At 36.7% G+C, this 144,179-nt stretch overlaps 2 pseudogenes; one reads left to right on the top strand and one right to left on the bottom strand.

Moving 5' to 3' along the window:
• The first annotated feature begins 19,385 nt into the window (after nt 1–19,385).
• LOC149263169 (uncharacterized) lies at nt 19,386–20,883 on the top strand (annotated as a pseudogene).
• Nucleotides 20,884–25,518: 4,635 nt separating this feature from the next.
• Nucleotides 25,519–92,355, bottom strand: LOC149263170 (protein STICHEL-like 3; annotated as a pseudogene).
• Nucleotides 92,356–144,179: the final 51,824 nt, after the last annotated feature.

Consider the following 144,179-nt stretch of genomic DNA (forward strand, 5'->3'; position numbering starts at 1 on the left):
GCTGATCAAGAAGAGGTAATAGTCTATATTCTTGAAAATCCTTTGGCAATTCTATTGAGAATTATTAGAGAAGATGAATTTTTCAGCTTTTCTGGAGTAGTTTGCAAAGCAATGGAACTCACAGTATGTTTAATGATTCCAGATCAAAGTAGGTTACAAGATTCAGTTTATGAATGGAAGCTTATAGTTTACAAGTTACAAAATACAGGTGGTAGTTTGCAGATTGCAATATGTGGTTTTAGATTTTGCACCAAGATTGTAGGTGATTGTGGATTTGACTCCATAGCCCAATAGAAAATCACTGGAGCAAATTTTATAGATAATTTTGAATATGCATTGGTTACAATTTTCATGTTATAGTATGTGATAGATTGTAGGTTACAAGTTGAGTTACAGTTATTGAAGGTTTGGCATGAATTCATTAATAAAAAGGCACAGGTCTACAATTCTCTGCATCCACAAGGGGAAGCAGTCCCCTGTTGGAGCTTTTGTTGTAACTTATTATTGTCAATAAATGCTACACAAATTTTCAAAATTTGCTAATTGGTTTCCTGGATAGACTCATGGGTGTATGCAAATTCTCCTAGACGTAATGGGCTTCTTAGGTTTTTGGGTTTTCCTACAACTATTTGGTACAATATTGATGCAGGAGCATCTGGTCGACAGGGCGCAGACCGAGAAGGGGCAGACAAAGTTTCTGAAGAAGATTAGGAGAAATGAATATTTCGACAAATGGACAGCAAGACTGTCAGAGTTTTTATTTTTATTTTTATTTTGTTCTTCAAAGGTCAACTACAGCATTTGGTTTATTAGCTTAAATTTCCTTTTTTAACTTGTTTTGTTTTAATTGTAATAACAGGTCCTAACTAGAGTTGTTAAGGGACTGTAGTTATAGGTCTTAAACTAGAGTTGTTAAGAAATTAGATAAATGACAATAATCAATGTAAGCATTAAACCCTTATGGGACAGAAGAAACAGGCAAGCAAACAAATAGCCAGGTCACGTAACTGAAAGCAACTGTCAAGCAACTGTAATGTAGAACTACCAAGCAATTATCTAACTGCTGAACTATTGTATAAAAAGACAGAGGAAATAACCCAGAAGGGTTCTGGAGCGTAACATTGAAAAGAGTAATAGCAAAATACATTTCATTTCCTTCATAAATTGTTCAGTGCACAATTAATTTCCAGATTGCAAGATTTATGTCCTCTAAGATAGAATACGCATGCATAATTAGTTCTGTTCATTCCATTCAATACAAACAAATACCGTGACAGAGTTTCACGAACCTACGCATTCACATCCATATACATTTCTGTTTAGTCCACACATTACAAGCAGATACAACAACCAAGTCTCGTTACTCCAAAAGCAAACATACATATATATACTTATGTTCATTTCAATACATTGCAGGTCGATATAGTAACAGAGCATCACAACTCCAAACATCTCATGACCAGCCGAGGCCAAGAGCAAGTGAAAGGCGAATAGAGTCAAGCAAAAACGCAAGAAACGACGGTCCACAGACAACTGGTAAGCAACAGCACCGAGTTCCATAGTTATTACATACACTGTGTAAATATATTGCAGGGTATAAAATTCCCAACGACCAAGTAAACGAATACCCAGAAACCCTCCTATCCACAGCTACAGAACGACCGAACAACGAATATACAAAGGACCGAGCCATTAAACGAAAGCAACCACAGAAACCCTCTAAGCTGCAGATACGGGTTGATACATTACAAAGGCCTGACTCTTTATCAAATACAGACCACCGAAGCAAATAAATACAGTGAAGACTAAGAGCCACAGAAGAGGGTAGGTTAAGAACAGAGCTACCCGGAGGATAGACAGTCGAAGTCCCTGCAAAGCCACGGGACCGGTCACCTGCAACCACTACAACAGAATAGCGTTAGGGTCATAACCACATCCAAAATCACGCAACAGAAGCAGTACAGTGAAATCGTAAAGGAGATAACAGAGAGTAAAGACCCGTGTATGGCTGACGGGGCGAAGCCATACCTATTGTAAACTGACCCATAAGTCGCAGAAACAAAGGGACAACCTGACCACAGAGGAGCTGCGAGGGGTTAGCAACATTTCGAGCAGAGAGTAATGACATATAACAAAGAACAAACCCTCACCTGAATATACAGTGCCGAATGTTGGACTAGAACCAGAGACGGAGTTGGACACCTGAGCAAACCACCGAGGCGGAGCCGAACACCTGAGCAAACCCCAGAGACAGTGCCGAATACCGGAGAGAGCCACAGAGAGCAAAACAACACAGTGAAAATGACCAAATGAGCGTGAACCGGCCGAGAAAAAGGGTAAAGAATGGAGTTAGGGTTTGACAAATCTCGAGACGGAGAGGTGTAGCGTGGAGAGGCAGAGTAGTACCGTGGGTGGATTAATAATCACCTACTTCATAAAATCGCAATCAAACCATATCCAAAAACCAAATAATAGTGCAAGTCCACATAGGACTGGGTAGTACGGGACACGTGGGCTGGGTCCCCATCAAATATATCTTGGAGAGACATTTTGTAGCTATGTTAGTGTTGGCAATCATTTTATCTATGAAGTCAAAAATGCTTATCAATTTGGGCAGTTCATGGGTTATATTTGATCATTCTAAGAGAAGGATTTAACTAAAAGGACATAAACAGTTTGTTGTAGATATGTGGAATTTTAGAAAGCACTCGATGAGGTTTATGTTTCCCCTTATTTCTTTCCAGGAAAGATGAGATCCTTGGAGCATTCATAAGGATGTCTACAACAAAATGTTAAGCAAGAGAATCATCACTAAATGGCTGCCAAAACACATCACTGAACCATTAGGGAATCCTTTCTTTTATTGGCATTGAAAATCAAAATTATTTATGGATTATCTCTTCATGGAGCGTTTTACAAAATGGAAGGTTGGCTTTGATGTAATGCAACATGTTGATAGAAGAATAATTTCAAGCGTTGATATTTGACACAACCAGAGGAAAAAAGCTTGGAGTTGTAAAAAATAACATAGTCATAGAGATAATTGACCTAAGAAAGAGAGCAGTTTTTAGTACTTGCAAAATTGGTTCTATAAAACTCTCACAACCGATGAATGGATATAGGCCTGATAATGATTCTATTATTGAATTGTATTTTTTTGGAAAAGTGCACTAACAAAATTTTACAGAAATTAAATCATAGTTTCATCATTGCATTTTCAAAGGGATAGATAGTGTTGAATATCAATGGTACCCAATTCAATTTTTGTTTATTTGTATTCCATAATTTCAATTTGTTTACCAAGGATTCTATTGACAAACCTAGTTGTGGATTCATTATTCCACAACAAATTTGAATGCATTTAGGATATGTGCTCCATTTTGAAGCGCATTTGAACTTAAACATTTTATGGATTTTTTTAAGGTTATAGGGCGAGGACGATAAGTTGCTAGTTGTTAAAACATGCCTTACTGAAAAATAATTCACTACTGCAGAAAAATTAAAGGGGGGCAGTGATCACATTTATTTGGTTTTGTGCTTAGAAAATTGCACCAACAGGATTTTCAATGGTTCTATTGCACTAAGAATAGAGCATTGTTTGGCCTCTGAAATCACTATTGGAGATCATAGGAGCATGAAGATCTTAAGAGTCTTGTTGTAGATGGAAAAATGTTAGAAGAATAATTTTATTATGAGGGTTATAGTTTTTCATGTCATGATTGGACTCTCCAATGGTACAATATATGGTTAATATATCCTTCCAGGTTAAAACCCTATTGCTATTAAGGGTAAGGCTTCGAGATATATTACAAATGGAAACACACATTTCCTATCTAAAAATCAACCCCACAATCAAATGATAGAGAATTACAAGGAGTGCAATCATTAGTCAAGATCATTTCCACGAGAATGTAATGAACACCTGATAGCTAATATGAGATGACAAAGATTGTGACAAAACATTCCTAGATTGAGAATTAGAAATGAAATGTTCAACTCAAGATTCGAGGGTTTGTTACAGTTTTTCTGGCAAAATATCAACACAAAATTGAACATTTTCTGCATAAATAAGGATCGAAGGCACAAACTCAACCAGTCAAAGGCATCCAAAGAATTCAATTGATAAGTGAAGTTTGTTTCCAGATTTAAAGGTAGCATTCTTGGAATCAAAGCCATTCAATTGACAATTGAAGATTGTTTCCATATTTAAAGGTAGCATTCTTGGAATCAAAGTCATATATGGTAGTTAAGTCCAGATATTAGGAAAGAGGTGGCTTAGGATAGGTTGACAACTTTCCATTTCAGATTCAAAGGACATTTGACTCAATCAACTCGAGAACAGATGGAAAAGCACTTCCAAGATAAGAGAGCGAGAATACATTTGGAAAAAAATTTCACGGAGTAACATCAATGGGTCAAAGCCTAATCTCAGATTTAAACGATAAACTCCAATAAAGTGTATTTTCTTTATAAATTGTTAATTCTAAATGGGCAATGCAGCTAGCATATTTCAGGACCAACTTCCACCACTTCAATTTTAAATTGCAGAATATCAGCGGACAAAAGATTATTTCCAGATTTGGAGGAAGGAGACTTGCTATCTGTTTTAAATTTCTTGCAAAAAAAATTAAAGATTGTTTTTATTTTTGGATATTTCTTGAAAAAAAACGGAGAAAACGGAGACTGTTTTTATTTTTGGATATTGTTAGAGTTTAATCCCTGAAAGTTTGTGACAACTTAGAGATTGCATTTTTCCGATATATTATTTCTTTTGTAATGTAAAAGGGTTGGCTTTTTAGTCATAAAGACCCTCATATTTTTGTAAAGTTTGTAACTTCAGAATTTAATCAAGGGCTTCTAGCTCCAGTTAGTGACTTCATTTGTTTCATATGCATGTCCTTTCCTATGATTACATATCTTTTTATGCATTTATTTGAGGTTGTATACAACATTGAGAAAGGCTAGGTTGAGTGTCAACCTCCCTGAATGCCCACTGTAAATTTATGTTCATTAATGAGTATATTAAGGTGATAGTGTGTCATGCTAATCGCTCTACATCAATAAATTTTTGCTTCTATATCAATTACTAGATGTATTGTTTTTTATCTATAAAGATTCTTCTATATGCTTCTGCTCTTGTTAAATAATTGGATATCTAAGGAGGATATTTAGTTCTCTAACTTATCCTTCATTCCCCTATCAAACTCTTTCAAACTATGTTATTATGTCATAGATGAATGCTGACACTTTGATCAGACCTCTGCAAGAGAGGGATTTAATTTTTAAGTAGTGATTTGTGATTCATCAACAACCAACTATATATGAATCCCTAGATCTAGCCATTGTGCTTCATAGGTTGATGTTCAGTGATAGTGAACAACATTAAATCCTTGTAACACTTGAGGGAGACCCCTCTAGTTCAATGGCCATCTTGGACCGTTGGTTTCTCAACGCAGTTTCCAACCAATAGACCACCTTCGAAAAACAGATACAACGCAACCTTAGGGTTGAGATTATGCTTGATTGCTCAATATTCCCTCTTTTGTGGGATGTGTTGAGTTGATGTGTTTGCGAGACAATAACAAGATAAGACTATATTGTGGTATCTTTGGGATGTCTTTTACAACTATAAAATCTCATTTAAAATACATAATTGTTTAAAATATAGAGAGAAGAAGAGATAAAGACAACCAATCCATTGCCAGTGTTAGGCATCCATGTATGATAATCCATTGAGGTATTTGTTTGCATCAATGCACTAAGGGTGAAAGTGTAAGCAATAAGGTTGCACAACGATGTCTTAGCTTAATCAAACTTGTTAATTGACATTTCGCTGCTTTACCACATTGATTCATTGAACCTACCTATTGCAATATGCAACACGTGCTAATAATTTTGCATTATTTTACACATTTGATATGACCAAATTTGTGGGCTTGTAAATTGTAAATGTTTTATGAGCTTATCATTATTGAAACTCCTCTGAAGAAGGCCTTAGTCAATCTCTTGGGACCAAATATCCATACTTTGAGGATGACCCCAGTAATTCTATTAGATGGGAAAAATTCATTGTAATCTACATTTAGATGTATAATTTTTAGACTTATGGTGATTTCCTTTTTAACATGATGTAATATATTTTCATGGTTCTATTGATTCCTTTCTCTTTACATTATGAAATTAAATATGTTTCAAATTTTATGCCAATTTCAATGATCGATTCTTTAAGGATTGATACAACATATCGTCTCATCACTTTCCAACAATGATGGCTTGTACTTTAGAAAATCCATATTAAATTTTTTATGAATGGCCATGCATGTTGGTAAATGTTAGGTCCCTATAATACTAGTGATTCCCCCATTCCTATTATTATTGTAGCCCTTATTGTTATTGTTGTGCCCCTGTTGTCCCCATATTATTATTATTGTGCCCCATAGAAACCCATTATTTTTATTGTTGTGCCCTTATATTATTATTGTTATGCCGACTTTGATTATATTATGACCCCTTAGGCTCCTATATATAGAAATGAGGTTTTTTCATTTGAATCATCCAAGAATTATTCATTTATGTAATGTAAAGGAGGTTCCCCCTTGAAGAGGCTTATTTTGAAGTTGTTGATCTATCTTTTATCCTATTTTGTGAGATGGTTGCATAACATTTGGTATCAGAAGTTGGATTGTAGGGTTTCCTTGCTTCAAACAGGTCATCGTGGTATTTTCATTATAACTTTGTTTCTACGAGGTTTCAGAAGCGGAAATTAAAACCCATTTGATCTGAAATCTTAATGAACCTCGTGTCCGAATTTCAGATCTTGTACCACTATATTTTCAAAGATATGATCTCAGGAAGTTAGGGTTTTTGCAAGCTCCCAAATTCCATGTCAAACAGGTGACCTTGGGAAAATTGTCATAACTTTTGCTTTGAGCATTAGATTCAAATTTTGTAAAAATTGACAAAAATAGGATAGACATTAGTTTTTTGGGTATCATTTTTAGAGCCGAAGGTCAAAAAAGTGACACGTGGCACTTCGTACAATTTCGCTCTATTAAAAAAGTATATAATCAGGTCATCTTGGGAGATTGGGCATAACTCTTTTTTAGAGAATCCAATTTTGATCTGACTAGTGGCGTTGGAAAGAGGGCTACCACTGGTCGAAATTTCAGAGATATATCAGATTCAATATCGAGCTCCTACAAAAAAGAAGAATGTATGTAGTCTTTTTAAATTATTTGCATAAGTTTTGTTTGGAAATTTAGTTTGAAGTGATTAAAATGGAATAGTGAAGAAAATTATCATTAGTTGATGCCCTGAAGAAAGAAAATGGTAACACCTAGTAAGCAACCCGAAATATCTACTATGACACATGAAGAAGAGGAATACATGCAACATGATATATCAAATTACGAGACCAAGTCCAAAAAATTTCGCTCTCACAACAAGTAACAGAAGCTAAGATGGATGGTTTGAAGAATGACATCAATAGTATGAAAGACAACGTTGAAGATTGGAAGAAAGACATGGAAGGTTGTAAGGAAGGTTTGACAAAGTTGCTACAAGAAAGGCTTCCTAATGGCGAAAAGGTGGTAGAGGAAACTCATGATGAGAACAAAAGAAATGTTAATCATGATTTCATAGGCTCTAACGTTGGAATAAAGACCCATCACGTTCCAAAGATTGATATGAGGAAATTTGATGGTAAGGATCCTGTAACATGGATACTACATATGGAACAATATTTCGATCTCCATAATGTGGAAAACACACAAAAGGTACGCATTGCAACTTTATATTTAGAACCCAATCAGTTTGTCTGGTATCAATGGCTTTGCTTTCGTAAACAAATTGTCACTTCGTCAATTTTTACAGACGAAATGATAGCACATTATGACGATACATAGAGCTACACCTTCTTTAGCCAACTGATAAATCTCAAACAAAAGGGTTCAATGGTAGAGCACATTGAGGACTTCCAAAAATTGAATATAAAGGTAAATGATATTCTAGAGGAGCATAGGATTGATGTGTTCATAGGGACTTTAAAGGATAACATCCAACATGGGGTTCTCCTTTGGGAACTTGATTCATTGGAGAAGACATTCAGGTTGGCAAGAAAATTTGAAAGAAATATTATGGCAATAAGGAAGCCTGCCACTCACAACTATAAAGATGGAAGTGTTGTTGCCCTAAGCCTTCCACAACCTACAAGGTTGACATCACAACAATTGGAAGAAAAAAGAGTGAAAGGGATTTGTTACAATTGTGATATCAAATAAACTAAAGGTCAAAGTGTTTTGAGAAGAAATTATTTTACATAGATTGTGGAGAGGAGGAAGAAAAGGAACAAGAAACGTCAAAAGAAGAGGATATACATCAGGAATAAACCATAGAGAAAGAAGAAATGAATCAAACCATATATTGTAATGCATTGGCAGGAATTACCACTCCTCAAACTCTCAAGATAGAAGGAAATATCAAGAAGAAAAAGGTAACAGTGTTGATTGATTCTAGCAGTACCCATAATTTTATTCATTATAAGATAACCAAGGAATTGAATTGCTTCCTATATCCAGCACCAGAGTGTCAAGTGATGTTTGCAAATGGAGGAACCATAAATTTCTCTAAAAAGTGCCATAATATCAAACTATCCATGGGATGATATGTATTGAATAGTCCTATGCTTTTTATTCCAATGGGTGGTGCTGATGTTGTACTAGGAATCCAATGGCTACAATCTTTGGGTACGGTAGCTTTTAATTTTCAACATTTTTTCTTGACTTCTTTTTGGGAAGGAAAGGGAGTTGAATTAAATGGTATCACAGGGAAACTGGGAAATCTAATCAGCTCTAATGGCATGACAAATCTTCTAAAGAAAGAACAACGGGGTGTAATTTCACAATTATGTTTGCTAGAAGTTTCGACTTTGGAATCATCTATTTCTCCAGATCTCCAAAAAGTCTTGGACAATCATTTCAAGGTGTTTGAGACTCCCAAAGGCATCCCACCTATTTGTGATCATGATCATGCTATTCATTTGATTGCAAGAAGTGTTCCCCCAAACATCAGACCTTACAGATATCCCTATGCCGAAAAGACTGAAATTGAACATATGGTTGCATAAATGTTAGAGGCTGGTATAATTCAACCTAGTCAAAGCTCTTTCTCTATTCCAGTAGTATTGGTGCACAAGAATGATGGATCATGGTGCATGTGTCCGGATTATAGGGAGCTCAACAAGCTCACTATTAAAAATAAATTTCCCATTCCATCATTGTTGAATTATTGGATCAATTACGTGGAGAAATTTACTTCACCAAGTTGGATCTGCTTTCAGGATATCATCAAATCAGAATGAAGACTGAAGACATTATGAAAATAACATTTAGAACTCATGAGGGTCATTATGAATTTTTGGTCATGCATTTTGTCGTTATCAATGCACCTTCTACATTTCAAGGTTTGATGAATTCCATTTTCAAAACCTTCCTTAGAAAATTCACGTTAGTATTTTTTGATGATATACTAATCTAAACAAGTCTTGGAAGGATCATGTTCAACATGTTTACATGGTGCTCAAACTGTTGGATGAGAAACAATTATATGCAAAAACCTCCAAATGCTTCTTTGGAGTATAGGAGGTGGAATATCTGGGTCATATTATATCTCATAAAGGTGTTACGGTAGACCCTAGAAAAATTAAATCCATTAAGGAATGGAAAATCCCCACATCCATAAAGCATCTGCAAGGATTTCTCGGGTTAACAGGGTATTATCGCAAGTTTGTTAAGAATTATGGGAAAATAGCAGCACCTCTAATAAAATTACTAAATAAATATGCATTTTCTAGGACTCCAGAAGCAACGAAGGCCTTTGAATATCTTAAAGAGGCAATGTATGAATGAATATGAACTGTATGAAGGTGGGAAGGGGAAATTAGTAAATATAGAGATGAATGGGGATGAGGGAAGTTAATTAATTGATCTTGTAGACCTTCATTTGCTTTGTGTAATTGCCTCATGGACATAGAAACATATGGTAAAACATGATAAATGTACATTTTGTCCAATCAATCATCATACTTCTGCAACCTTTCTTCTACTTACCCTTTGCTTATCCTATCATTTTTTTTTCACTTAATGGGTGCATTTAAGCTAGCAAACCCTTTTCCTTTCTTAAAAAAAAAAAAAAACAAACTATCTAATTCTAACCTTATAACATCCAAGGGCTCATATTAAACTGATAAGCACCTTATTATTCTCTACCTAACTACTGATCTACCAAGATTAAACAGTTTGGATAGATCTTTATTCTCTAATTATAACATCAAATTTAAAGCATGAAGCAGTCAAGATTAAACTTTTTGACTGTCATGGGTTGTGGCATTTATGACAAGCTGCACACAACCATTATTTTGCGGAAAAAATAGTAGTGGCATTTAGACTTGCTCACTTTTAGAGTTTATTTGTTTTCTTTTCTTTCTAACCTAACATTTCCTTTTTGTCTTGATTTTTTTAGGACATCTAACCTAACATTTTCTTTGATATGGACATCATCATCAAGACATTTTCAAAAACATTTTATTCAATATTGTTATGTCCATATCGTAACTTAACATTTTTTCAATATATATATATATATATATATATATATATAAAATTTATTCTATCTTATCAAAACCAAAAAATGCTACAACATTGTCTCCATCTGGGGACTACTTTCTCCTGTAGAATGTAGAGAACCTGCAGATCCATGTGCCTTCTCCTCGGGCTATGGAGTCCTTAATGTAAAAAAGATCACACTGACATCTTGAAAAGTAAAAGAAAACTAGAGTATTTACAATGAAAACTATTTCAACTTCTTAGTATTGAATGTAATGTTTGAGAAACCTTCCATTTATAGCATAAGTGGAATATAGCCCCTCAAGATTCTGCAGCCCAAAAGTGTTGTTACCCTTCACTTCAGCAATTACTAAAGGTCCAAACCATAGCTTGTCAAATTTTCCATGTTTTCCTTTCTCTTCTCTCCTGGCATCCCATCTAAGAACTAGATCACCTTCCTTAAAGTCCCTTTCCCTTGTTCTTCTGTAAAACAGGGCCTTCATCTTATTCTGATATTTCTTCAATTTGTTTTGAACTTCATCTCTGTTTTCATTAAGTTCAATAATCTGATTTATTCTTCTTGAAAAATCATCAGGTTCATCTATTGAATCCTGCAGGAATTTTAAAATAGGGAAGGCCAAATTGGTATGGAAGATTGCATCTTTCCCATAGACTAATTGAAATGGATATTTTCCAGTTGATCTCTTTGGAGTACTTCTGTTTGCCCATAGTGCATAAATCAAATGTGAATCCCAGCTCTTCTTATGATTAGCTAGAGTCTTTTTGATTACCTTTACCAGAATTTTGTTTGATGACTCTGCAACGGCATTACCTTGAGGGTAGTATGGAGTTGAATGATGTAACATAATCTGATATTTCTAGCAAAATTCAATCATTTTAACACTAGAAAAAGCTGCTGCATTATCAGTGACAATTTGAGCTGGGCAACCAAATCTAGATAATAAATTCTCCTTAATAAACTTAATTACTACTGAATCAGTAGCATTTCTAACTGGAATTACTTCCACCCGTTTAGTGAAGTAGTATGTTGCAGTGAGGATCCATCTATGTTGATTACTTGAAGTGGGGTGAATCTCTCCAACAAAATCTAATGCCCATTGAGAAAAAGGTATTGAAACTATTGATGGAACGAGTGGAAGAGTCGTTGATTTTTGTTTACCAACAAACATTTGACAAGGAACACAACCTATGACCTTCTCCCCTACTTGTAAGAACAATGTGGGCCAATAAAATCCTCCCCCCAGAATCTTGTATGCTCTTGCTCTCCAAGCATAATGTCCCCCACAAAATCCTATATGAAACTGATCGATGATTCCTTCAGTTTTTGATTCTGTTAAACATAATAACAAAATATTCAGTGGATCTTTCCAGTATAAATTTGCATTTATAATGCAGTATTTGACTGATTTTAACTTAATGGTTTTACACTCGGTTTTGGAGAACGATGTTGGACACTCAAAATGGATCAAGAAATTTACAATATCTTGATACCAGTTTGACAACAAGAATTTTTCATCAATGTGTATAGGACTAATCTGCTCTGAAGGTAGAGGTTCTTATGGGTTATTTTCTTTAGGATGAAGGGAAGGTTCTTGTGGATTCTCCCCTTCTGCAAGGACAAAAGGTTCTTGTGTATTCTTCCCTTGTATTTCTAAAACAGAATTGATTCCAAGTACTTTGTAGTTGGATTCAGCTAGAAGCTTGGCTAATCCTTGACCTTTTACTAGCTTGGTAGTCTTGATAGTTAGATCAAACTCCAGAATTTGAGTGATCCATCTACCTCTTTTCCCATCAGTGTCTGGTTGGGTTAGGACAATTTTCACAGCACTATTAGGGACATAAGTAGTAATAGGTGAATGTAAGACATACATCCTGAATGATTTCAGGGCTTGAATGAGGGCATATGCTTGCTTCTCAATGATGTCATACTTAAGCTCAACATCTCTCATAACCTTGTTGAAAAAGACTATCGGTTGGTCATGGGAATCTTTATCTTTCTGTAATAGAACAGCAGCAAGAGTTGTTTCAGAGGCAAAAGAGACAATACTAAATGGCTTAGTATAATCAAGGCTGGCTAAGGTGGGAGCTTCAGAGATAGCCTTTTTTATTTGTTCAAATGCATGCCTAGAAGAGGCAGTCCATTTGACTTCATGGTCCTTTCTGTGAGGACCAGATTCAGACTAATAAAATGTAAGGACCAGATTCAGACATTTTTTTTTTGTTACAGCAAATACAACCAGAAAAGAAACGCATTGAGATTTCAAATTTATTTAGCACACACATTCCCGACACTCATTTCAGGAAGACATATCATAACATTTACATACATTTACTAAGATCAATAGTAATGAAATACATGTGTACCGTTCACCAGAAGGCGAGACTCCGCTTGCTCTGCTGTTACTGGTATTCCCTTGTAGCTGGTCACCTTCACGAGTGAATGATGACGCACTTTATCCGAATGCGAAGACCCACCGGTTACCCCCCCAGCCTACTCCTTGGGTACTCTTCTTCCCCGCGGACCCCCGAGCTGCAATGGGGTTGTACAATGGAGGAAAACACTAGCTGGTAGAGGAGAGCACACCTTGGCTCAAGAGTCCCCTCTCTAAAATCCTCTACCTCACCAAACTCACTATAGCTTCGTAATCACTGCTCTGACATCATCTCATCCATCCAACAATAGGGATCCCCCCCCAAAAAGTCCCTTCTCCCATGGCTTGCCCCTTCTTTTATAGGAGTCCTCATAGGTGACACTTGTCATGTCATGCATAATTAATTATTTTTTTATAATTCAATAGCTTGATTATTCACCCACCCATGTGTCATTCTCACATCAAGGGTCTCCCAAAATTATTTACTTAAATTTTTATTTAAAACTAATATTTTCCTCACCTCAACAAGATTCCTATTTCTCCTCCTAGTTGTCCCTTTATTCCCCCTTTTTATTCCTTAATTTGTGTTCATTACTTGAAGTCAATTAATGAGTCAAGATTTTATCCCCAATCTACTCCCTAATTTAACTCAGGTTATCTCCTAGATGGATATTCTTATGTTGGTTGTTGACACATGGAGCTTCTCTACAATTCTCTAAATTTAATTTATTATTCTCATTTTAATTCACCTTCCTCTTTTCTTAATTAGGTTTAAATTAGTTTAGGATTAATCTTTATCCTTACAATTATGTTTGTCTTTCCCTTTTTTCCTAATTAAACCACATAATCTTCCTAGTATTTTCCAACATGGGAAGGGTAGAGTTTTTAAGGTACTCTATTTTAATTCTTCCTATGATCCTCCTTATTCCAAGTTTTATTTTTGATTTAATTACATTGGTTTCTAATCATTATTTACCCTTGATGTAAATTTACCTAGTTTTCATTCCTTGCTTATATTTATTTATTATTATTTATTTTTAATGATTCCAAGGGTGCCAAGTTTGGTTGTGCCCTTCAAGAACTTCCCTAGAAGTTCCAAGGGTGCCACACCTAATAGCTTATTTGTGATGTCAAGGGTGCCACACCTAATAGCTTATTTGTGATGTCAAGGGTGCCAGTTTGGTTGTGCCCTTCAAGAACTTCCCTAGAAGTTCCAAGGGTGCCACACCTAATAGTTTATTTGTGATGCCAAGGGTGCCAAGTTGGTCATGCCCTTCAAGAAATTCCCCTGAAGTTCCAAGGGTGCCACACCACTTTCCCTTCAAGCATCCAGTGATTACGAGGGGAAAGTATAGTGCAACGTCATAGACCACTATCATCTCTTATGTTGCCTGCTATAGTGAGACTAATGGTGTCGGGGATCAAGGAATCTGCCTTGATGCGCGGCCCCCGGTAAAGTCTTCATGAGCGACCCAACTTTGGGACCTGCCCTCATGGCATCGTGATCTTCAAGGCGAAGGTGTTTCAACCCTTCCAGCCCAAGTCACGGCGGGAGTGCTAGTGGGTGAGATCAGGGACTCTGTCCCACCCCTCCCATGTAGTTCCATCCACTTGTACAACCCCATCACCCATATGTGAGTCATTCGGTCAAGCAACTAGTTTGTGCCTGCAACCATTAATATATCATCAGGATATAGTTAAACATATATGGCAGATTCCAAGATCGACTTAGACTTTCAAAGATAAAGTAATATAAATTTTCATCAAACCAGGTGTCATCGACATGTCATATGCGAGTGCCTCTGATGGTTTCCTGCCATACTCAATAATCATCAGTAACAAGGTTTCTCAATGTTAGTCAATTATCATAATAGCATCATTAACAATTCTTGGTCATTCACATCATTGTCCATTGTAAGTCTGAACTAAAGGAAGTAGGTAACATAGGGGAAACATCCTTCATGGCTATCATCAATAATCATCAATGGAAACATACATATTCATTAAGCTATCAACATCGTAACATAGTAGAAATATACCTATCCATAAAATTTATCCTCATTATGCTTTTAGTAGAGCGCATACATATTCTTTACTACCCTCATCATAATTTCAAATAGAGACCAACTTAACTATTTAATATTGCAATCATCAGAATACTGATAGATAAGATACATAACCATTCATGCTACCATAATATCAATGGAAAGCATTCATAAACATCACAACCATGAATATCTCAATCGCTAATAATAGTGTCATGGGTCCAAATCCTCAATCTGAGGTCCTCGAAGAATAAAGTGTCTAAGATAATGTCGTATTAGGGTCAGGAAACTAGAGTGGGCACTACATACACCCCCTCTTAACAATGGAATTCGTCCCGAAGTCCTTAGAACATAAAGGAGAAACGGCGACACATAATCTTAGGAACCCTTCCTGAAACTCTTGCCAACCTTCTGGTAACAGGTATCTCTGATTTTAAATTAAGCACATTTTTTTTTTGTTGCATAATTTAACTTTAAGTAAAATGTCAATATGTGGATTTACTAGCACAAAAATGCAAATAACAAAGCACCAATGAAGAGAATAACATGCCTTAGTTTTCACTAGATCAAAACCTATTAGACTGTCATATATCCAGGAAACATGATATCAAGGTCGACACAAACTAATTGCTTTGAATTTACAACTAACTGAATTATCATCGCATTACACCTCTTACTTACTATACAAGTCCATGCTGACACTGATCATTTCAAAAGAAGCACGTGTATGTTCTTCCTATATTCTCAATTTGCAAAATGTAACATAAAATACAGATTCCTTCACAAGCACATTAATAGTCTCATCTCAAAAATTCCATTATTCATACCTTCAACACCATTCTTGAATTACTTCAGCATTTTCAAACGTATAGCTACTTCCTTTTCTGCCAATACCTCACATGGGCAAAATTGCATTAGATACATTCAGGTCCAGCGTAAGCATATTTTCAAGAGCTATTCTCAACTATCTCAACCCTAAATCTGGGTCTGATCCATAAAAGATTATCGTTTCCAATAGTTTTTAGGCATCCTAGAGAGACTCTAAGACAATGGAGTCCTTCCCAACATTAGAGAAGGAAATTGGTTGCAAATGGTTGCCCACAGAGGAGCGAAATAATGTAATACTTACACAAACAATCTCCTACTTCAATCCCTCTAATAAATTTAGTCGTCAACATAAAACCTTTTAAGACACACGATCTTCGACATCTCGTAACATAACTCAAATACCACAGTGAAGTGAGTATACAAGAAGATAAAGCTATGATGGTAAAACAAAATGTATAAAGGGATTCTCATTTCCTAACATAAAAGTAATAATGCACGTAGTCTAACAAAAACAAATACATACAACTTCTCTAATACAGATAAAGTTTGAAGACTATCCTTGCTACCTATCACATACAAAAAGTGGCACAGTGAACATAAAAGGGCTCTTAGCTAGTTACAAATCTACCTAAAGATATTTAGTGAGCACAATCAGAAATGACATCCACAAAGATATATTCAATGGAAGGTTTATTACATGCAAACTTAAAAAGAGGCAAGAGAAGCTAGTTGCAATTGGGAAACAATTAGTTACAATGACCAAGTCTAGCTGTAGTCACGAGAACGAATTCAGTTGCAACTGCAGGGAAGTTCAAATACATCCTACAACTTTACAATAACCACTTGTAAGCATGAACAGTTCTGACATCCAAATGTTACAAGCCAATAATGTAATATGATATATCATAAACTTCTGTCATTGGGAATAAGGAAACTGGCACGGTACTTTCAAACTTTCAGGATATGGGGAAACAATATATACAAACATGCATGCATATAAGATATTTTAGTATATAAAGCCCAAGAAGTTAACTCAACTGGTTGTCGTCAATGTCACTGGGCATTTGGCTAATTCTGTGCCAGCAGGTGTCCGGTTTGAATCCTCTGGGTGACACACTGACTATGCAAATGGGTTCACTATGAATGACATCCACAAATGTGGGGAGACATCCCTTGGATTTCCCCACAAGGTTTTCAAGAGAAAAAGAAATATCATTTTTTTGTATTTATTATTAATAAAAACTAGCATTGTTGTATGATAACACTATTTTTTTGCAGTAGAGACTATCTTTTTCTTAATTGTTTTCTTGACTTTTTTAAGTAGAGAAACAACAGTTCTGAACCAAAAATCGAAGGAAATGTTCTCGATAGGCTTGCTAGGCATTCCAAACCAGAATGGTTTTCCATACCAAAACAAGGAGCAAGCGGCCAAATGTTTCAGTTGCATAGTCATGAGGTATTATCATGTTTAATAGTGTGGCTTATATGTTATATTGAGCCATTATATGATATAAGTAGTTATGACAAAAGAAAGTTGGATAAGTATTTAAATGATTTAGGAAATAATCACAGGATTATTTGTGGTTAAAATGAAGTCAATACATTGTATAAATTATTTGGATTTATAGCAACCTAGAGGCAGTAGAGGAATTACAATTCATTCTAGGATAATCTCTTTAAGGAGGGTAACCCTAGGCCTGTAAAAGGGCTTTCCACTGAATCGCTAATATTCTTTATGTTTATCAGTGAATGCACTTGCAGTTTCAACTCTCTCAATCTCTCATTTCTTAGACACTGTGTCTTGCTCTATCTCCCATTGTGTATAGATCTTCTTGACAGGGTCCTGCGTGCAATGTGCATTATTTGCAGGGTTATATTTACCTCTCATCATTTGGGACTATTAGGATGTCCAAACCTATAAGAATCTCCTATGAAGCCATCACTTGTTCTTAGTTAGTTATTATATCAAAATAACATGGAGGATATACAACATTGAAAGCAGGATTCCTATCAGCCGTGTGCATCACCAATGTATTAAATGATAGCCGAAAATCACAAAAAATGATGAGAAACATTGACGAGAAAAATAAAAAGATTGACTTACATTTAATATTATGTTCTGCCTATTGGACCACATGCCCTCGTACCTTTACCTGTGAATGCCTATGACGTACTGTGACTACCTTAAGCTATGTTTATCACTTGTGGCGTATCTTAATGTTATCATAAATTATAATGTATCTTATGTATTCATAGATAAAGGCACAAAGCCATGTAGGCTGTAGCCCAGTAGATATATTGGATATAGTAGTTACATATAAATATATTAAATGTAACAGTTACAAAGGTATAGTGATATGCAATAATGAAGGTTCTCTAATATACAAGGCATAAGAGACGTGTCTGCCTTATGTAGATAACTCTAGCTAACAAAAATTAATATTTGGTCAATTACAAGATGTAGCAAGATACAGATGCAGGATGGGACCATATGATCTTAAACTGGCCTCCAGAAGAGACAGGATGACGACTGAAGCATAATGACGATAAACTGTCACTGTTTTACTTTATTTTCCTTATAAAGTAAAAACCAATCAAAATAAAATAGATAAAATTTATTAATGAGATACGGAAAATTTGAGAAATGTTAAATTAAAATTCTCAAACTTCCCGAATCTTGATAAATACTCCATGAAGAAAACTTCTTTATCACTCCTAACATATTTATCTTTCTAATCTTCATTATCACAACTTGCCTTTATAAATAAAACCTACTTTCCAATCATTTTAACTATTACAGAAAGCTCAAGTCAACTTTATTATATATATATATATATATATATATATATATATATATATATATATATATATATATATATATATATATATATATATTATATTATTATATTTACTCACTAAATATAAATAACATAAAAAGTTTATATGAAAAATAAAAATATTAAAAAATAATAAATAATTATTTAAGTATATTTAATAATTTTTTATAAATTGAAAGAGTTAATTTTATGTTCGCTGGTCTTGCTCTACGTTACCTTATTAAAAGATATAATTTTTTTTTCACTAGACAATTTATTTAAAATTTTAATGAGTTGATTAACTCCTTTGTGTGACTTCAATTTTTTTTAAGTATTAGTAACCCTCCATTATTCTCACAACTTTCAATATTCCATTCACAAGATATTGATGGTCGATGAATATGTTTCTATTTATTCATTGCTTTCATTTTTGTTAAAGATTATTATGCACTGGGGAAATGGTGGCCAAGAAAAGGACAATTTATCAAATGTTCTTGTCAAATTTTTTTATTTTTATTTTTATTTTTTTTTATTTTTAACAGATTTGTAAGGATAAACTCTACGTCCAATAAACAAAAAAGTCTTAGATTTTTGGGAAGAGGTTCAACGAAATGCATTCAGAATTAAACGTGAAGTAGAGTATACAGAGGGCATACTGCAAAAAGAAAAATAACCTGTAGCTCCAAGGTATAATTAGCGAGGATGATGACCGGGAAGCAACTGGTTTCGAATGCATGGTGGAAATGTATTCCCCGCTTCTTCACTCACTGCAATTTTCTAAGTTCCCATTCTCAAATCAATTTCCAATCTCTAGAGATCGACAGAATTTGCAAATTAATAAATGACCATCCATTCCCACACTCAGTGATCGAATCCACTCTGCATCACAGCAATCTCACACTGTCGGACTCTTTAGTAGAAAATGCGCTGGGGAGGCTTTTCTCCGGCCACGTCAACGGTTCGAAGGCCCTGCATTTCTTCCATTGGATCGCCTGGCAAAATCCCGATTATCAACACACTTCCCAGGCCTAAAAAAAATGCTTCACATCTTAGCCCGAATGCGGGATTTCGACGAGGTATGGGAACTGCTCGACGAAATGCACCAACAAAATAAAATAATCCTCAAGGCCCTTAGCGTCGTTTTATCAAAGTATGCACGGAGAAGGTCGTTCAATGAAACCCTAGAGGCATTCGAAAAAAATGGAGAAGTTTGTGGGGAAATTGAACACGGACACAATTAATGTCCTCCTTCAGGCATTTTTGCACTCAGAGACACGTGAAGGAAGCTCGAGCTGTATTCAATAAGATGCACCAGAGGTTTGCTCCCAATGCCCAGACGTTTAATATTTTGCTTTTGGGGTTTAAAGAATCTGGCAATGCAGTAGCAATAGAGATATTTTTCAGAGAAATGATCAGAAGAGGCTTGAGTCCCAATATTGTTACCTATAACATTCTCATAGATGCGTTGTGCAAGGGTAGTAGAGTTCATGATGCATTGGAACTTTTGGAAGTGATGGAAAAGAATCACTGTTGTCCTGACATTCGGACTTATACTACTTTGATACATGGGCTGGGTATTGTCCGCTATATTGATCGTGCCAGGAAACTGTTTGATGAAATGATCATAAACGGTCACGGGCCTGATACTACGGCTTACAATGCCTTGATCAATTGTTTTTGCAAATCAGGCTGTGTGAAGGATGGGTTGATATTGATGAAAGAGATGGAGGAGAAAGATGTTGGTTGCGATAATATGACTTATCATACAATTTTATATGCATTTCAGGAGCTTCAGAATGAGGAATAAGTTTGTGAGCTTTTTGTCAGAATGATTTCGCAAGATTTGGTGCCACGATTCCCTGGATTTCCTTGCCATTATGCTATCAAAGCTGGCAGAGGTGCAATTTATGGGCCTCCAGATCAGAGAATAAGAATGATGGCAACGATTTCACTGCTGGCTTCTGTAGAGAATAAAAATTTCACTTTTGAAATTCCAACGTGTCATGTATATCATGATCTAGACTTTTGGAAAACGACAGATAACTCATACTTTAAACACCTTGATCACTACGTTTTCCTAACGGTTCACCGATTTTTAGTAGTTAAGAAGTCGAGTTATCTAATTATGGAGAATGAGTTAGCTCTCAATGCCAGCCGAACAAAGCCACCTCCAAAAATCTGTGCGTACCAACCTTCATAAAGGTTCGAACTGGAGTTTTGAGGGGTTAAAATCCAGCTTTGAACAATGCAATCATCAAACAAAGCCCTACTCGTTCAGTGATTGTGGCTTCCCTCGAAGACAGACTTGAAAGCTGAAAGTTCGGACGTGGAAGGAAAAAGTTTCACATGAAAAGACTCCAAGATAATACCTCTCATTCAGTTTGTGAGTAAAGCTTTAAAAAGAACAGCGGTATTGAAATTTCTGGTTTTCCTCATTTTTGCGACAGTCGTCCTTGTAAATTTACAGTCGTTTTTCATCAAATGAATCAATTGTTCTACGATTTCATACTTTCCAGGAAATGTTCTACAATTTACTCAACGCTGGTTCTTGTGCTGCAAACTGCTTGCCAAATCTTACAAATAGTTCGGCAAATTTCACCCAAATTAAAAAGGGGAGATTTAACCTCACATAATACCAAAAATTGATACTAAAGTGAAATAAATCGATAATTAAAACCAGGAAACCCTCGCTGAAATTAAAATGCTATGTTGACATTTGATAATCAAAACTAAAATCCTCGCGCAATTATTATACGTGGTTCTTAAGTGTTGAAATCCCTCTGCAATATTTTATATGCAATTCTTATAATTATTACAGCCTTACGTTCATAAATATAATCTCGTTATATATAATCTCGTTAATTACGCTTTTTGTGTGCAGTTGTGGCGTTGATTTAATATATCTATTTATTAAATAAGTTCGTTTTTATTTGAATATATCGGACACATTTTTTTAATGTGCAACAATATATATTTTCAAATTTATTATAGAATTATATAATTTTATTAATGGTTTATATATATATATATATATATAAAGAAAATTTAGGATGCTACAAGACTTTTTAAGGAGATATATATATATATTTTTAGGAGATATATATATTTTAAGGAGATTGTAATAGAACTCTACGGTACTGCAATTAGAAATTTACAACAAGTCATAAAGGTCACAAAGGTTTTGTCACATATGTTTGGTCAGTTTCAAACAGTTACGTCAATACTCTGTTCATCTGTCTGGTTTGCAGGGGTGATTGCGGCTACAAGACTTATTAGAAGCAAAACATGGCTCTGTAAATGTGAGCTAGAGTAACAAGACTTCATTTTTTTTTTTGAAAGAGTTAATTTGATTTTAGAGAAATACCCACATAGCAAACAAAACTAGTTATGCATGCATGGGCCCATAGGCCTCAAGGGTTAAACTTGGCTCTGATACCAAGTGTGAGGACCAGATTCAGAGTAATAAAATGTAAGGACCAGATTCAGACATCTTTTTCTTTTTGTTACAGCAAATACAACCAGAAAAGAAACACATTGAGATTTCAAATTTATTTAGCACACACATTCCTGGCACTCATTCCAGGAAGACATATCATAACATTTACATACGTTTACTAAGATCAATAGTAATGAAATACATGTGTACCATTCACCAGAAGGCGAGACTCCGCTTGCTCTGTTGTTACTGGTATTCCCGTTCACCAGAAGGCGAGACTCCGCTTGCTCTGCTGTTACTGGTATTCCCTTGTAGCTGGTCACCTCCACGAGTGAATGATGATGCACTTGATCTGAATGCGAAGACCCACCGGTTAACCTCCCAGCCTACTCCTTGGGTACTCTTCTTCCCCGCGGACCCCCGAGCTGCAAGGGGGTTGTACAATGGAGGAAAACACTAGCTGGTAGAGGAGAGCACACCTTGGCTCAAGAGTCCCCTCTCTAAAATCCTCTACCTCACCAAACTCACTATAGCTTCGTAATCACTGCTCTGACATCATCTCATCCATCCAACAATAGGGATCCCCCCCCAAAAAGTCCCTTCTCCCATGGCTTGCCCCTTCTTTTATAAGAGTCCTCATAGGTGACACTTGTCATGTCATGCATAATTAATTATTTTTTTATAATTCAATAGCTTGATTATTCACCCACCCATGTGTCATTCTCACATCAAGGGTCTCCCAAAATTATTTACTTAAATTTTTATTTAAAACTAATATTTTCCTCACCTCAACAAGATTCCTATTTCTCCTCCTAGTTGTCCCTTTATTCCCCCTTTTTATTCCTTAATTTGTGTTCATTACTTGAAGTCAATTAATGAGTCAAGATTTTATCCCCAATCTACTCCCTAATTTAACTCAGGTTATCTCCTAGATGGATATTCTTATGTTGGTTGTTGACACATGGAGCTTCTCTACAATTCTCTAAATTTAATTTATTATTCTCATTTTAATTCACCTTCCTCTTTTCTTAATTAGGTTTAAATTAGTTTAGGATTAATCTTTATCCTTACAATTATGTTTGTCTTTCCCTTTTTTCCTAATTAAACCACATAATCTTCCTAGTATTTTCCAACATGGGAAGGGTAGAGTTTTTAAGGTACTCTATTTTAATTCTTCCTATGATCCTCCTTATTCCAAGTTTTATTTTTGATTTAATTACATTGGTTTCTAATCATTATTTACCCTTGATGTAAATTTACCTAGTTTTCATTCCTTGCTTATATTTATTTATTATTATTTATTTTAATTATTCCAAGGGTGCCAAGTTTGGTTGTGCCCTTCAAGAACTTCCCTAGAAGTTCCAAGGGTGCCACACCTAATAGCTTATTTGTGATGTCAAGGGTGCCAGTTTGGTTGTGACCTTCAAGAACTTCCCTAGAAGTTCCAAGGGTGCCACACCTAATAGTTTATTTGTGATGCCAAGGGTGCCAAGTTGGTCGTGCCCTTCAAGAAATTCCCCTGAAGTTCCAAGGGTGCCACACCACTTGCCCTTCAAGCATCCAGTGATTACGAGGGGAAAGTATAGTGCAACGTCATAGACCATTATCATCTCTTATGTTGCCTGTTATAGTGAGACTAATGGTGTCGGGGATCAAGGAATCCGCCTTGATGCGCGCCCCCCGGTAAAGTCCTCATGAGCGACCCAACTTTGGGACCTGCCCTCATGGCATCGTGATCTTCAAGGTGAAGGTTGGACACCTAATCCTAAATGGGTTAGTGTGGAAGCTGAATAGACCAAAGCAGTCCAAGAGACCTTGGGATCTGAAACCCAAGAGTCATGTATTGTACTATAAATGTATATCTCATGTTAATAAAAAAATGTACTGCATGATTTATCTTTCATATTGTCTTTGTTTTCCATGTGTGTTTAACATGGTATCAGAGCGGGCGATTGCTGGTCCTGCTCCAATTTCAGGCATTTGTTTTATGGATTTTCTGTGCAAGCCAGAAAATTCCCCAAATAGAAAATTCTGACATTATTCTCTTGCTCTGACACTTCCACTGGCCTGAACGCTGCTCTTGTAGCTGCTCCACCTGCATACAATACGCTGCTCTCTGCATACAAAACGCTCCTTCACTCAGCGTTATTTGTGCCATTCTTTACCTGCCACTCTCTGTCATATATTCTCTCTTTGGTGTGTTATACCTGCTCCGGATTGGCGCCTCCATTCCTGAGGTCACTAATTTCGTAGGCCATGGCCTCGGACTTTATGCCACGGAACGTGTAATTCCAGGGCAGATTTTGCTTGTAAGCAACGCCATTGCAGTTGTTTATGATTAGCCCAGGCAGAGAAAGGACTCGGCAGATTTCATTGCGGATAGATGAGTCGGGTCTGAAACTCATCATCACTGTTGCGATGTGATCGCAGACATTGCTCAGGTTACTGTATAACTTAGATGCACTAGACCTCCATGAAAGATGCGGCCAATGAATTATTTGATCAAATAGATAGTAAAACTATTCGAACCCATCTCGAAAAATGATAACTTGGAATTAGACCGAAATTACATTCGAGAGATTATAAGGCATCTTTCATTCGAGAGATTATAAGGCATCGTTCATTTGAGTCCAGCATCGTCGTCTCATTGTAACACTACGAGAAAGATATATGTCTATATAGGACACAGTAAAAAATAGAGTCTTTGGAACAAGTTTGTATTCCTCTGCAACCTCAGCAAGTCAGTCTATCAATATTCCCCGCATGCTAGTACTTATGTCTTGCTGAACTACATCCATGTAGTCCATTGATGGCCTTCTCTTCTCAATTTTGTGAAAATAGTCATAGATATCAGAGGTATAGAATACGCACATCTAAGGATCTCTGTTATCTGCGTCAATTTCAACAATCTTAGGTCCTTGCACCCCTGCTGCGACTGGAATCCTTTCTTCACTGAGGTGGACTTCCAATGGCTTTGAATGTATAGGTTCTGCAAAGTTTTCTTCTCCAAAGAAGCAATATCTGAAGCGCTACTGTGTGTTTAACGTCTGTGCAAAGCTTCCTTTCCAAGGCACGATTTGTAGCATTTGCTGAATGATTTGCTATTATATCGGCTTATTTAGAATTTCGATCAGAGAAATTGCTTTTGTGAAACATAATCAGAGGGTTCTTTAACATATATGCCCTCTGGAGTTTGAAAATTTAGTTTTTTGCGTTTTTGACTTGTTATGCAGAGGCATTTGTTTGGAAAGGACTAATTGCTGCCGAGAGTAGGGCAAATTTGATCCTGAGTTTGACTTAACTCGGTTTTTGGATTAGAAACGCAGAGAATAAAGAAGTATTGAATAAATCCATCTGGCTTGCAAAGCCCGGTGGATAGTTTCCCCTGTCCGTTGCAATTCAAGGGAATGGACAGCTGCTGATGGGTGCCTTTCTCTTGGCTGTATTAGTAGCAGGTTTCATTCCATTTTTCTGCAGATTTTTCAAAGGCTGCAGACATGGTAACAGGAAAAAAGAGCGATTAAGTTGGCGCAGAGACTGGCAGAGGCGACTTGTCTGAGCATTTGCCTCGGCGACTTTCTGTGAGGAGGCATCTTTGGCTCTTCACTGATTCCATAGGTGCCTGGCAAGAAGGTTTGTGAGTTTTCCATCACAGTGAGTTGTGCTCTTCCTGTAAGTTGCTGGTGTGAACAAAATGCAAACAGAAAATCATTCTGGAAGATTGTGCGAGTTGTAGTTGGGGAGAGGGTAAGGGCATAAAGAATGATCTAGCCCCAAGGCTACAAACTTGTATTTTCTGTGGTTGTTTCAGTTGAGCAGCATATCACTGTACCTGTGCTTAAAATCTTAATGAGTATAGACTATTGGAAGTGATGTTTGGTGATGTACCTCTACTATAGAGGGTCTCAAACTTCCTCATCTCATTGGATGTGTGGCTGTGAATATATTGAAGACACTCCATATTTATTTCTCTGTCTTGGAGCTGAATACGTTGCATATATTATCACTGTGGTGTTTTCTTTGTAATGATGGAGCTTCTTTGATGTTATAACACTTATCTATAGCCACTGTTCTTCCTAACATTTTCTGGTATATTCTACTTCAGATCTCTGTTATTATTAGAGTTGATATATCAGAGGTATATGTAATCCATTCCTGTAGTTGAAGTTCGAATTTCAAAGAAGGAAGAAGTCATTTAGTTGTGCATCCATACCTTCAGCCAAGCGTATCTTGGTATACCTGAGCATTTTAAGGGTGAAACATATCTATTGTATCTGTGTTGGAAGGACTTTGAGCCTCTCATTCTTGCTGGACACAAATCTGTTAGTGATTGGCTAAATTCCTAGCTGGAATCTCTGTATTTTGAGGGCAGAATACATAATAAAGCCCTGCTGAAGTTTTTAACACATTGCTGGTGGTATTTTGATTTGTTTATAAGAAAGTTGAAGTGCGAATTGATTGAAATCAACCTTTGCAACAACATCAAGAATGTGTCGTCCAGGAGTGTTTTCAAATCGATGGCGAGATTCGACCAAGAAATTTTGATATAAGTTTGGCCAGATGTTGTATAGTGGACCTAGATATTGTTTTGTTGGTGATATTAGGGGCGAAAACGTTGCAGCAGACAAAGGATGTTGTCTTAAGGTTTCAGAAACAGTCCTGTGAATTTTGATGGAAATCGACTTTGGAACTTTAAAAGCAATCGTTTAGTACAAAACTTCGCGGATTTTTTATTCTTTTTGCATTCCTGAGCTTCCAGAAGGGATATAGAGGCAAGTTCTATAAAGTTTGAAGGAATCAGCTACGTAACTTAATTTAAAAAGTCTAGTCAGATGTGAAATTTCTACAGAATTTAAAGAACAGAATCTCTGAAAGTCTGGTATTGGACAATGTATTTTTCAAACTGATATTCTTAATTTTTGAAATCTTCAATAGCTGGGGTTTGTCTAGACTTGCTATAGTCTCCACTAGGATTGTTGAGTGTTCATTTCTTTGTTGAGACAATGGCTAGATTTGATGATGTATTAGAGTTACTGAATACACTAATACACTCCACTATTGGTGGGAAGGTAAATGTTAGCAAAGACACTCTTTGTGACATTCAGACCTGCCTGCATGATGCACAAGAAAAGATCGAATTTTTGTAGCTTGAATCTCAGCTACAGCAAGAAGAATTAAAACAGAGAAGTCATTCTGAACATGTTTCTGTTCAGAACATTAAGACTGCAACCCATCAGAAGCAAGTTAATATTGTTGAAGTTGATTCAGATTTAGTACCCAATAAAGCAGCAGTTGTACATGCAGATGTAGAAACTCAGTCTGCACTTCCCAAGCCCATCATCAGACCTTGGGAACAGCTTGTCCACAACAAGCACAGAACTGGTCTTGGATATGACAAGGACTTGTCCTTTCATATTCCAGACTATGCCAAGCCCATTCAGTTTCAGAGTGTTGGATTCATTCATGACAGTTCAGCTGCTCCTCATGACAGTTCAGCTTCAGCTGTTCCAGACTCTGCTCCTCTTCCACAGCAACAACAACAACAAAAACAACAGATCGTGAAATGCCAACACTGTGACCGAGTTGGCCATTTGAAAGATCACTGTTTTGATCTTCATCCATGTAAGCACTGTCATAAAACTAGCCATCCTTCACACAGATGCTTCAGAAACAAACGTCCTGCAAGAACAAAGATTCATCTTGGATGGATCGCTTCTTGGCAATGGGCATCAACAGCCAAGAAGATATTCCAAACACATGTCAGAACTTGTTCTAGAATATTGAACAGTCTTGCAGTTGAGTTTTCTCCATCATCTCACCTTGTATCTGATAGGGGGAGAAATGATGGTCATCTACAAGCTTCAAAGTCACATCAAGCGAGCCTGAGCCACAACCTGCCACACCAGTTTCAGAGTGGTAGCCAGAGACAAAGATACCTGAACATGCCTTCAGTTGGCAATCTGGGACACTTCCTCTAGCAGAAGACTTCAGCTTCTTGCCAGCCTTGGAAGAGTTCCGGGAACAAAATTGAGAACACTTCCTCTAGCAGAAGACACCAGCTTCTAGCCAACTTTGGAAGAGTTCCAGGAATTGCATTAAGCATTCCAGAGTTGTTGGTCATCCTTAAACCATCACAGGTTGAGACTTCCCTTTTCAGGTTGAAGTTTTACCTTTTATGCGGGGTGAGACCTCCCTTTTATGGTTGAAGGTTTCCCTCTTTAAAACAATAGGATCACTTCCTCTAGCAGAAAACTTCAGTTTCTTGCCAGTTTTGGAAGAGTTCCGGGAACTACACTAAGCGTTCCAGTGTTGGTGGTCATCCTTAAACCACTGCCCTTTTTACCAACATTTCATAGAGCACATTCAGCCTAGTGCTGCCATGCATTTTTTTTCACATTTTGTATTACAACTCTCTTCTTGGACTCATACATAACCTTTCGGATTAAGGGGGGGGAATGTTGGACACCTAATCCTAAATGGGTTAGTGTGGAAGCCGAATAGACCAAAGCAGTCCAAGAGACCTTGGGATCTGAAACCCAAGAGTCACGTATTGTACTATAAATGTATATCTCATGTTAATAAAAAAATGTACTGCATGATTTATCTTTCATATTCTCTTTGTTTTCCATGTGTGTTCAACCCTTCCAGCCCAAGTCACGGCGGGAGTGCTAGTGGGTGAGATCAGGGACTCTGTCCCACCCCTCCCATGTAGTTCCATCCACTTGTACAACCCCATCACCCATATGTGAGTCATTCGGTCAAGCAACTAATCTATGCCTGCAACCATTAATATATCATCAAGATATAGTTAAACATATATGGCAGATTCCAAGATCGACTTACACTTTCAAAGATAAAGTAATATAAATTTTCATCAAACCAGGTGTCATCGACATGTCATATGCGAGTGCTTCTGATGGTTTCCTACCATACTCAATAATCATCAGTAACAAGGTTTCTCAATGTTAGTCAATTATCATAATAGCATCATTAACAATTCCTGGTCATTCACATCATTGTCCATTGTAAGTCTGAACTAAAGGAAGTAGGTAACATAGGGGACACATCCCTCATGGCTATCATCAATAATCATCAATGGAAACATACATATTCATTAAGCTATCAACATCGTAACATCGTAGAAATATACCTATCCATAAAATTTATCCTCATTATGCTTTTAGTAGACGCATACATATTCTTTACTACCCTCATCATAATTTCAAATAGAGACCAACTTAACTATTTAATATTGCAATCATCAGAATACTGATAGATAAGATACATAACCATTCATGCTACCATAATATCAATGGAAAGCATTCATAAACATCACAACCATGAATATCTCAATCGCTAATAATAGTGTCATGGGTCCAGATCCTCAATCTGAGGTCCTCGAAGAATAAAGTGTCTAAGATAATGTCGTATTAGGGTCAGGAAATTAGAGTGGGCACTACACTTTCGAAGCATGTCAGTTATATCTTTTACAATCTCTGCATAATTTGGAATAAATCTCCTTAGAAAATTAATCTTGCCTAGAAAAGCTTGAATCTCCTTCTTGTTTCTAGGTAAGGTCAATGTTTCAATTGCAAATACTCGTTTGGGGTCAATTACTACTCCCTCCTTTGAAATTATATGGCCCAATATTTTTCCTTCTTTGACAGGAAACAGGGACTTCTTAGGGTTCAATGATATTCCAAATTTTCTACACCTGTCAAAAACCTTCATCAAGTGCTTTATATGTTTCGGATCAGATTTAGAAAAAACAGTTATTTCATCAAGACAAATAACCACAAATTTATTTACCTGACCCATAAAAGCTATGTCCATAGCTCTCTAAAATGTTGCTCCAGCATTGATTAAGCCAAATGGCATCCTATCGTACATGAATTTACCCCATGGTGTAGTAAAGGTTGTCTTCTCTCTATCTGCTGTATCAACATTCACCTGATTGTAACCTGAAAAGCCATCAAGCATAGAAAGTCTTTGTGCTTCTGAAACCATTTGAAGTAACTGATCCATTTTGGACAAAGGATAATTATCTTTTAATGATGCCTTGTTCAAATTTCTAAAATCCACATAGAGTCTTATTTCTCCATTTTTCTTTCTAACAGGAACTAGATTTGCAACCCAATTAGAATATCTAAGAGGGAAGATGATATGAGCATCTAGCATTTTTTTAATCTCCCTTTCTACAGTTGGTAGAAGGGCTAGATTTATCCTTCTAAGTTTCTGTTAATAAAGTTTTTCTTCTGACTTCAAAGGAATCTTATGTTGTATTAATGAAGTATCATAGGTCTTTAGATCAACATAAGTCCAAGCAAAAACATCCTTATAATTTTGCAATAACTTAAGATATTGAAATTTGATCTCAGGGTCTAGAGTGCACATATTTTAATGTTTTTGATATCTTCATCAGTTCCAATGTTAATCTCTTCTATGTCAACTTCTGAAGAAATGGACTGAGGGTTTCAGAAGAAATCATTTTGATCAAACAATTTGTCTAAAGGAATGAGTCCTTTTGGAATAAAATTATTATATAATTGAATAATGTCATGATTAGAAGTTTGGGTTTTAAAATCTAAAGTATCATTTCCGTCTGCAATTTCATTTATTTCAGTTTTATCTTCATCAATTTGTACAATTGAAAAATCATCTATTACTTGCAGAAATGATTTCAAATGTTCATCATCTTTGAATATTTGCCAATGTTTCAGATTATCTGGGATAGATGGCCTATATTTGACTTGTATATGATAGAGTACATCAGTATGATCAGGAATTTTAGAAGAGCTAGTGAAGACAGCTAAGGCATCTGCATGAATATTCTGATCTCTGGGAATATGAGTCAAATTAAAAGCATCAAAGAAGTTTTCAATTGAATCCTATACTTCATTTCGGTAGGACCTAAGTATAGGGTGCTTGATCTAGCAAACATTTCTTACTTGCTTAACGATAAGTTCTGAATCAGTAAAAACACTTAAGTTTTGAACTTTTAAGCTTTTGGCTAATTGCAATCCTAAAAGGAAAGCTTCATATTCAGCCACATTATTTGTAACTTCGAAGTCTAATTTACATGATGGGGTTATATTTTCTTTTTCAGGTGAAAATAGAACTACTTCAGCTCCTGCCCTATATTTCATGCAAGAGCCATCAAAGAACAGTTTCCAAATATCAATTTGGTTTGGTTCAAGACTTTCAACTACCTCTTCAATTTTGACTTGAGTTTTATGTTGGTTTAAAGTGAGTTGAAAACAACCAAAGTCTTGATCTATTGCATAAATTATATGGTTCCTTGGCTGGTCAGTCTTACAAATAGTATGTACAAATCTTACCTCTCTATATAATCTTAATTGCTCTCCTCCATAAACAAGAATAATAGCATATGACATATCCATCTGTAGAGTTTCCCCTAATTTGGCACAACAAGACTTAGAAAGGAGCATTCCAAACTTGGGAGGGATATCTGTGACAACAATATCAAGTACTACACTTTTCACTAGAATTTGGGTAAGGGTAACCACTAGATCCTTGATCAATCCCAAACAGGGCACCCTTTTAGAATCAAAGGTGTACAAGTCATGGTAGGATCTAGTTATGTCAAGTTTCAAATGGTCCATGATAGATTTTGGCATAAGGTTGTGTGATGCTCCTGAATCAAGCATACAATTATACAACATGGAATCATTTATTTTAAGAGTTACATAGAAAGGAGGCACTATCTCATCTATCATGTCTAAACTAGGGCAAAAAACTACTGCTGGTTTTTCATCTTGCAGACTTATGACATCACCTTCAACATCAACCGAGGTATTTTGTATCCATTTTGTGACTTGGCTTTTGTAACCAAGGTTTTTAGAAAGTTCTGACAGTGGAATTGGGATCTTAACCCTCTCTAATTCTCTTTCAACATTAAATGTAGTCAAAATGTTTTTACCAGTTTGGGTAGTATCAATTGACTGATCTAAGGGCTGAACAATAGTTGTTTGAGCTTCAGCAATTTTGGTATTTGGTTCAATTATTGGTGTTTCCTTTGGATGTCTCCCAGGACCAGGTCTAGGCCCAAGATCATACCTATTGTTTAACTCTCCAATTAAAAATTCAGAGAAAGCGTGATATTTAGAGACCTGTGAAGCTTCCCGATCTTCTTGAACCTGATTTTGTTGTGAGAGAGGAATGATGACTGTTTGATTGGAAGAATAATCCATACTATTAATATCTTCAGTAATTGTCATAGTATTATCATCACGTTGTTGGTCATCTATCAATAGAGGAGTAGGAACCTGTTGATCATTGCTAGGTCTCTTAAGAATTTGTAGTGGTGGATTTCTTTTATATTGACCTTGATTTTGGTTTTGGGGTCTAGTAACTATTTGTTGTATTGTCCTAGGTTGGGTCTCAATCTTTCAAATCCTATTTGATAGGTTTCTAAGAAGAGATGTTATTTCATCTATTTTTTAGTCTTCGGATTTAGTCTTAGAGGAACTAGAGGCTTCTTGAACAGATTTGAGTTTTCTTTGGGCCTTTTCTTCCTTAAGTTTTAAAGAAGTTGAGGCTGCCCTATTTGCTTCTACTTCTATAGTGTTTGTTTGCATATCTTCAAGAATTCTTGAAGTTCTCTCTCGTAGCATAACAGCAAAGTCATCATCAAAAGCTTTAGAAAATCTAGACTTAGTTGCTGCTACAGGGGGCTTACAATCAACATGCATTTTGTGATAGAGTTTATTGAATCTTTTGATAAAATCTGATACTGGTTCACCGAAGTTCCTTTTAAGCTCTTCAAATTCTGTGAGGAAGTAAAGAGGATCCTTTTTCACACCCCATTGATTTTTAAATATGGTTGTAAGCTCTTCCCAATTTCTAATGGAAGCTACTGGTAACTGCCTAAACCAAATCCTCACATTTCCTTCAAGTGACTGTACAAACAATCTCATATAAACGTTTTCTTGTTCAATATTCATGTTGTCTGCAAAGTCTAGGAAAGCTTGAAGATGGTCCTCAGCTGAGGGACCAGTTTCTCCATTGTACTTGGGAAGGTATTTTAAGTATCTAGCTGGGAATGCATCTAGGTAATACTAAGGCAGCATATCTAGCCTGTAAAATAAGTCAGAAAGCCATGACAGCAGGTGGTGTATGAGGTGCTTGAGGTGTATGAGGTGTTTGTGTAGATGTAGAGGATGAATAAGAAGTAGAGGAAGAACTGGTGATTCAGGGGTTGATGAACTAGTTGGAGGTGAAGGAGGAGGAGATCTCCTGAAATACTTCAAGGGAGTCTTAAGAACTAACTTTGGGTCCTGTAAAGGAATACCTTCTTTTGTTTCAAAGAGAGGATTGGAATATATAGAGAAGGTCTCCTCAGGTTGTTCAAAAGAAGAAGTTTCAGGTCGGTGAAAAATGGAAGGAAATGGATAGGTGGTAGGGGATATGAAATCTATGGGTTTATATTCTGGTAGATTAACACCCAAATCAGATTCAGTTTTAGGTGATCCTGGTGGTATTTTTGGTATTGGATGAGATTCTAATGAATGAATAAGGTAGGCTGACTTAAAATCAACTCCTCTATCTAGAAGTTCAACAACCCTAGGTGATAAATGGGAGTAATCAGGATCAGATGGGATATTACTATAGGGGTCAAATGATTCTAATTCTTCAGACTGTAGGACTAAAGAGAAAGAAGAAGATGGTTGGTGTCCCCTTTTAGAACTGGCTTTTCTCATAATATTTTCAGGATCTGACAGAGGACTAACTATGTCAGCTTCTAAATGAGATCTGGTATGTTTAAAAGGTGCCAGCTTGGGAGTGTGGAGTCGCCTAGGTGAATGATTTTAACCTTTCTAAACCCTTTAATCACCTTAAAGGAAAAGAATGAATGAATATCGTTGTCCCAAGGGAAACTTAAAAGAAATTCGAATCCCTGACAATGGTGTCAGTCTAATGTTGTACCTTTTAGATAGTAGTAGGTCATCTACCAATGCTAGAGCATCTAAAATAATTGTTTTGGGGTTTTTGGTTTTAGTTTTGGAAGACCAATGAATGAAGACAGATGTAGAATTGAAATACTTAATCCTTTGGATAATATTAATATCTCAGCAAAGGGTTTCTATAAAGCTTTACACAATGATATAGATCAAATAGTGGTGAGAAGAAGACAGAAAATAATATGATTATCACAATTTCTAGACTGTAAAATAGAACAATCATAAGTATGAAAACCTTCTAAACTACGTTCCAAAGATTCAAGGAAATATACTTAAGCTTACAAAAGATACTGATGATTTATTGATTAGATGGGATTAGCTAAACAAACAGTTCATTAATCCATTCTCTTAATAGATGATCATTTCAGGAGTTTATAGGAATAAATTGAGACACAATTATTCCTACCTGGATATCTCTATAAGTCATAAGCATATGAATAAAAACATAATGATTGATAACTAGAAAAACTTACAGGATAACACAAACTATGTAAAACCAAATTCAGAATCATTTGCTTTGTATTAAGGTTCCAGAAAGACTGAGTACATCAAGTGTCTAGAAAAGCTTCCTTCAAAGGTGCAACCAGGTTCAAAATAGAATGAATAGTCATGACTTAACAAGCAATGAACAATGAACCTTGAACCCTTAACAACTCGAGAAGAGAGTTATTTGTACAATAATGAAACTAAGAAAATATCCTAAAACTGATTAAGATTTATTCTAGGAAAGGAAATATCTTCATGCAAGAAGATAGGGGCAGCTATTGAACTGCTTCTTGTTGTTCCTTTTATTCAGGTTGTGTTGGCTTTGTTGTTTGATATTTTTCCCTTTAAGCTGATTGTTTGTTTGTATCCTTTACGCTGGTTGATTCCTTCATTTGATCTTTCATCTGATACTCTTTAAACTCTGTGAATATCCTTTGACCCTGTTGAGTAGCCTTTACTATTTCTTTTTACCTTTACTGTGCATTTCAGGTTTTTACTGTGTTTTTCAACAGTGAATCATTTTAGATTTTATGTTATAGGGTAAATTTATTTGATATAATCTTCGTATTTGTCTTCTAACTGTATGCAGGTTTTTTCTTTGTAAGACTGGAACAAGAGTTTTTACCTGCAAAACACAGAAATTGTTAAGAAAACGTAGGTGACAGAGAAGGTCGTCAATGGCTTTATTGAGTTCGAAAGGATATTGGAAGGAGTCCAGAGTGCATTGGAAGGTAAAATAATGGTTTTATTGGTCGCATATGTTTATGGAGGTTTCAATATGTAAACAGGAAAAACAAAGCAAAATGGTGATTTTTACGTTTAAATGGAAAAACAGTTTACTTTTTGAATTATGGTGCAAAGTGAACATTGGCCATTTTGTCATTATGCGGGAGGTGGTTTTGGTTTTCATTGCGCCGCTTATGAGGTGCGGGTGATTTTTGGGAGGGGTCACCCGATATAGCCTAGAGCCTGACACATAGTAAGGGGAGGTCAGTGGAATACTGCTTTTTCGGGCGGGTAATGCTCGAATAGAGAACCAACCCGAAATCGCTGAGGGTCATTGGATTTGAATAGATTTGATCGAATGGTGGTGGAGCGAAAGAGTAGCGCGGAGGTAAGAGGAAAGAGAAATGGAGGGGCCCAACGATTAATCATGGTGGTATGGGATTTATTATGAGTTAAAAGCTTAGATTAACAAGGTTTTATGGTTAAATAGAGGTTTAGGTTGTTTCTTCATTTAAATCATAAAAACATTTGAACAAAGAAATCCTTTGCAAAACATGGTATGGCTGACTTGAAATAGTATGAATTCGGGTGGATAAATGATGTTGGGTCCGGGTTCATCACATATCGCAATCGTAGTTTAGTGAAGGAAGGCCCATCGTAAAGGAATACGATAGGGGCCGGACGCGATGTGGAAAATAAATCATGGATAATACTGCGATCGGGTCCGGGTTCCCATCGCATATTAGAGATTGCAATGGTGGAGGGTGTATGTTTCAGCCAGGACTTGCGATGAGGGGTGGATGCAAAATGGGAAATGAATTATGATATATATTCGGTCGAGTCCGGGTCCATCGCGCATCGCATATCCAAATGCGAAGGAGAGTGCATGCACGTTGAAAAGCTTTGTGATCCGCCAATATGCGATATATTATGGAATACATAGTTTTATAATAAAACTTATGGTTTTGGGATATTTAGTAAAGGGAGTTAATAATATACAGGAAAGGGGACTTTGGAGGTTTAATACTATAAGTTGGCGTTAATATGAAACATGAGTGGAAAGGGGAAATACACTAAGTATAATGCTTTTTCATGAGTTATTTTCTTTTCACATATATACATTAATACTTAGGCTAAACATCTTTTTGTGGGTTTTTTGGGTAAAAGGGGATTTAACATGGGGTTTTCACTTTTTCTAGGTGAAAAGGATTTTAACCTTAGAAAAAGGGGTTTTTTATGGAAAATGAATGAATATGAACTGTATGAAGGTTGGAAGGGGAAATTAGTAAATATAGGGATGAATGGGGATGAGGGAAGTTAATTAATTGATCTTGTAGACCTTCATTTGCTTTGTGTAATTGCCTCATGGACATAGAAACATATGGTAAAACATGATAAATGTACATTTTTTCCAATCAATCATCATACTTATGCAACCTTTCTTCTACTTACCCTTTGCTTGTCCTATCATTTTTTCTTCACTTAATGGGTGCATTTAAGCTAGCAAACCCTTTTCCTTTTTCTTTTTTTTAAACAAACTATCTAATTCTAACCTTATAACATCTAAGGGCTCAGATTAAACTGATGAACACCTTATTATTCTCTACCTAACTACTGATCTACCAAGATTAAACAGTTTGGTCAGATCTTTAGTCTCTAATTATAACATCAAATTTAAAGCATGAAGTAGTCAAGATTAAACTATTTGACTATCATGGGTTGTGGCATTTATGACAAGCTGCACACAACCATTATTTTGTGGAAAAAATAGTAGTGGCATTTAACTTGCTCACTTTCAGAGTTTATTTGTTTTCTTTTCTTCCTAACCTAACATTTTCTTTTTGTCTTGATTTTTTTAGGACATCTAACCTAACATTTTCTTTGATATGGGCATCATCATCAAGATATTTTCAAAAACATTTATTCAATATTGTTATGTCCATACCCTAACTTAACATTTTTTCAAAATATTATTTTATTTTATTTTATTTTTTTGATTAATTTATTCTATCTTATCAAAACCAAAAAATGCTACAACACAGTTATGCACATAATAGGAAGAATGTTGATGATCCCACTACTTTATTTTGGAGAATTGAGTGTAGTAAAATTTTCCATTGTATGAAAAGGAAATAGATTATTTGGGTGAAAGAAGGGAAAAATGAATGGTGAATAAAAGTGTAGAGGATATGCACGATGTTTTGTTTCAATCTTCCTTTGACACGTGAATTTTCATTGCTACAGAATTCAAAAATTTTCTTGTGGACATGGTGTTAGGGCCTAAATCTAGTTCAGGCTGAGAAAGGTAGGATCTAGGGTAACATCAAACCACGCTTAACCTGGTAGCTAGCCCTACCAGGTCGGGAGAGGGCTCTCTCCTTGTCAATCTCAAGAAAATATGGCCAATAAAGCTTGAGATGACTGATGTAATGATTGATTTTAGGCTAGGTATGTGTACAGAGGTGTTTGATTGAATTTAATGATGTTTTGTTTTCTCAAATGTTAAAGGCAGATTTGGGTCCGGGGAATGAGGCTCAGTTTTCCAGAGATCTCTATGGGGCAAGGTAGGCAAGTGATTTGGTACTTCAATTTGAGTGAGATGGAGAGCTTTTAAACAGGTGAGGATTTGAAAAGGGCATGAGAAACTCAAGGATCCTCTTCAAACAACTGAAAACATAGATAACTAAACAAACCCTAGGTAGAGCACTGCAATTTCAATGTATTCTACCTTTTATCCTTGTTTGATTTAGTTATGATGAAGCAAAGAGAGATAATGGCATACATAAATCACATGTAAACTTACAATTACAAAAGAAAACAAAATACCAAAGCAAGATGCCACAAGAATCCCATAAAGTGCTGCAAACCTTGGTCTATTCCTTAGCCAAACTACTGAAATGAATATACAATGAAGCTCCAAGCTTTCCCAAAAGTCCAACCATGCTAATGACTGAAAAATTACAATATATAGGCAACCAACAACTCATCCTAGCCTCTAGGGGTCGAGCTCATAATTTTAGGAGCTGTTCTAACAAAATCTAAACTGAGAACTAAAAAGTAGGCAATGGAACAACTTACCTCTAAAAACTAGGAAATTGATTCATTCAGTTGCAAACTACCTTTTCATGGATGAATCTACCTCTATGAGTGAAAATTTAGCATAATTACATCAAAATCCATCATGTCACATTAAATTACATCATGAGTTTGACAATTATATGGAGAAAAGTCAAATTGTGAAGAAACTAGGCAAAAAACAGAGTTTTTTGGCCAAAATGAGCAAAATTCCTCCAATGTGCCACGCTGATTTCCCTATGCATAGCACATTTTTTCAGCTGATTTTGGAGGCCTTACTGATGTTCAAATTTTATCCAAGTGGTCTTGTTGGAAAGGTCTGCCTATCTACTTTCTAGAACAAGTGGAATTTTTGAATTTGGCCTCCACTTGCCCCTCCAAAACTGAGTTCTCCCAACACTGCTTCTTGTGTGTCCAAAAAGGGGCAGAAAGGTCATTTTTGAGGTGTTTTTAACCTTTTTGGAAGCTCAAAACCTATCAAAATTTCTTGGACATTTGTGGGCATGCATATTTCTCCATGAAAAATCCAGAAATTCTGAGTTTTCCTCAAAAGGAGGTCCCCATCAAAAGCGCACGCCGGGTGGCGCGGCACATCAGGCAGAAAAACCTATTTTTTAAGCCAAAAAATTGAAAATTGAAAAAAGTGTGCTAAGTGTCCTTCATCAAGTGTTGTGTTTGGCTAAGGAAGCCTCATCCAAGATCTGAAGTCTATCTTGCTCTTTTCACTTCCTCGATGCCTTCTTCAACTTGGCCTTCAAGTTCCTGATTCTTACCTTGCACACCATGTTTCTTGCCAAGTAGTGGTATGCCATGTTCCTCAACATGTTTTTCTTATTTTGGGCCTTCTCCAACATCTTCTTCAAGTGCAATTTTTTTCTCTCAAGCCAAGATTCCCAGTCATGTTCAATCTCTTGCTCATACCCATGATCACTGTCTCTTTCCATTGTTTTCCTTTGGTTTTGAAAAATGTGGTTGTATGTGGATGGTTTTGTGGATAACAATGTGAAAATATGGTGGAGGAATGAAATGGGTAAAGTGTATGGAAGAGAGTGTATAAATGTATGTGTGAACAGAGTTTAGGGATGGGAGTAAGAGTTTAGGGATGTGAGTAGGGTTTAGGGATATGGATAAGGTTTAGGAAGTGTAGAGTTTGGGAAATTATATGTGGAGAATGGGATTAAAGGGAAAATGTATGAGGGGAGTGGGATTAAGGGGATAGGGTATACGACCATTAGTGCAATGAAGAAAACTAGGGTTTCACCCTAGAAGCTAGGGTTTTAGGGTTTTGGGGATAGGGGAGTAGGATGAGTGGAAATGAGAGGAGGAATGGGAAATGAAACTAGTGAAATGTAGTGAAGGGGATTTGAAAGTGGTAGAGGGGAATAAAACAGCAAAAAATGGAAATTTTGCAAACCCTAGGCAGATTTTCAATGACACTGTGCAAGGAGCTAGGGTTTTATTTTTCACCTATTGAAACACCATGAAAACTGACTAAAACCCTTGCAATGGCACTTAGGAATGTTAAACTCACTTGTGAAATGAGGCTTGCAAGATTTGGGAGCTTTTCAAGATGATTTGAATGGATTACAGGATTTTTTAGACCTATGCACCGCGCTGCCCCCAATGCGTAGCGCCAGTATTACACTGCAAATCACTGCCCAATGCACTGCGCTGGCTCAATGTGTATCGCCTTTTTTCAGGAGACTTTTGGAGGCCTTATCGGTGTCAAAATTGGACTCGGGATATATTTTTGTAAATATTATTGAGTCTACTTTCCAACACAACTTGAATTTTTCAATTTGGAGTTCATTTGCCCTGTCAAAAGTCAAATCTCCCAAGACTGGTCAAAATGTGCAAAATGAGGCTGCCTCAAGGCAGAGTGTTGTTGCAGTCAAATTTTGAAGGTCTTCCTCAACCCCAAATTGAGCTCATGATAGCTCATTTTAAAGATATTTGTGTCCAGTTATCATTTGACTCATCAAGAAAGTCATTTTGTCAACCAAGCTAGGAGAAATATTGATTTTCCCAAGGTCACTTCAAAGGTGCACCAATTCTCCTGATGAAATGGTATTTTTGACATTTCTCTAAAACCATGACACCTGTGTAAAAATTGAAGGAGGTTTTTCTTCCTTGGCCTATTTTGGACAAAAACCTCTCTCATTTTTCCCAAATTCATCTTTTATTGCTTAGAAACATCATTGGAGTAAAACCTATCCCGATGTGTGGAACAGGGGATTTGTCGAAATGAAGTGAAATGAAGGGGATAAGGAGCTTCTAAATTCTTGAGAAAATTTTGGGAAGTAGGGAGAGATGTTAGGAAGCAGGAGAAAGTGGAATTTCAAAGATTGAGTGAGGGGAAGGGGTCCAAAAGGGCAAAACACAGGCCTAGCCTAGAAAATTGTCAAGTTGTAGCAAGAAACTAGGGTTTGTGCGAAAATGAGGAATTTGAGGGATATCAGTGATGGGAAGTGTTTAATAAGGTACATTAAGGATAGGGGAAGGTGTATGAACATCAGGATACAAGTTTTGCTGATGATTTGACCGTCCAAGAGAAATTACCTTCAAAACCCTAGGAGAGGGAAATGAACCTTACCTAGGCACAACTGAAGCATGAACAAGGTGTAAAATGACCCAGTGGAACTTGACATGATGATGAAAACCCTCTGAATGATGGTACACTCAGCTGAATGGTGACATGGACCAAAATTTGGACAACTTTGAAAGGAGTGAAAGCAAACCCTAGACCTAATACCTAGTGACCAAATTTTACTTGAAGACTCACTGAAATGACAAAATTTGACCTTGACACCTTAAATCACTTCGTAAGAGCATGTTTGATCAGTGGATGGAGGCTTCAAAGACTGACACTAACACATGGGATGAAGGTTAATGCATTGTAACATTATAAGCAGGTGAATATGCAATAATAAAGAGGAAAAAATCATTGACCCGTCTTGCAACAGATTATAATTAAGGTTCATTAAGAAATTCTTAGTTGATAATGAAGATACTAGAAATTGAAGCCTTTCATGGTTTCCCAATTTGAACATGCTACAAGAATTTGTTGAAGCTTTGAAGATGGGTTCCTTTTACACGAGGACATGCAAATGCTTCGATGTAGGGGATATGTTGGGCTCCCAATTTTCCATACTTTTTCAAAGATTTATTTAACATTTTCACCATTCATAACCTACACCCATAACCATTTATTTCCCACTTTATTATGCATCTTCACCCCTTAGAACTCCATACCATTTGACATGCATTTTGAGGTAAAAGTTGCTTACAGTCATTAATTCCTAAGCTTATAATATATTAAATGAATTTTAAGTTGTTTTTGCTAATGATGAATTATTTAGCTTAGTTCTTATACAACAGTTCAATTTCAGTTCTTGATCTTGGTGATCATATTTGCACCCTTCTAGAAGAAATTTTTCCACCTGGGTTTTGAATCCAAAGGTATTATAATAGTATGTTACTCAGATCGGACCCAAGTCACACATGTGAAGCTCTAGCTCCAAAACAAAATTACAGGGCAAAGTTTCTAGACAGTGGACTCCATATACGATTCCTGAGGTAATGAGGGAAAATCTAAGAATTCCACAACATCAGTTTTATTCCCAATATGGTAAATTGGTTACAAAAAATGTCATTTTCCAAAATACTAAATTGTTTGATAGATATCTCTGGTTCTTTAATGTCAATCTGCCTAAAATGCACATTTTTTCCTATATTTGCAAACAATGCCCAAATTTGAGGAAAATACAAAATAAACGACCAACACAGCAAGAGAGGAATCACTCTTAGTCATGATGAATTATGGAACTAATATATTGTATCTCATTTCTATTTTGGGGAGAAAATCACCCAATATTACCTTGGGTGATTCATTTTGCTAATTGATATATATATATATATATATATATATATATATATATATATATATATATATATATATATATATATATATATATATATATATATATATATATATATCCACCCCAATGATCTTTTTGTATGAATATTTAGACTCAAAACAAAGTCTAAGGCTGATCACCATTCACTTTGAATAAGCTTGGATAGGTATTTGATAGGAGAATCATTCTGGTGGCTCACTCGGTTACACGAACTCACCAAGTCTTCAAGTGGCTCACTCGGTTAGAGAAAGCTCAATCACAATTGCATCTTACACCTTCACCTAATGCAATATTTCTTATATGTAATATTGTTTTTGTTCATCATCCTTGTCTTCATTCTTGCCTCTTTGTTGAGTCTCCTCCAACTCAACTCCACCCTCTAGTTACTTATATATGACTTGGTTCATCTGAAGGGATGTTTCTGCCAAGTGTCGTGTCAGTTTAGTTAGGGCAACCTTTCGGTTCCCTCAACCTGACCTTCGCATGATGAAACCCCAACTCATTTAAATCAACTCAGGTTGACTCGTTTATCGGTCACATAGCTCATCGCACGTCTCAACTGCCAATTGAGTTGCATGACTCAGCTGCTTATACAGTCACATATCTCGGTTGGTTGTCTCATGCCCATCTCAATTGGTCACCTTGTGCATGTCTTGGTTGGTCATATCGTGCATGTCTTGGTTGGTCATCTTGTGCATGTCTCGTTTGCTCCCCTTGTCTCATAGGGACAACCACAACTCATGCGCCACAATCATGACCATGTCTCGGCTGATTTCATGTGCCACAACCACGACCCATATTGGTTCATTGCAAGTGAAACCTCAAAATGTTTGTTTTAACATTGAAAATGTTGTGATGTTTGTTCCACCCCATATTGGTTCATTGCAGGTGACACATTTCTGAGGGCCTTACATCCTCCCCCACTCTAAAAATGTTTTCATCCTCAACAATGAACCTCTTTGGTAATTCATCCATCACTAAAGATAACATCATCATTGCAAGTAGACTATCCTCTACATATGAAAAACCTCCTCATCATATCAAAAAGAATCTCATCTATCAACATACATCCCATGTGACTCCATGAATGTCCATGTAATAATATCATGTGATGGATCCCCTCATGTCATAACACCAACTCCATAAGAACTCTTTCACTCAAACATGTACAACCATCATCACAACCTCATGTCAGCGTAACTCATCCTCATCCTCATCCTACTCATCATCATGAAGTACCCTACATGGCACCTGATGCTTCTCCAGATTCAACACCCTAAGAAATTGATCCATGAGCTCAGTAAGTAGATGAAGTGAGGTAGCCCCTTGGGACTACCTCTCCACACTCTATGTACTCCATCTCTCCTCCTAAATATGTACTCCTTGATCTAGGAAATGTTCCACCTATGTCTGGTATGAACCCTCCATATATATTTACAATGTATCTCAACAAAGGGGGATAGGAATCAATCCTACCCTCACTCTCCTCAATCAAGCTCTCCAACTCTAGATCATCATGACAACCATTTTTTTCCATGATCTCACTCGACTCCTAAAACTATTTGCTAGTGTTTTTATGCCATAGTTCATCATCCTAAACCTCATCCTAAACTACATATATAATCCTGCAATCTCCATCATCTTGGTCTAGGTCTCCATGCAAGCTCAAATTCCAAGCATCAATGTCGTCTACATCGTCAACATACTCATCATCTCCTCTGCTATCACCAAATGAAGAAGTCCCAACATCAACATTCTCGCACTCAACCATGGAAATCTCAACATCAACCATCTAGGGTCTCTCTAACATCCTCAAAATCCCATCTTCCAATTTAACCATACTACTTGAATATTACATGAGTATGGACTCCATACAATATAATATCTCACAAATCTCACCATCTTACTGTCATGTATCCACACAGATAGTTGTCATCCTATATCTATCTACCATGGCTCCAACAGTCAGAACAATCATCGATTCATTTCCTGAAAGAATGAACAATCTTCTCAAATGTGGTACTAGCACAACATTTTGTCCAACCATAAAGTTTATGCCCAATACAATCTCATAGTCATCAATCCTGATAATTATGAAGTCAAGCTTCCTAGAACATCACTAATCGTTCCAACTAACAATTTGTACTAGAACATCACTAATCGTTCCAAGAGCTCTCGTGCCCTTAAAATTCACTGCTTTGAAGGATGCATAGACTGGAACAATCTCCTAGCCACATCCTCCCATATAAAGTTTTGAATAGCCTCATTATCCACCATAGCCATTAATGGAATCCCACTCACATCAATCTTCACATAGTTCAACTTAGTCTATGTTGTAGTCTAGCAGATAGCATGTATTGTTTACTAATAGAAAGGACAACAAGAACTCACATAATCATATGCAACATAAGAATAGTAGAAGAGACACAATGTAGCAGAGAATTAGCAAAGTAGTACTTTATATTATATTCTATTGAAATATGATCAAAACCAATATGTTAATGCATACATTGCCATATATATACTCTATCGAGACAGTTATAGTACTTTAAATGTTAGAACCAACTCAACCTATCCAACTTAGACCGTCGACTTGACTAAAGAGTTGACCGACTTTACAATATATATTTCTGACTCGACTTGGCTAGTTGACTAAGTCAACTAGCCCTCCAACATCTCCCCCACCCTCAATGCCTTCTTTATCCCAAAGAAGGGGAGCTTTGGACTCTAACAAAATTTATACAAAATCTGTTACAACGTGAAGAAAAAAGAGTGATTTCTTAGAAAGAGATTATTAAAATGCTTCTTAATGGGTATTTGGTTGATCAACAGGTCTGGTTTCTTGGTTGACTGGTGCTTCCTAGACTAATTATGTTGAATCTCAAATACAAATTCATCTTCTCTACCTTTCCCTAGGTGATCAGTTAGAACCTTCAACTTCAAATTCATAAATGTTAGAGTGTTATTCATAGGTTGGACCGCACCCTCAAAAATTTGGTTCAAATAAAGTAAATTTAGGTTGTGGCAGAGATGACAAAGATGATTTCGCTAGTGCAGGTGATAGTGTTGGAGTCTTGGGGAATCTTATTTGATAGATAATTGGTTCAATAAATTGGAGATTTTGATAAAATATGGACCATTCTTGTACAACTAGCCTTTCCTGCGCATCCAATTCTTTTAATTCTTCCAAATACTATACTTTGTCAATGAGTGGTGTTTGTTGTAATAATCGGTTGTCAACTAATACTTGTTGTTCAAATTGCTGCAGTTCACTAATAATTCTTGAAAATAGTTAGTAGCATTAGAGGCTTCTATCTGTGATTTCTTACCTTCTCTTAACCATGTCCTCTCCTCTTTCAGTAAATAAGCATGAAGTTTTTTCTCTTGTATAATCTGATTATCATGTGTAGATGTTTCTCGAAGTTGAGTCACTTGTCGAGAGAAAAATTCACAAATATCTTATTACATGTAGATGCTAAATATGTTGGCCAACTATTACGAATTGTGCTAAGTGTGGCTCCATGATCTAGTGTATGTTCTAATTCTTGTTTAGCCTAAGAAAATTATTGATAGGCCTTCTAGATTATGGTGGACAGTTATGAATTTCCTTGTATTATTACTCTATCTTGCAGTTCATTGACTTGAGAATTCATTTCCTCATTATGGTCAACCAGTTGATGGACTAATTGTTGGACTGCAACAAGTGAATCATTGACACTAGTTGGAATGTTGATATTAAGTTTTTGTGTTACCTGATTCTAACATTCCAACTAGATCTCCTTTTCTGGTTGTTGTCATTTTTGGAACTTTTTGCTATCCATTTTCCTTCTTTTTAGTCTTTTCTTAGTTTCTCTAATAGAGTTTTCTAGAGATTCAAATATTTGTTTGTCAAAATCATGCCTCAGGTTGAATATCTTACTAGGTGTGTAAGTCGGTTCTTTCTTCATCTCTTGAGAGGAAGTGTTGGGTGTAGTCAACTATACTAGTGGAGCTTGTTGGTGAGTTGTCAGTGTAGTTGAAATATCTTATATTTTTGGATTGATTTTTTCTAGTGTTTCCATTCTATATCATCAGACCAAGTATGCTCGAATGGGACTTCTTGTGTATCATTCTTCTTGAGTGGAGTTTTATCTTGACCTGCATTTTCTTCTAGAATTGATTTTGAGGTTAGAGGGGGTGAATCATAAGTCAATTCAATGTCTAAAACTTGTTCCCTTTGATTCCTAGTTTCATTTGACTGTCCTTGAGCTTGTGTCTATGTTGACTTTCCATTTGTATTGATATTTACTAGATTCGATTGTTGATGCACCTATGTTTGTTTATCCTCCATCATCTTCTATCTTATTGTTTCAATAAATACATCTTTAGCATGTCCAAGAAATTGCAAGATGTCTAGCCCAATAGATGATGATAGGAATTGTTGTCATTTTTTGGGATTTTTCACTACTTTACCCTCTAAAATTTGTTGAGCAATTGTGTCTAGCTTCTAGTTTTGCTGTGGATCCTCAAGTTTAATATCTATTAGAATTTCTTTCCAATTGATACTATATGTTGATGCCTTGGTTGGGGTCAAACTCTATGATTCTTTGCTTGCAATCTTCTTGGGAGATTCTTAGACTGGTACTAAGAGATCGAATTTAAATGGCTTTGTATATAATTCTACTTCCCTTTCTTCTTCCTATTTAGCATTTGAGAGAGGTGGGATTATAACTCCTGACTCTTCTCGAGCCTGTGGTAGGATTTGGAATACTTTGTTGGTCTGTTGACTCAACTTTGTAAATATTTGGTTGACTTTGGGTTGCTATGGGAGCTCTTGAGGGTCTACCTCCAAAAAATCGTCATTCCAAACTTTGGTTATGTCGAGGCACAATTGAATGTGTGACAAAGTGGGCAACATTCATTGGATGTGTTGGGGTACCCTACCTCATGGTGAATGTTGTCTCCCCATCTTGCGAGGTTTGTTTTATGGATAGCCAAATTAACAAAGATGGGAATTGAATGAACCTACCTAAATCTTGACATTTGTAGCAGCTCATCTTCACCATGTCAGCAACATGTTATGTCCAATTGTAGACTCTCCCTTTTTTAGTCGTTTTCCCAATTTCTTCTAGCATATTGAGTTTGACATTGGAGGCTCTTTCAAATGGAGTAAAGCATCAGGGAACAATGATACATGCCCATTTCACCATTGGGTCCTAAACTTGGGTAATAATCAAACCCTTGGAGTTTTTAGTAATCATTCCTACCATGAATTCATGGATCCAAGTGGTGATATTGATTATCTTTCAGACTTTGTCACCATTGTAGGGAAGTCCTGTGATATTGTATATGGTCATTGATGTAATTGGAACTGGCCTTTCGAGCTAGAGAATGTCATTATGAAACTCGCAGACAAAAAATTTAGCAGCTACCTCTTTGAGGCCATGCATGTCTACGACTAGGGAGCATTGAGGATATAACGAATATCAATTATGTTTAGTACCTCTTACTTTGAAATCCACTTGTTTGTTGGGTGCGTGTTATATTATTTCCACGACTACTCGCACACGTAGCGGGTTCTATCGCCCCCCTTATCATTGTGTCGGGCGTAGCAAGGGGGTTGGGGGGGGCATAGTCCCCCCTATCTGGGGGTTTCAGCAGGGTGATAGCCCCCCTGCACGGGGTCTGGGGTAGCGTCTAGGGAAAAAAGAATGGACCCTATATTAGGTGGGTGGACCTACCTATGGTTTTGTGCATGGATTTTGCACATGGTTTTGGGCATGATGGTTTTCTGCCCATGGTATTTTGTAGATCTGGTCAAGGGAACTATGGTTATGTTCTAATCCAAGGTTTATGAATGCTTCAGCATGTAGATATATGTATTATAACATTGAAAGGAACATAATGAAAAATCAATCTGGTAGTCCCAGTTTTGGGATCCAGGGGAAATATTTGTGTATTTGTTTTTTATATTCTCATCATTTTTTTATTTTCTATTTTTTAGAATTCATCTGCAAGCAATTTCTATACCGGGTTAAAACCTACATTGTTATTTACTTTTCCCTAATTTTTAAAAGATTCACTATGCTTCTCCCATGGAGGTTCATACATCTATTCTTTCTTAATATTTTGGATTCGAATTTCATGTTCTATTGCAGTCATCAGATCGAATCTCACTTTTGTTCTTGGCTCAACAATAATATCTTCATCCTCGAAATGAACTTACTTCCTTGAAATGTCAAAATCCTTCTATAATTATTCATTCCTCAAGCAATCAAGCAATTTAGAATCCGATATAATAGGACTCGATATGTAAGGAATTTCCTCAAGATCAAAGTTTGTATTTGGGGAAACTTCAGGAAGAATGGTGGGCAAGTCTGGAGGTTTGATTGAGTTTATAGGAATTGAATTAAGTGCATAATAATTTTCATCTGAAATCACTTTCCTCAAATTTATCATCATGTAATTATTTTATTTTACCATATTGTTTGATTCATGAAATCCACATGGTTGCCAAAAATTTTGAAATCTGATGGTTGATTTTGTTATAATTTCAAGTGATGGATGACATGGTTTTAACTGTGATGTGACATTTTAATTGTGTGGCATGTGCTAATTGGACATATCCACTCAAATTAATTGAATTTTTATTTTTAACTTTTGTCCTTTTTGTCTAGTCAGTTCAGTTTCATTCAACTATTCTTTGTTCCCAGCGTTAGTCCCTGTGGCAGAGTTAAATAAATTTATTTGGTCGCTCTCTTTCTTGACACCTTTCATTACTTTTCTCGGTCGAGTCAAATATTTTTTTCTAGTTAGTCAACCTTTTAGCTTAATCTTTGTTTATCCAAGTCACCTTGGTGTCCTTACAAAATTGTTCCCTGAATCTCTTTGGTCGGTCTTCATTTATTTGGCTTTGGGATTGATGTTGGTTTGTTGTTTATAAATTTCCTCAAGTCCGGGCCTTGATCCATTCTTCTTATAAGCTTGTATTTTTTATCGGCAGTCCCTTTCTTTAATAGGTATTTGTTTTATTGATTCAGTGACTTCTTCCTAACTTAGAACTACTTATATTAATTGACTTGCTTAGAAATTTTAATGACATAATTAAACAGAAAGATACTAATGTACATGTAATTGGTTAGATTAGCCTGCCATAGAGTGGTTTTTAGGTTATCCCATGCGACTAGTGCCTCATAGAGGTTTTCACCAGCCACATGCCAATGTGTATCAAGAGATATACTTTTTTAATTGAGCACACCATTGACAAGTGATTTAAATAAGTGCTCTTGTAAATTCTTTAACCAAACATCTCCTAAAGAACATATGTATTCGATGACAAAGGGTCCAAGTCATGCAATTTCTAATTTTCTAGGTTTTCCCTTCACCAACTGCCATAAAGTAGCTCTAAATATCTTACTTTTAAGTCCTTGGTCTACAAGTTTCTTTTATGCCATGATTTTTTTTTTACTCTTATTGAATTGTTGTTGGTGAAGTGCATGGAGTATATATTCTTCTAAGCATTGAAATTGATGGAATCATTCCTTTTTAAATTTTTTATGATATTTTAGGATAGTTGACATAGTTGCAACATTTGATGTATAATGAAGTGGTACAACTGCCTATTTTCCATAAACCAGTTTATATATTATATATCTAGTTGAGTGCTTATATGTCATGTGATATGCCCACAAGACAGTTAGGATTTTATCATCCCAATAATCTTTGTCGAGGTTGAATATCTTGGTCATTCCTTTATGCAATGTTTTATTAAATGATTTTATAGTTTCATTTACCTGTGGGTAACCAATGGTTTTTTTATGATAGATCGTGAAATTTTGCATTAATGTTTGAATTGTAGCATAATAAAATGGGTTCCCCTATCACTAATTATAGTTATGGGAAAAAAAATCGAGTTAATATATTCTCTTAAATAAATTTAGTTGCATCATGTTATAAATGTATTCTTGAAAAGCTTTGACTATGATCCTTGAAAATAGTGCAGGTGCATTCTTTAAGATGAAGGGAATTACTTTGTATGAAAAAGATCCAATTTCAGTAACAAATGTGGTTTTCTCTTGATCTTCCTCCACAATAGGTACTCGATTGTACCCTGAGAAATCATATATAAAAAATAACACTCATGACCCGCTACTTCATTTATTATTCCGTTTGAAAAGGGAGTAGGAAATGGATCATTTATTGTGAGATTATTTAGTCCACGAAAATCAACACATATTCTCAATCTAGTAGGGTCGTGCTTTTTCGGTTGCACAACCATGGGAATTTCCCATTTTGAATTGTCAACGGGATAGATGATGCCAACAACTAGTATCCCTTCCATCTCTTTTTGGAAAATGGGCTTATATTTATGTGCAATATTATATGGTCTTTTCTTCATAGGTTTCGCCCTTGGAATGAAGAAAATTTTCATTTCCCCCATTTCCTTAACAATTCCCTTGAGATATTTATAATCACAGGAAAAAATATCTCGGTACGCTTTTGGTAAGTCGATAAATTATGTCATTTTTTTGTCCAACCAGTAGTCTCCTAGCCGGGCCATCTTCTATCGGTCATCATTTGATATATCGACTTCCTTTATTTTGATATTTGCATCCATCCAATTGGGGGCCTTCAACTTTTCGAGTGTCCTATCTCTAACTTTTTTTTCTTTGTACACGGGTGGAAATTCTAATTGATCAGGCTTCTCATTTTCTTACTTTTCCAATTTAAACATTGATTTGATTTTTTTTGAGATTCTCATGATTTTCCTTCTTCCAACAAAAACTTGACCAGTAGTATGAGTTCCTTCCATCTCAAAATGACTGGAAAGTTTTTCATTCAATAAGAATGACATGTTATTACATACATGGGTCGATGAGATGTTGATTGCTAGTTTTTCTTTACACTTAGTGGGGGATTTTTCCTTTATAAATTCTTTAATGTACTGAGTTGTCTTGACTAGTTCCGGCTCTTCTAGTCAAAATTCAAATCCTTTAATAATATTGTCTTTTAATTATTTCCATTGTAATGATTTACCATGACCTTCCTCCAATTGTATCATTATTAGGAAAATTGTCCAAAGTACTAGGAAACATATGAGGCCATACCCTTTCATTCCTATATTTGGTTATTCGCCATTTTGACTCACATGTTTGTATATAAAGAGCGGGATCTTGTCTAAGATTGAATGTTGGGATATTTGTGTGTCTTGATAACTTTCCAACTAAAAACATTTTGATAAAATATGTTGTTGTTGTTGTCCAAGTCTGGCGTCAGGTCGAATGAGTATCCTGCCAACAGGCTGCTTGGCCAATAAAAGTCTACACTAAAATTTGTATTCTCCATTTCTCTCCAATAGATTTAGTCACTTTCTCAATGTGATTTACAGGAGAAGCCTATTCCTTGAATCTGAGTAGATCATTGGAGCCCTCATTTTAGATCATATGGTAGTAATTATGTCATTTAATTTATTTTCCTTTCTTGGATTATAGCTACGACTTGTATGGTAAAACATGGTTGGACCTTCTTCCTTGGTACTGCTGCAATTGTCCAACATTCTTTCACTTTAGATTTACAATTCTCTATTTCCATTCATAGATCTCGATGTTCCAATTTTTCCCAATGGAAAGTGGGGAACCAATTAAGATCCCTATGAATTCATTAGGCTCCACATTAACTTTGTGTTCATGTAGGACTTGATATAGCCTCCTTGTCTCTAAATCTTTTTACCATGGTTCAACCCACAGTTTTCCTTCGTGTGGGTCAAGAGGAATAATTATCTTCTTATTATCACCCTTTAATTTAATAATTTCTTTTTCTAAATATATAGTGGATTTCATTCTTGGACCCCATGGCCTCCCGTCTAAAGTTAGATAAGCGAGAATTCTATCGACTAAGTCGACAAAGGTTGAAATTCCCATAATCGATGTTTTAACTTGTTGCATTATTTTGATTGGCTCATTGAACCTCTAGTTGGCCAATTTAAGATAGTTATGCATCTTGTGAAGCAATGGTTTTCCAAAATTAATTCATGCTTCTCTCGAAAGTATATTTACTTGCAATCCAAAGTCGACCACAGCTTGTTTTCCCTGTGAAAGTTGGCGCAAGTTTTTGCATGGATTTCTTCCTTTGTTCCAGTCTTTTAATAGATTTAAAAGTTCAACAAGATGACCAACTGATTGTTCCTCTTTTAGCAATTCCAAAAATTCCTCGAGTAAAGTATCCTTTATCGATATCTATGTGTCGACTTCATTTTTGAAAAATTTAACTACTTTTCCCATAGTGTCATTCTGAACTTGCATATCAGGATATTTAGCAGCACTTTGAGTAGGTTATAGGATTTATTGATTCTTAAGAGTATTTTCTTGACCCATTGTGGACCTAGTGACGACATGGAGGTTTTTCAAATTTAGGATAACCTGGTTTGGAATAGACTATAATAGATTGACAACTCTCTTATTTAATATATTTTCAGGAATAAGGCAATCCTCCAATGAGTGATCACCCAGACCGCACATATTACAAAAACCTAAGTCGCTCTTATCTTTCAATGGAAAACTAGGTGTTATGTGCCCTCTTTCTAGCATGTAAAACAATATAATATGCTTGACCTTCACCACAACCATGACCTCGACCACTATATCCTTTGCATAAACCACCATATCCTCGTCTTCCATTTCCTCTTCTTCCTTGGATAGGTGGTTCATTATATTGCTCTGAAGCCCGAGTATGGTAAACAACATGACAATTCGGTTTATTCTTCACATTGAACTGACATTATTGAGTTGAGTGGCTATTATCCTCACATATGGCATACCATTTTGGCATAGTATTACACAATTATACTAACACTCTTTAGTGTTGTGATTTGATGCAATTTACATATATCCTAGTATACATCTGAATAAACTCGTCAAACATGTTGATTAAAATAATCAGCAAATTTGCAATTATCTTTGATATGCCCTTCACTTCTACAGGTAATACACCAAAGGTTATTTTTCTGGAGAGATAATGTCAATAAAAAACTTTGTAATTGTTTAATCCTTTCTTCTAGCTTATTATCAGTCATTGAGGTGTTTGACTGCCCTTCACAATTTGTTTCAATGTGTTAAGCCAGTTTGAGGGCCTCTTCACATGTCTATACTCCATGAAACTTAAGTGGTCCTTAGATTTTTTGCAATAGGCTAGCATTGTACCATTGGAGTAATAATGCTTCATCTATAACATATAGAATATTGCTTAGTAAATATTTAAATCTTGTATCATATTCCCTTATTGTCTCATAAGGCCACTATTTAATTTCTTTTAGTTTTTGAGTCGTAATATGTTTAACATATTGTGCTTTGATAAAGGAGAAAAAACTCATTTTAATATCATTTTTATTTTCGGTTGGTTTTCTATAATATTCATAGAATAAGTAAGTGCTTGCTTTCAAAAAGTGTCTCCAAACTGGGCCATTTATTTATCTTCATTTGTAATGTCATTAGCTTCCCATAACTTCTCACAAACGAGTTAGTGTTTCTTTGGGTATTCATCTCCTTCATAAAGTGGAATATGAGTTAGTCCCATTTTTACCGGAAGAGGTGTTTCTTTCTCCCAAATTGACTGGTTGGTGTTATCGAATTTGACTTCTAGCTAGCACATCAAGTATGGAATAATGTTCTGCTTTTTGACTTTGACTTCTACAAAATTTATTAATGTTTCATCAGTTTGACACCCTTTATCTATATATTCAATGAAACAACTTGTTTTAGGTCATGACTCTTCAACGTCCAAACCTGTATCTTTGTGTTCTTCAACAGATAATAATTGTGGTAGGGGGGTTAAGTTTGTGAGATATACAATATGGAGAAGTATGCCTTCATTTTCTTTATTATCAATCTATTATTGGTTTACAGTAGGAATTTCAATTTACAGTTGATCACTTAAATTACCTTGTTCATCTATCCTATACCAAACTATGGATGCTTCATAATTAATATGCAATCGTTTTTGGAGGAATTCTGTAAAGGCGGGACTTGTCATTGATGCAACCAGAAATCGTGGTAAGGAAGAACCAGAGTCATCGATCTCCATGTCATCTACTTTCCTTCTAGGACTTACTTGTAGACTATTAGTCTAAATTGGAACGGGAAATGGTATGCCTCTCAACTCTTGATGTTGAGAATCAAAGGAGTCTTATGCATCTTCACTCTCATTCTCCAGAGTTTGGATTGTCTTCCTTTGCTATTATTCTCTTATTTCCTCTCGTCTTTTGTCTCTTATCCTATACTAGTTTTTGAATATTGGTCGACTACTTATATAGTCAAAATCCATCTAAAGTATTTTGTCTATTGTCTTCATCTTATAGTTTCTTTGTAGTAAACCATTTTCCTCCCATTTCAGTTTATTAATACTTCTCCTTTTCCTTATTTTCATTTTTTATTTATTCTTCACAAATAATTACCCCCCCCACCCCATGTGGAGTTGACTTACTATCAATCAACAAAGGAAAATCCAACATCCACTTTTTATTTTGTCAATAAATACTCCCACGCTTCTTTTGTACTTTTATAGCAAGTGTCGAGGAACTTCTCCCAGTCGATCTATTTCTGATGATTTTCAAAATTTAATGGTTCTTGAAGTGGTGTTCGATATTCTACTAAATGGTTGACTCCTTTATCAAGGAGGAAATTGTGTAGCAAGGTCGGTATAGTACAAAAAAAATTGTCTTGAAAATCGTAAAAAAAAATTGCTTTAATTTGATCAATATAATTTTGTTCTTCTATTTCTTGTTCCTCATAAAATTCATCCAAGATATTTTAAACCCACTCGTGTAGGTTGGTTTAACTCCCATTTGTGAGTTTCAATATCAATGGGCCCTCATCTTCTTTCTAATCCATTAGTGGTCTGGTCGAGGAGTTTCTTAATCTTATTAGGGGTTGCTTCAATGAATTGTTCATGTGCTTCCATGAAAAATGTACCCCAGCCTCCGCAATTTATAGTCTATTTTGCCTCGCATAGTTCTTCAAGTAATTATTAATCTTCGTTTTCCACCATTGTTGTATCTCTTCTAAAGTTACCATTTATGTTTGCATGTTATAAGAACTCTAGTCCGATACTACCGACAATGGAATCAATGTTGTAGTCTAGCAGATAGTGTGCAATGGTTACCAGTAGAAAGGACAACAAGCACTCACAAAACCATAAGCAACATAAGAATAGTAGAAGAGACGCAAAGTAGCAAAGAACCAAGAAAAAATACTTTATATTATATTCTCTTGAAAGTTGATCAGAACCATTACATTAATGCATAAATTGTCATATATATACTCTATTGAGATAGCTACAGTAGTTTAATTCTCATAATTGAATCAACTTGTCCGACTTAGACCATCAACTTGACTAGAGAGGTGGTTGAATTTACAACATATATTTCCAACTCGATTGGGCTAGTCAACTAAGTTGACTAGCACCTACAATGGTCTGGTTTGAATCATGCTTTGAAATGTCCCCCTTTAAAGAAGTCACACCCATGACCTCCATCACTCCCACATATGCGTGAGAACTCTTCCTTGCTCTCTCCTCTTTCTCGACCTATTGTAAAGTTGTCACTTTTTGCTTCAATCGACAGTTCTTTTCCATGTGATCCTCTCCACACAACTAACATGAAAGAGACTTTATCTCCTTCTTAAAGCCATTTTGCCTCGGTACATATTATTTCAAAGGCCTACCTTTCTCCTTATCTAACTTCTTATTCTTCTCACCATTCTCCTTCCCTTTTGGCTTTCCTACTACATAGAGATCCAGAATCTTGTCTGTTATGGTGATAGCTTCCTCAAGAGTCTACATATTCTACCCTTTCACTTCTGATTAAGCCCAAGGCTATAGACCTATCAAGAAATCAAACAACTTTTTCTTCTCAGCCATATCTGGAATATCCAACATAAGACTTGAATACTCTCAAATGTAAGTTTATATACTACCTATCTATCTCAAAAAATTCAACTTGCTTCTTGCATCTAAATTTTGATCCTATGGTCCAAACTGGACATACAATTCTTCCTTCAGCTTTGGCCATGTGGTGAGGTTATCCTGCATCTAACCCAAGGCAACCTACTCTACCCTTATTCCCCACCACAAGTTCATGTTCCCTATTAAGAATGAGGTAGCAACCCATACCTTAACCTCATTCAAAAACTCCCCCAGTTTATCCAAGTACTACTCTGCATCTCAATAAAAATTTCCACGAACCTTCATACTTCTCATACCATCATATGATTCAATTTCTTTCACCTTCACCTTCACTGGAGCACATGAGGAAATATGTCCAACTACTTTCCTCAAAACTACAATCGTCTCTGACTGCACTTCTATAGCTGAAGTAAGGTTCTAATTCATAGGCATCATCTTTGAATTGGTCCTTTTAAACAACTTTGGAAATCCTTTCAAATTCATACATCAACTTGGTGTATATTTTACACACAGACTTCACTTGTTCTTAGGTCTTTGAATCTCCTTCAGTTAGCCCTCATATGGTCTCTTCCAAGAAACCAATATGATCTTCTAAGGATACCAAATTCTAAACCAATTTCTATTGAGTGATTGATCCATAAACTGTCATGGATATTCCAGTAGACAGTTTGTCACAACAAATTTGATAAAATTATATTTGAAATTTGAAATTCTACACTATTACAGTTTTATTAGATTTTGGATCTATAGATTTTCCATTAATAGTGCATGGATGTATATTTAAAATTATGCAGAAAATATAGAACAATGAAATAAAATCTCACACACACATTTGACAAAAGATATGACCTAGGAAACCCTTTCAGGAGAAAAACCTAGCTAGAAGGTGAGGTTTCTTTTCTCCCTTCCTCTGAATGGAAATATGGTTGGGAGTACAAAGAAGTATGATATATGCCCAGCGGTCTACTATAGTGCACAAATCCTCTTTGTGTTCTCTATCTCCTATCCCTCTTGGCTATTTTTGGTCAGCTATAGAACAAATGCATTGTTAAGTCCCTAAAATACTAGTGTACCTCCCGTATTGTTATCGTTAGTGTTAGTGTATCCCCCTTATTGTTATTATTGTGCCCATGTGGCCCCAATATTTTTATTGTTGTGCCCCATAGAAGCCCACTATAGTTATTTTTGTGCCCTTGCATTATTATTATTATGTAGGCTTTGATTATATTGTGACCCCTTAGACTCCTATATATACCAAGGAGGTCTTGTCATTTGAATTATTCATTTATGTCATGTAAAGGAGGTTTCCCCCTTAAAGAGGCTAATTTTCAAGTCGTTGATCTATATTTTCTTCTATTTTGTGATATGGTTTCATAACATTTGGTATCAGAGCTTTGGATTTTAGGGTTTCGCAGCTTCAAACAGGTCATCTTTTTTTTCTTTTTCTTTTTTCTTTTTTTTTGCAAGGCTTCAAAAGCTGAAATTTCGACCATGTGGAGAATAAATCTTGATCAACTTCATATAAAAATTTCATATTCTATTTTGTTATGTTTTCTGAGATATGGTCCAAATAATTTAGGGTTTCTACAAGCTCAGGAATTCAGTCTCAAACAGATGGCCTAGGGAAAATCATCATAACTTTCTGATCAAGCATCGGATTTGAATTTCATAAGAACTGATCAAAATTTCACAGGCTTCGTTTTCTCCTGTATTAATTTTAGGGTCGAAGGTTAAAACAGTGACACGTTGCATCTTGTGCAAGTTCGCTCTACTGAACGATTTCATAATCAGGTCGTCATGGGAGATTTGGCATAACTTTATCTTGAAGAATCCAATCTTGGTTTAGCTTGTGGCATTGGAAATAAGACTCATAGGGATGCCAAAGGATGGAATTTCAGACCTTGGGAGGCTTTAATTATAGAGATAAAATAGTTTAAATTCAAGCTCCTAAAAGCAAAAAAAGGTGTGTATTTTTCTTTTTTTTGCATAGCTTTTGTTTGAAAAATTAGTTTGAAGTGATTCAAAGGGAATAGTGAAGCATAGATATATTTTTTTAATTCCAAATGCCTTGAAACAAAAACAAAAAATGGATACACCAAGTAAGAAACCAAAAATTTCTACTATGACGCATGAAAAAGAGGAAGAGATGCAACATGATATATCAAAATTATGAGACCAAGTGCAACAAATTTCACTCTCGCAAAAAGTAACAAAAAATGAATTGGAATTCATGATGAATGTTAAGATAGATGGTATAAAAAGAAACATGGGAATTTTGAATGATGGTTTAAAAGCAGACATGGAAGCAATGATGAATGTCAAGATGGAAGGGTTGAAGGAAGGTTTGGAAAAGTTGCTAGAAGAAAGGCTACCTATTGGTGACAAGGTAATTTATGAAAATCATGATGAGGAAAAAGGAATATGTAGTGATCCTCCTCCCACATTTACCCAAGTTAACCAGTGCGTGGGCTAAACATGTGACCATAGGCTACTATGATCTAATTCAACTCCCCATGTATAGTTAAGGAAGTGGAACTGACGAAACAAAACCAAACTAGCTTTCCACACATGCTATAGAACCTCCAGGAGCCAACCAACCTTTCCATGTGACCAACCTGATCAACCTTAGTATTTCAACAAGAATGCTGCAACTCACAAGGCTACCAACTTTAATTATCAACCTGGGGTTCGTACAAACTTAAGAGGTATCAACACTATATGTGCATCATATAATGTGTCCTTCCTTTGTTGTCATGATGTAATGGAGTGAATGTAATGAAATCAAATCCTAAAATAATTTCATAAATGGAAATGTTACATTGAAAATAAATTAATCCTAGGCAAGAACAATAATTTGTAATTGAAATCCTAAGAGCATGAATTCAAATAAAAAGGCCTAATCTACTTTTTTTAAAAGGCATGTCATAATTGGTGTTTATTCTTCCTCAATCATGGAATTAGAGCATATGGGTCATGATTCAACCCTAAGGGACAAAAGCCAATCTTTTTGAGCAAATCTGGGCAAGTATATATGTGCTAGAAAAGTGTTATAGGAAGTTACAGGTGTTGCTACAGGAAGTTACAGGCTTCTACATGAAGTTACGAAATTTGTTACAAGAAAATATAAGTCACTAGATGACCAATAAAATCAAATCCAAATTGGATGGGACAAATTTTTTATTGAATATGATTTCTTAGGTCTCCATTCCAAGTGGAATCACTCAAAAATACCGCTGTTAACATATGCTAAAAAATAGTAGAAGATTATTGGTCTAAAATCTAGAAATTCGAGAACTAATGAGCTAGTTAATCTATCAAATGCCTAACCTAATAAAGTGAAAATGCAATGGGGTAAATTTTTTTATTAACTTAAATGTTTTTATGATATAAAGCAAGTGGAATCAACTCAATTGAAGCTCATTATCATGTTCTAAAAATAGCAGCAAATTACTATGATTTGCCACTAGGGACTTCCAAAAATTTAGATTTGGGAATAAGCAAACTAATCCAAGTAGCTCAATGATTACTGTGACCTTCCAAAGTTGTTCCAAGGATGAAATCATGATTTTTATCCTGCAACGGAACTTAATTCAACCATTTAACCCCTACAACAAGAAATCATCAATACTAAATGCAAAAATAGAAAAAAACAAGAACAAGAGATGCATGTGAATAAGAAGTGAAAAGAAGAAAAGTAAATTATATAGAAGGGCTTTGAAGCTCATGGGATGGCTAGGCCCAAGGAAACTCAGATTCATATGAAGTATACCAATCTTTAGAATTTAAACATGGCACCAATCTTCATTGTTCCATCAATAAAATTACATCCCTACAAAAAATGAAAGTGAAGATGGAAAAATGCAAGTTTTCTCCATAGGAAGACTAAGAAAAATCAACCCCTAGAGGAAAATTCGACTTGGTATTTATAAAAAATGGTTAGGAAGCATTCCCCATGAAAGGAGGACATTTTCCCCTACAAAATCCCTCAAATAGTGGATCTCGTTCCCAACACTAGGAATCTGCATTAATGACATGAACACATTCCTATATTTTCTCAATCATTGGAGCTCCAAAATTTGTGCGTGATTTCATGATATCTTGTTGATATGTTATTCAATATTGATCCTCCTGTAGTAGGGAGAAAGTCCCTAAATTATCTCCTCCTCGAAATCTTCATAACCTGCCTAATATTCTCACAATATTCCACAAAAATAAATAATATTAGGCACAAATATGCAATTATCCACAAACGTTCATAATTAACATTTTAAAGTTAAAAATACAATATCTAAATCAAAAAGAGAGGTTTAATGTGTTGAAGAATGGTCAGATGGGCCTTAATTTATGTCTAATTTGGAGGCCCATCATACCCCCTGTTAAAAGTGTTGCTCATCTTGTGAGCAACTTAGTAACCTCATTGTGCCTCATTCATGGCCTTGGTGGCCTCTCTCTTGTACATTCCTACCTTTTTCCCCTTATGCAAGATGGGTTCTTGAATATTTTTCAGTTTGGCAAGGTCTTCCACATCCTTTTCCAATCTCCTTCTACCTTTTTCCACCATTTGGACACCTCTAAAACCATCAAAATGCCCTTAGATGAGATCCTGTAGCAACACAAAGCATCATGTAGCAGACCTGTAGCATTATGTAGCACATCAAAAAATCTATGAAATCTTGACTAAAATTTCACCTCATGCTTAATTATTTCCCGTTACCTTTTTATAACATCTTCTAGGTTTTCGACAAAAGCTAGAAAGAGATTTGAGACCTCTTGGAAAGCCTCTTTTCATCACTGCAGTTTGAGTTCTATTTTGATGGAGAATGCCTTCTTGCCTTTTGTTGCCTTCTTGTTCTCTTTTGTGGCCTAGATGATTTCCTAATGGGCATTGGAGCACTCTGTTTTTATTAGGTCTCTCTTAGGCACTGCTATTTTGGTTTTTAGCACAATTTTTTCCTTTCTTGCTTCTTCCTCCTTGAGTTTTTCTTTTGGCTAATTTCCCTCTTCTCCATGTCATTCTGCTTCTTCATTAGCTTCTTCTTCTCCTTATTCTTGGTTGTGGAGTTTATATGGTTAGATCCACCCCCCATAGCCTTCAATATAAATTTCCAAAGTTGGTAAGGAAATTGTCTATTTCTATTAGAAGTTTTAGATATTCTTGTGTAATGAGGGTTTTATGACAAAGGAAAAAAGAAAAAACTTCTCATATTCCCTGGAGGAAGGCTTATTTCAAGCTCATTCAAAAATAATTTCAATTCCCCTTATTACAGGCTCAATTCAAAGGAAACATCCATATTTCATTTTTTTGTTTTGTAAACATTTATCAAAAGCTTCCCATAGGTTGTACTACTGAAAAAATGAAATTTTTTGCAGGCTTATTATTCACATATGGCAAGGAGAAATGTTGGGAAAAATACTGAGAGAAGGGGGGGCGGGAGGTGTTGAATCAGTATTTTAAAAAACTCATAATAATAATTTTTTGTTTTCTAAAGTACATACGTGACTTCACTGAACCCAACTCGCATATGTACACGACTATTGTAAAAGAAACTAGCGTATGCTTAGTAAACTTGTAAAATGGCTAATTCTCTATCTGTTAAACTTAAACCAAAATGTAAGAGATTTATCAAGCATTTTATAAGTAGTAAGCAGGTGCAATAAGAACAGAATAAAGTATCACACATAAGAAACACACATGAACACTAGGATTTAAGGTGGAAACCAAATGTGGGAGAAAACCACCATTGATGTCGTCTCAATCTTCAAACATATTAATATCAAAAACTTCTCACATTCTTGTACTGGTACAAACTTATGCCAGTACGCACACACCCACCTGTTGAAGGCTAAAACCTTCACTCGTTCTCCAGGTCCTGCTGGAAGGGAGCTCCAACCCCCTGATATGATTACCAGCTACTACTGGCAGGAAGCTTCGACTTCCTCACTGAAGGCTCCAACCCTCAGCAACATCCATGGACCATGTTTCATAAATTTTCACACTAGATCCACCTTCTTTAATACATCACAACTTGTAGATCAATTGTAGCAAATATCAACTTAATTCAAACATAACATTGAAATCAATGTAACTAGAACACATAACTGAACTCAGAATACTGCATCAACACACAAAATCAACTAGAACCCTAATCATTCATATGCCAATATGTATACACTACTTCACTTAAGGCAACCTACATGTATGCACACTTTTCTGTAGAGAAACTTGCGTACAGATCTCAACATACTAAAAACTTGTAATTCTGATTCAGACACAGAGTTGACTAGAGTTATTTTGAAATATTTTGTTACTTATAGAACCCTCATACAGTTAGCAACATCAATAATCTTTTTAACCAATCAACATGTTACCAAATTAAAATTCATCATTCAATCAGTTCTACTTTAGACATTATCACTCAACCCAAATCTACATGATGACATCATTGATAGATAGAAGAGATACAGCAGCACTGATCAGATTGATCAGTCATTTATGAACAGAAACCCTTCCTTTATATACGAGACTTTGAATAAATGAACCTGCGTGTATACACGACTTCACCGAGACCAACCTGCGTATAGATCTGCAAATTTGAACAGAAACCCTTCCTTTATATACGCAAATTTGAAGAAACGAACTTGCATGTATACATGACTTCACTGAGACCAACCTGCATACAGATTTGCAAATTTTGACCTAAAATTGCAAAGCTCTTCGGAACTTAAAAAAGACCCAAATCATAATATTCAGAGATAAAAAAATGTGTTAATACTTAGATCTAGTCAATCCATGAGCAAATCATACAATGGAAAGTCATTTCAGGTCTCATGATCTTGATCCATCATTGTATTCATCAGTGCATAATTATTTCAGATCTATGTGTCAACTATGGCCCTTACAATGCAAATATACTTCAGATTGAAGTATTCATAAAAAACCTTTCACATGCACACTTAGCACTTTGATCTTCACCTCCTTATATAGTTTAGCCTTTTTCAATACCACAGGTCAAAACAATACTCCAACCAATGGCTTTCTTATACGGGATCAAAACAACCGTTGTTGGGCTCAATACCACATGGAAATACCATGGTAAGTACCCTTGGTTTTTAGAATACCATGGTGTGGAAACTGTATGCGTTTTTTCTTCTTTAAAATTGTGTGCATACGTGACTTGGCCTTGACGAACCCGCATATAGATCTTCAAATATTCACCTGTATCAAACTTTTGATTCTAATATGTAAACCTTTGTCCCATCATTTTGTTATTCTGTTCCATCACTCTATCACCTCTGAACTAGCCTATGGAGTCATATAGTTACCATATACTTGTTCTATTATAAGTGAGTTTCCATCAAGGAAAACACATGCATAATAATGCCAACAATCTCCCTCTTTGGACTTGATGGCAATCATGTTGGTGTTGATCACCTCAACCTATAGAAACCTATTAGATACATCAAATAACCATTATTAAAACACCAAGGTACTCTCCCCCTTTGACATCAAGGGCAAAGGGCAGACAAAAGCTCCCCCTTTGAATCTGATTTGCACTATATTGTCCATGCTCCCCTTGAGCACATGTTGAATCTTCAGAAAGATTTTCAAATGAAGAACATGACTCTATAACTCAAATGAGTATTACCTTCCTATCACCGAGGAATCATACTTACAACAATCACCCAACCAAATGGGGATATATATTTGACTCAACCACCCAACCAAGTGGGATTACATATTTGACATGACCTAAAAAGTCCATACATGACTGAATATGACAATTATTACACCATAGGTCTCCACGTGACCTTTACATCAAATGACAGATATGACATTAATAACTGAGACCAAAAGATCTTAATAGTAGCATAATTCAGCAACCATAATGCCAACAATGCAATATATTCGGCAAGGCTAATGCTCCCCCTAAACCTGTGCTACCTGTTCATTGTCAACAACTCATTCATCAAAGTATGTTCATCAATCAGATAAATATCAATGAGAAAAACATAACTCAATACCATATTAGCAGACTGTAGCCATCAACACCAGACCAAGAAAAATCAAATCATAGCTGTCAGTAGCATGTCATAGGTTGATCTTGAGTATGTCCCAATGTTTCTCTATCAGAGAAAAACATACGTGATTGTCTGCAAAAAACTCGTGTATATACATGACTATACTTCATGAAATCCGCGTATGGGCAACCTTCTAAATTTCCACCTGTAGACTAAGAAGACTAGATTAACAGCAAAATGAGGCAGAGACAACTCCTAGTGTCTGCCTGAGATATTCGAATGCTTCTGTAGGAAGAGGTTTAGTAAATATATCAACGACTTGTTATTTGGAGGGAACATACTCCAATTTAACATTTTTCTCAAGCACTTTTTCTTGTAGAAAGTGATACTTAATAGGAATATGCTTGGTCTTGGAGTGCATAACAGGATTTTTGAAATACTAATAGCACTTGTATTATCACATAGGATGGAGATGGGTGGAGAACATTTGATTTGTATATATTTTAATGTTTACATCATCCAGAGAAGTTGTGTGCAACAAGATGCAGTAGCCACATATTCTGCTTCCACTGTAGAGAAGGTAATGGAACTTTGCTTCTTTCTGAACCAATATACCAATTGGGGACCCATGTAAAATGCACCTCCACTAGTGCTTTTCTGATCATCAACATTTCCATCCCAATCTGCATCTGTGTATGCATGAAGGGTAATATTTGCATCTTTAGGATACCATATACCAAAGTCTTAGGTTCCTTGGAGATATTTACTACCTGAAGATGTGATTCCTTTGGATTGGCTTGGAAATGTCCACCAATCCCAACTGCATGCATGATATCTAGTCTGGTACCTATTAGATAAAGCAGACTTCCAATCATAGACATGTACTTTGGTTGGTTTACTAGGGGAGAATCATAATTAGAACTGAGGCTACATCATGTCACAATGGGAGTACATACAAGTTTACAATCTTCCATCCCATACTTCTTCAGAATCTGCTTGAGATATTTTGGTTGTGAGAGAAACATGCCATATTTTGCTTGTTGCACTTGTAGACCAAGAAAATAGGTTAGTTCCCCAAGTAAAGACATTTCAAATTCTTGTTGCATAACAGAAGTAAAGTTTTGACTCATAGAATCTTCATTGCTTCCAAAGGTGATATCATTGACATAAACAACGATAATTAGCAGTTTATCATCCTCAATATTTGTGTACAAGTTGTTGTCTACGAATCCTATTATGAAACCTTGTTGTTGAAGATATTTGTCAAGACAATAATACCATGCGTGCGAAGTTTGTTTTAGCCCATATAAAGCCTTTTTGAGTTTGCATACAAGGTTTTCATCATTCCCCAAAACGAATCCTTCTGGTTGTTCAATATATACTTCTTCTTCTAGATCCCCATTAAAGAAAGCAGATTTTACATACATTTGATAAACTTTGAAATGTCAAAAACTTGATAATGCAAGAAACATTCTTATGGCTTCAAGTCTGGCTACTGGTGCAAATGTTTCTTAAAAGTCTATACCTTCTTGTTGAGCATAACCTTTACAAACAGGTCTAGCTTTGTTCCTAATGACCTCTCCATTTTCATTCAAATTATTTTTGAATATCCATTTTGTCCCAATAACATTTTTATCATGAGGCCCTAGAATCAATTCTCAAGTATCATTCTTTTCAATTTGATCAAGTTCTTCATTCATGGACTTAACCCAACATTCATCTTTACTAGCTTGATTTACATTTTGTGGTTCAATGGTGGATAATAAAGCTAGGTAACTAGGAGATCCTACAAGGGTTCTTCTTGTCTGTACCCCAAATTCCTTTTCTCCTAGAATTTGAGTTTCTAGATGATTCTTTTGAACATACCTCGATGGGCCCTTTTCTTTGTCTGATGTTTCTTCTTCTGCTACTTCATTAGTTTCTTCTTCTTCTATATCATTATGATTTGATGTGGGAAATCATTCATCGTCATCATCCTCTTTTGTTGATGTTACCATTTTGGGATTTGTGCATGCTTCATCAATCACAACATCAATGCATTCAACAATTTTCTGAAGTCTCTTATTTTAACATTTGTATCCTTTGCTTCTAGATGAGTAGCCAAGAAGTATTCCTTCATTTCCTATAGCTTCAAACTTACCAATTTTTTCATCATTATTTTTTGTGAAACATTTGCTTCCAAAAACTCTAAAATGCTTTACAGTGGGAGGCTTACCATACCAAAGTTCATAAGGAGTTTTATCACTATTCACAAGAACATGAGCCTTGTTGAGAATATTTACTGCGGTATGTGAAGCTTCACCCCAGAAGGTGTCTGGAGTTCTAGACGCATCAAGGACAACACAAGCCATTTGTTGAATAGTTCTAATCATTCTTTCTGCCACATCATTTTGTTGAGGAGTTTTAGCTATAGAAAATTTTCTTTTTATGCTTGTTGTTCACAAAAATCAAAGAATTCATTTAATATGTATTCTCCTCCTGGGTCAAATCTGAGACATTTGATTTTTAGATCTAATTAATTTTCAACTAATGCTTTGAAGATTTTAAATTTATCAAATTATTAATCTTTATGTTTCAATAAACCGATCCAGCACATTCTAGAAAATTCATCAATGAATAAGATATAGTATTGTTCTCCACGAGGTGACTTTTTCCTTACTGGTCACCACAAATCAGTATGTATAAATTCAACAGGCTTACTTGTCGATAATTCTTTGGCATTGAATTGAACTCTGATTTTCTTACCGAATTGACATGACTTACATATGGTACTTTCTGGTAGGGTGATGTTGGGTAGATCACGAACATCTTTGAGCCTGCTTTATTTGCTTATTTGAGAGAAACTTATATTTCCTAACCTTTCGTGCCATAACCAGTTTCCCTCTGCCTTGCCTACGTAACATTGTTCCTGGCCACCCTTCAATATATACAGATTGCTCGGGGTTCTTGTTCCTTTTATTATGGTCTTTCCTGTGTCAAGTTCACAAACCACGCATTATTTTGATCGAAATACCACCTCATTTCCTTGGTCACACATTTGGCTAACACTCAACAAGTTATGATTTAATCCATCAACATACATAAAATTACCAGATTTAACCTTTTCTTTTGGAAAAAACAGAACCTTTACCCTTAATGACATCATGTGAGTCATTTCCAAAAGTGACATTCTTTTCTTTTTCTAAAGCATTTTATGAAATAAGTTTATCTTTATCACTTGTCATGTGCTTTGAACATTTGCTATCAATGTACCATTGATTTTCTTGTTCTTCTGCAAACAATGTACCATTGATTTTCTTGTCCTTCTGCAAACAATGTTATGCCACAGATTTCAGAGTGTAACTCCTTCCTTTTCCATACCTTAGAATTTGTTGATATTTTCTCCTTTTAAGATGTTGGTTGTAATTTGCTCCTACATTCAGATTCTTCATGTCCAAAGTTATTGCAAAATGAGCATTCAATTTCATCTTTAAGAGGTGAGAACTTATTATAAGTGTTCTTCTTGAATCCTGTCTCATTCCTTTGTTTTATTGCTTCTCCAGTCATGATGGTTTTGTATGCAACACATTGAGCAGCCTTATGACCAAAATTATGACATGAGAAACATTGTCCATTAAAGAAGAAATTTTTGTGATCGTAGAATCTTTTGGTGCTATTTAGCTTTTGAATGGTTCTTTTGTTGTTGTTCATCCTTGGATTATAGTGAACATGATTGACCTGTGGAATGCCTTTATTCTTTTGCTGAGTGTTGAAGCTTTACTGACTGGTTTTTGCTGCATTTAGATAGCTTCCGGTGGGGGTTGAAGGCTTTTCTATTTGAGATGTTTCTCCAGTGTATCCAAGACCTGTCTTCATAAGAAGAGAGAGTTGTACCTTGATAATTTCATCTAAGGTTTCATATCCTTTAGAAAATCCATGATTTAGAGTTTTTATTTTCTCAAGTTCCTTTCTTAGACTTATTACTTCACATTCTAACTTCTCATTATGATTTTCCTTTCCTATAAGTTGATGCTTCAATGTATCTATGGCTACTTTGTTTTCTTCCTAGAAAATTTTGATTTGTGTAATTTATTCAAAGAAATACTTTTCCTCTAAAGCATCCACAAATTTATCATTAGACTCATTAGTATTTTTCTCAAAAGCCATGAGTAATTTAAGATCTTGATCAGATTCTCCTTCTTCACTATTTGACAAGCCATCACTATCTTCATGAGTATAATAACTTCTTCTATTGTCAAATTGTCTCCTATTACCTTTTGCATTATCCTTTCCTTTGGCATGGTTGTCTTTATGAGGACAATTAGTAGCATAATAACCAACTCTACCACAAGCAAAACATTTGAAGGGAATCTTACCTCTAAACCTTCTAGTGCCCAGTTGAAGTTTCTTTACAAAGTTCACCTCATCTTCTTTTGATATATATCCTAATTACTTGTGTTCTTCCTTTTCTTTTCCTTTTGAAGATGCTTTAAATGAGGCTTCTTTGACTTCTGAAGGACCTCCTTTCCTCATTTCAAAAGCAGTCAGGATCCCGTGAAGTTGAACAACAATAAGATTCTATAGATCCTGCTTCCCTTCAATGGCGGACACTTTTGACTCGAATTTGGGAGTTAGAGATCTTAAGATTTTCTCTACTAACACGGTGTCCTTTATTTCTTCACCCATATTTTTCATGCGATTTACAATCTCATCTATACGGAGAAAGAAACTAGAAATACTTTCATCATTATGCATTTTGAGAGTTTCATATTGAATACTGAGAGTTTGGAGTTTAGCACTTTTTACCTTGTTATCACCTTCATAGATTTCAATGATTTTGTACCATATTTCTTTTTCTGTGTTAAAATTCATAACCTTGACAGATTCTGATTCTGTCAGACTTCCCAATAATGCATTGACAACTTTGGAATTGGTTTCATACGTCTCCTTTTCTGCTACATCTCTGGGAACTGCGGTTGGATATTGATAACCTCCTTCCATAATTTCCCAAACATCTTCTCCAAGGGACTGAAGATAGGATATGGTTCTTGTCTTCCAATATATTAAATTATTTTCATTGAAGAGTGGTGGTCTAATAGATGTCGTTCCATCTTGATTGCTTACCTTGGGAGATCTTCCTTCAAGCGATCAAGCTTCTTTTGAAGGACCTACTTTGATTCCAATTGTTGGGAAAAATACTAGGGGGGGTGAATTAGTATTTTTTTTTAAATCACAATAATAATTTTATTTTATGATATACATACATGACTTCAATGAACCCAACTCGTGTATGTACGCAAATGTTGTAAAAGAAATTAGTGTATACTTAGTAAACTTGTAAAATAGCTAATGCCTTATCTGTTAAACTTAAACTAGAATGTAAGAGATTTATCAGGAATTTGATAAGCAATAAGTAGGTGCAGTAAGAACAAAATAAAGCATCACACATAAGAAACACACATGAACACCAGGATTTAAGGTGGAAACCCAATGTGGGATAAAACCATCGTTGTTGTTGTCTTAGTCTTCAAACTTATTAATATCAAAAACTTATTACATTCTTATATTGGTGCAAACTTATACCAGTATTGAAGGCTACAACCTTCACTCGTTCTCCAGCTCCTACTGGAAGGGAGATCCAAACCCCTGATCTGATTACCAGCTACTACTGGCAAGAAGATTTGACTTCTTCACTAAAGGCTCCAACCCTCAGCAACATCCATGGACCACGTTTAATAAATTTTCACGCTGGATCCACCTAATTTAATACATCACAACATGTAGATCAACTGAAGAAAACGCCAACTTAATTCAAACAGAACAATGAAATCACTGTAACCAAAACATAGAACTGAACTCAAAATAGTGCATCAACATAGAATCAACTACAACCTTGATCATTCATATGCCAACATGCATATGCTACTTCACTTAAGGCAAGCACATGTATATGTGCTTTTCTGTAGAGCAACCTGTGTACAAATCTCAATATACTTAAAACTTGTAATTCTGAATTAGATACAGAGTTGACCAAAGTTATTCTGAAATATTTTGTTAACTTACAGAATCCTCATACAGTTAGCAGCATCAATAATCTTTTCAACCAATCAACATGTAACCAAATTCAACTTCATCATTCAATCAGTTCTACTTCATATATTATCCCTCAACCCAGATCAACATGAGGACATCATTGACATACAACAGAGATACAGTAGCATTGATCAAGTTGATCAGTCATTTATGAACATAAACCCTTCCTTTATATACGCGACTTTGAATAAATGAACCTGCATGTATACGTGACTTCACCTAGACCAACCTGCGTATAGATCTGCAAATTTGAACAGAAACCCTTCCTTTATATACGCGACTTTGAAGAAACGAACCCACATGTATATGCGACTTCACCAAGACCAATCTGTGTATAGATATGTAAATTTTGACGTAAAATTGCACAACTCTTCAGAACTTCAGAAAGACCCAAATCATAATATTCAGAGAAAAAACATGTGTCAATACTTAGATCTAGTCAATCCATGAGAAGATCATATGATGGAAAGTCATTTCAGGTCTCATGATCCTATCCATCATTGTATTCATCAGTGCATAATTGTTTCAGATCTATATATCAACTATGGCCCTTACAATGCAAATATACTTTAGATTGAAGTATTCATAAAATAACCTTTCACATGCACACTTAGCACTTTGATATTCACCTCCTTATATAGTTTAGCCTTTTTCAATACCACAGGTCAAAACCATACTCCAACCAATGGTTTTCTTAAATGGGATCAAAACAACCATTGTTGGGCTCAATACCACCAGGAAATACCATAGTAAGTACCCTTAGTTTTTAGAATACCATGGTGCGGAAACTGTACGCGTCTTTGTTTCTTTAAACTCATGTGAATACGCAACTTCACCTTGATGGACCCGCGTATAGATCTCCAAATATTCACCTATATCAAATATCTAATTATGATCTGTAAACCTTTGTCCCATCATTATGCTATTATATTCCATCACTCTGTCACCTCTAAACTGACTTGTCGAGTCATCTAGTTACCATATATTTGTTCTGTTATAAGTGGGCTTCCATCAAGGACAACTCATGCATGAAAATGCCAACAAGAAATATGTATTTACCCTTACTTTGGATGTTGTCCTTCGAAACCTAGGGTTTGGGAGTGAAATTCCTCAAAATCCGAGTTTTTTGCAACAGCTTTTGCCGTCCTATAGCATTTTTGTTTTTCCTGTAGCACATAGTCTGTCTTTAATGTAGCAACCATGTTTCTCCGGTAGCAACAATGTTTCTCTTATAGCAGCACTATTTTCTCCTATAGCAGCGCAGAATCCTCTTGCAGCTGGTCAATCTTGGCTCCCCAGGTGTCTATCTTTCTCTATGAGGCTTGGGTTGCTTCCCCTTAGCTTGGAGGGAGGTTATTCCTTCAATTTGCTCCTTATTTCCCTCTAATTCTTCCTTTTGCTGACAGGTCAATTGCTTAATTGTGATTAGGGTTTCTGAGGGAGGTTGAGGCTTCTGACCCATCCTTAGCTTATAAAACCTCATCTCTCATGCATTGACAACAAATTTCTAGCTATAATACGCTCAAGAGAAGAGGTGAATAATATTGCATACTTGTACCTACCTGATGGTTGTTGGAGAGGCATGCATATTTCTATTGAGTTGCTGATAGATCCATGCTTCTCTGGAGGTGATAATTTCCTTTGTTTTCTTCTACATAGGTCTTCATAGCTTGATGATTCTTTGACTGATAAGGTTGTTGTGTGCAAGTTTCTTTCTAGTGCCCAATCTATTGCTGGTGGAGTGGATGAGTGATGAAAGTGGTGTTGGGGGACCTCTCTCAACCTTCCCTAAGGAAGACATGAATTTTTGACTTCTTTCTCCAATCGGTTTGGCTCCTGTAGCTTCTTCTCAACCATCCTGTAGTGCTACAAGATCTTCCTGTAGCAATTACAATGTTCCTGTAGCAATCTTGTTTTATGCATATCTCTAAAACGGTAGAATAGTTTGACTTGAAATTTTCTGAGCATGTTAACATCATCCTTATTCACCTCCCCATAAACAATCTTGGCCAATGGATGCACAAACATCGAGAAAAAAATAAAAATGGTTGTACTTGATGGAGCTCGATTTCTCAAAAAGTGTGCACTAGAATTTTCTGAAATTGTTTAAGCAAGTCACCATCATCCATATGCATCTCCCCTTGAAATAGATCGGAAAATGGATGCACGGTTTTCAAGATATGACAAAATAATTTTATGCTTTGTATATTTTTGCTTCCTGTAGAAAAATAGAGCCTTCCTGTAGCATTTTAGGATAGCAAGATTAATGAATGGGAAAATCTTGGTAATGATGGGTGGATGGTGGAAATAAATGAGGGTGATGGCTTAGCATGGCCTTGGTCTTGTTGTAGCATCTGAGAAAAGGAGGAGAAAGTTTGAATTTGACTTCTTTTGACTAGGCTTATGATCAACTTTTCTTTTGGTAGCTAACATGTTTTTGTTGCATTCATGAGAGAGAGATACATGGAGCAAAGAGTTTTCTTTTTCTTTTCCTTTTTTCTTCTAGGTCTATTGACACCTCAATGAGATTTTCAACTAGTAGGTCTGCCTAGGTGCCTCAAATGAGGTTTTCACCTAGGATATTTTCTTTTTTCTATTTTTTTTCCTTTTATCCAACCCATTGACCGCCTCATGGAGGTTTTCAATCAATGAGCCAATCTCAGGCGCCTCAAAGGAGGTTTTCACCTGAGATTTTATTTTTTTCTCTTATTTTTCATTTTTTATTTCTTTTCCTATCCTACTCTACTTGAAAAACAAAATCATTTTAGAGTGTAGGAATACTTTCAATGAAGCCAAGTTCACATCAAGATGCCAAATACACTGATGTGTAGGCTTGAAATATATTCTTGGACATGTACCTGAATTTCAGAGACCAAATGCTTTGATTGCAATGAGATCAAGAATTGTTGAAGAAGAGTGTGTGGCTGCAAATTACTGATTGTCTAGAACCATATTTCAATATAGTTTTGATTCCCGTGGTCCACTTGCAAATTTGGATCATCTTGGCTGTCTTCTTCTTCCATGAAATTCAGATCTTCTTCTTTTTGTTGATTATTCTCTTGAATACATAGAGGATCTGATGGTAAACATGAGGGAACTTTCTCAATCTCTGATTCTGATGTCTTCTCTCCATCAAGTGTAGCCCATGATCCTTTGGTCATCTCATTTGAATCTTCTTTTTTTGAATGTTGTCCTTCAATGACATCAAGAGAATCTTTGTTTTGCAATACTCTTCCTAAGCTAAAATGAATACCATTTAGATCAAGAGGAGATATTTGGAAGTGATGTACCTCAACATTGTAAGTGGGATGAGCTACTTCATTGTGTGGGTTTGGAAATGGTGGTATAGGTATTTAAGTGGGAATGGATATTTGAGATGGATGTGGTTGGGGTTGTTGTTGTGGTGGAGGTGGATGGTAGGGATAACATGGAGTAGGGTATGGAGGATATTGAAGAAAATATTAAGGATATTGTGGATGGCTCCCATAATTTCTTGCCAACCTTATTGCCAAGATTGGTTTTGGGATTGAGATGGCCAAGGTTTCCAAGGAAAGGGTGTGTTCCAATCACTTTGAGATGGATGTGCATAACCTTGAAATTATGAATTAGGTTATGTCATCCTACTAGCTTGACTAGGCTACATAACATAGCTACTTTGGTGATTGACTTGCTCCATTGTCCTGTTGGTAAACTTCCTTCAACCTTGGTAATGATGGGAAATATTTAATAGCATGTGATTTTTCATGGACAACACAAATATCATCATCTTTCCATTCTTAACATTTCTACTTGTTCAGTTAGATTTCTAAGAATTTCTATTTTAAAGTTATCAAGAAAATTTCCAAGTTCAACTTGACTTACCAATCTTGATGTTGATTTACTTACTTTTCCCCTTACTCTTGATATGCGCTTGCATGTTTTAAAAAAAAATTCAAATGATAATTGGTATACATCACCTCTACTCATAATCAAGGATATCAATCCACTCATCCCTAAGTGTTCTAAGTAAGGGGGTTTTTAGTGTGTCAGATCCTAAATGATGTAATTTTTCCCTCTTAACGTTATACATGAACCTCTCTATTAGATCTTCAAGGATCTTGTCTTCTTTTTTATTCATTATAAAGATTTATTCTTTAAGATCATGATCTTTATATTTTTCTAGAAATATATTTTTCATATCATTCCATGATCTTATTGAATTAGTCCCTAAACTCATGAACCATTTAAGAGCTTTAGTGTTCAATGTTGTCAGAAACAATCTCAACCTTTGATTGTTTAGTAAGTAACCATAAGATCTACAAAGGATTTCAAATTAAAAGAGAAAGGTTTCTGGATCATCTGACCTTAGACCATGAAATTTTGGAAGAAAATATGTAGGGATGTTCTTCATGTGCACACTAACATCAGTATCTTGAATGGGAAATCATTATCATCATCTCCATCCATTTCTCCTACCTTCTTTGTCACCTCTTCTTCTTGTACCTGCAAAAATGAATGGTGATGTGGTTCTTATTGCACCACGTGATCAAATGGAGGGGGTTGTTGTTGGATATATTTTTTTTTATGATGGAATGAAAACACTAATAGAATGCACTTTTCTATTTTTGAAATGAAAGATGCCTAATGCAATTTTTGTGTATTTTTGCATAAAGTAAAAGAAATGAATCAACAGGGAATAAAACAATGCATCCTTTGACACCTCCCCAGCAACGACACCAAAAATTGATGAGCCTCAATATTGCAACAAGAATGTTGCAACTCCCAAGGCTACCAACTTTAATTATCAACCCAAGGTTTGCACAAACTTAAGAGGTATCGATACCATATGTGTAGCATACAATGTGTCCTTCCTTTGCTATCATTATGTAATGGAGTGAATGTAATAAAATCAAATCCTAAACTAATTGCATAAATGCAAATGTTACTTTGAAAATAAATTAATCCTAGGCAAGAACAATAATTTGTATTGAAATCCTAAGAGCATGAATTCAAATGAAAAGGCCTAACCTAGTTTTTAAAAACGGCATGTCATAATTGGTATTTATTCTTCCTCGATCATGGATTTAGAGCCTATGGGTCATGATTCAACCTTAAGGGACAAAAACCAATATTTTTGAGCAAATATGGGCAAGTATATACATGCTAGAAAAGTGTTACAGGAAGTTACAGGTGCTACTATAGGAAGTTACAGGTTGCTACAGGAAGTTATGGGATTTGCTACAGGAAGATATAATTCACCAAATAACCAAGAAAATAAAATACAAATTGGATGGTAATTTATTTAATAGGATTTCTTAGGTCTCCATTTCAACTAGAATCACTCAAAAATACCCTTGTTAACACATGTTAAAAAATAGCATAAAATTACCAGTCTAAAATCTAGAAATTCGAGAACCAGTGAGCTAGTTAATCTATCAAATGCCTAACCTAATCAATTGAAAATTAAATTGGGTAAATTTTGTTATTAACTTGAATGTTTTTATGATCTAATGCAAGTGGAATCAACTCAATTGAATCTCATTAGCATGTTCTAAAAAATAGCAGAAAATTACTACTATTTTCCACAAGGGACTTCCAGAAATTTAGATTTGGGAATAAGCAAACTAATCCAAGTAGCTCAATGATTATTGTGAACTTCCAAAGATGTTCCAAGGAATAAATCATGATTTTTATCCTACAAAATAACTTACTTCAACCATTTAACCCAATCCTACAACAAGAAATCATCAATACTAAATGCAGAAATAGAAAAAAACAAGAACAAGAGATGCATGTGAATAAGAAGTGAAAAGAAGAAAAGTAAATTATACAAAAGGTCTTTGAGTCTCCTGGGATGGCCAAGCCCAAGGAAATTTAGATTCCTATGAAGGAAACCAAGATTTAGAAGTTGAACATGGCACCAATCTTCATTATTCCATCAATACAATTGCATCCCTGCAAGAAATGAAAGTGGAGCTGCAAAAATGCAAGTTTTCTCCACAAGAAGACTAAAAAAAATTGACCTATAGAGGAAAATTCGACTTGTAAATTATAAAAAATGATTAGGAAGCATTCCCCATGAAAGGAAGAAGCTTTCCCCTCCAAAATCCCTCAAATAGTGGATCTAGTTCCCAACACTAGGAATCTGTGTTAAATGACAGGGAACACATTCCTAGATTTTCTCAATCATTGGAGCTCCAGAAATTGTGCATGATTTCATGATATCTTTTTGATTTATTATTCAATATTGATCCTCTTGTAGTAGGGACAAGTCCCTAAATTATCTCCTCCTCCAAATCTTCATAATCTGCCCAATATTCTCACAATATTCCACAAAAATAAATAACATTAGGCACAAATATGAAATTATCCATAAACCTTCCTAATGAACGTATTAAAGTTAAAAAAATACATTATCTAATGCAAAAAGAGAGTTTTAATGTGTTAAAGGATGGTCAGATGGGCCTTAATTTATGTCTAGTTTGGAGGCCCATCACAACCTCTGATGAAACTTAATATTTTACTGACCTAGAGCCTTAATCGCTCCCATGACATGGGCATGCATGCGACTGGAACCCTCCATTCACTACCACAGCAAGGGCATGCAAGAAACTAGCGACTTTTTCAGCTAGTTCAGAGCCAGCGATCCCTGATTCTATGCCACGTTTTTAGGGCCAGGTCTCAGGCCACTGCTCAGAACTTCATGAAACTTCCATAAATGAAAAGTAACATCGAAACAATGATATTAATGAAAATACTTGAAAAAATACTTGACTAGACCCCTACTAGCCATGACAGGAATTTCGTCAAACATGTCACAAATATGCATTCTACAGGTCATAACAACAAATCTGAGCATAGGGGTATCATACTTATCTAAGAATCACTCAGAATCATTGATGCCTTATCACATTAGCTTCATTATCATCTACTAGGTCATATATTCATTGTTCATTTATTTACAAATCAAAACATGATGAGAGCCATACATCATCATTATCATAAAACATACTCATAACCAGCATATAGATAATAGAAATAATAAGGAGACGACAGCCATAGAATCCAGATATAAACCAATACATTTACACATGAAATACCAAGGAGAAGGTACTCTTATTAATGAATGCAAAATCCAACCTGGTTTGGGACTTCCATGAACCACCCGACCATAGATTGGCTTAACCAAATATTTCTTTCAGTCAATCACCCATGTGCCATATTTCAAGCATGAATGTGGGACTCATAACCAAAACTCAAACAGGGTTTCTCAAAGCTACACCACCTCACCCTCATCAATGGAACCAGGCTTTACCGCAATCAACACTGGATCACTAAGCCTTAAACAAGCATGGATGCCACCAGATTTCTCCATCTACACCATGAGGAATTTGTCTGTCTCCTAATCTCTGATATTTACCGCAATCCATACCAGATCACTAGGCCCTAACTGAGACCCCGCCCTCTAGGATTTACCATATATCCTAACATTCACTGGCCAAGGATTCCTAGGCCTGATCAAGGTCACCCAGCTCTAGGATTTACCGTATATCTTGCCATTCACCAATTGAGGATTCCTACGCCCACTGAGGTAACACAAAATATGGCTTTTCTGCAAACCACAGTCTATTTTAGGGGTTACTAGGCCAAGGCTTTACCACAATCCACAGTCTGATTCAAGGATCACTAAGCCATGTGTTATTTCTTTCAGAGACCACCTCACTCAGTTTCAAGTCCATTCAAAAATCCATATCAACCAAAACATGAGAACCTCGTCACACCATGGCTATCCGAAAATGGAAAGGCAAGGCTGAAGGAAACTGTCACACCTAGAAGAACCCATTCCCAAGATAACAAGAGAACCAATAACACACACGCATAACCATGCATGCCAAAACTAGTAAGGAAATCACACATGGAAATCGATACCTACAAATAATCTCATTGTAGCTACTTCATCTTGCTCTTCCTTGCATGATCCTTGCATTCCTTTGCCTTCTTTGTTTTTCTTGATCCAATGTTGAAGTTCTCCATGAAAACTCTAAGTATCCAAGAGTTTGAAAGAGGGAGAATAGAAAGATAGCTCCAAAACTCAACTGAAAAAAGGTACCAACTGATCCTCAGAAGCATTTTTATTAATGAGGCCTCTGTTTTCTTCATTTTCCATTATTTTCCTTCATTTTCCTCCTCACATGCAACTTGTGACCTTTCACCTTCCTTTTCTCCTAATTTCCATTATTTTCATAAATAAAATGACAATTAATGCCTCATGCCTTTCCAAATCCTTTGCCAATTTACTTAGCCATAATAAACCAAATGAGCACCGACACTAGGATGTTTTGCCCAACATTCATCTTAGAATAAGTGTCCCATAACCGTGGTTATTATTTTGCCTTTATTAACTTATTACATGGAATTTGCACCAGGGTTGTTACAGAATATGAATTATGATTTTAGAAACTCCAATTTTGGGTTTAAGAATCACCAAATTCCAAAGATAGATATGAGGAAGTTTGATGGCAAGGATCTTGGAACATGGATACAATAGATGGATCAATTATTTGATATACATTATGTTTCACACACACAAAAGGTACGCATTGCATCTTTATATTTAGAACATAATCAATTTGTATGGTATCGATGGCTTTGTTCTCACAAATCAATTGTCTCTTGGATAATTTTTGCGGAAGAATTGGTAGCACATTATGAGGCTGCAAAGAGATACCTTATTTAGCCAATTGATAAATCTGAAACAAAAGGGTTTAATGACGGAGCACATTGAGGACTTCCAAAGAGAATATCAAGGTAAATGATATTCCATAGGAGCATAGGATTGATGTCTTCAAAGGTACTTTAAAGGATAACATCCAACATGAGGTTCTCCTTTAGGAACGGAATTCATCAAAGAAGGCATTCATGGTGGCAAGAAAAGTTGAAAGAAAAATAATAGCAAGAAGGAATTCTACCACTCATAACTATAAATATGGAAGTGTTGTTGCTCCTAGCCTACCACAACCTATAAGGTTGACACCACAAAAATTGGAGGAAAAAGGAGAAAAAGGGCTTTGTTACAGTTCTGATTGAAAATACACTAAGGATCATAAGTGTGATGAGAATAAATTATTTTACATAGATTGTGAAGAGGAGGAAGAAAAGTAACAAGAAACATGAAAAGAAGAGGATATACACCAGGAACCAACCCCAGAGAAAGAAGAAATGAATCCAACCAATATATCTTGTAATGCATTGGCATGAATTATCACTCCTCAAACTCTTAAGATAGAACGATATATCAAGAAAAAATGGTGATAGTGTTGATCAATTCGGGTAGTACCCATAATTTTATTCATTGTAAGATAGCCAAGGAATTGAATTGCTTTCTATATCCAGCATCAGAGTGTCAAGGGATGGTTGCAAATGGAGGAACTACAAATTTCTTATGGAAGTTCCATAATATCAATTTGACCATGGGGGAATATGTATTTAATATTCTAACGCTTTCCATTCCAATGGGTGGTGTTGATGTTGTATTAGGAGTCCAAAGGTTATAATCTTTGGGTACGATAGCTTTTAATTTTAGAGAATTTTTCTTGATATTTTCTTGGGAAGTAAATCAAATTGAATTGATGGGCATCACAAGGAAATCGGGGAAGATAATCAGCTTTAATGGCATGACAAAGCTTTTGAAGAAAGAACAACGAGGAATTATTGCACAATTATTCTCATGATATGTTCAAACATTGAAATCATTTGTTTCTCCAGATCTCCAAAGAATCTTGGAGAATCATTACAAGGTATTTTAGACTCCCAAAGGCCTCCTACCTATTTGTGATCATGATCATGCTATTCACTTGATTCTAGGAAGTGTTCCTCAAAACATCAAATATTACAGATATCCCTATGCCCAAAATAATGAAATTGAATGTATGGTTGTAGAAATTCTAGAGGCAGTATAATTCAGCCTAGCCAAAATTCTTTCTTTGCTCCAATAGTATGGGTACACTATAACAACCCTGGTCAAAAATCCATGTAATAGAGTTAGCAAAGGCAAAATAATAACCAAGGTCATGGGACACATATTCCAAGATTAATGTTGGGAAAAACATAGTGACACTGATCACTTGTGATTAATTAATGGCTATGGAAATTGTCAAAGGCAATGGCAAAGATTTTGGAAAGGCATGAGGCATTTATTGGCATTTTATTTATGAAAAATAATGGAAAATAAGAGAAAAGGGAGGTGAAAGGTCACAGGTTGCATGTGAGGAGGAAAATAATGGAAAATAATGGAAAATGAAGAAAATAGAGGCCTCAATGATAAAAATTCTTATGAGGATCAGTTCATAGCTTTTTTTCAGTTTTAGCTTGGAGCTCTCTCTTCTATTCTCTATCTCATACTCTTGGACACTTAGAGTTTCTTGGAGCACTCTTCGAGGAGTGTGGCGTACTTGGGATATGGAGCGAGAAGGAAAATGAAGAGAGAGAAGGCGTAAGAGGACATCGGGATTAGTAGTGACAATGGGTTTTTTTTGTAGGTACCGAGTTGCATGTATGATTCCCTTGCTAGTTCTTGCATGCATGGCACATGCATATGGTTTCTTGGTTATGATATGTCATTGGCATGGAGGATTGTTTGGATTAATAGTGTTTTTCCTAGCCTTTCCATTTCCTGGATATCCATGGTGTTGTGGGTTTCTTTCCTTTTTTTTTTGGTTGGTTCTCATGTTCCTTATGGCTGTGGGTTGAGTTACTAGTTCCTGGAGCCTTGGTTGGACAAATGCTTTGGAAGCCCTGTAACAACTTGGGTTGAGTTACTAGTCCAGTAAGCCTTGGTTGGAAAAATGCTCTGGAGCCCTTGGTGGTTTGAGATACAAGTCTTGGAAGCCCTAGTTGAACAAACGCTCTAGATCCCAGTAATAAATATGGATTGGGTTACTACCCCATGAAGCCTTCATTGGAACAAACGCTCTAAAGCCCTGGACAACTTGGGTAGAGACCAGTATGGTGATAGTTAGTTATGTTCGATCGTGAGGTGGAATCACTGGTTGAGAGTTGAGGTATTTTGGCCTCTAGAAGCCCTGGTTTGGTTTCGTTTGATTTGATTCATGAGATCCCACGTTCATGCTTGGAATATGGCGAGGGGGTGATTGGTTGAAAGAGAGATTTGGTTCAGCCCAATCTATGGTCGAGTGGTACGTGGAATTCCCTGACTTGGTTGGATTTTCATATGTTAATAAGAGATCATTTTTCCTTTGGTATTTTCATAAGCAACAATGCTTGTCATTATGTGGCTTTAATAGTTGTTTCATCATTGATATATCTTTTCTTATTTGCTGGTTATGAGCGTGTTTTATGATAATATTGATGTATGGCTCTCAACATGTTTTGGTTAATATCTGAAATAATAATGAAAAAATGACACAATAGATAACAATGCAACTATTGGGAGGAGATATAAATCCTCCTTGATGATTCTCAGATAAGTATGATATCCCTATGTTCAGGTATGTTGTTATGACCTATAGCTTTCATGTTTACGATATGTTTGATGAAATTCCTGTCATGGCTAGTAGGGGTAAGACTAAGTACTTGGTCAAGTGTCTGCATTAGTAACCATATCTCAAAGTTAATTTTCTTTTCTAGAAGTTTCATGAAGTTCTGGGCAATGGCCTGAGCCCTGGCCCTAAAAAAGTGGCATGGAATCTAGGGTTGTTAGCACAAAATTGCCTGAAAAGGGCCACAGTTGCATGCATACCTTGTTGTGGAAGCGACTGGAGGGTCTCGGTCCCATGCCTAGCTTTTCATGGGAGCGAATGGGGGCCTAGATCAGCAAAACATCAAGTTGTCTCAGGGTTTGGGCACTTGGAAGGGTTGATTGTCTCCTAAAGGTTTTGTAGCTCCTAAGGAAGGTATGATTGGTCTTGTCTTGTCGGTTCCACTTCCTTAACTAAACTTGGGGAGTTGAATAATATCGTAGTAACTCTTCGTCACATGTTTACCCTAGTGGACCAGTTAGCTTGGGTAAATGTGGGAGGAAGGGGTTACAGAATGATATCAAAGCATGGTTATGTTCTCCTTGGGTGATGTTTGGTTCTCCTTTCTCTTTAGATGAATGTGTTGTCATGTGTACATGTCAATTGCATATATGTTCATTATGCTTGTGGTCTATGCGATTGTTATGTATGCATAATACTAGCCATTGTTGTCGTTGTGATTTCATGCAGAAGATGATGATGTTGTTGTTAAGGTGCGTTGTCATGACTGTACATCAATTTTGTATGTTTGTTATGCATAGTACCTGGTCGGTGTTATAATTGTGGTGTTATGCATGGTAATTGGATGATGATTAAGATGTTATCTATATACTGTGATGATTATGATTATACATGTATTATGCTAATCTGGTTGATCTTGTAGAAGAGAAATCCTCCCCTGAACTACATTGAGGTACATTGGTTTGTTTATAATTTGGTTTATCTGACATGATATACCTTGCAAGAAGAGAAGATCAAATATGACTAGCAAGATGGTAGACTAGAGCTCACGATATTCTCCCAATAGATCAGATGAGAAGCATGGTGAGGGATATTCTCCTGACATAACAAACACTTTGAGAAGTTTGAAGGAAGAAATAAGGAGTTGCAAAAAAAGATAATGACCAAATCATTCAATCACAAGAGAGACTTGCTAGGGCACATGAGAAACAAGCAAAAGTTAATGCATTTATCCTTCATAGCTTTTTGGACTTGCAGAGACAATAACTGCTTAGAATCAGTCGTGGGCAGGAGGATAGTACTAATGGAGCATAAGGTAGCAGGTCACATGGTGGGCACAGGTTGGATGGAGATGACACGATTAGAGATGGCAGGTTCTTGGATACACCAGATAGACGAGGTAGTGGACAAGGGTTTTACTCTAGTTTTGGTTCAGACCTGTATCATGGTCATCATCTCTATAATCCTTATAAGTGGAGTGATAGGGGATATTTTCTGGATGAGTTTAAGAAAGCTAAGCCACCCACATTTGATGGGGAAATGAAGAAGTCATAGGATGCAGAAGCGTGGTTGCTTGGGATGAATAAATTCTTAAAATTGCATGATTACTCAAAGAACATGAAGGCTAAAATATCTACATTCAGTCTTAAATTTAAATCAGACATCTGGTGAGAAGATGTAAAGAATGTATGAGGTATTCATGAAAAGGAGTTACCTCGAAGTGTGTTCGAGAGACTTTTCAAAAAGAAGTATCTATCAGAGAGATACTATGATAACAGGTCAAAGGAGTTCTATGAGTTGAAGATGGGATCTATGACTAATGAGGAGTACATTAGAAAATTCTTGGAGTTATTGAGGTATGCGCCTTATCTTAAGGAGGAGAAAGTGAAGATTCAAAGATTCATCAGTGGGTTGACCATAGCATTAAAGGACGTGATTGAGTTTGATGAGCCTATATCGTTGGAGGCAGCCATCAGGAAGCTAAATCGTTGTTATGAAAAATCAAAGTGGAGATCTGAGACTACGCAGGTTTGGAAAGGTAATGAGAAGAATAAAGGAAAATGGAATAAGAAGTGAGAAAGACCTCAGGACACAGGTAAAAAATAGAATGCATAACCACTTAAGAAGTTCAATATATCTGCCAGAGGACAGGGATTTTAATCTGAGGAGGATACTAAGGGCGATGATAAGAAACTTATCGAGGCAAGAATTGTAGGAGAGATTGTCCATGGTAGGCCTTAGATCTACATTGTACAGGAAGCACAGACAGTGAGGGATGTTGGACAATTTATTCCACGGATCTATGCAGCACTAGATAATAGGCAGGAAGATCACCAGGCTTTTATTATCTAGATGGACAGTAAGCTTTGTGATCAAGTTTCTATTTTGATTAACCGTGGATCTAATTATAGTTATGTTAATTCTGTCCTCATGGATAAGTGCGGTTTGAATAAAGAAGTACATGCAGAGTTTTGTTAGTGCAGTTGGCTATAGGTACTAAGAATAGAGTTCCTCATTGGGTAAGAGCTTGTGAATTTGTGATGAATGGTATGCCTAAATCAGCACACCTAAATGTATTTCTATTGGGATCATATAGTATGATTTTGGGTATGGATTGGCTATATCTTCACAGGACTAAGGTGGATTGTTATGACAAGGATGTTGAGTGCTTGGATGACAATGGGGAAAAAAGAATATTGTAAGGTAAGAAGAAGGAAACATCAATTAGAATGGAGACAGTTATGCAAGAAAAGTACACTCATAGAAACGGATGTGTATTAGTTGCAGTACATATTTCCAGTGATAAAGTTAAGGAAGTTGAGGATGTGGATGTCTCGAGGAGGTATTCGGTTTTACAACAATTTCAAGATGTGTTCTCGGCAGATATTTCAGATTTTCCACCTCAAAGGGAAGTGGACTTTTCTATTTAGTTGGTATCAGGGGCAACACCAGCATCAAAGGCACAACACAATATTAGCATGTCATAGTTAGTAGGGTTGACGTTGCAGTTGAAGGAAATGCTTCACAAAGGATACATTAGGCCAAGTGTGTCACCTTAGCATGCACTACTATTGTTTGTGAAGAAGAAGGATGGTACTCTCAGGTTTTTCATTGATTATAGGCAGTTGAACAAAGTGACCATTAAGAATAGGTATTTGTTCCCGAGGATTGATGATTTGTTTGACTTGTATATATTGCAAGTGGGGCTAGAAGGAAAATTTCGAGCCGAACCTCAGTGTATTTTGTAGAGAAATATTCCCATGCTCTAGAACCGAGTAATCGAGTAGCGTAAAGTGAAATGGAAGCACTCTGGACCCGATGAAGCTACATAGGAGATGGTTGATCAGATTCCGGCTATGTATCCTTCTCTATTCGTTGATTGAGTGAATGTCTTTTGGTATATGTTTTGGTGTGGTATTTTGGTATATGTATATATGTATATGGATGTAAAAATTGCCATGATTTGTGTTATAAATATCCAATAAGCGATATGGTTGTCATGTCGTTATGATTGTCATATTGGTTATGTTGGTTTTCTTTCATCAGGCTGACCATTATAAATCTTTCATCGACCTAAGTTATAAAGCTCTATGGGTAGTATGTTTTTCTTTTCAGTAGTATTTCTAGTTGTAGGTTTCATGGAACACCGAGGACGGTGTTCCCCCAAGGGGGAGGGTTTAGTAACAACGTTGGTCAAAAATCCATGTAATAAAGTTAATAAAGGAAAAATAATAACCAAGGTCGTGGGACACGTATTCCAAGTTGAATGTTGGTAAAAACGAGTGACGAAGATCACTTGTGATTAATTAATGGCTATGGAAATTAACAAAGGCAATGGAAAAGTTTTTAGAAAATCATGAGGAATTTATTGGCATTTTATTTATGAAAATAATGGAAAATAGGAGAAAGGAAGGTGAAAGGTCACAGGCTGCATGTGAAGAGGAAAACGGAGGAAAATAACGGAAAATGAAAAAAATAGAGGCCTCAATGATAAAAAGGCTTTTGAGGATCAGTTCATAGCTTTTTGTCAGTTTTAGCTTGGAGCTCTCTCTTCTATTCTCTCTCTCTCATACTCTTGGACACTTAGAGTTCTTAGAGCACTCTTGGAGGAGTGTGGCATACTTGGGATTTGGAGAAAGAAGGAAAAAGAAGAGTCGGAAAGCACAAGAGGACATCCGGATCAACAACAACAATGGGTTTTACTTGTAGGTAGCGAGTTGCATATATGATTTCCTTGCTAGTTTTGGCATGCATGACACATGCATGTGGTTTCCTGGTTATGATTTGACATTGGTATGGAGAATTTCCTAGATTAACCATAGTTTTTCCTAGCCTTTCCATTTCCTGGATAACCATGGTGTTTTGGGTTTATTTCTATTAAAATAGAAACAAGAAATTCCAATTTAATTTGTCCTTGAATTAAATTGTGAATTAAATCAAAATTCTATTCTCATAGCAGCTTGTAATAGTTTACTAAGTTAAATTGACTTAGTTGGCTTAGGAAATTCGAGTTGGAATTCTATCTAGATTCATGTAGAGTGATCCCTAAATTTTAGAGTGATCCCTAATTGTGATACTGTTGTAACATCTTTGTTGCACCATTACTACTGTAACATCTTTGTTGTCCTTCTTTGAAATCATAACATTTGTGACTATGTCTCCATCAAGAATGATATCATAACTATGATAGGACCATGACAACACCTTGATGTATGTCACGATAGAGTGTGTCACTTATGATATCCTTACATCATAATTATGCTAAGACTATGGGCATCCTTGTTACCAAGACTATTGAGATCTTCAATGAGAATGTAATTGTGTTCCCTTTTCACCGAGATCATGCTTGTCAGTGTCATGCTGATAATACATCACCATTATGCCGAGACTGTGAGAGTATGTATCCCTGTAATATTCATCCTAAATTGTAGACTCCTTCTCTCATTGAAATATTGTAATATTGTATCATTATACTAGTATGAGATTCATGTACTCTACTTGTCCGAGATTCTAAAGCAGTGTATTCACTGTGCCATTTGAGATCCTGCACCTCCTGCACCCATCCAAAATTCAGAGTGTCCGAGATTATTAGTTTCCTGTGGTGACCCCAACGGGGTATTTATAATGGTTTTGCCTCCATAAATAAGCCAACATGTCACAGTGAACTGCTGTGTCTCCACATATCAGCCAACTTGTCATTTAAATATATTTTGAGGCTGACATGACTACCTTCTTCATCTTTAGCTTGTTTCCTTCTTCAAGAGGATTTTTCTTGTTTTGGAGGGATGATCTAGACTCTAGGTTGACTCATATACATTACATATATGCTCAAGAAGATATCTTTGACTCTTTGGCTTTCTTATAGCACTTCAACATGTGCTGGACCTATGTAATCAGCGAGAAACTCATTTTATAATTTTACAAAAATAATATTTCTTTTCTTTTACAGGTACAAAGATCAAAATTACATTTATGAAGACCGAACCTAGTTACACTTTCTTTAACACATTTGTTGGTATCAGGACAATATTCTCTGTAATTTCCCACGGGTAAAGCAAGGCCACCCTTGCCTTTTAGGAAAAGAAGTTATATGCTCCACGCACTAAGTCTCTCTAGCACCCAAAAGAATAATAATGTTGTTGGTTTATAGATTTGCTAAGATCTCCTTGTAGATTTGATACACCTGTGTTTTGGTCCTTTAAAAAAATACCCACAAAAATTTAAACCTGCCAAACTCTTGAATGGTACAATCTCCCTCTCTCCCTCCAAACCATGACCTTCACCAATTTGCTAGCTTATCTATGCAGAAATTAAAAATTGGTCTCTCTTTCAGAGTGCAAGCTTTGATACCATGCTAAATTTTACTAGCCCCAGTTACTCGCAATTTATTACCTAGTAAATTGTATTTCTATAAATTAATTTACTACATATCTATTGACTAAAAGCATTGATGGAATTCTTAAAGTAAATATAATATAAACAACGAAATAAAAACAATACATCTCATATACATGCATATAGAAATTATACCCTTCAAATTTGCTATCCATTAACATTAGTTTTACAACATACATGGGTTTTCCCAACTAGGAAAATAAATTCCCACCGAGGAAAATTACAAACGACAAAACATGGATTTTTTCCAACTGATAAAATTCTCAAAACATGTCATTTGATCTTGCCTAAAATTGAATCCTTCTCCTTTCTAACCCCTTATTATCTTTCTCTAAAAGCGACACACTTGCATGAATGCTATTCTCTACCTAATCATTAAGATCTTGTTGTCTCATTCCACAACCCTAATCTTCGAAGTGGTTGATGGTTGAGATTAGATCTCAACTTCGCTTGAATCAATACTTGAGCTTTATCTAATTCATTAATGCAAATAATTTTTGCATTTCATTAGATTAACTCATTTTTCCTTATAAAAATCAATTACTCTAATAATTCCTTTAATTAAAGTAATTTTCTAAGGGTAAGGGTCCTTTGTAATGCCCCACTTAAATCTTATCCTACAAATTGTGTTAATATTTACATTATCTGAAAATATTGAGAAATATTGGTCTAAAATAAATTTATGATTTCCATTATTCAAATTCCCCACTTACCTTCTCAAATTGAATATTATGTAGGATATGGTCTCCTTCCATTAATTCAAAATATATTTATTCATTTCACATACCCCAATGTACCCTCACATTTACTAAGGAGAAGACATGGTCCTCTCCATGTAAGCACATTTCACATTCCCCAATGTACCCTTACATTTACTTGGGAGAAGACATAGTCCTCTCCATCTTATCATCAATATATATTTATTCATTTCACATTCCCCAATGTACCCTCACATTTACTAAGGAGAAGGCAAGGTCCTCTCCATGTAATTACACTTCACATTCCCAAATGTACTTTTCAGATTTACTTGGGAGAAGACATGATCCTTTCCCATTAAATTCTCAATTTTATATTCATGTCACAATTCCAAATGTACTCCTAGCTTAGAAGAGAAGTCAACCAAGGATGGGTGAGAGTTAATGACATTAATGAGAGGTGGTTGAGGAAAGAGGGTATAAAAAGGGAAGGCGGAAGGAAGAAAAGGGGAGTTGGAGTCTTGCTTAGGATTGTGGGGGTTGGTTATGATTGTTTGGCCTTGTTATGATTTTTGGGAGACCTTGGAAACCTGTGGAGGTTTCTTGGGTTTGAGAGGAGGAAAGTATCATTATCTAGTTTTGCACATTCTTCTTGAGGACACACTATATCTGGTTGGACTTGGGCACGGAGGGCTAGAGAACCTGTGGAGGTTTCCTGGGCTAGGAATTTATTTCCTAGTTGGTTGGGAGGTAAATCCGATTGGGTCGGACAGAAGGAGCGTTCAGCTGGAGCTATAAGACAAAGGTATCATCATCAACCGCCGGAATAGGTATTTTTCCATGGACTACTCTTGTTAAGTTGATATCAATGGAATGCTCACCTTAATTTATGTTGCTTATGATAAAATGATAAGATGTTAAATGTTTAAAGCTATGTGAAAAGGTCAGCAAGCTCCTTTTATTATTTATAAATTAACAGGAAAATAGATCTGTTAGTGTATAACAAAATAGAGGCTCTAATAATAGGATTCAGGTTCTTACACATGGTATCAGAGCTTTAGTTCATAATCTGGGCCCAAAACCCACTAAACCCAAATTCCGCTGTAAGAATTTGTAACCCTCATAAGGACTCATAATTCTAATATATAGATTCTTCAAATTTGCCTCCAAAGCCCACCTTGCACCCATTTACAGATCTTAAATTGCCTCATCATAAACCTGATTTCTGGACTTGAAAATGTTTATAGTACGGGAGTAACTCTTACACCGGTATGAGCACCTCTCAGAGTATGGTATCGGTGTCTGTCTAACTATTTATGAATTTGCAAACATAGAGAGGTGAGTGGCGAAGATATAGAGTCCAGGTTTAAACAACGGAAGTTGTTAGAACCCCGCACTGTTTTATGGAGGGCAGCCATTCTTGTTATGAGCGCCTCTCAGAGTATGGTATCGGTGTCTGTTTAACTATTTATGAATTTGCAAACATAGAGAGGTGAGTGGCGAAGATATAGAGTCCAGGTTTAAACAACGGAAGTTATTAGAACCCCGCACTGTTTTATGGAGGGCAGCCATTTCTTGTTGTTGACGGAGAACCTGATTGAGATGAAAAGCCCTCGACATCATGGATTCTCAGGGCAGAAATCAGTGATTTCGTGATGAAATTGCGCTGGTTCGATTATCTTCTAGTCTTCTCCAAAACGAGCAAATAAAATTTGAGGTGGGTAGCACTCCTCCCGCATGTTTTGTCATGACAATCAATAATGCAATCAATGTTGCAATCTATATAAACATGGTTGTACGCAGCAGAAGCCGCAGTATTAACTTTTCATGGAGGCGTTTGGTCACCCTGGCCTGCTTGTTTAGATTGGGACTGTTGGGTTTGCTTATACTTCTCCTTATACCAAAAGGGTTTTCGCAGGTTGCCCTTAGGGGCTTAGAAGAAAAAAAAAAAAAGATACAACCTTTATAGCCACCTTAGAATATGAGGTAGAAGAATTTAATTACTAGCATGAATCTCTTGCTTTTAATAAGAAACTCACAAAATAGTTTATCTAGAGTGCCAAATGAAAGATACACTACTGCCCACATGGTGCTATCCCAGTCGTAATCATCAAAAGAACAAAACTCTCTTGCCTTGGAATGGATTTTTCTCCAAACTGTTCTATTGAAAGCATACCCAATATTGCCCATCTTCTCGGCAATCAAATTCTATGACGCTTCCCCCTTATAATTCACAACAGAGGAAGCCAAATTTGCAGCATAGCACTCAACACATTTATGTTACTTCAATGCAGATAAAATTTGAATATTTCCGTAAGCATTGAGAAAATAAAATGGTCCTCCTCTATGAAAAATTTATGTCCATTGTGTCGTTTGGTTTCTTCCATTCCAGCCCAAATCCAATTCATCATCCACCACCAATGGTGCTTCAGAGAAACTATTTTGGGAGACTTGTGGTTTCCATACTGATCAGCATTTCCTTACACTTTTTAATCAAGGAATCATCCTTACCTTGGCAATCTCTAGGTGACACACCTGGAAATAAATTAGCAAACAAGTGAGGGGAAAAGGGGGCAAAAATTTGTTTTACCTGGCAAAACCTTATTCCATCTACTATCTTATTCATTTCTTCAAAATACCCATCATGGCTTACAATCGATAAAGTCTCATCGATGCCCTCCACATTGTTAAGGGCTATCTGAAAAGTCTCAAATGCCCGGGAGCCAATGCCACCAATTTCTTTTACATCTGAATTCTGACCAAGACTTTGAGTTAAACATGAACAACAGAGTCCACAAGGATGTGACAGATCCAGAGAATGGCAGTTCATGGCTGCTGAAAATATTCTACCACATGATGTTTTACCTGTTCCTTGAGGACCATGGAACACATAAACTGGAGCAATCTTTCCCCTCACTATAGCATTCATGAGAGCCTGGGCAGCTAAATTTTGCCCAACCAATTCTCCAAATGTCTTTGGAACATACTTCTGAGACAAGCTCCTACACCTATCTTGAGATCTCAAACAATCACTGCCCATAATATCTTGTCCATGTCCCAAATGGCCGATCAATCTAGTTTCAGAAACCATGTCAATATTTTGTCTGAAACGAATTTTATGGTCATAGAGATCTAGCTCACCTAAAAGCATTCTTCCTTGTGTATCTGTATCTGCACTTTCCTGAGACCCACCTGGCTCCATTAGTAGGGGAAGCGACTCAGAATCAGAATCTAAAGAAGAAATAGAATGATCAGATGTTTCTAATGCAGCAGAAAACTCCCTTTGAGAACTGGAATAGCTTTGTGACACAAGCCTTCAATTTTTCGTGTGGCCGAATCTGAAAGCCCGCATGAGAGGCTCCTACCTACAAAATCCAATATATTTTTGCCTCTATCGTGTATTCTGGACCAATTCCAAGGAATCCCACAGCCCTTTTTGGGAATATCAATGACCGTTGATTTCCCACTTCCTGCTTGAGGTCCAGCCTTTTGTGAACCTGTGAAATCTTTGTTACTAATCCCACCATGACTACCAGAGTTCTAACCAACTGAAACTGATAAATATTCAAAATGCTCTCCTGAAATGCACCTCTTAATGCCTTCGAACTTTACAAGATCATCAAAGTCGCAAACCAGTCGAAGCTCAACAACGGGAGAATTTGGGACCAGTCGCAAACCTGTCCAGTTCCCCTGCGGGACAATTTGGGTGATAATGTGAGTCAAAGTGAGAAGTTGAACAATCCTTATCATCAATTGGTGAGCCTGTCTCCGCTTCTTCATCACAGATTCTATCTTTCCTTATATAGTCATTATTTTGAAAGAGGTGCGGAGAACGAACCTTGAGATCTTTTGCTGCTCTGTTTTTCAACTTACCATCCAAAGTATTTGATATATTGCCTTTAGTATCCCTGTTCCTGCCTCTTGGAGGTAATGTCATTAAATCTGCATTAGGTTCCATTCTCCCTTGACAATGAAATGCATCACTTGACAGCCTATCTTTTCGGCACAAATCCTTTGCTTTAGGCTTCCTTCCAAGCTCAGAATCACTTCTCCAATTTTCATGAGTCAAACCCTTCTTCCTCCCATTTCTTTTCAATTCCATATGTCTTATTCTTCTTAAGTGCACCTTCATTTTCTAGCTTCTTCATCAATGATCCTATGATAGGAGAATTCCATGATGAACTTGTAGAAGGGTCCCTGAGAGATTGTGACCTTTGTAGAATGGTCAAATCTTTCATAAGAGAGGTCTCCATTGAACAGCTCTTATCCAACATGCTTTTTGATTTCTGCATGTGAATTTGATGCTTCAAATGAATACAGTTAGTTAAATGTGCATGATTTCTTAAGTGATCTTGAATATTTGAACCCTTCTCAGAGATACTTGTGTACTTGCCTCTAGAGGTTAACGTCGTCATCAACGTTAATGTCTTGTGCTATAACGAGTACAGCTCTAAGAGATCTCAAAGTAAAATCGGGGACAATATGAAAACATGTGGATATAAGGAAAATGGCTGACCAAGACAGATAAATATTACAAGTACGACAATGAAAAGCTAGGCACACTGCTACAGAAGGACCAAGAACAAACTACAAATCACCATTTCTTTCCATTTGACTTAAGTGTGTAACAGGTATCAAATATACCATGATCTGCTATGGAATAGACTTCATTTTCCTCCACTTGTAAGAAACAATTCATTTCATCAAATAGACACAATCATTTGGATGTCGCATGGGATAATCATAAATCTCAATCTGTTTACCTGATCTTGACAGTTTGAAAATAGCCCAGAGTCTATAATCACAATACTTGAATTCTACGATAGGGAATGTGAATAGAATGGTTGATCCAATTTCAAATGCTTGATCTGGACGATGTTGCTTCTGCCATCACCAATGGAAATTACTGAATGTAAAGACAGTGACCATTCTTAGAAACGTTTAACTCTGCCATTCTGAGCAAGTGAGGCACTTGCAAAGGGTGATCTGCATTACCTTATGTCTAAGGAAACGATTCTGAATGTCCAGTCCCTCAAAAAGCAGCGTATAAAACCGAAAATGGTTCAAATCTTCAAGATGTATCATAATGCAACTAATATAGCAGCTGATTTGGCATTTTTTTTTCCCACGACCCACTTAGCATTTTTCCTCCGATCGCATGCATTTCCTTCCGCTTTCACACAAGTAGTTCCAAATTCCTTATTTAGTACACAGAAGATACCAATTATTAATTTTCTAATATTTAATAAAGGAAAAATCCTAGGAATGGGTATTAGATTCCAATTCATTTATTTTAAATATATATCATGTAAGATTTGAAAATTTTGTTTCCACTAAATAGCATTGTACAGTGTTAATATCACCGGTTCCCTCATCCTTTTATCTTAATTTTTCTGATTATTTATAAAAAAAAATAAAAATAAAAAAAAATAAATGCAAAAACATAAATTTTATTCCTCTAGTACTATAATATGATGGGGACTCATGGAAGGATATAGAAAGTTATCAATACTACATTCTCTTGTTGTAAATCGTATATAGAAAACCTAATGGAATGAAACACAGAAGGAAAGATGAGGGAGAGTCAACTCCCAAAAATTTTTTTTAGGGAAAACTCCTTTCTAGAAGAAAATACTCTTGTGAATGTTTTATAATCTTCTCTTCACCCTCTTGGAGTTGGAGCTGGGTTAGGGTTTTTCCACTTTGTGCAATAAAATATTAGTTCACATAATTAATGACTATTAAAATACCTTGGTAAACACGAATGTAGATATCTATGACCCCAATTGGGGCCCACTTTAGGCATTCATAAATGAAGAAAATCGTTTTCTATAGCCCTTACTCAGTTTCAACTTTTTGCATGAAGTTTAATGCCCAAACCCAATATTACATGTAGCTGAGATAAATGTTAAACATGCATTCTGTGAAAATTTTGAATCTAAAAACATCGGAACCTTTACTGCATTTTCTAGTTTACTATCTCCTACTTGTTCTTTGCATAAACAAAGTTATTTAAATGCATAAATATCGAAATAAACACAAATGCAGCCTTCCCAAAATAAACAGATCAACATGTTCTAAAGTTTAATTTTGTGGCTAAGAAGTAACTTGCATAACTTGAATTGATCTATTGCTTAGGGTTCTCTATGGACTATCTAGAATGTGGTAGAAAATGTTAGGAATAATGCTAATAAGTCTTAGATATCACGCAGATTTTGAACAAATCAAAATGGTGAAAACACGAAGGAACCAAGGGCTTGGAGAGTCTTCACAAGGACCTCCTTCAAATAACCCATTACCTTCACCAGAATTGACTCTCATCCTGCGTTCCTTGGAAGCAATTAATGAAACCTTAAGAGGATGCCAAACAAATGAAATGGAAGGGGAACACCCTTCATCAGGGTTAGGGAACCCCGAGGGATCTAGAGACTATGATAGAAGACCTCCAGTTGAGGACATTACTAGAGAGCTCCAGAAGATTAAACTCCCAGAATTTGCAGGAGGTCATGCCAGTGAGCATGCAGAAGCCTGGTTAGAGGGGATGGGAAGGTGTTTCGCACTAAGGGATTACAATTCCAATTCCAAAGCCAAAATAGCAATATTCCAACTCATAGATAGTGCTCTGAATTGGTGGGGTAACTTGGAGCGTCAACTACACCTCACTCCAGACACAGTTACTTGGGAATTGTTTGACGAGAGGTTTAGGAAGAAGTACCTACCAGCATATTATGAAGAACAACAGGTAGGAGCCTTCCATGCCCTGATACAGGGAGGTCGTACTGTAGAAGAATATGAAATTTGATTTATGGAATTAGTCAAGTATGTTTCCTACATGGATACTGATCAGTACCAAGCGGATCGTTTTATGTATGGATTGAGACCTAAGATTAGGGCAATGGTACGGATGTGGAAACCATCCTCAGTTGCAGAAGCTGTAGAACAGGCTTGTTATGTCGAAGAACACCTAGATTTAAAGGGTGAAGGCAGAGCCATCTTTCCACGTCAAACAGGGTTTATGGGGAAGGCCCCTCGTACCTTCCCAAGGGGGGGAAGTTGGAGGCCACCACCATATGGAAACAGGGTTATACCTAGAACACCAACAGTAGGAATTTCCATGGTTTCTAGTGCAGCTTCACCTACAGTTTCAAGGGCGCGTACAAATCAAAGTCATAGGCGAGGAACAACAAGTGGGGGTAGGGGTTCCAGGGGAAGAAACTCTTTCCAAAGAACTCCACATCATTCGGTTCAAGGTCCACCACGCATCTCTTGTTGGGGATGCGGAGGACCTCATTACCAGCGAGACTGCCCAAAGTTTCAAACCAGTAACAACAGAAGAGAGGGAAAAGAACCAATGGGGGGAGCAGGTAGCCACCACCGAATCTATGCCGCAGTTGACAATCAGCAAGTTGAACACCAGTCTGCCGTGGTAGAAGCCTCAAGTATGATAAACAAAGTAAAGGTTAAAATTTTGTTTGACTCTGGTGCTACAGATAGTCTCATTTCACCAGTTGCATTAAATGTGGGCTGGAAACCTATGAGCACGATGACTTTAAACAAGTTGAGATGGCTTCTGGAATAAAACAAGCAGTAGGGCCTAGTGTTGACCAATGTCAAGTAAACCTCGGGGTGTGTATGACTAAGTTGAAGGCATACGTCACAGAATTGGGAACGTATGATGTAATTGTTGGAATGGACTAGCTTGAAGCTCACCGAGCTTTGGTAGACTGTTTCAAGAAGAAGGTGATCTGTTTAGATGATGAAGGTAGGCCAATTGAGATTTGTGGAATCAAGAGGGGAGTGTCCCTACGATTCATATCTATGATGAAGGTAAAACGTTGTCTCAGACAAGGTTGCAAACTGTATTTGGTCAAGACTGTAAGTGACCAGAAAGGACCTTCCCTGGATCAACATCCAGTTTTGGCTGAATTCAAGGATATTTTTCCAGAGGAATTGCCTGGATTACCTCCTGTAAGAGAGATTGATTTCACCATTGATCTGAAACCAGGTGCAGAACCAATATCTAAGACACCCTATAGGATGACAACTCCAGAGCTTTGTGAGTTACAGATGCAGTTAAAGGAGCTCTTAGACTTGGGATTGATCAGACCTAGTATTTCCCCTTGGGGTGCACCAGTAATTTTTATCAAGAAGAAGGATGGTTCCCTGCGCCTATGCATAGATTACAAAGACTTAAACAGAGCCATGATAAAGAATAGGTACCCAATACCTCGAATAGATGACTTATTTGATCAAATGAAGGGGGGCAACGGTCTTCTCAAAAATCGATCTACGATCTGGGTACCACCAATTAAGGATAAAGGAGGAAGACATCTCAAAAACTGCATTTCGAACTCGATTTGGGCACTATGAGTTCGTAGTTGTTCCATTCGGTTTAACTAATGCACCAGCAGTATTCATGAGCCTCATGAATGGTGTGTTCAGGAAGTATTTGGACCAATTCGTGCAAGTCTTCATTGATGACATTCTTATATAATCCAAGAATGAAAAGGAGCATGAAAAGCACCTAAGGGTAGTATTGACTTGTTTAAGGGAAAATCAATTGTATGGGAAATTGTCAAAGTGTTCCTTCTTTCAGAAGAAAGTCCATTACCTTGGCCACATCATTTCAGGAGAAGGGATTTCAGTTGACCCGAAAAAGGTGAAGGCCATAATGGATTGGCCAGTACCAAAAAATGCCCATGAGGTACGTAGCTTTATGGGGCTAGTTGGGTATTATCGCAGGTTTGTGGAAGGGTTTTCAAGGATTGCAAAACCCATCACCACATTACAGTGAAAGGGGGTTAGGTATGAATGGAGAAATGAATGTGGCACTGCATTCACAGAGCAGAAGAGGTTACTAACTAGTGCATCGATCCTTCAAGTACCAGACATGAGAAAAGACTTCACTGTCTGCACCGATGCTTCGACGCAGGGATTGGGTGCAGTATTGATGCAAGAAGGCGGAGTAATAGCTTACGCTTCTAGGAAATTGAAGAAGCATGAAGAGTTATATGCTACCCACGACTTAGAATTGGCAGCAGTGATGTTATCCTTGAAGCTATGGAGACACTACCTCATTGGGAGAAGATTTGAGTTAAGAACAAATCATCAAAGCCTAAAGCATCTCTTCACTCAAAGGGATTTGAACGCCAGACAAAGGCGATGGAGCGAATTCATGAGTGAGTATGATTTTGAAATCTCATACATCAAGGGAAAGGAGAATGTAGTGGCGGATGCACTAATCAGGAGGCCACGAACTTTCTCCCTAGTAGCCTTAAAGGTAAATTTAAGGGAGCGGATATTGGAGAAATTCTTTGAAGATAGTTGGTATTTAAAAGTCATCTCAGCTATCCAAAATGGGAAACAGATAGAACCAAAGTTTGAAGGATATGTCCTTGAACCAGATGGGTTATTGAGATTCCAAGGGAGAATGTACGTACCTAAGGAAGGGGGTATAAGAGAAACCATCCTCAGAGAGTCTCATAGAGCACTCTATTGTGCACATCCTGGGGCAAAGAAGATGTACGCAGACGCAAGGAAACTCTTCTTTTGGGCAGGCATGAAGCATAACATAGTCCAGTTTGTCGCCAAATGTCTTGAATGTCAGCGAGTGAAGGCTGATCATCGCCATCCAGCAGGACTCCTACAACCTCATGACATCCCTACATCTAAATGGGAAGTAATTTCCATGGATTTTGTGGTGGGTTTGCCACTCACTTCCCAGAGGCACAATGCTATATTGGTTATAGTTGATAAATTGACCAAAAGTGCCCATTTCATCCCAGTAAGGGACACTTACGATGTTATGGATGTGGCGCGAGTGTTTGTCAATGAAGTTATCCGACTGCACGGATTGCCCACAAAGATCATTTCTGATAGAGACTCCCGATTTAAATCTAGGTTTTGGACAAGTTTGCAGTCAGCGCTGGGAACTCAGTTAAACCTAAGCACTGCATATCATCCAAAAACAGATGGGCAGACCGAAAGAGTAAATCAAGTTATGGAGGACATGCTTAGGATGTACGTCATGGATAATCAGACTCAATGGGAAAGGTACTTACCATTGGTAGAGTTTGCCTATAATAACAGTTATCATAGTTCAATCGGGATGCCTCCTTATTAAGCTCTATATGGAAGACCTTGCAGGACGCCGTTGAGTTGGGAAAAGTTGGAGGACCGAGTGATAGTTGGCCCAGAATTAGTTCAAGAAATGGAGGAACAGGTAAAGAAGGTTCGGCAAAGGTTAAAGGAAGCACAGGATAGACAGAAGAGTTATGCTGATTCACATAGGATTGATCGCAGTTATGAAGTAGGGGACCAAGTTTTTATTCGTATCCGGCCCAACAAAAGCACCATTCGGTTTGGGAAGGGGACGAAATTGTCACCTCGGTTCGTAGGACCTTTTAGGATCAAGGAGAAGATTGGACCAGTTTCCTATCATCTTGTACTGCCGCCCCATTTTCATAAAACTCATGATGTTTTTCATGTATCTGTTTTACGACATTATGTTTCTGATGAATCTCACAAACTGGATTGGCAGGACTTGCAGGTCTCAGACATGAGAACCATAATGGTAGAACCATTACACATATTGGACTGTAGGGTTCGACAGCTCAGACGTTGCACGGTGGACCAAGTTAAGGTCCAGTGGGACAAGTATAGCCCAGGATCTGCTACCTGGGAGGACGTAGAGACTATGCATCGTGACTACCCCTCACTTTTTGAGCATCTATGATGCCTATTTTGACTTAGATAGCTACCTATGTTAAGATCCTATTTCCATGTTATTTATTTATGAACATTATGTAATATTGATGCATTTGGTTGACACATAAAACTACTTATATGAATCAGTTGATAGATTTGATATTAATGATAGAAATGGTTGATGTATGGACTACATGTATGACTCACTTAGTGATGGACTATCTAGTGCGTAACTTATCAGAATTACTTTGGTTCATATATAGCTCAAGTGGATATGATTTATTTAAATGAATGACTTAGCGAGAATTCTTAGATTGACACATGGATACTAGACTTAGTAATGTGATGATTATATGTCTTGTTGTTATATAAATGCACGAATGAGAGGCTAACCCGCAGGGGAAGAGAACTATGTGATAGCCAAGAGGGAAGGATGAGACATCTCATGAGGAAGGTATAATGTACATTATTTTACTTCATTGGTATCTACTTGATATGCACTCTTATGACACGAGAAAAAAATGCAAATGACAGGTGGCAAGACGACCTGACTGGATTATTCGATGACAAGTCCAACCAGCTCTGTAGTGTGGTCCGTGCTCTGAAGGAGGGGTGGAGGTGTTTCCCACCGTGTATCCTCCGAAACTTGGAATCATGGGGAGGACAGCTGAACGCTCCCCCTAGACGTGTGATGACGATTGCCAGATTCCTGCTGGGGAAAGTTTGGTCGAGGCATTAGACGCTCCCACCATGTCAGTTTTATCAGTGGTCAGTATGGCCTTTGCCACTGATAAGGCAGTAGAGGACGGATAGGGTGGGAACGGAAGTAGGCCAAGGTGGATAGGAAGATATAGATCAGTTGGAGACTCTTGATGGGAAGTAATGCCATTGTCTGACTTATCGAATTTTAATGCTATAACTCTCTCTGGTTTGCTATGCTTTCAAACTCCTTGTATCTTTTCATTCTAACTTCGAGACGAAGTTTTCTGAAGGAGGGGTGTATGTAATGCCCCACTTAAATCTTATCCTACAAATTGTGTTAACATTTACATTATCTGAAAATATTGAGAAATATTGGTCTAAAATAAATTTATGATTTCCATTATTCAAATTCCCCACTTACCTTCTCAAATTAAATATTATGTAGGATATGGTCTCCTTCCATTAATTCAAAATATATTTATTCATTTCACATACCCCAATGTACCCTCACATTTACTAAGGAGAAGACATGGTCCTCTCCATGTAAGCACATTTCACATTCCCCAATGTACCCTCACATTTACTTGGGAGAAGACATAGTCCTCTCCATCTTATCATCAATATATATTTATTCATTTCACATTCCCTAATGTACCCTCACATTTACTAAGGAGAAGACAAGGTCCTCTCCATGTAATTACACTTCACATTCCCAAATGTACTTTTCAGATTTACTTGGGAGAAGACATGATCCTTTCCCATTAAATTCTCAATTTTATATTCATGTCACAATTCCAAATGTACTCCTAGCTTAGAAGAGAAGTCAACCAAGGATGGGTGAGAGTTAATGACATTAATGAGAGGTGGTTGAGGAAAGAGGGTATAAAAAGGGAAGGGGGAAGGAAGAAAAGGGGAGTTGGAGTCTTGCTTAGGATTGTAGGGGTTGGTTGTGATTGTTTGGCCTTGTTATGATTTTTGGGAGACCTTGGAAACCTGTGGAGGTTTCTTGGGTTTGAGAGGAGGAAAGTATCATTATCTAGTTTTGCACATTCTTCTTGAGGACACACTATATCTAGTTGGACTTGGGCACGGAGGGCTAGGGAACCTGTGGAGGTTTCAACGGGCTAGGAATTTATTTCCTAGTTGGCTGGGAGGTAAATCCGATTGGGTCGGCCAGAAGGAGCGTTCAACTGGAGCTATAAGACAAAGGTATCATCATCAACCGTCGGAACAGGTATTTTTCCATGGACTACTCTTGTTAAGTTTATATCAATGGAATGCTCACCTTAATTTATGTTGCTTATGATAAAATGATAAGATGTTAAATGTTTAAAGCTATGTGAAAAGGTCAGCAAGCTCCTTTTATTATTTATAAATTAACAGGAAAATAGATCTATTAGTGTATAACAAAATAGAGGCTCTAATAATAGGATTCAGGTTCTTACATCCTTTGGATGACTTTGACATGCTTAGACTTGTGTGGAAGTACCTAGTTGATGGTACTATTGTCAACTATTAGTATCTTGGGAAAACTAAAAGACTAATGAAAAATAGAGGGATAAATTGAATCCCAATAATTCAAGTGCAAATAAACCAAAGCTAGGCACTATGCCCTAAGGCACCCGCTTTCCAAGTAATCTTTGCAATTATCCCTCCAACGTAACATATTCAAATTTCCAAACTTCTTGCTTGAGTCTGATGCCCTGAAAACCTAATCATATATAGAAACAACCACAACTACTAATTCACATTGTAGCTAATTGCGTAAACCCATAATGTCAATGTATTACCAAAAGCATTTATATATACATCCATATAGAAATTATACCCTTCAATTTTTCTATCCATTAACATTAGTTTTATAACATACATGGGCTTTCCTAACTAGGAAAATAAATTCCCACTGAGGAAAATTATAAACGACAAAACATGGATTTTTTCCAACTAATAAAAATCTCAAAACATGTCATTTGATCTTGGTTACAGTTGAATCCTTCTCCTTTCTAACCCCTTATTATATTTCTCTGAAAGCTACACACTTGCATGAATGTTCTTCTCCACCTAATCATTAAGATCTTGTTGTCTCACTATGTATTGTGCTCACTAATGCGTGTTTTCCCTTAACCTAGCCTTTTATAAATTTGAGTTATTGACTAATCCACAACCCTAATCTTCGAAGTGGTTAACTGCTAAGATTAGATCTCAACTTCACTTGAGATTAATAGTTGAGCTTTATCTAATTCATTAATGCAAATGATTTTTTCATTTCATTAGATTAACTTATTTTTCCTTATAAAAATCAATTCCTCTAATAATTCCTTTAATAAAGTAATTTTCTAAGGGTAAGGGTCCTTTGGATGACTTCGAAACATCCAGACACTTAGAATTGTGTGGAAGTACCTAGTCGATGGTATTGTCGTCAACTATTAGTACCTTGGTAAAACTAAAAGACTAATGAAAAATAGAGGGCTAAATTGAATCCCAATAATTAAAGTGCAAATAAACCAAAGCTAGGCACTATGCCCTAAGGCACCCACTTTCCAAATAATATTTGCAATTATCCCCCCAACGTAACATATTCAAATTTCCAAACTTCTTGCTTGAGTCTCGTGCCCTGAAAACCTAATCATATATAGAAACAACCACAACTACTAAATTATTCACATTGTAGCTAAATGCATAAACCCGTAGTGTCTTAATGTATTACCACATAAGCATTCAATATGGAGAATCAATAGAGAAGTAGATGTGGGAAGGGATGAGCATTGTCATTTGAGCTCTAATTCCCAATCGAGTACTGAGTAATATTTAAAGTTGAGCTATGTGATTAATAAATGTTGAATGGCTTATAATTCAAAGATTTGGATGTCTCCCCATTTTGTATGTATTGACCTAAGGTTAAAGAGGAGGCTCTTTTGGCCTAGTAATTCATTTCTTGGTTGAATTCCCCGTTTTCCACATGGTAGGTGTACTTTGTACAGATTTTTAGCTTCTTCTCTTGTCTTGGATAAGACCAAAGATAGCTTAGAATTCAATTGGATGGAGTCGCCAATTGTAGTTTTGATAGTATTCAAAGAGTCTCTCAACATAATTAATGACCCACACTTGCTTCCTTGGCTAATTGATTTAGGTTCAGAGTGCATAATATTTTGTTAGGTTGTTTGAAGTTATGCCAAGACCTTAGGTGAATGTGGCTACTATTGTTTCTTTGGGATTATAGAGCATACCCTGTACACTTGTTTCCCCTCTTCTTTACACGAGTTATAATATAAATATACTTTGGATATTATACATTAGAGTTAATGATCTCTCCATGTATTTTTATTCCCTATATAAGCCCCATGTTAATCCAAAAACCCCTTATTAAGCCCTAGATATTGAGTGATTATTTTTCTATTGTTATATTGTTATGTAGGCTAGAAATCCCCATGATTGCATTTATTATAATTGTACCATTTGTCTCTTATATATATATACTAGGGAAACCTAGTATTATGAACATCAAACATTGTCTATGTAGGCTAGAAATCCCCATGATTGCATTTATTATAATTGTACCATTTGTCTCTTATATATATATACTAGGGAAACCTAGTATTATGAACATCAAACATTGTCTTGTACATTGTATTGATTGTAAAAGGAGGTTTCTCCCTCAAAGAGGACTATAATATCGGTTTATTACCATTTTTAACGCACAAGGATCATAACATTTTGTATCAGAGCTCATGATCTTCGAGTTTCGCTGCTTCAAACATATCAATATGACATTTTATATATAACTAACTTTTTGGAGAGGTTTTAGATGGTGAAACTTGGAGAATTGTGAGAATACATCTCAGGAAATATCGGGTTCAAATTGTAGACCTTGGTTCATTATATTTTCGGATATATGCTCCAAGGAAGTTAGGGATTCTGTATGCTTCTGAAATCAGTCTCAAATAGGTTACTTCACCATTTTTTCTATTTTTTGTGAGGTTTCAAATTGTGAAACTTGGACCACACTAAGATGAGATCGTGAAACTTGGACCATAACTTTCAATGGGCACATCGAATTGAGTTCACGCATTTGGAATTGCAAAAATAAAGAATACACAAGAAGATAGAAGCAATAGAAAATAAGATGAATGAAAATACGGAAGAAATATAAAAATCCATGATTTGCATGGAAAATTTTCTCTTCAAGAGACTTCCTAAAAGGGATGTGGAAATCCAAGAAATCATGAACACAATGAGAAAAATGTTGAGAATCAATCTCATATGAGGAGTATGCTATCACAATTGGAGATCACAAGTTTTGAATCACAAAACTATAATCATGATTTTTCAATCCAAGATCCACGCCATCAGGGTTTCTATTTGGCACAAAGAAACTACTACATTTTGAAGACTGATACGAGGAAATTTGATGGTAATGATCCTGTCACATGGATATTTCAAATGGAGTAATACTTTTATCTACACCACGTGGCATCCTTACAAAGGGTAAATATTGCATCCATGTTTTCAGAACAAGAGCAACATGTATGGTATTAATGGTTTTGTGAAAGAAACAAATATTTTGCTATATCTTGGTCCATTTTTACAGAGTCGATAGAACATTGTGAGGATAGTAAGAACAACACATTCTTTAGTTAATTGATAAATATTTGACAAAAAGGTACAGTTACAAAGAACATTCAACAATTCCAAAAGTCGAGTCTGAATGTGAAGAATATTTTAAAGGATAACTTGTTAGACATATTTATGGGAACTTTAAAGAAAAACATCCAACATGAGGTGTGCCTCTTAAAGTACCTAGTACCTTGGGAAAACTAAAAGACTAATGAAAAATAGAGGGATAAATTGAATCCCAATAATTTAGGTGCAAGTAAACCAAAGCTAGGCATTATGCCCTAAGGCACCCACTTTCCAAATAATCTTTGCAATTATCCCCCCAACTTAACATATTCAAATTTCCAAACTTATTTCTTGAGTCTCGTACCCTGAAAACCTAATCATATATAGAAACAACCACAATTAGTAAATTTTTCACATTGTAGCTAATTGCATAAACCCATAGTGTCTGAATATATTACCACACAAGCATTCAATATGGAGAATCAATAGAGAAGTAGATGTGGGAAGGGATAACCTTTGTCATTTGAACTCTAATTCCCAATTGAGTACTGAGTAATATTTAACGTTGAGCTATGTGATTAATAAATGTTGAATGGCTTATAATTCAAAGATTAGGGAATAATATAGATGGATGTCTCCCCATTTTGTATGTATTGACCTAAGGTTAAAGAGGAGGCCCTTTTGGCCTAGTAATTCATTTCTTGGTTGAATTCCCTGTTTTCCACATGGTAGGTGTACTTTGTACAGATTTTTAGCTTCTTCTCTTGTCTTGGCTAAGACCAAAGATAGCTTAGAATTCAATTGGATGGAGTCGCCAATTGTAGTTTTGATAGTATTCAAAGAGTCTCTCAACATAATTAATGACCCACACTTGCTTCCTTGGCTAATTGGTTTAGGTTCAGAGTGCATAAGATTTTGTTAGGTTGTTTGAAGTTATGCTAAGACCTTAGGTGAATGTGGCTACTATTGTTTCTTTGGGATTATAGAGCATACCCTGTACACTTGTTTCCCCTCTTCTTTACACGAGTTATAATATAAATATACTTTCGATATTATATATTAGAGTTAATGATCTCTCCATGTATTTTTATTCCCTATATAAGCCCCATGTTAATCCAAAAACCCCTTATTAAGCCCTAGATATTGAGTGATTATTTTTCTATTGTTATATTGTTATGTAGGCTAGAAACCCCCATGATTGCATTTATTATAATTGTACCATTTGTCTCTTATATATATACTAGGGAAACCTAGTATTATGAAAATCAAACATTGTCTTGTACATTGTATTGATTGAGGAGGTTTCTCCCTCAAAGAGGACTATAATATTGGTTTATTACCATTTTTAAGGCACAAGGATCATAACATTTTGTATCAGAGCTCGTGATCTTAGAGTTTCGCTGCTTCAAACATGTCAATATTACATTTTATATATAACTATTTTTTGGAGAGGTTTTAGATGGTGAAACTTGGATAATTGTGAGAATACATCTCATGAAATATCAGGTTCAAATTGTAGACCTTGGTTCACTATATTTTCGGAGATATGCTCCAAGGAAGTTAGGGCTTCTGTATGCTTCTGAAATCAGTCTCAAATAGGTTACTTCACCATTTTTTCTATTTTTTGTGAGGTTTCAAATTGTGAAACTTGGACCACAATAAGATGAGATCGTGAAACTTGGACCATAACTTTCAGTGGGCACATCGAATTGATTTCACGCATTTGGAATTGCAAAAATAAAGAATACACAAGAAGATAGAAGGAATAGAAAATAAGATGAATGAAAATAAGGAAGAAATATAAAAATCCATGATTTTCATGGAAAATTTTCTCTTCAAGAGACTTCCTAAAAGGGATGTGGAAATCCAAGAAATCATGAACACAATGAGAAAAAATTTGAGAATCAATCTCATATGAGGAGTATGCTGTCACAATTGAACATCACAAGTTTTGAATCACAAAACTATAATCATGATTTTTCAATCCAAGATCCATGCCATCAGGGTTTCAATTTGGCACAAAGAAACTGATACGAGGAAATTTGATGGTAATGATCCTGTAACATGGATATTTCAAATGGAGCAATACTTTTATCTACACCATGTGGCATCCTTACAAAGGGTAAATATTGCATCCATGTTTTCAGAACAAGAGCAACATGTATGGTATCAATGGTTTTGTGAAAGAAAAAAATATTTTGTTATATCTTGGTCCATTTTTACAGAGGAGTTGATAGAACATTGTGAGGATACTAAGAACAACACATTATTTAGTTAATTGATAAATATTTGACAAAAAGGTCTAGTTACAAAGCACATTCAACAATTCCAAAAGTTGAGTCTCAATGTGAAGAACATTTTAGAGGATAACTTGTTATACCTATTTATGGGAACTTTAAATAAAAACATCCAACATGATGTGTGCCTCTTAGAACCTAAATTTATAGAGCATGCTTTCAGTCCGATAATGAAAGTTGAAAGTAAAAATATGACCACTAGAAAATTGTCACTAATAGCTATAAAGAAATTCATGCTTTCTTTCCTAACTAGACAAAGTCGACTCGTCAACCAATATGTGAAAAAAGAGAAAAGGGTCATGTTTCAACTATGACAACAAGTATAGTAAAGAGAATAAATGTAGTGGGAATAAATTATTCTACATAGATTGTGAATATGAAGAATATTAAGAAGTGGAAACTTCACAAGATCTAGAGCTAGAAGAGACTACTCCAACCCTCTAGTTTCATGCATTGAGCAACATTAGTACTCCACAAACCCTTAGAATAGAAGGATATATCAAAAATAAAAAGGTAAGAATATGATTGATTCAAGTAGTAGCCATATATTCATCAGTTACAAATTGGAAAAACTTCTTAATTTCTTTATATATCCAACACCAAAATTTCAAGTGATGATTGTAGATGGAGGGACCATAAGTTGTTTAGGGAAGTGTCGTAATATTAAGTTGAATATGGGAGAGTATTTATCGGTTAGTCCCATGATTTCAATCCAAATTGGTGGTGTCGATGTTGCATTAGGGTACCAATGGTTACAATCAATGGGAACAATGGCTATTAATTTCCAAGATATTTTCATAATTTTTTTTTAGAAGGAAAGGAAATTGAGCTTAGGTATCCAAGGGAAACACAATAAAGTTATAAGCTCTAATAGCATGAAAAAATTTCTAAAAAGAGACACCATGTTGTAGTTGCACAAATTTTATCATTAGATGTTCAAACATCTATAGCCTCTGCTCCAGTGGATCTCCAAAATGTTATCAACAATCATGCTAAGGTATTTGAACAAATACCTAAGGGTCTTCCACTTGTCCAATTGCATGACCATGCTATTCATTTACAACCTAGAAGTGTACAATACTTATGAATATCCACATGCATAGAAGAGTGAGATTGAGTGTATGCTTCAAGAAATGTTAAAGGAAGGCATCATTCAACCTAGCCAGAGTGCTTTCTCTTCACTAGTGGTGATGATTATAAAAAAACATGGTTTGTGGAATGTGTCTAGACTATATGCAACTCAACAAAATGATAATCAAAGGTAAATTTCCTATTCCTATAATTGATGAATTATTAGGTAATTGGATCCAGGAGAAATTTTCTTTACTAAATTGGATCTCCGTTCTGGATATCATCAATCAAAATGAGGCAAGACGAAATTTCTAAAACAACCTTTAGAACATATGAAGGTCATTATGAGTTTTTGGTTATGCCATTTGGAATTACAAATGAACCTTCAACATTTTAAATCTTGATGAGTTCTCTTTTCAAACCCACCCTTAGAAAATTTGTGCTAATATTTTTTGATGACATACTAATCTACAAGAAATCTTGGGAAGAGCATGTACAACATATTGACAGTGCCTTGAAACTATTGGAAGAGCAACAACTATATTCAAATCCTTCCAAGTGTTCGTTTGGGGTTCAAGAGGTGGAATATTTGGGTCATATTGTATCACATGATGGTTTCAAGATGGATCCTAACGAAATAAAAGAAATGAGAGAATGACCAATCCCAAATACCTTCAAGAAATTCAAAATATTCCTAGGATTGACAAGATATTATCACAAGTTTTCAATAATTATGGTCAAATAGAACAACACTAACAAAATTATTGAAGAAGGAAGCATTTTCTTGGACTAAAGAAACAACCAATTTTTTGAAGTACTTAAGGAGGCTATGTGTAAAACTCTCGCATTGGTGACAATAACTTCACAAAAATAGTCATTGTGGAGTGTGATGCTTCAGGCCATGGAATTGGTATAAATTTGATGCAATAAGGAAGACCCATTGCATTTGAAAGCAACAAACTTAAAGGAAATAACTTACTCATACCCATTTATGCAAAAAAAAAAAAAAATGTTGGTGACAATACACGCCATTAAGAAATGGTATCAATACTTAATGGGAAGTTACTTCAAAGTAAAAACATATCATGATAGTCTTAAGTATTTCTTGGAGAAAAGACTATCTACTAAAGAGAAACAAAAATGAGTCACAAAGATTTTAGTTATGACTTTGAAATTATTTATAAAAGGGAAAATAAAATATTGTGGCAAATGTACTCTCAGAGAAAGAGGAAGACACAAATGGTTTACTATGTGCTATTTCCATTCCACAATATGACTAGGTGGAAAAAGCAAGGATAGAATGGCAACATCATTAGAATATATGCAAGATCATTGAACGACTACAGGAGGACCCCAATGCAGTAGAAAAATTTACGTGGAAAAATAATTTTTTATCGTATCAAGATTTCTTATACCTTTCTAAGATTTCTCAACTCAAATAGAAGGTCCTTTTGGAATTACATACTTCTCTCTAGGAGCACATTTAGGGTTCTTAAAGACATACCATAGGATCAAGACTTTTTTCTTTTTTCTTTTTCTGCAAAGGTATTAAAGCAAACATGCAAAAGATTTTGGCGGAATGTGTGGTATGCCAAGAAAATAAAGGATAGACTATTAAGACCCAAGGGCTCTTTCAACCATTATCCATACGAAGCCAACATTAGAAATTAGTCTCAATGGATTTTATTATGGGTTTGCCCAAATTTGAAGGAAAGAGTGTAATTATGGTAGTGGTAGATCAAATGAAAAAATATGCCCAGTTCTACTCTCTTCTTCACCCTTTTAAAGCAAGCATTGTGCCAGAAGCATTCATGGAAATAGTCCAAAAGCTACATGGAATAAAAAAGATTATTGTAAGTGACAAAGGTCCAATTTTCACCAAATTTTTTTGGATTGGATTATTTTCTTGTTTGGGTACTCAATTAGCTCACAACTCATATTACTATCCTCAATTGGATGGGAAAACTGAGATTGTGAGTCTTAGAAGGATATGTACATTGCTTTGCATTTGATAAACATATACAATGGGTCAGATGGTTTCCCTTGGTAGAATGGTGGTGCAACACATCCTTCCTTACTTCATAAAAAATGTCACCATTTATAGCACTTTATGGATATCATCCTCCATCCATCACATCACCCTTGAAAGGGACTATAAACGTTGAAGTAGTATAGGACCACATACATCACCAACAATAGGTTCTCAAAATATTGAAGGACTAAACTTGGTTATGGCACAAAATAGGATGAAACAACAAGCAAATCAAAATCACAGTGAAAGGGAATTTGAAGTGGGGGATTGAGACTATTACCATATAAACAAATGCCCCTCAAGCAACAAAAGGAAAATAAATTAGCTCCGAGGAAGTATTTCCCCTATAAGGTGTTGCATAGGATTTGAAGTATGGCTTACAAATTGTAGTTTCCTCCATCTTCACATGCACATCCAGTTTTCCATGTTTCTTGCGTAAGAAGATAATCTGTGACAAGATCCCATTCCAAACTATTCTACTAGAGATTAATGAAGAAGGGAAAATAACACTATAACTAATTTTTTTTTAGAAAAAATACTAAGTAATTTAGAAATCAAGCAATTATTGAGCACCACATCAAAAGGAAGAACCTACTAGTGGAAGAAGCAACATGGGAAGATGAGTTGTTTATGCATAAACACCCATCGATAGTCAAGTGTTGAGGAGAACACTTTTTTGGAGGGGAGGGACATGTTAAGCCCTATATAGGCCCCATAACCCCTTATTAAGCCCTCGATATTGAGTGATTACATTTATATTGTTATATAGTTATGTAGGCTAGAAGCCTTCATGGTTCCATTTTATTATAATTATACCATTTATCTCTTGTATATGAACTAAGGAGACCTAGTCTTAGGATCATCAAATATTGTCTTGTACATTATGTTCATTGTAAAAGGAGGTTCCTCCTCAAAGAGGATTGTAATGATTGGTTTCTTATCATTTTTAAGGTATAAGGATTATAATGTTACCTTAAACTTGTAATACCTTATAGTTATTTATCACACCACAATGTCTCATTTAGACATGATAATATTTCTAATGGTATGAATATTTTGTAGAGTGAGCATTTCCCAATAGATAATTTAAAACTTGGCATATTTATGCCAACACATTGTAAGCAATAGGTGGCCTTGATTGGAATTCGAAACACTCTTAGGTAGCCTATTGTCTTTATGTTGGTTGTCTTGTGCTTGTACACATATCTAGTGATAACCATATTCTCGATGAGAGAAATATCAATTTGTATATTTGTCATATTTTATAAAATTTGTTATCAACATATTGATAAGTATGTTGAAATTGACCATCTACATGTGGATATGGGTCTTTAATTAAAACGTCAAAACATTTGGTAAGGTATCCATGTCATTAATTGAGATTCAATGTAAAATGTTATATGTGGGGTTGCAACAACGCATGACTACATTTGGATGATTCATTTATTAAAATTATAGACAAGGGAATTTAACGAGTTACCCACACCATTGGTAGAAATCCAACCCATGAGGTTGCATGTAGAATTGTAGGATGCATAGACTATGAGGGGATTAGATTCCATACCATCTCCTTGTGAATATGGGTCCTTAACCAAAATACTAGATAGAGGTATTCAACAGGATACCTATGCTATTGACAGAAACTTATCCCATGGAATTGTATGTAGAGTTGTAGTGATGTCCAAGCACGATGGGGTAGACAAATTGCACTCAAAACAAACTTTTGGTGGAAAAAATGTCCTCAACCAAATTTCTAGGTCATTGTATTTAGAGAGTCCAAACTTGGTATGAATAAACCCTTATTTTATAAGATAATAAAAAAAGGACCTATAAGAAAAAATGAGTGTTCAATTTCTTGGTAGTACATGCTATGATGAGTCTAAATTAACATAGGTATTGACTAATTTATGGCATGGAAACTGATGAAGCTAACCTAGAAATGAATTCATACACTACAATTTTTCATTAAGAGTATTACAGAATAAATTCCTCACTGAATTTTCATTAATTGAACAAAATTGTACAACAATATACATACATGAAGCTTACACAAACAAATGAATCAACCTAAGAACCAATTAATTTGTGCAAAATCTTAGGGTTGAGTTTAAATAATCAAATGTAATATAAATCAATATGTTTCACATGTTTTTGTGTGCAACTTGTTGTAACATATTCTTGTCAAGAAATGCTACAATTTGTTTTAAAATTTGCTAATTTGTTTCTTGGAAGATTCTCGAGTTAAAAATTTGGTCTTTATATGAGTATGTGTTATCTCAGATTCATTCGATTCATATGCAAGGCTAATATTCTAATGTTCTTCTTATTAAAAAATATTGGGTCAACGCCGAATATCCAAGTCCAAGTCTATTTCAAAATCGAAGCCCACCAAGTATTTACCAACATCAACCAAGTCAAGCAGCGCTCAATTCAACAAGCACCAAGCCGGAGGGAGGAACCCACAAGGGAAAATACATTGCACTACACGTCAGAAGGCCTTATATGCAATGTTACATATAAATGCCTTGAATCCTTGTCATTTGAAAAATGTAGGATATATATCCCATGCAAAAAAAGAAGCATTGAAGTTCATACAAGCCAGGTGTTAAGAAAATGTTTCATGCCAACGTTGATTGGAAATGTGTTAAAGCACACAAAGATTCCTACAAGTGTTATTATCAATTAAGTGTCCAAATGTGATAAAGGAGAAGCCGGAAAATCATATGGTTTTCTCCACACATTGAAACAACACTTAACCATCACCATACATGACCATTACGATCTCAAGATTTAATGCGCATGTGGAATGAAGTCACGTGACAAATCAATTTATACAACAAAACAAACAGAAAAAAAGCACTTCAAGAAAAAGGGCACACATACTACGAGAAGGTTGGGGTTCCATCACAATAGGGATGCTCGCGTGACATTTATCATGTTTCTTTCGGAGTTAAGGTAAGTCATATTGTTTCTTTTTAGGTGGAAAGAGCAGTGATGACACTATTTTGTTTCCTGCCCACAATACACATATGTAACTGCCTCACCCCACATTTACCCAATTTCACATCGCGCCAAGGTAAACATGAGACAAGTGTCACTACGATATGACCTGATGTCCAAGTTCTAGTTATGGAAGTGGGGCCTACAAACTGAAACCTTACAACATCCCTCAGGGAATACATACTACGAAGGGGTCTGCAAGCCACCCCAGGTGACCAATCCCTAAGCTGGGGCACTTTTCTCTATAGAAACTCCCCAACCACATGCACAACACAACATCAATGCGGTTATGAGGTCCCAACCACATGCATAGGCTTGCCTCCATGTAGTTATGACCAAAATCCTCCAATTATGTGCCTTCAATTTCGAGATATGAGCCACTTTTTTAGGCCAGCCTCCATACCACTACCTAAAACTTCCTGTAACTTTCCAGAAGCATGGAAATGATGATAAAAACAACTAACAATCAAAACTAAAGCCATAACTTGACCTATATATGCCTAACCTATGATGGAAATTTCGTCAAACATATTAGCTAAAGATAATGAATGCATATCTGATCATAGACTTCTGAAATTCACCTAAGATTCACCAAGAAGGTTCCAAGCCCTCTCTAGCTAGCTGCAACAACACTTGTTAGTCCATGCATTCATCAACCATTCATTAACTTATCAAAACATGACAAGACCCATTCAACCATAAGATAACCATCATTATCAATGCAAATGCTCATAGATCAAAATAGGAAAATATCTCATATTAACATATAAAAATGCCAACCAAGTCAGATACTTCCACATACCACCCAACCATAGATTGGGTTGAACCAAATATCCCAGGAAATGGAAAGACAAGGATGAAACCAATTTTAATCTAGACAAATCTCCATGCCAATGAAAACACATAACAAAGGAACCACATTCATGCATCATGCATCCAAAAACCAACAAGGAGATCATACATGAAACCTATTACTTGCAAAGAAATCCAACTATAGTTGTTGATCCCACTATCTCCTTGCACTTCCTTGCTTTCCTTACTTGTCCTTTGCTTTCTTTCTCCAAATCCAAGTGAATACTAGAGTGCACCTAACATGCTCCAATAATCCTCTAAGTATGCAAGAGTGTGTGTGAGAGAGAGAGTGAACAAGGGCTCAAATAAAAAATTGTCAAAAGGATAACAATTGTTTCTTTGAAAATTTTTGATCATTGATGCCTCTATTTCTTAATTTTCCTTAATTTTTCCTCTAATTTCCCTTGCATGCAAATTTGTGTCTCTTCATCTCCTTTTTCTCCTATTTTCTTTCATTTCATAATCAAATGCCAACTATTGCCTCTTTTCCTTTGCCAATTCCTTTGTAAATTTACATAGCCATAAATAATCATAAGTGATGCAAACTATAATGTTTTTCCCACCATTCAGCTTGGAATATGTGTTCCATGACCTTGGTCTTATTTTATTTACATGGAAAATAAACGAGGGAATGTTACAAATCCCTCCCCCTTGGGGGAACACCATCCTTGGTGTTCAATGATGCTTATAACAAAAAAACATGCTGCCCATGGAGCTTTATAAGACAACTCAATGCAACATTTACATCATACCAAACTGTAGAAACAATGAACACCATACTACTTATTGGAGCTTTATAACACAACTCGATACAATATTTATGACATATTTCTTATTGGAGCTTTGTAATGCAACTCATTGCAATATTTACAATACAAATATGCATATATAAAAGCAGATCCACTGATAATGAAATCAACTTTGGAGACTAATATTATGAAGTGACAACGCGACATGAAGATCGCACGAAGGCAGAAGATGGAACAAAGAAGGAGTTGCATGTGCCGAAGCAGCAACTCAGGAAGAACATGAAGCTGCATAGACAGACCAATGAGTTGCAATAGTAACATGAACATCATTGGGCGCAACATGCTTTCACGGATGAAACTGTGCAAGTACAATTTAAGTATCTATCCCAGCAGCAGACACAAAACAAACATGGTGAGCAGTGTTGTTGATCGCATGCAAAGGATCCAGAAGCATGCATGTCATTGAGTGCACACATGCAATCCAACCCATTCAACACACTTACAGAGGCGAAGACAAGAAACAAGTCCAACTAGGGATAAACATGCACTTCGACAAGTTGATGTGCATGACCACCATCACACACTTGAAGATCAACACAGACACTATGCATTAGTGTGTTTCCAGTTCAACCGTACCCAAGGAGACAATGTGCATGTTAGCCGATGATTTGGATAAAGGGGTCGAACCAATGCACCGGTGGCAATGGAGGCAAGAGTTCACTTCAGCAAGATGACACCATGAGGTGCATGCACACCATCACAGATGACCAAGTTTGGCATCAGCTCACCAACTTCACAATCACAAGCATGTCAAAGAGTTGGTATCACCACAACGGACCGAGTGTCAGTGATGTCTTGCAAGGCTTGCTCAATCCATGTTGTCTCAAGTACATGTGCATTGTAATGTTGAGTCATGTCAAGTGTAAATCGAGTGTCAACAGTTGGATGTAACAGTCATAGAGTAGGTGAAGAGTCATGAGGGTATTTGAACTGTCACAAAGGTCAAGGGTCACCCCACCCTTTGCTATAAATAGTCCCTCATAACTCATTGTATAGGCTTTTGGTTAGCCAAACTTCTACTAAGACTATCTTGAAGAAGGCTTGGACAGTATTGTAATGTGCCTTGGCTTCTCCACTGCACGGAGCTAGTACATCTCTTTGGAGGCGTAGGCCGATGTGGTTGTAAAGTTCTTCTAATAGGGCTAGTAGGTTTACATGGTGTATTGTATGATTGTGACTTACACTTCTTTATATAATAAAAGCCAACACATTTTCATGCATATGTTGTTATTGTAGTTAGACTACTCTAGTTTCCTTAATGATATATGTTGTTTAACTTACTTACTTGTGTATGAACTGATTCACATGCAATTATATGAATCTTATTGTCAATGTGTTGCATATGTTGCTAATGTTGTTACTGTTTGTGTTGACTGCTCTACTGAACACCAGACAGACCTTTCTCTAAACCTTGTTATATAAATTGTCACACTCGTCTTGGACTGATTCGTGAGTGATGTTTAGGTTGTCTTACCTTGTATGTTGGGACTGTCGCATCCGTGTCGACTACTCTGCTGGAAGTTGTGCATGTCCTTTGTGTGGTGTGTTCCTAGCAGAGTTAGGACTGATCCCTTTCAACCTGGAACTCACTTTCACCTTCATCCCCCCCTTTGAAGTGTTGGAACCTCTTATACTCATTCCTTGACTCACTGCATCAGTCACACCCTTGCTACTGACAGAGTTATCTTCCTTTCCTCTATGCGACATCGCGGTCAAGGCATTACCTTACGACCCACTGCTGAGACTCCTACACCAAATGTTCTGAGGTCTAATTGGGACTTCTTACCAGGGAGATCCCCTTGACATGTTGGCGGGTCCAACACTGTAAAAAAATTCTTCTCATGTTAGATAATTGGATATTCAAGGAGGATATTTAATTCTCTAATTTCTTCTTCATTCCCCTATCAAACTATTTCAAGTTATTTTATTCTGTCATAGTTGAACATTGACACTTTGATCAGACCTTTGCAAGAGAGGAATTTATTTTTTAATAATAGATTTGTGACTCATTAATAACCAACTATATAACAACCCTTAGATATGGCCATGTGACACTTCATAGATTTTTGTTTAGTGATAGTGGACAACATTAAAGCCTCATAACACTTGAGGGAGACACCTCTGGTTCAAGGGTCATCTTGGACCTAAAGTGGCTGAGTTGGTTTCTCGACACAACTTCTAGCCAATAAACTACCTTCGAGAGATAGACACAACATTTGGTGCCATTTCGAGGGAGCGCAACAATGAAGATATATTTCCCTTGAGAACGATCAAGACTAGATCTAGTCTTTGCTGGTGAACAAAGATTAGAAGTTTGATTTTGGCTCATTCCTTCACCTGACAACTCCACTTTGTTTATTTGGTAATTCCATTAGGTTACCAATTTCACTAGTTCAAGATGTTAAGTCATTCATTACTGTGTTTCCTCAATACTCAGTGATGATTGCATTGAATGGTGTATTTTTATTATTCACAATAATAAGAAAAAAACTCAAAAGTTTACAGAGGATACCTCTTCAAATTTCACTTGTAAGTATAGTTTCCTATGGAATTTCATTTGCATGTTGTAAATATTTTTCATATCTTTAGCTACTGGCAAGGTGATCTGTTAGTTAATCCAATGCTCACATGGTTGCACTGGAGGCATGACTATACTTGATAGTGTACAATTTCAATTCAATAGGGTACGCGTGTGTATGATTGAATAAGTTTGTATTTAGAGTTAGTGTGTAGTAGATAAGTTGGTTTTGATTTTCTTCAATATACTTCAGCAATTTCAGTTTGGAGTGTGTGGTATGTACTAGTTTTAACAAATAACAAGTTGTAGGTTTCATAATAAAGAGAGAAACCATTGATGAATCACCAACATGCACAGGTACCTCATGCGTTTACTTAGAAAGTTTTATACAGTGGAGGTCCTTCTTTCATTCAAGTGTCTACGTTTAATCAATTTTCATGTGCATACATATAAGCTGTGGTTTTTTCATAAATATTGCCTCATGAAAATGTTCATGGTAACCTCGCAAGGAGATGCAAGATTATGGTATTAAATGTTACAACTTGGTAGTTTATATTATCTAAAGGATTTCTATACAACACTTTTGTAATCATTATAGAGAACATTACCCCTCTATATTACTATTTAGAAATTGATGTGAATACTTTGAAGCTTTTATTCAACATCTGGAAATAATTATGATGATAAAGAGATTATTGAAGAAGAAAACAAAGAAGATATACTTTCATAATATTCAAGAATATTTCTTGCAAAGTATAATTTCTCCTTGACTGCAACTAAAAATATCTGGTTCTTAATTTTTAGATCCACATTCCTTAACTTGAAATTGATGAATAAATTCAACAGACTTTTCAAAAGTCGAGAGACGATAGGAGTATGTATAGTCAATATTTTTTTTTCTTCTTGAGTCAGTCATCATAGAAGAAAGGGTTGATAAACATCACTTCGAAAATGAACATACTTTTCAGAATTTTACACCTTTTGAAGTGATAGATTCATAAATTATGGAAAACCAAAATGAAATTTCTGTTGAATTATATGAAGGGACACCTTTATGATAAGAATGATAAACAAATTGTTGTCTTTTTTTTCAAGAATGATCTTGAATTTCTCAATGGAAATAAAGAGGACATAGGAAAAATTCTTTACGGTTTAGAAATTCTTATTAATATTCATCCAAATGGAAAGCTTCATTTTGTTGATCAAGAAGAGGTAATAGTTTATATTCTTGAAGATCCTTTGGCAATTCTATTGAGAATTATCAGAGAAGATGAATTTTGCAGCTTTTCTGGAGTAGTTTGCAAAGTAATGGAACTCACAGTATGTTTAATGATTCCATATCAAAGCAGGTTACAAGATTCAGTTTATAGATGGCAGCTTATAGTTTACAAGTTACAAAATATAGGTAGTAGTTTGTAGATTGCAATATGTGGTTTTAGATTTTGCACCAAGATTGCAGGTGACTGTGGAATAATGACTCCATAGCCCAATAGAAAATCACTAGAGAAAATTTTATAGATAATTTTGAAAATGCATTGGTTACAATTTTCATGTTATAGTATGTGACATATTGTAGGTTACAAGTTGAGTTACAGTGATTGAAGGTTTGGCATGAATTCATTAACCCAATAAAAAGGCACAAGTCTACAATTCTCTGCGTCCATAAGGGGAAGCAATCCCCCGTTGCAGCCTATGTTGTAACTTATTATTGTCAATAAATGCTACAAAAATTTTGACAATAAGATTCATATGCAAGGCTATCCATAAGAATCAAATGCAGGGATAATATTCTAAAGTTGTGTCTTAGATCCATAAGATTCACATGTTGGGCTAATATAGATCCATAAGATTCATATGTCGGGCTAATATTCTAAAATTCTTATTGAAAGATATTGGGTCAACACCCAATCTCAAAGTCCAAGTCTATTTCAATGTTGAAGTCCACCAAGTATTTACCAATATCAACCTAGTCAATCAAGGCTCAATGCAACAAGTACCAAACCAAAGGGAGGAGCCCACAAGGGCACATAGATTACACTAGACATCAGAATTATCTCTATGTAATGATACATATAAACACCTTGAATATTTTCATTTGGAAAATATGGGATATATTTCCATGCAAACAAAAAAGCGTTGAATTTCATACAAGCCAGGAGTTAATAAAATGCTTCATGCCAACAGGGATGCCTGCAAGTGTTATTATCAATCAAGAGTCCAAGTGCACTAAAGGAGAAATTGACAAATCGTATGGTGTGCTCCACACATTGAAACAACCCTTAACTATCATGTACCATTATGATCTCAAGATTCGTTGTGCATGTGGATTGAAGTCATGTGGAAAATCAATTTATACAACAAAGAAAACAAAAACAAAAACAAGGAGAAGGCTAGGGTTCCATCACAACAGGGATGCTCACCTGGAATTTATCAAGTTTATTTTGGAGTTAAGGTAAGTCATATTATTTTTTAGGTGGAACGAACAGTGATGGCGTTATTTTTTTCCTTTCCCACAACATGTAGAGATAAAATACTTAGATTGAATAATCACCCAAAAAATCCTTTGCAGCCATCAATGATGGGTAATGTCACTTGGAAATCGATGGCCTCATTTCAATTATGGACCCCTAGGCTATTCGAGCTTTTGTTGGGTGTGGAGCCTGATTATCTTCTATATTCAAAGGTATCGCCACATAGGACCCCAGTTCGAAATGGGGGCGGCAACGCCGCCCGTAAAATATTCGCTGCAGGGGGGGTCCAGGGGGCGGCGGCTACGACCTTTGGGAGCCCCCCCTGGCGGGGGGTTTCGGGGGCAGTGCCCCTGAAGCTAAAAACAGCTGTAAAATTGCCTTGTAAAAGTATAGTAATTTCTAGTCAATCTGGGCCATTCATTAGGTGGATGATCTGACGGTAGAACTTATGTTTAGTTTAGGGTTTTTTGCCCTAGAAGGCAACCCCTCTCTTTGTATGAGGGTATTGTATTTGAGGCTGTGTGATAGATGTGTATTCTGTGAGCGAGAAACAGAGAGGTGAGACTGTGAGAGAAAACAGAGGATATTACTGCGGATTTGCTGTAGGTTGTGTCTCTTCATTTTGCTGGATAATAGAAAGGAAGGACTGGCTGTTCGGGGTGGACGTAGCCCAAACTAGGTGAACCACGTATATCTATGTCTCTCTTGTTTTATTCGTTTTCTGTGTTTATATTTCTGCAATATTTTATGTGTTCCATTGCTCCGTAATATATAATTTTCTAACAGATTTAACAAAAAGGGGCATTTCATAATGGGATGTTTCCCAAAACTATCTTTGTATGCATGTCGACTTAAAGTTAAATGTGCACCCCCTCTCATCAAAACCCTTTACCACCCTGGTCCCCCACCCTGCATACCACCTTTGGTTTACAACGTATGCAAAGAGTTACAATTACATATTGGAAATGGATCTAGATATGATGAGGTTTATGCACAAGCATGAAAATCTCAATTTGATGCAAAATAATGTTGAACCCAATGCTACAATATCTCAAGTTCCCATATTCAAGTGAATTTTGAAATTTTAGGGTTTTGATGATGAGGCCAATCATTTTTTATGCACCGTGGTTTTCCTACAATAATTTGGTTTAGGAGAGTTGAGTTGGAGTTGATCATAATTGCCAAATTATAATCAAGGATCAGACATCACTCAAGGAGTGACGAGGTTTTGGTGGCCAAATTAAAAAACAAGCTAAGCCATGATGAGTGTATAGAAGTGCTAAGTCACAAAATCCATTTGATCTCAACGTTCGGTGAATATTTCTTCAATGATGAGTCTCAATCACTTATTTATCTATCATCACTACTTCCAAAGGATGATCAATCAAAAAAGAAGGAGAACTACTAGAGAAAATTTGAACTAGATTCTCTCTTAGACGTAATGGGCTTCTCAGGTTTTTGGGTTTTCCTACAACTATTTGGTACAATATATCTTGGAGAGACATTTTGCAGCTATGTTAGTGTTGGTAATCATTTTATCTATGAAGTCAAAAATGCTTATCAATTTGGGCAGTTCATGGGTTATACTTGATCATTTTGAGAGAAGGATTTAACTAAAAGGACACAAACAGTTTGTTGTAGATATGTGGCATTTTAGAAAGCACTCGATGAGGTTTATGTTTCCCTTATTTATTTCCAGGAAAGATGAGATCATTGGAGCATTCATAAGGATGTCTACAACAAAATGTTAAGTAAGAGAATCATCATTAAATGGCTGCCAAAACACATCACTGAACCATTAGAGAATGCTTTCTTTTATTGGCATTGAAAATCAAAATTATTTATGGATTATCTCTTCATGGAGCGTTTTACAGAATGGAAGGTTTGATTTGATGTAATGCAACATTTTGATAGAATAATAATTTCGAGTGTTGATATTTGACACAACCAGAGGAAAAAAGCTTGGAGTTGCAAAAAATAACATAGTCATAGAGATACTTGACCTAAGAAATAGAGCAGTTTTTAGTACTTGCAAAGTTGGTTCTATAAAACTCTCACAACCGATGAATGGATATAGGCCTGATAATGATTCTATTATTGAATTATATTTTTTCGGAAAAGTGCACGAACAAAAGTTTACAGAAATTAAATCATCGTTTCATCATTGCATTTTCAAAGGGATAGATAGTGTTGAATATCAATGGTACCCAATTCAATTTTTGTTTATTTGTATTCCATAATTTCAGTTGTTTACCAAGGATTCTATTGACAAACCTAGTTGTGGATTCATTATTCCACAACAAATTTGAATGCATTTAGGATATGTGCTCCATTTTGAAGCGCATTTGAACTTAAACATTTTATGGATTTTTTTAAGGTTGTAAGGCAAGGAGGATAAGTTGCTAGTTGTTAAAGCATGCCTTACAGAAAAATAATTCACTACCGTAGAAAAATTAAAGGGGGGAAATGATCACATTTATTTGGTTTTGTGCTTAGAAAATTGCACCAACAGGATTTTCAATGGTTCTATTGCACTAAGGAAGAATAGAGCATGTTTGGCCTCTGCAATCACTATTGGAGATCAGAGGAGCATGAAGATCTTAAGAGTCTTGTTGTAGATGGAAAATTGTTAGAAGAATAATTTTATTATGAGGGTTATTGTCAAGTGGAAAGAGTCGATTTTGCGGACAAAACCGACCTCCCTAGAAGCTAAGGCTTTCTAGTGACAAACAAGACAAATAAACACTACCTTTCTCTAAACATGCATTTAGAATGCAAGTAATCAGGTGATTATAACATACCTTTAGTCCAACGCTTTGTAGTAGTCCAGCCTCGCTGATCCGGATGAGCTCCTCCTTCTCTTCGAAACCTGCATTCACTAACAAACCAAAAGATTACATAGCACCTGATAAACTTATAAAATAACACATATTCATCATACAGACCAAGGAGTATATGAAACAAATCATGAATAACAATCTGTTGAGAAAAATGAGTTCATTTGTATTAAGTGGAAACAAAAGAAACCATTACAACCTGAGCCTTGGTGTTGTGCAGGTCCCTCCTAGGGTCCAGCAAGAGTTTTCCTTTACTTTGATCAGCTCACCCACTTCCAAATAAGTCTAGGAAAGGATGGGAATCTCTCCTCTCAAGCTCTATAAGGGAGTCCTAATTCCAGCAGCATCTACCCTTAAGAATGTTCAGCTTTCAACCTCCCCTCCTTCTGGCCCAATGCCTGTATTTATAGTGTTCTAGAGGAAGTTAATCAGGTCCACCATCAATGGGATAAGCCCCTCTTTGAATGGGATAGCTCCCCTCTTGATGGGATAAGTTCCTCTTTCATTGGGATACATGAACCATCTGGAGGCGCTCAATACACGTCAAACAAGCTTCTAGAATGCTCTAGAAATGACCACAAGTAACTTTTTGGAGTGAAACTTGCACCTTTTGACCTTTACAGGAGTACGCACCCTCCCCTTTACAGACAGAGCGTATAAGTACGCAGGTATTGTGAACTTGGGGTGCGTACATGCAGGTAAGGCTAAGAGAAACTGCGTACCCAGAGATATATAGATTTTTAAAGACTTTCTCTCTTTCTTGGAGTTTGACATGAAGAGCATTGGTATGAGACTTGCCAAGGAGGATAGTATGACAGTTGATGAAGCCATACTAACTGCAAATAGTCATGGTGACAAATTTTAGTGTAACAGATTGCCCCCTAAAGTGCGAAGCCTGTAGTAGATTAGGGTTTCATATCATCTAGGAAGGGTGAAGTACTTTATCATTTCAAGGATTATCTTGTGGAGAGCACAGTCGGAACCTGCAAGTATTCAACACAAAATACATATATAAGATCATATCATCGCTAAGGTAGGCATTCCCATACTCAGATCAAAAACTTTAACTAAGAAACTAACTACTGCTCTGATACAGGAATGATTTTGCAGTACATCATAATCATGGACTCTTGTAGACACAGTATGGACGCAGCCATCTGTTTATAGTTAGTCTACTGTATAATGAATACAAAACTCCTCGCAGCCTGGATGGTGGAAACTAGATCCAGGGTCTTCATTTCTACTTCCCGAACAGGTACGATTCTATCCATGCGAATAAATGAGTTGATGTCGAACATGGTAGAAACCACTTGATTACCAGTCAATGATGTAAATTGTTAACAAGTGTGAGAGAGACCACCAGTGATGTCAATGGTTCTCAAAGTACCCAGTACAATCCATGAGATGTGAATGAATGAGTTGAAGTCGAACATTTCACGGAATCCTTCGATCGAAAGTCAATGATGTAAATTGTCGTCGAAGGCGAGAAACCTGCCATTGATGCATGCAGATTTCAAGGTACTGACAATTTCTAGGTCATCTTTCTAGATAATGTGCTGATGTTGATAGAAAGCGACCCGTTGCAGGCAAGCCCATAACACGAAATCATAGATCAAGTTGAATAAATGTAGCTGTAAGGACTGACTCAGGGATGGTCGAGATGGATGACGGGTATTTTGCAGATGAATGGTTTATTTGCAGTGACCTCTTGAACACATAACGACACAACAGATGGCTTGGTGACATTTGACCCAAAGTTAATACCCGGCTGAAGACTTTCAATGTGGTTTGATCAACTGTGAGGCAAATGATTTCCCAACCCAGGTGAATGAAAAGTGTCGTGTTCAAGAGTGGTGATAAGGCTTCTTCTGAGACAAAGGATAACAAATAGGCTCATTTTTCTCTCTTTTCCCCCAACATTTCTGGCAAGTACCTCTTTATTTTTTACAAGCTTGAGGAGGATAACATGTGCTTGATTATAAGCTCATCCTTCGGATGAGTCCAACTTAGTTTTGATTCGAACCCTAAGAAGGAGTGGCTTAGTTTTGACCGAGGCTCACCCCATGCATAGAAACTAACTCGTCAGAGGGCGAATAGATAACCCAAGCTGCGGAAGAGATATTCCATGTACTACGACAAGCACCATCAGCGAATCCAATGTACATTTGGAGAGGTGTCGACATCAGCAATATCAAGAGTAAAACCAAGATAAGCCAGAATAACGACGAAAAACACACTCTCTAAGCTAAGCACACTGTCTATACTAACAAACACACCAGCTAGAAAGAAAAATCTAACCTAACTAAATCTCCATACCTATCATTTAAGCATAATACCTCTTTAGGTAAAGTCCATTTCTGGGTTTACCCAAAGAGTCCCCGTCAAAATCTACCAGCTCATAGGCCCCTTTTGCTAGCTTTCGCTTGACAATGTAGGGCCCATGCCACATAGGAACGAATTTTCCAGCACCTAATTTATCGTTAGCTTGATCATATAATAGCACTAGGTCTCCTTCCGAAAAATTTCGAGGGTCACGTTGCGATCATACTGAGCTTTCATCCGTTTTGCGTGAGTCTCGATTGCCAATGCAGCGTCACGTCAAGTCTCATCTAATTGAGCTAAGTATAATAGATGCTTCTCCTCTTCGGAAGTAGCTGGAAGTAATTCGACAGCCATTTGAAGTGACGGGATTTCGCATTCAATGGGTAGCACTGCTTCCAAACCATAAACTAATTGGAAAGGAGTGAACCCTGTTGATGTTTTCACTGAGGTTCGGTACGCCCAAAGCGCGGAAAATAACATGTTGTGCCAATTCGACCGATGAATACCAATGATTCGTCGGATCATGATAACTAAAACTTTGTTGATGGACTCAACCAGGCCATTGGCTTGTGGATAATAAGGAGTTGAGCTATCGTGACGCAACCCAAGCTGGCCTGTAAGTTCTGTCATCATAACGTTTCGAAAATGGCGCCCATGGTCAATGATTTTCGCTTGTGGGACACCAAACCTAGCAATAATGTGATTGAATACGAAAATTGTAGTTGTCTTGCCATTGAGCTAAGTATAATAGACGCTTCTCCTCTTTGGAAGTAGCTGGAAGTAATTTGACAACCATTTGAAGTGACGGGATTTCGCATTCAATGGGTAGCACTGCTTCCAAACCATAAACTAGTTGGAAAGGATTGAACCCTGTTGATGTTTTCACTGAGGTTCGGTACGCCCAAAGTGCGGAAAATAACATGTTGTTCCAATTCGACCGATGAATACCAATGATTCGTCGGATCATGATAACTAAAAATTTGTTGATGGACTCAACCAGGCCATTGGCTTGTGGATAATAAGGAGTTGAGCTATCGTGACGCAACCCAAGCTGGCCTGTAAGTTCTGTCATCATAACGTTTCGAAAATGGCGCCCATAGTCAGTGATTATCGCTTGTGGGACACCAAACCTAGCAATAATGTGATTGAATACGAAAATTGCAGCTGTCTTGCCGTCTTCCTCGAATGTAGGCATCGCCTCGGCCCACTTAGTAAAATAATCAACCGCAAGGATGATATACGCATGCCCCCCAGCCGAGTGAGGGTTACATGTAATAAAATCGATACCCCATTTAGCAAAAGGACCAACGGCAATTATAGGGTGGAGAGGAGCAGGTGGTGCGCGCATCTTGCGATCAAACACTTGACAGTTGTGGCATTTCCGGACCGTAATAATACAGTCTTTAAACAAGGACGGCCAGAAATAGCCAGCGCGCAATATCTTTTGGGTTGTGGCATACCCAGACATATGACCGCCACATGCTCCAGAGTGACAGTCATTCAAAACCCTTTCAGCTTCCTCGTGAGTTAAGCAACGGCGAAAAATCAAGTCCGCCCCACGGCGATAAAGAGTATCTCCAATAATTTTGTATTGTTGGGATTGGAATCGAATTTTCCGACGTTCCGACTTTGAAACTTCGGGCCGAAAGGATTGGGTCTGGAGATAGACAATTATATCTCCATACCACGGATCTAAAGTGCTGATGAGAAACAAAGATTCGTCCGCAATGGGTTCCTCTGCCACAGTTTCTGTGTCAGCACGCGAGAAATCACACATTAACTCTGCAAAAACTAAAGATTTCTTAGACTTAGATTTTTCAAATTCCAAGTCGAACTCCTGCAGGATAACGATCCATTTAGAGTACTTGCCCCCTAGCAATTGTTTAGTCAAAATGTAGATCATAGGGTTGCAATCCGAAATGACTGTAGTTTTACGGAGAAGAATGTAGTGACGAAAACGTTGGACAGCTTAAACGGCTGCCAAGGCTAATTTCTCCACATGTGAATATTTGAGCTGAGTGGGATTTAACGTCCGACTAAGGTAATAGATCACATGTTCCATTCCGAATTCGTCTTCCTGGACTAAGACCATTCCAATGGTGGAATGAGCGGCGGCGAGGTACAAAAAGTAATCCTGGTTGTAGTTGGGAGGATGCAGCAACGGTGCATGGGTCAACGCGTGCTTGAGTGCATCAAAAGATTTCTGAGCTATCTCATCCCAAGAGAATTGAGCGTTTTGTTTCAACAACCGGGTAAAACCCTTGGTAATCTCGGCGTAGTTAGGAATGAATCGGTGTAAAAAGTTTGCTTTCCCCTGCAAACTTTGGAGTTGGCGAAGACTCGAAGGAGGAGGCAATTTGATGATAGCTTCTACCTTCGAGGGATCGACGCGGATGCCGGCTTTTGAAACTACAAATCCCAGCAATCATCCCACTTCTATACAGAAGACACATTTGTGTGGGTTCAACCGTATATGATAATGCCTACACCTCATAAAAATTGCTCGTAAATGGACAAGGTGATCAGCTCGATGTAAGGAGTGAGCGGGCAAATCATCGAGATACGGTTGCACAATGTGTTTGATGTCATGAAATGCATAAGACATCACCCTTTGAAAAGTGGATCCGGCATTCTTAAGCCCAAAAGGTAATTTGCAATAAGCAAATGTCCCCCATGGACAAATGAAAGCCATTTTTGGTTGATCGGCAGGTAGAATATTGATTTGGTTGTAACCGGAAAAACCGTCCGTAAAGGAAAATATTTCACTGCCGGCACAATCATCAATTATTTGATCGATATAGGGTGTTGGATAGTTGTCCTTGGGACAAGCACGATTGATATCCCTATAGTCGATACATATTCTTATTGTTCCCTGTTTTTTGTTAACCGGAACAATATACGATACCCAATCCGTTAACGGGATCGGATAAATGAAACCTGCTTTCAACAGCTTCTCAACTTCTGCTTTAATTGCAGCCGCTTTTCGTGGGTGAATCTGATGCAAACGTTGCCGGACGGGTTTAGCGTCCGGGTAAGTTTTGATCTCATGGACAACAATTGCGGGATCGATTCCTGGCATTTCCTCATAGGACCAGGCAAACACGCCGCGGAATTCTTGAAATAGGGCCTTGTATGTCTGAATTTCATCATCTGAACACGAGGCACCTATATGAATGTGCTCAACAATTCCGGACTTGACTGAAATTTCAATGGGAATAGTGCGAGAAATGTTTCCCAAATTCAGCTCTGAATCAGGATGTTTCATTGGACTCTGAGCTTCTTTGACATATTCAGCTGTAAAGATTGATGAGAAATCGTTTTCAAAACGATCATCCTCAGGTAAAAACGAAGATCTATGATAGAGATCTTCCCATGGTAAATCGTCTACGCACAGGACTTCACAAAGTTGTTCGTCAGATGACACAACTTCGGGAAACATTATTAACTCCGAGGTTGACGCGAAAAGGGATTCCTCACGGACCACATTCATTTGGTCGATTTTGGTTGAACTCGGGTCGGTAAAAGACTGCACGGCTTCATAGGCAATTTCATATGGACTCAAAGGCATTGCATCACCAAATTAGTCTATCTCAGATTCAGAAGGAACGATCCAAGGATCGTCATAAACAATGGTGTTTGAAGTAATCATATGAATAGACGCAAACGAAGACACGGCGTTGATTGGAGGAAAAGGAAAAGTTCCCAGTAAACCGGCATCTTTAACTAATCCTGCGCCAACATCCTTGTAAGGGATAGTCGTTTTACCGACATGCTGGATACTCTCTGAAGAGGCTGGGTTGGATGAAAAATAAGCCAGCTGGTCTATGGTTACGATCTTGCCATTATGTGGAAACTTTATTACTCTGAAGACCGATGAAATGACCGCTGTCATAGCGTAAGACCAACTTCGACCCAAGAGAAGGTTGTAGTCCAGAGGGGCATCAACCACCTCCACATCTAGACTAACGGTTTTTCCTTCAACCCCTATAGGAAAATCCTGTAGAATGCCAAACGGATGGAACCCACGGCCATCAAAGGCCTTAAGAATTGTTAGGGATTGATTCAGTGAAGGAGAGCCAAGCGATCTCCAGCACTGTATCGACATAATACACGTGGAAGCTCCCTCATCAATTACAGTCCGATGAATAGGCCTGTTTTTTACTATCACTGGGATCTGGAAAGCCATCTGATGAGGAAAACGCGGTGTACTATTTTCTAGATCAAAGATTATTAGGTTCGGGTCCTGAAAATCAACAGCTCCTATAGCCGACAAAAGTAATTTTCGTTGTGCTGGGCATGATTGCAGCACTTCGAAAGCCGACATTGCTGAGGGTGAAACAGCTAAATCCTCAACAATGTTGTAATTCTGGGCCGCTCTCGCATGTGGATTGAAAGCAGACCTTCGAACTACACCCTTGGCGGGCGGTTTGATTACTAAGTCAGGGTTAGGTTTCTCGACCTGTAGTGGATCGGAACCGGGAGCTGAGGTTGATGGATTTGAATGAGAAGATTCTGCTTCTTTCGACCCATCAACAGGACTTTTACTACCATAATCTTGCGATCGAGTCGCAATCCTTACATGAGACATCATCAATATGGGTTCTTCACTGGCACTCGAGGAAGAACCTATCATCTTACTCTCCTGCTTTGGAAATGGATCTTTCAAAACAGCAGGAGTTGGGGAACCCTTGACGATTTTCACAACCTCGGCCCGATGAGGGAAATCTCTTGTAAAATGATCCTCTTCACAAATAAGACAAGGATATCGAGGTTTGCGCTTTTCGTCATTGGTTTCCGACTTTTCTGTTTTCTCCTTTGGAGTCTTGTCTGCTTTACTCTTCTTCTTACCTTTCTTCTTCCCACCGTTTTTTTATTTAGCCGTAGATGACTCTACAGCGTGGATATCAGCGGAAACTTCAGGAGAAGATTCTCCTGTCGGGGAATCTGGTAAGGTTATAATGGGCGAAGAATTCTTTGAAGACTTCTTCTTGCTTTTAGTATTCACCATACTAATCATGCCATCAGCAGCATGAGATCCCGAAGGAGCAGCAGCGATTTGATTTGACTTTGGAAGATCTGGGATCTTTTCGTGTAACGTACCTGACTGAGTGTAAACTAAGTCAAGGTACTGCGCTTGAGCAATCACTTGCTCCTCAGTAACTACGTCGGCCTTAGCTATGTCTTCAGTAATCTTCGGTAATAATGATTTAACAAACCATTCAGCTAAGATTTGGTCCGGGATAAAAACTTTCACTAATCGCCTTCGACGTCTCCATTCATGTATATGATCGGAAATATAAGTGGAAGTCGACTGTTTTAATGAAGTTAGTAGCTCAGTGCCATTATCATATCTGACCAGCAACTGAAAATGAGTTAGGAACGAGGTAGCTAACTGACTAAAATTATAAAAAGAGGCCCGTGGTAACTCAATGTACCACTTGGCCGCGAGACCAATGAGCGTACGCTGGAAAAGACATAAGCAGATCGAATCATCCGAGATGGAATTTGAAGCACACCAGAGGTGGTAAGTCATCACATGATTTGACGGATCCTCTCCAGACTTACCTTCGAACTTGGGAATGTCACTGGGCAACTTATTTGGCATTGGCGCCCAAAACGGAAGATAATTTATTGGATCGTTCGTTAGGCGTGACAAGTTCGGTAAATCGAAAGTTGCGATAAACGGTAATTGCCGATTAGGATCCCTAAAACTCTGGGTCACAAGACCAGTCCCAAGAGGAGGATATCCAGGATAACTTGGAATAGGAATCGCATTCGGGATATTGTATCCTCCCGGAAAACCAGGATTAACCGGACCGTACTGGGGTTGTTGATAAGTGTACCCAGGATACGGTTGATACTGGTAAACTGGCTGTTGGACAGCAGGCCCGTATTGGTACTGTCCCTGGTACGGTTGATAAGCGAATTGTGGTTGACTAGTAACAACCGTACTTAAACCAGGTTGTCCTACAGGCATCTAAACCGTAGTTTGAATCGTAGATCCAAACAATGGTAAAGATGTCTGAGGAGTAGTTGCAGAGACAGTAGAAACCGGAGCTGTCGATACTCCAGAAGTAAGTGTGGTGGAAGGAACAGATGTTGCGGTAGTTGCAGCAGTCGTTTGAGATGGAGTACTAGGTGCAATGGGCGACTGAGTAACTACCGAAGGTACAGAAGTTTGAACATTAGACTGGACTGGTTGTTGGGGTGAACCAGCAACTAAGGGTTGTCCAGCTTGAGATGACAACTGTACGCTTGGCTGCAACACCTGTTGAACTTGCGATGGATCCCACACTATGTTCATTCCGGGGTACTGACCCATGACAGGTTGAGGATATTGAGATCCATAACCGGATTGAGGGTAGGATTGATAATTGAAAGGTACATTTCCCGTACCTTGAACATAAGATTGACCTTGGGGTGGTTGATAACCTTGATTCGAGTACTGACCTTGAGGTAGATACCCTTGAGGTAAGTACTGATACGGGGGTTGACCTTGAGCTATAAATTGATACTGAGGTTGACCTTGGGGTACATATTGAGGCTGGGGTTGACCTTGAGGAATGTATTGTACTATGGGTACATACTATCCTTGAGGTTGCCCCCCAGACGCAATTTTTGTACCTTGAGGTTGCCCCCCAGGCGTTAATTGAGGCTACCCCCTAGGTGGTAACTGGCCACCTTGAGGTTGAGAACCGGGAACTGAACCTGACATCATGTAAATGTCTCCTACACCCAACGGTTTATTACCATTGTTTCCAGCTAATAACCCATGTTCAATGGGTTGAGGAGATGCTCCCGCAAAAGTACCAGAAAGTGACTGATACCCAGAGGGAACAGAAGGACCGCCGTACAAGAAAGATTCAGGAGATTGAGTGAACACGGACGACTGACCAGACATATTTACAGGAGTATAAATACCTCCAGGTGGATAAGGAGTACGAGGTGGAGAAAAACTTAACCCTGAGTTGTCCAAATAATTGGTTAACGAAAGATACCAAGTAGTGCTTCTAGGAGGACTGTAAAATATGGATTCACGCTCCCTTAGATCAATAGTAGGTTGATCTTCAAGGATAGAGACGCCAAATTCTTCTTCTGGAGCAAGTTCTTCAATAGCTATTAAACCAGCAAGAAGATTTTCGGTGATGACTCTTTCTACCCTAGGTGAATCAGGAGCACTAGAAGTTGGAGTAACAGGTTCAGAGATTTCAGGTTCTTCGCCTATATCACTAGTAGATGAAAAACTACTAGCAAGCTCGGAAACTGCAACAGCTTCGGGATTATAACATGTTTCTAGACCTTGGTAATCTAGATGGACTACCAACGACGACTCTCCTTCTTCAGGTGAACCTACTTTACTGCCACTAGGAGTTACAAGGACTTTCAAACCTTCGTAATGACCCGAGACGTCTTCAGGAGGTTCGCCCCGAAGTCTAGGGACTTCCTCAACAAATCGGCCACGGTAACAATCTCAAGAGACTTGCCCCGAAGTCTACGGGACTGTCTCGGTAATTCAGCCACAGTTAAAAACTTTTAACTACTGCACACGCAAACAAAGTAAAATCTCAAAGTAAACCGCCTAAAGTCTCTAAAGAACCAAACAAATTCGAATCACACGCCTAAAGAATCTAGGGCGTCAAACCATACACAAACAGTAGCCTTCTGGACCAAAAACACTAGTTGGAGATGAAACCCAACATCGCCGAATTCAGTACAGAAGTGGTGGGTGGAACAATTACCCCGGCAACCTGCTTAATGAATAGACCGGCACAAGTTCCTCCACTTTAACCGTCTCGAGTGAAGTGAACCTCCCGGAAAATCCAAGTGAGTCTAGCTGACGTCTGCTCCAGGTACAGTGGGATCTTCCCTCCACCGTCACCTCGGTAGAATCCTAAAGATAATGGTCACTAAGGTTACCAACAGCAACAAATATACCTGGGGGAACAGTCTACGACCCGATAGCACGCAAGGGCAGAGTAACAAGCTCAATCCCCTTGCCGGCTCCTTGACAATAATCCAAGGTTTACCGACAAACGACCCCAGGCTCCTCGACAATAATCTGAGGTTTACCGTTTGTAGTACGTGTGTATCTGGCGTCTTTCCCAATGAAGGAGGATTGATCCCCTCACTGGTTCGGACACAGTCTCGTGCTTCTCCTTTAAGAGGAGATTTCCAGAGTACAAATGAAATAGTTGGATTTATCCTACCACAAGATGAGCTACTTGTTTGGTTTTACTGTCTTGGAGAGTTAATTACTCTCCTACTCCAAGACACTAGCCTGATCTATATTGGTGTTTCAGAGCCCTAGTTAATAAAAAGTTACTAAGTTGATTTTACTTTAAGCATTAATTTTTATGGCTTTTCTTTAGGACAAAAGGTAGCGGAGATGAAACTGATGGTGTGTAGACTCGACTCAAATCCACTAAAAAGATGCACTTAGGATGATTTATACTAATTTTCTTTTTCAATGAATTCCCTAGCTAAGAGAGTTGGAGAATGCAAAATGGATATAAAAACAACTTTCTTGGCAATGAAAATCAAAGAAACAAACTCTTTATCTTTTCCAAAACATACAACACATGACCACTAATTACTTCACAAAAATTCCTTTTCTTTTCAAAGACTCAAATGCTACCAAAGCAAACTTTTCTTCAAAAGAGTTTTTTTTTTTTGTATTTTTCCTTATATTAGCAAAGCATGTAAAACTTACTTTAACAGAAATCAAAGTTAAAAAATCTATGGCAATCAAATCAACTCAATTTCACTCAAAAGCAAATCTAAGAGAAATTCACCTAAAAGTAAATCTAATGAGGAAAAATCCTACCAAGTATGATTCCAGGATGTTTTACTCAGTCAAAATTTAACTAAGGACTAGTTAATGCAGAATCAAAAACCAGTCAAAAACAAAAATCAAAATCTTTTGTTCTTTTTCTTAAGAATAAAATTCAAAGTTCAATCAACAAACTTTTTCGAGATTCGGCAAAGAGACAACACAAAGGTAGGTTTCTCACAAGGGTGGATTCTATGACAGGTCCGACTCCTAAGAATACTGAAAAGACCAAGGAGATCCAAGGTTTTACAACTTCTAAAGCCAAAGTCACTTCAGGACCAGTGCAAAAATCAAACCCTAGGGAAAAATCTCTATGAATTTCACTAAAACTCTTGACACTGATGAAACAAGCTTAAGTGAAGATTTATGACAGGTAACCCGTGGATCTGGGCAGAAAAAAACAAATTAAAAACAAAATCTAAAAGGCAAAAAAGAAGAAAATTGAAATTTTCTCAATTTTGACAGGGTACACAGGCAACCTGTTTGCACATGTGCGTGTACGCTCTGTGCACAAAGCTGCAGTGCGTACAGGTACGCACTGTGCTCAATGCAGAGGCTGCGTACTTCTAGCAAAACTAAGAAAAACTAAAATCTAATTTAACCCTAAGCTAGCCCACCCAAATACACAGTCAAACAGCCAAAAACCAGAAAACAAACGACTTTTCTTAGATCAAAGTTTCACACAAAGGAAAAAGCATTCACATCAATGGATTCCCCAGCGGAGTCGCCATTTTGTCAAGCGGAAAGAGTCGATTTTGCGGACAAAACCTACCTCCCTAGAAGCTAAGGCTTTCTAGTGACAAACAAGACAAATAAACACTACCTTTCTCTAAACATGCATTTAGAATACAAGTAATCAGGCGATTATAACATACCTTTAGTCCAACGCTTTGTAGTAGTCCAGCCTCGCTGATCCGGATGAGCTCCTCCTTCTCTTCGAAACCTGCATTCACTAACAAACCAAAAGATTACATAGCACCTGATAAACTTATAAAATAACACATATTCATCATACAGACCAAGGAGTATATGAAACAAATCATGAATAACAATTTGTTGAGAAAAATGAGTTCATTTGTATTAAGTGGAAACAAAAGAAACCATTACAACCTGAGCCTTGGTGTTGTGCAGGTCCCTCCTAGGGTCCAGCAAGAGTTTTCCTTTACTTTGATCAGCTCACCCACTTCCAAATAAGTCTAGGAAAGGATGGGAATCTCTCCTCTCAAGCTCTATAAGGGAGTCCTAATTCCAGCAGCATCTACCCTTAGGAATGTTCAGCTTTCAACCTCCCCTCCTTCTGGCCCAATGCCTGTATTTATAGTGTTCTAGAGGAAGTTAATCAGGTCCACCATCAATGGGATAAGCCCCTCTTTGAATGGGATAGCTCCCCTCTTGATGGGATAAGTTCCTTTTTCATATGGATACATGAACCATCTGGAGGCGCTCAATACACGTCAAACAAGCTTCTAGAATGCTCTAGAAATGACCACAAGTAACTTTTTGGAGTGAAACTTGCGCCTTTTGACCTTTACAGGAGTACGCACCCTCCCCTTTACAGACAGAGCGTACAAGTACGCAGGTATTGTGAACTTGGGGTGCGTACACGCAGGTAAGGCTAAGAGAAACTGCGTACCCAGAGATATATAGATTTTTAAAGACTTTCTCTCTTTCTTGGAGTTTGACATGAAGAGCAGAGGTATGAGACTTGCCAAGGAGGATAGTATGACAGTTGATGAAGCCATACTAACTGCAAATAGTCATGGTGACAAATTTTAGTGTAACAGTTATAGTTTTTCATGTCATGTTTGGATTCTCCAATGGTACAATATATGGTTAATATATCCTTCTAGGTTAAAACCCTATTGCTATTAAGGGTAAGGCTTCGAGGTATATTACAAATGGAAACACACATTTCCTATCTGAAAATCAACCCCACAATCAAATGATAGAGAATTACAAGGAGTGCAATCATTAGTCAAGATCATTTCCACGAGAATGTAATAAACAACTGATAGCTAATATGAGATGACAAATATTGTGACAAAACATTCCTAGATTGAGAATTAGCAATGGAATGTTCAACTCAAGATTCGAGGGTTTGTTAGAGTTTTTCTAGCAAAATATCAACACAAAATTGAATATTTTCTGCATAAATAAGGATCGAAGGCACAAACTCAATCAGTGAAAGGCATCCAAAAGAATTCAATTGATAAGTGAAGATTGTTTCCATATTTAAAGGTAGAATTCTTGGAATCAAAACCATTCAATTGACAATTGAATATTGTTTCCATATTTAAAGGTAGCATTCTTGGAATCAAATTCATATATGGCAGTTAAGTCCAGATATTAGGAAATATGTGGCTTAGGATAGGTTGACAACTTTCCATTTCAGATTCAAAGGACATTTAACTCAATCAACTCAAGAACAGATGGAAAAGCACTTCCAAGATAAGGGAGTGAGAATACATTTGGAAAAAAATTTCAAGGAGTAACATCAATGGGTCAAAGCCTAATCTCATATTTAAATAGATAAACTCCAATAGAATGTATTTTCTTTATAAATTATTAATTCTAAATGGGCAAGGCGGCTAGCATATTTTAGGAGCAACTTCCACCACTTCGGTTTTAAATTGCAGAATATCAATGGACAAAAGATTATTTCCAGATTTGGAGGTAGGAGACTTGCTATCTGTTTTAAATTTCTTTCAAAAAAATCAGAGATTGTTTTTATTTTTGGATATTTCTTGCAAAAAAATAGAGATTGTTTTTATTTTTGGATATTGTTAGAGTTTAATCCCTGAAAGTTTGTGACAACTTCAAGATTGCATTTTTCCAATATATTATTTCATTTGTAATGTAAAAGGGTTGGCTTTTTAGTCCATAAAGACCCTCATATTTTTGTAAATTTTGTAACTTCATAATTTAATCAAGGGCTTCTAGCTCCACTTAATGACTTCATTTGTTTTATATGCATGTCCTTTCCTATGATTACATATCTTTTTCTGCATATATTTGAGGTTGTATACAACATTGGGCAAGGCTAGGTTGAGTGTCAACCTCCCTGAATGCCCACCACAAAGTTATGTTCATTAATGAGTAGATTAAGGTGACAGCGTGTCATGCTAATCCCTCTACATCAATAAATTGTTGCTTCTATATCAATTACTAGATGTATTGTTTTTATCTATAAAGATTCTTCTATATGGTTCTGCTCTTGTTAGATAATTGGATATCTAAGGAGGATATTTAGTTCTCTAACTTATCCTTCATTCCCCTATCAAACTCTTTCAAGCTATGTTATTATGTCATAGATGAATGCTGACACTTTGATCAAACCTCTACAAGGGAGGGATTTAATTTTTAAGTAGTGATTTGTGACTCATTAACAACCAACTATACAAGAATCCCTAGATCTAGCCATTGTGCTTCATACGTTGTTTTTCAGTGATAGTGAACAAAATTAAATCCTCATAACACTTGAGGGAGACCCCTCTGGTTCAATGGCCATCTTGGACCTAAAGCGGTCGAGTCGGTTTCTCAATTCAATTTCCAACCAATAGACCACCTTCGAAAAACAGATACAACACAACCTTAGGGTTGAGATTATGCTTGATTTCTCAATATTCCCTCTTCTGTGGGATGTGTTGAGTTGATGTGTTTGCGAGACAATAACAAGATAAGACTATATTGTGGTATCTTTGGAATGTCTTTTACAACTATAAAATTTCATTTAAAATACATAATTGTTTAAAATATATAGAGAAGAAGAGATAAAGACAACCAATCCATTGACACTATTAGGCATCCATGTATGATAACCCATTGAGGTCTTTGTTTGCTTCAATGCACTAAGGGTGAAATTGTAAGCAATAAGGTTGCACAACGATGTCTTAGCTTAATCAAACTTATTAATTGATAATTTGTTGCTTTACCACATTGATTCATTGAACCTACCTATTGCAATATGCAGCACGTGCTAATAATTTTGCATTATTTTACACATTTGATATGACCAAATTTGTGGGCTTGTAATTGGTAAATGTTGTGTGAGCTTATCATTATTGCAACTCCTCCGAAGAAGGCCTTAGTCAATCTCTTGGGACCAAATATCCATACTTTGAGGATGACCCCAGTAATTCTATTAGATGGGAAAAAGTCATTGTAATCTACATTTAGATGTACCATTTTTAGACTCATGGTGATTTCCTTTTTAACATGATGTAATATATTTTCATGGTTCTATTGCTTCCTTTGTCTTTACATTATGCAATTATATATGTTTCAAATTTTATGCCAACTTCAATGATCGATTCTTTAAGGATTGATACAATATATTGTCTCATCACTTTCCAACAATGTTGGCTTGTACTTTAAACAATCCATATTAAATTTTTTATGAATGACCATGCATGTTGGTAAATGTTAGGTCCCTATAATACTAGTGATTCCCCCATTACTATTGTTATTGTAGCTCTTATTGTTATTGTTGTGCCCTTGTTGTTCCCATATTATTATTATTGTGCCCCATAGAAACCCATTATTTTTATTGTTGTGCCCTTATATTATTATTGTTATGTCAGCTTTGATTATATTGTGAACCCTTAGGCTCCTATATATAGAAATGAGGTTTTGTCATTTGAATCATCCAAGAATTATTCATTTATGTAATGTAAAGGAGGTTCCCCCCTCGAAGAGGCTTATTTTGAAGTTGTTGATCTATCTTTTATTCTATTTTGTGGGATGGTTGCATAAAATTTGGTATCAGAGGTTAGATTCTAGGGTTTCCTTGCTTCAAACAGGTCATTGTGGTATTTTCATAATAAATTTGTTTCTACGAAGTTTCAGAAGCAGAAATTAAAACCCATTTGATCTAAAATCTTAGTGAACCTCGTGTCCGAATTTAAGATCTTGTACCACTATATTTTCGGAGATATGATCTCAGGAAGTTAGGGTTTTTTCAAGCTCCCAAATTCCATCTCAAACAGGTGACCTTGGGAAAATCATCATAAGTTTTTCTCTGAGCATTAGATTCAAATTTCATAAAAATTGACAGAAACAAGACGGACTGTAGTTTTTTGGGTATCATTTTTAGAGCCGAAGGTCGAAAAAGTGACACATGGCACTTCGTACAATTTCGCTCTATTGAAAAAGTATATAATCAGGTCATCTTGGGAGATTGGGAATAACTCTTTTTTAGAGAATCCAATTTAGATCTGACTAGTGGTGTTGGAAAGAGAACTCAGAGGGTTACCATTGATTGAAATTTTAGAGATATATCAGATTCAATATCGAGCTCCTACAAAAAAGAAGAATGTGTGTAGTCTTTTTAAATTATTTGCATAAGTTTTGTGTGAAAAATTAGTTTGAAGTGATTAAAAGGGAATAGTGAAGAAAATTATCATTAGTTGATGCCTTGAAGAAATAAAATGGAAACACCTAGTAAGCAACCCGAAATATCTACTATGACAGATGAAGAAGAGGAATAAATGCAACATGATATATCAAAATTACGAGACCAAGTCCAAAAAATTTCGCTCTCACAACAAGTAACAGAAGCTAAGATGGATGGTTTGAAGAATGACATCAATAATATGAAAGACAACATTGAAGATTGGAAGAAATACATGGAAGATTGGAAGGAAGGTTTGACAAAGTTGCTACAAGAAAGGCTTCCTAATGGTGAAAAGGTAGTAGAGGAAACTCATGATGAGAACAAAATAAATGTTAATCATGATTTCATAGACTCTAACGTTGGAATAAAGACCGATCACGTTCCAAAGATTGATATGAGGAAGTTTGATGGTAAGGATCCCGTAACATGGATACTACAGATGGAACAATATTTTGATCTCCATAATGTGGAAAACACACAAAAGGTACGCATTGCAACTTTATATTTAGAACCCAATCAGTTTGTATGGTATCAATGGCTTTTCTCTCGTAAACAAATTGTCACTTTGTCAATTTTTACGAACGAAATGATAGCACATTATGATGATACAAAGAGCTACACCTTCTTTAGCCAATTGATAAATCAAAAACAAAAGGGTTCAATGGTGGAGCACATTGAGGACTTCCAAAAATTGAATATAAGAGTAAATGATATTCCAAAGGAGCATAGGATTGATGTGTTCATAGGGACTTTGAAGGATAACATCCAACATGAGGTTCGCCTTTGGGAACTTGATTCATTGGAGAAGACATTCAGGTTGGCAAGAAAAATTGAAAGAAAAATTATGGCAACAAGGAAGCCTACCACTAACAACTATAAAGATGGAAGTGTTGCTACCCCTAGCCTTCCACAACCTACTATTGAAAATTGGCAACAAGAAATTGCTAAAAATAGAAGTGCTAAAAATAGTAGTTTGGGCATCAGTGCTGGATTGGGCAACAAGGAATGAAAAATGGAAGTGCTAAAAAGAGAAGTTCTCTTTTTAGCAGTGCAGTGTGGATTCCTATTTTAGTCAGTCCTTGGACTAAAAATAGGAAGTAAAATTCGAATTTGATATTAACAGCAGTTTGTAAATTAATTAATTAATTCATATTGAGTTAATTAGTTAAGGAAAATCAAACTTGAAGTCTATGTGGGGACATGCAACAATTTCTCTATTAATTGAGGAATTTATCCATTAGTTAAAGAGATAAGGATGAGTTCTAATTTGAGTAGTAATTAGTTGGCTCAGTTAACTGAGTCAAGTCCAATTATATTTGATTTAAACAGTTTGTTTAAATTAATGTGAGTTCAGTTAGTTAATGCTTACATGCATGGAACTGTTGCGCTTCAGATAACTGAATATTCTCTCATAAATAACTCATGCATGTCAGTTCAGAGAAAGACCCAATTGATATCAAAGGAGGGACAGTGTACTATCAGTTGGATAGATTTTTCCTATAAAGGAAAATCATCCAAGCAGAAGGATTAAGGTTCCTTGAGGATTGTGCAATTTTACAAGTGTGAGAGATCAGTGTTACACTTGGTAACAGGAGGATCACCCAAGAGAAACTGTGCAAGGAAATAGGAGGCTTGGAGGGTAGAGGAGAAGGCTTAGCAGAAGTCTTGATTGCCTGCGAGCATCTAGGAGGATTGCACTGAGAGCTAGCTAGCTGTGAGAGCTAAGGTTTTGTGTAATCCTGATGTATTTCCACCTTCATCTGTGAGGATTGTACTGAGAGCTCGCTAGCTGTGTGAGAGCTAAGGCTTTGTATAAATCCTATGTATGATAATACAGAGAGTGGGGTTTTAGGCTGAGGCTTTCCCCGGGTTATATCTTGTGTGTTATGTGTGATTGATTTCTCATTCTCATTTATATGTGTTCTCATTGATGTTGCTCATGTTCGATTAAGCTTCCGCTAAATTGGTTGTAGAATTAGATCAAGTATTTTGCTTTAGTATATTGCATTATCAGGTGATCTATAGGTGGGAATTTCTACATGGTATTGGAGCAAAGGTGATCAAAGCAGAGAACAGTATACACGAAGAAGAGAATTCGAAGTAAAAAAAAATGGGCTGCGAGTTTTCAGAGCAGATCTGAAAAATTTTGTGAAAATTTTTCAGAAACAAATAGCAGATTTGGATTCCTTGCGGAAAATTTCCCAAATTCAAAAAAAAAAATCGACTGAATCGGAGTTCAAATGAGGGATATATCGCTGATTTAAAATCAGCTCTTTTTCTAGAAAATTTCGTGAGGGCGGGAAATATGAAACAGATTGGTGTGCTAGCCAAGAACCTATATGCACTTGAGGTACAAGATGCATGCAAAGCCTTGAGGAGAAAGGCAAAGGTTAGATACTTGGTTGTTGAGAGGGAGAGTAATTTACCTCTCGACATGCAGCGCCAGAAGAAGTCTCAGACAATTGTGGAGGAGCCACAATTGGTGAAGCAGCTTCAGGAGGTTGTGGAGTAGCCACAATAGGGAAGCTGAGTGGAGATCGAGTAGAGATATCTACTCATGCAGAGACCTCTAGTAGGGGGAAACTTCGAGCCAGGTGGGCTAAGGGATCACATGCAGCCATACCTCGAGGTAGGAGGTGGGGCGATGTAGAGTGATCGTCCCAAGGATGAGGAGCAGGATCCTTGAGGTGCCCAACCTCTTGGATGAGACCTTGCTACGGGAGCTCCAATGTGGAGTAGCAGGAACTGGCTGATTGGGTATAGATAGATGCAGATGGAGCGGCAGAGAGAGCTACAGTGCAGGGAATCCCAGGACAACGCAGAGCATGCAGGCTGCAACAATGCGAGAGGCACAAGTGTGTTGCACAGTGCAGGTTAGCGCAGAGAAGGGTGCAATAGTGCGAGATGCATGGAGATGTTGCAGTACCACAGAGGTCAGAGAGGAAGCACTTGTCAGCAGTAGGTAGATCTTCAGCATCAGAGTATGTTTCTAGCCCAACAGAGAGGTCAGTTAGGAGTTTTTTTTTGTTCCGAGAGTTGCTGGAGCAACCACACTATGTAGATGTGTTGCATGCAAAACATTCCAGAGATACAAGATCGGGTTCGAGAGGAAGCCTTTCTTGTTGAGAGGGAGTGTTGAAAATTGGCAATAAGAAATTGCTAAAAATAGAAGTGCTAAAAATAGTAGTTTGGGCATCAGTGCTGGATTGGGCAACAGGGAATGAAAAATGGAAGTGCTAAAAAGAGAAGTTCTCTTTTTAGCAGTGCAGTGTGGATTCCTATTTTAGTCAGTCCCTGGACTAAAAATAGGAAGTAAAATTCGAATTTTATATTAACAGCAGTTTGTAAATTAATTAATTAATTCATCTTGAGTTAATTAGTTAAGGAAAATCAAACTTGAAGTCTATGTGGGGACATGCAACAGTTTCTCTATTAATTGAGGAATTTATCCATCAATTAAAGAGATAAGGATGAGTTCTAATTTGAGTAGTAATTAGTTGGCTCAGTTAACTGAGTCAAGTCCAATTATATTTGATTTAAACAGTTTGTTTAAATTAATGTGAGTTCAATTAGTTAATGCTTGCATGCATGTAACTGTTGCACTTCAGATAACTGAATATTCTCTCATAAATAACTCATGCATGTCAGTTTAGAGAAAGACCCAATTGATATCAAAGGAGGGACAGTGTACTATCAGTTGGATAGATTTTTCCTATAAAGGAAAATCATCCAAGCAGAAGGATTAAGGTTCCTTGAGGATTGTGCAGTTTTACAGGGTGTGAGATCAGTGTTACACTTGGTAACAGGAGGATCACCTAGGAGAAACTGTGCAAGGAAATAGGAGGCTTGGAGGGCAGAGTATAAGGCTTAGCAGAAGTCTTGATTGCCTGCGAGCATCCAGGAGGATTGCAATAAGAGCTGGCTAGATGTGAGAGCTAAGGCTTTGTGTAATCCTGATGTATTTCCACCTTCATATGTGAGGATTGTACTGAGAGCTGGCTAGCTGTGTGAGATCTAAGGCTTTGTATAAATCCTATGTATGATAATACAGAGAGTGGGGTTTTAGTCTGAGGCTTTCCCCAGGTTATATCTTCTGTGTTATGTGTGATTGATTTCTCATTCTCAGTTATATGTGTTCTCATTGATGTTGCTCATGTTCGATTAAGATTCTGCTAAATTGTTTGTAGAAGTAGATCAAGTATTTTGCTTTAGTATATTGCATTATCAGGTGATCTATAGGTGGGAATTTCTACACCTACAAGGTTGACACCACAACAATTGGAATAAAAAAGAGTGAAAGGGATTTGTTACAATTGTGATGTCAAATAAACTAAAGGTCAAAGTGTTCTGAGAAGAAATTATTTTACATAGATTGTGGAGAGGGGGAAGAAAAGGAACAAGAAACGTCAAAGAAGAGGACATACATCAGGAATAAACCATAAAGAAAGAAGAAATGAATCAAACCATATATTGTAATGCATTGGGAGGAATTACCACTCCTCAAACTCTCAAGATAGAAGGGCATATCAAGAAGAAAAAGGTAATAGTGTTGATTGATTCTGGCAATACCCATAACTTTACTCATTGTAAGATAACCAAGGAATTGAATTGCTTCCTATATCCAGCACCAGAGTGTCAAGTGATGGTTGCAAATGGAGGAACCATAAAATTTCTCTAAAAAGTGTCATAATATCAAGCTATCCATGGGATAATATGTATTGAATAGTCCTATGATTTTTATTCCAATGGGTGGTGTTGATGTTGTACTAGGAATCCAATGGCTACAATCTTTGGGTATTGTAGCTTTTAATTTTCAAGGTTTATTCTTGACCTTTTTTTGGTAAGGAAAGGAAGTTGAATTAAATGGTATCACAGGGAAACCGGGAAATCTAATTAGCTCTAATGGCGTGACAAATCTTCTAAAGAAATAACAATGGGGCGTAATTTCACAATTATGTTCGCTAGAAGTTTCGACTTTGAAATCATCTATTTCTCCAGATCTCCAAAAGTCTTGGACAATAATTTCAAGGTGTTTGAGACTCCCAGAGGCATCCCACCTATTCGTGATCATGATCATGCTTTTCATTTGATTCCAAGAAGTGTTCCCCCAAACATCAGGCCTTACAGATATCCCTATGCCCAAAAGAGTGAAATTGAACATATGGTTGCATAAATGTTAGAGGTTGGTATAATTCAACCTAGTCAAAGTTCTTTATCTGCTCCAATAGTATTGGTGCACAAGAAGGATTGATCATGGTGCATGTGTTCGGATTTTAGGGAGCTCAACAAGCTCACTATTAAAAATAAATTTCCCATTCCCAT

This window comes from Pinus tabuliformis, chromosome 6 (assembly GCF_031772625.1).
Source record: "Pinus tabuliformis cultivar Carrire ecotype Pingquan chromosome 6, CPIR1, whole genome shotgun sequence".
Taxonomy (NCBI): Eukaryota; Viridiplantae; Streptophyta; class Pinopsida; order Pinales; family Pinaceae; genus Pinus; species Pinus tabuliformis.